This window comes from Poecilia mexicana, unplaced genomic scaffold (genome assembly GCF_051168715.1).
Source record: "Poecilia mexicana isolate PSO_F unplaced genomic scaffold, ASM5116871v1 scaffold_4, whole genome shotgun sequence".
Taxonomy (NCBI): Eukaryota; Metazoa; Chordata; class Actinopteri; order Cyprinodontiformes; family Poeciliidae; genus Poecilia; species Poecilia mexicana.
In genome coordinates, this window is record NW_028263373.1 from 1,501,975 (window position 1) to 1,642,149 (window position 140,175).

The 140,175-nt window shown below is 40.2% G+C and overlaps 11 protein-coding genes and 2 long non-coding RNA genes across 16 annotated transcripts in view; 6 read left to right on the forward strand and 7 right to left on the reverse strand.

Moving 5' to 3' along the window:
- Positions 1 to 8,389, forward strand: part of comp (cartilage oligomeric matrix protein) — a 16,862-nt gene extending 8,473 nt beyond the window's left edge. The window contains exons 6-19 of one of the 2 annotated variants that reach the window (XM_088004709.1): positions 1 to 56; positions 666 to 818; positions 897 to 1,013; positions 1,090 to 1,197; positions 1,274 to 1,433; positions 2,112 to 2,230; positions 3,272 to 3,324; positions 3,426 to 3,619; positions 4,290 to 4,468; positions 4,555 to 4,603; positions 5,211 to 5,407; positions 6,008 to 6,180; positions 7,033 to 7,172; positions 8,226 to 8,389. The exon at positions 1 to 56 is cut by the window's left edge and continues 22 nt beyond it. In XM_088004709.1, coding sequence (XP_087860835.1) covers positions 1 to 56; positions 666 to 818; positions 897 to 1,013; positions 1,090 to 1,197; positions 1,274 to 1,433; positions 2,112 to 2,230; positions 3,272 to 3,324; positions 3,426 to 3,619; positions 4,290 to 4,468; positions 4,555 to 4,603; positions 5,211 to 5,407; positions 6,008 to 6,180; positions 7,033 to 7,172; positions 8,226 to 8,284 — 1,757 coding nt within the window. In that variant the 3' untranslated portion in view covers positions 8,285 to 8,389. Of the gene's footprint in view, positions 57 to 665; positions 819 to 896; positions 1,014 to 1,087; positions 1,198 to 1,273; positions 1,434 to 2,111; positions 2,231 to 3,271; positions 3,325 to 3,425; positions 3,620 to 4,289; positions 4,469 to 4,554; positions 4,604 to 5,210; positions 5,408 to 6,007; positions 6,181 to 7,032; positions 7,173 to 8,225 lie in introns of both variants that reach the window. The other variant, XM_088004710.1, reaches the window with a different exon arrangement.
- Positions 8,390 to 10,493: 2,104 nt separating this feature from the next.
- On the reverse strand, positions 10,494 to 15,643 carry LOC106907137 (uncharacterized). Its single transcript, XM_014972700.2, has 3 exons — positions 14,830 to 15,643; positions 12,538 to 12,591; positions 10,494 to 10,726 (listed from the first exon to the last, which is right to left on the reverse strand). Exons 1-3 carry the CDS (start codon positions 15,221 to 15,223, stop codon positions 10,494 to 10,496), a joined length of 681 nt encoding a protein of 226 aa, XP_014828186.1. The 5' UTR covers positions 15,224 to 15,643.
- A 10,092-nt stretch (positions 15,644 to 25,735) lies between these two features.
- Positions 25,736 to 44,885, reverse strand: tut4 (terminal uridylyl transferase 4). 2 transcript variants are annotated; one of them, XM_015007593.2, is made up of 30 exons: positions 44,730 to 44,885; positions 42,489 to 42,904; positions 41,110 to 41,237; positions 40,528 to 40,644; positions 39,177 to 39,354; positions 38,999 to 39,087; positions 38,800 to 38,851; positions 38,328 to 38,397; positions 38,123 to 38,249; positions 36,970 to 37,089; positions 36,613 to 36,807; positions 35,520 to 35,694; positions 35,068 to 35,447; positions 34,239 to 34,389; positions 34,080 to 34,166; positions 33,397 to 33,500; positions 33,258 to 33,315; positions 33,077 to 33,180; positions 32,885 to 32,974; positions 32,378 to 32,491; positions 32,233 to 32,310; positions 30,842 to 31,019; positions 30,715 to 30,762; positions 29,888 to 29,970; positions 29,697 to 29,812; positions 28,583 to 28,737; positions 27,802 to 27,899; positions 26,947 to 27,454; positions 26,329 to 26,499; positions 25,736 to 26,251 (listed from the first exon to the last, which is right to left on the reverse strand). In XM_015007593.2, exons 2-30 carry the CDS (start codon positions 42,868 to 42,870, stop codon positions 26,163 to 26,165), a joined length of 4,245 nt encoding a protein of 1,414 aa, XP_014863079.2. In that variant the 5' UTR covers positions 42,871 to 42,904; positions 44,730 to 44,885; the 3' UTR covers positions 25,736 to 26,162. The 2 variants fall into 2 exon arrangements, with proteins under 2 accessions (XP_014863079.2, XP_087860837.1); XM_088004711.1 differs by lacking the exon at positions 44,730 to 44,885 and adding an exon at positions 44,424 to 44,690.
- A 2,073-nt stretch (positions 44,886 to 46,958) lies between these two features.
- gpx7 (glutathione peroxidase 7) lies at positions 46,959 to 50,726 on the forward strand. Its single transcript, XM_015007604.2, has 3 exons — positions 46,959 to 47,276; positions 48,839 to 49,100; positions 49,990 to 50,726. The coding sequence occupies exons 1-3, from the start codon at positions 47,121 to 47,123 to the stop codon at positions 50,151 to 50,153; spliced, it is 582 nt and encodes a 193-aa protein (XP_014863090.1). The 5' UTR covers positions 46,959 to 47,120; the 3' UTR covers positions 50,154 to 50,726.
- A 532-nt stretch (positions 50,727 to 51,258) lies between these two features.
- On the reverse strand, positions 51,259 to 54,810 carry LOC106930194 (antiviral innate immune response effector IFIT1-like). Its single transcript, XM_088005234.1, has 2 exons — positions 54,770 to 54,810; positions 51,259 to 52,702 (listed from the first exon to the last, which is right to left on the reverse strand). Exons 1-2 carry the CDS (start codon positions 54,808 to 54,810, stop codon positions 51,382 to 51,384), a joined length of 1,362 nt encoding a protein of 453 aa, XP_087861360.1. The 3' UTR covers positions 51,259 to 51,381.
- Positions 54,798 to 65,305, forward strand: reep6 (receptor accessory protein 6). The gene is made up of 6 exons (XM_015007601.2): positions 54,798 to 55,123; positions 58,139 to 58,232; positions 59,459 to 59,597; positions 60,538 to 60,706; positions 60,776 to 60,921; positions 65,030 to 65,305. Exons 1-6 carry the CDS (start codon positions 54,991 to 54,993, stop codon positions 65,039 to 65,041), a joined length of 693 nt encoding a protein of 230 aa, XP_014863087.1. The 5' UTR covers positions 54,798 to 54,990; the 3' UTR covers positions 65,042 to 65,305.
- Positions 65,306 to 65,581: 276 nt separating this feature from the next.
- Positions 65,582 to 67,926, reverse strand: cunh19orf25 (chromosome unknown C19orf25 homolog). The gene is made up of 3 exons (XM_015007581.2): positions 67,761 to 67,926; positions 67,137 to 67,315; positions 65,582 to 66,554 (listed from the first exon to the last, which is right to left on the reverse strand). Exons 2-3 carry the CDS (start codon positions 67,276 to 67,278, stop codon positions 66,373 to 66,375), a joined length of 324 nt encoding a protein of 107 aa, XP_014863067.1. The 5' UTR covers positions 67,279 to 67,315; positions 67,761 to 67,926; the 3' UTR covers positions 65,582 to 66,372.
- A 3,570-nt stretch (positions 67,927 to 71,496) lies between these two features.
- Positions 71,497 to 93,893, reverse strand: apc2 (APC regulator of WNT signaling pathway 2). The gene is made up of 13 exons (XM_015007583.2): positions 93,741 to 93,893; positions 92,342 to 92,432; positions 90,891 to 91,269; positions 89,858 to 89,957; positions 89,665 to 89,772; positions 88,815 to 88,889; positions 80,511 to 80,609; positions 79,506 to 79,917; positions 79,236 to 79,334; positions 78,971 to 79,110; positions 78,397 to 78,591; positions 78,053 to 78,267; positions 71,497 to 77,944 (listed from the first exon to the last, which is right to left on the reverse strand). The coding sequence occupies exons 1-13, from the start codon at positions 93,879 to 93,881 to the stop codon at positions 72,406 to 72,408; spliced, it is 7,593 nt and encodes a 2,530-aa protein (XP_014863069.2). The 5' UTR covers positions 93,882 to 93,893; the 3' UTR covers positions 71,497 to 72,405.
- Positions 82,758 to 87,078, forward strand: LOC106930186 (uncharacterized). 2 transcript variants are annotated; one of them, XM_015007587.2, is made up of 5 exons: positions 82,758 to 82,929; positions 84,741 to 85,491; positions 85,648 to 85,759; positions 85,883 to 85,920; positions 86,314 to 87,078. In XM_015007587.2, exons 2-5 carry the CDS (start codon positions 84,825 to 84,827, stop codon positions 86,871 to 86,873), a joined length of 1,377 nt encoding a protein of 458 aa, XP_014863073.2. In that variant the 5' UTR covers positions 82,758 to 82,929; positions 84,741 to 84,824; the 3' UTR covers positions 86,874 to 87,078. The 2 variants fall into 2 exon arrangements, with proteins under 2 accessions (XP_014863073.2, XP_014863070.2); XM_015007584.2 differs by having other exon boundaries at positions 82,759 to 82,929; positions 84,737 to 85,491.
- A 15,418-nt stretch (positions 93,894 to 109,311) lies between the features above and the next one.
- On the forward strand, positions 109,312 to 112,068 carry diras1a (DIRAS family, GTP-binding RAS-like 1a). The gene is made up of 3 exons (XM_088005236.1): positions 109,312 to 109,720; positions 109,897 to 110,067; positions 111,156 to 112,068. Exons 1-3 carry the CDS (start codon positions 109,583 to 109,585, stop codon positions 111,444 to 111,446), a joined length of 600 nt encoding a protein of 199 aa, XP_087861362.1. The 5' UTR covers positions 109,312 to 109,582; the 3' UTR covers positions 111,447 to 112,068.
- Positions 112,069 to 114,412: 2,344 nt separating this feature from the next.
- LOC106930187 (tripartite motif-containing protein 16-like) lies at positions 114,413 to 116,904 on the reverse strand. Its single transcript, XM_088004712.1, has 2 exons — positions 115,510 to 116,904; positions 114,413 to 115,424 (listed from the first exon to the last, which is right to left on the reverse strand). Exons 1-2 carry the CDS (start codon positions 116,889 to 116,891, stop codon positions 115,322 to 115,324), a joined length of 1,485 nt encoding a protein of 494 aa, XP_087860838.1. The 5' UTR covers positions 116,892 to 116,904; the 3' UTR covers positions 114,413 to 115,321.
- Positions 116,905 to 120,825: 3,921 nt separating this feature from the next.
- Positions 120,826 to 128,344, forward strand: LOC106930189 (uncharacterized). Its single transcript, XR_001420795.2, has 2 exons — positions 120,826 to 120,994; positions 127,413 to 128,344. It is a non-coding gene; the product is annotated as an uncharacterized LOC106930189 (long non-coding RNA).
- Positions 126,835 to 133,478, reverse strand: LOC106930190 (uncharacterized). Its single transcript, XR_015762618.1, has 4 exons — positions 133,066 to 133,478; positions 131,214 to 131,348; positions 131,001 to 131,100; positions 126,835 to 127,927 (listed from the first exon to the last, which is right to left on the reverse strand). It is a non-coding gene; the product is annotated as an uncharacterized LOC106930190 (long non-coding RNA).
- Positions 133,479 to 140,175: the final 6,697 nt, after the last annotated feature.

The window sequence follows — 140,175 nt, forward strand, 5'->3', positions numbered from 1 at the left end:
GTGAAGGTTCCAGCAACGGCGGCTGTGTGGAAAACTCTGTCTGTCTGAACACTCCTGTGAGTACAAATCACATTTCATATCAGTTTCCTGCAAATATGCAAAGTAGATCGTTAAAGGAAAGGATTTCAGGTTTACTTTAATTCAACTCAAAGGTTTTGCAGAACTTTACTGCATCTTTATAAATGTAAAGACTTTCTTATGTGAATCCAACCAAACAGAACCGTTATATAGTTATATGTACAGCTACATAGTTTTTATCATTACTGTATTTCTTATTTTTATTTATTATATTGTTTTAATGTTATTTTTGTTTTGGTAAATCAGGTGTATTTACAGTATGTTCATTAATTCTCATTGTTCCTTTCAAATAAAATCAATGCAGTTAAAAAATACTGAAATCTGAAATCTACCGGACTATGCAGTGTATAAACATCTTTGTTTATTTCTCTCTCAGCTCAATAGATTAATTAGAGGTTATGTATGTTTATTTAACAGTTACAGTATCCACAGCAGTACATGTCATTGACTTCACTAAAACCTGTCTCTCTATCAGGGATGTGCACATTTTTGCTAAAGTATTTGTTTTCTGGGGGTTTCCATACAGAAATAGTAAACCGTTCAGTAGGACTGGACTCTTTGGGTTTTAAGTTTCTGAATGTGCTTAGGGCTCGTTCAGATGCGGTCCCTGTAAGCCCGGCTACGTTGGGGACCAACGGCTTGGCTGTAGGCCTGAGAGAGCCTGTGGGAACGGCCAGCCCAATCCCTGCCACGCCAGCGCCGACTGCATCGTCCACCGAGAGGGTACAATCGAATGTCAGGTGATGCATCCCAGGTTGTACTTTGGATGGCTGATAAGTTTATGAAACAAGCTCCTAAATGATGTCTAAAATTCACAGTGTGGAGTGGGATGGGCGGGTAATGGATACCTGTGTGCAACGGACACCGACATCGATGGTTTCCCTGACGAGAAGCTGAACTGTCCTGACCTGACCTGCAACAAGTTTCCAAGACCAGTACTGTTCAGTAAATATGTCTCCCATATTCGGTCAGTTTAGTGCAAGGCACTCTAACAAGAGTTTGTGTCTGCAGGATAACTGCCTCACCGTGCCAAACTCCGGCCAGGAGGACGCCGACAACGATGGGATTGGAGACGCCTGTGATGATGACGCAGATGGGGATGGGATCCCAAACACACAGGTTCACACACAAGCAGAAAGACCTTCAGGTTTTCTACTGGTTTGGTAAGAAAGAGACTAAATTTTATCGTCTGCAGGATAATTGCAAGCTGGTGCCCAACGTTGATCAGAGAAACATCGATGAGGACGACTTTGGTGATGAGTGCGACAACTGCAGAGCGGTGAAAAACAACGACCAGAAGGACACGGATCTGGACAAACTTGGTGATGAATGCGATGAAGATATGGATGGAGATGGTAAGAATCCTGCCACCCCAAAAACAGAAACTATAATTCATTTGGGTGACATTTGGAAATAACAGCAATAAATTGGGATACTTAGCATAAAGAGAGAAAAAAATGGAGGTTCATGTCTGAGTCATTTTCATCATGTTACCTATTTATGAAAGTCTTACCATCAAACTAAATGCTTATTTAGCAAGTTGAGCTAACTAAATACTCATTTATCTCAGAGATAAATGTGCCATTTGGAACTAAATAGTCAGTTAGTCCAATAAATATTTGTGCAAATAAATATTTAACTAGCCAACAAAATATTTAGCTCCAAACTAAATATTTAGTTAGAAAGCTAAGTATTTAGTTAGCAGGTTAAATATTTAGTAAGCAAGTTAACCATAAATATTTATTGAGCTAGCTGACTATTTTGCTAGAAGACTATTTAGCTCTGAGCTAGCTAAATATTCAATATGAAGCTAAACATATTTAGTTCAAAATTGATGTTTATTAACGAATGAACATGGTGAAAATATGGCTTTGAAAAATTACTTCCCAATGTTCAGACAGGCTAATAACCCAATTTATTGATACTTCTGACTGTGTAACTTTACAAGCAGCACCAAAGAAATCATAAATATTTAATCAACAACTTAGAATTTAATTTTGTTTCATATTTAATGGTATTATTAAAATTGCCAGGAATCATAAATGTCATGGACAACTGCAAAAGGGTTCCCAATGTTGACCAGAAAGACAGAGATGGAGACAAAGTCGGAGACGCCTGCGACAGCTGTCCCTACGTCCCCAACCCGGACCAGGTGAAAAACGGCTTTTCCTCCGTTTTATTATGACCTGCGTATCAACTGCGCTCTAAAATTAAACACTGCCACTTCTGTCATGGTGGGGTAGTTATGGGTCCAACAGGGCCGCAGACAGGTAGATGGCTCACTACCTTTATTAATTATGCAACACACTGTGCTGCATACGCCAGATGTCCAGAAACATAAACCTGAAAACGCAGCGCTGTTCTAGACAGGCGCTGACATGAAACAAGGAAAGACCAACTAAGGATCTGGCAAGACAGGAAAGACTGAGATTTGGGAAGACTGAGTTGTCCCATTGAACTGACATCAGCACTATAATAAATAAGTAAAATAAAAGCTTTTTAGTGCCACAAAGCTCTTCTCACCAGCACCACTGTGGTAATTTTGGAATAATGTTTGCACACAGCTTCAGTCATTACAGCTGGAAACTAGAGAACAGACTGAAATCTGGGTTTAGTGACGAACTCTGACCTGAACATTCAGAGCCACATAAAGACAGTTACAAAGTCGGTCTTTTATCCCCTACATTTCCAGGATCAGAGGACTGAATCAAACTAAATCAAAACCACCACCCAGGTCTGTGTGTGGTGTCCCTACCCTCAATGCATCAGTGAAGAGGTGTGTCAACAGCAATACGTCCAAAATGTCCCACGGTTTCAGGGACTCGGGGGAAGTCCTGTCCACCTCTTACCCACTTCTCCCAAGTCGATGGACTTGTTTTGCCCTGAGTTCTCCAATGGACACCATCATACTAAGTTGTCTCCCAACAAGCCAAACAGCCTGGTGGAATCCCTTCCTATGGGTTTCCAGAACCTCCCAAAGGGCAAATGACACTCCTTCACCACAGCTTTTCCAAATCCCAAGGTTTTCCTTCTACAGTCACAGCAGTCATGGTCCTTCTTGCCTCCTGCACCTTATCAGTCGTTTCAGGAGTCTCCAGAGACAACCACAACTATTTGCCACCAATAGATCATCTGGTTGCTGCCACAACAGACCCAGTTCTGCCACATTAACAACTCATGCCATGTTTCTCAGATGGATGCAGACAATGACTTGATTGGAGATCCATGTGACACCAACAAGGACAGGTAAGGCTCGTGACCTCATCAATGACATCAACCATATTACCTGACAGAGTATTTCAGTGTGAGTTTTTTAACTCACTGGAGACGCCATCACTTGTCTCCAGTGATGGCGACGGACACCAAGACTCCCGGGACAACTGCCCAGCCGTCATCAACAGCTCTCAGCTGGACACAGACAAGGACGGAAAGGGGGACGAGTGTGATGACGACGATGATGATGATGGGATCCCTGACCTGCTGCCGCCTGGTCCCGACAACTGCCGTCTGGTGCCCAACCCTCAGCAGGAGGACTTGGATGGTGTGCAAGAAAACTCTGAAATCAATTAGCATGTCACCATCAAGCTAATAAAGAAGCTACAGACCCAGAGCTACTATTGGCCACTATTGGTGTTTGATGAAATGCATCGCTCCCAATTCATCCTGACCAAAAACAATCTATCAGAGACAGGAGGAGGGGCTTAGCGCTGTCCATCAATCTCATGCACTCACTGTGCTAATGGTGGAGAAACAGCTTACCATAACAGCTATGAGAACCAGCTTGAGCAGCTTAGCATAGAGTAAGGAAGGAAAGCACTGCCACATGGATGTGTGACTGACAGCGCTAAGCCCCTCCTCCTGCCTCTGATTGGTTGCTTTTAGCACTGGGAGAAGGCAGAGAAGCTAGATTTTTTTCCAGATTATTTGTCTCATGCTGTCACAACATAGTGACAGATCCAACAAATATGTAAAAATATTTTTTTTTTTCTAAAAGCTACATACTGCAGCTTCAAGGAAGTATGCATATAAGTCCATAAATCTGAGGCAGAGTGGGAGGATATTCCATCACATTGGTGTGGAAGACTGAAAGTTACTGCTGATAAAAAGAGTTTACATTCTTTTCTGAGCATAGCTTTTACATTTTTTATCCTAATATCAATGAAAGAGGGTGCACTTTCTTTTCTTAGGACCCTCTCTGTTCCTTGTTGCAGGTGATGGTGTGGGTGATGTGTGCGAGAAGGATTTTGATAACGACACCATCATCGATCCCATCGATGCCTGTCCTGAAAATGCAGAAGTCGCCCTTACTGACTTCAGGGAGTACCAGACGGTCGTTCTGGACCCGGAAGGAGACGCGCAGATAGACCCCAACTGGGTGGTGCTGAACCAGGTCAGGGAGCTTTTAAACTGCTTTCTTATTTACCAAATGATCTGTGGAGCTAACATTTATTTTAAAGTCCATTTTCCTGTGTGCAGGGAAGAGAAATCGTCCAGACTATGAACAGTGACCCGGGTTTGGCTGTTGGTAAGAACAAAAATTTTGGGAAAATCTTTTGTTTTCCTAATAAAAGTGGCTAGTAAATAAACCATAAACGTGATATATCTATAAGAATTTAATGATTAACTTCAGTGGTGGGCACACTTGCGCTAATCTGCTAATGCGCTAAAAGCAAACCTAACATTTCCATTACATTTGTTTAGGGGAAGCTAAGTTTATGCTTAGTTTGTTTAGCTTCCCCTAACTTTATATTTCTGTATAAAATCTAAAGTGATGTTTTACTTGGTAGTTTTGTAAATGTTAGCTGATGCTAAAGCACTAAAGTTTAGCGTTTTAGCATTAGCTTTCAGCTGAATAAAGTGTTGAACTTTTGCTTATCAAGTGTGTAATGGGAACACAGCTTGTTTTAGCATTAGCTTCCACTAAACACCATGTTGTTGTAGCACTTTAGCATTAGCAGCACCAACGTTTCTGACTAGTGCTTTAGGGTTAGCACAACTAGCTTTTCAGTTAGCTGCACCGCTGATTAACACTTCATTTGTATAAAAAGAGTGCAGGGTTGGGTTTGTATGGTTGTATTTTCTCTCATTCTGTCTGTCATATCCTTTTCTAAACATTCTCACTATGCCTCCAGGCTACACTGCGTTCAGCGGCGTGGACTTTGAAGGAACGTTTCATGTAAACACAGTAACGGACGACGACTACGCTGGGTTTATCTTCGGCTACCAGGACAGCTCCAGCTTCTACGTGGTGATGTGGAAGCAGGTGGAGCAGATCTACTGGCAGGCGAACCCGTTCAGAGCCGTGGCACAGCAAGGCATCCAGCTCAAGGTACGCACTTCCTGTGGCTTCCATCACATGAAGAACTTTTCTGATTACAACACTAAAGTCTCAGCTAGAGAAACGCATCCATGCGTTTATCTTTAGTCGCATTGATTACTGCAACAATGTCAGCAAATGCACTTTAAAAAACTTCTCAAATCACTGAACGGCTCAGAACAAGAACACATTAAAGATCTGCTGTAGTTGTATCATCCTTCCAGACCTCTCAGGTTTTCCGGTTCTGCATCCTCAGAACCAGAACAAAACATGGAGCAGCAGCTTCTACACTGCAAAAACACAAAATCTTACCAAGTATTTTTGGTCTAGTTTCTAGTGCAGATAGTTTAGTACACTTGAAATAAGACAAAACTAACATAGCGACAGATATAGGAGCTTGTTTTAAGTAAACAATTCCTTAATGTTGGTGAAAAAGTTTTAGCTCCACTGGCAGATTATTTAACACGTACCAAGGCTTTTTCCCATGTTACACTCATCTTTTCACTTCAAGGTTTTGTCTGAAAATGAGGCTCTAACAGAAGATAATAATTTTTGTTGCTCAAACAGATTAAATAAACAAACTGTTTGCTTCCTCTTCCTGTTTGTGATCAGGCGGTGAAGTCGAGCACAGGTCCGGGTGAGAACCTGAGGAACGCCCTGTGGCACACCGGAGACACCGGAGACCAGGTGAAGCTCCTGTGGAAAGACCCTCGCAACGTGGGCTGGAAGGACAAAACTTCGTACCGCTGGTTCCTCCAGCACCGACCTGCTGATGGCTACATCAGGTACCGGCTGGGCTCAACGCGGGAACGAGAATTTTTCACTGTTTTAGACGTTTCTCAAATAAAAACTGAAAAACGACTAACAAAAGTTAGTTAGCTAAACCTGAAGCATGAATCATAAACACTAGTTCCACTAATGCTAAAGCAGTACGGTATTTAGCATAAGCTAAATTCATCATCTGTTACAACATAGCATAGCGCCCTCAACAGGCTCCAATTCGATACTGAACACCTTTCCGTGCGTTTTGTGCTTGAGGAAGTGATTCTTTTGAACAGATCTTGATTCTTTTGAACAGATCTTGATTCTTTTGAACAGATCTTGATTCTTTTGAACAGATCTTGATTCTTTTGAATAGATCTTGATTCTTTTGAACAGATCTTTCACTCATGGACTCAGGTTTCAGTTGTTGAGTTTTGCTAACTCGTGAGGAACAATACATATGTGTAAATTTCTGCATTAAATTAACACCCCTGGTTATGAATGTAAGTGTTGTATTCTTCTATCTATTTGATTGTTTGTTGCTTAATGAAGTTTCTTAAAAATAAAAAAAGAAAACATGAGGAGAGGAAACAGAACGACTGCGGCATTTTCTCCATGTTATTCATACGCTTATAAATGTCATTGTTCCAAACTTAATATTTAATTCACAAACTAGTCAGTGTTATGTATCTTTATAGGAATGGATGTCAGAATTTATTTGTACCATCTTTCCTTGCTAGTTGCTGACGAGAAGTTTTAATTTCATGTAAATTAAAGAAAAACAAACAAACTTTTTTCATGTCATCTGCAGTGTGGCAGAATAACTCCACTGAGGTTATTTTACCTGCTTCTGCTGCCCTCTGCTGTTGCTGCAGAGTCCGTTTCTATGAGGGCCCTCAGATGGTGGCAGACACCGGCGTCATCATAGACGCCACGATGAGAGGAGGCCGGCTGGGCGTCTTCTGCTTCTCCCAGGAGAACATCATCTGGGCCAACCTGCGGTACCGCTGCAACGGTGAGCGGAAACTGGAGAGTTTTCCACCTTTTCCATCTGTTTTAGGCATTTTCCACAACAACAAAAATCTGACTCACTCAAAATTCGCTTCAAAATAAACACAACTTTTGCAGGTACCATTGTTAATATACAGTTCTAATGTAAAGTCAGACTTATGTGAACTTGTGTAACTGGCAGCCATCTTGGATGCTTTTGAATGTCAACCTTGGTTCTGATTGACTGGTTGGGTTTCTGAGCGGATAATTTTAGGTTTTAAGTTTTCATGTTAGTTTTTTTCCCTGTGTGTTTCTAGATAATTAATAAAGTAAATGACGAAAAAGAAGCGAAAGTTAAAAAGAAAATCCATCTTTGCAGGCAGTTGCTATGACAACAATAAACAATCCACAAGCTTAGGAAAAACTAGTTCTAGCCTCGTTCCTAACTTATAAATAATAAGCACATTACAACTGTTACTCGATCACAATTTTTGAGTACTCTACCGGCCTCTGTGTAATACTAATATATACAGTGATATTTACTGTAGTACTTACTGCCGAACTAGCTAAATCAGCTGAGCTACCGTAGCTTTTATCCGCTAGCTAAAACGGACATGTAGCCTGGTGTATATTGCTACATGTACTGACTCTGCCAGTCACCTGTAATTCACCTGAAATGTTCGTACGTCCTTTTAAAAAGCCGTTAAGACATCCGGCCGCGAAGCTCCTGCATGTTTACGCACTCTTCATGTTCAGTAGTGAATTAATCTGAGACCGGAAGCAGCTTGTCCACATCGTCTGACATATTTTCCTTCTTCGTCTCATATGGGTTGATCCCGACAGCAGCCATTTTGTTCATGTATCTTTCTCTCGCACATTGATCTACACAGTATCCATATAATTTATTTTTGTTGGGCTTGGAGCCATAGGGTTTAATATGCATTGCGCATGTCTATTAAGGTGGCGCGGATCACTTCCGGTTCAGACTATGTATCTGCAGTTAGATCAAGTTGACGCCTTAAAATAAGCAAAATTATCATCTGACCTTGACCTGACATTGTCTTTTGAATCTTCTCAGACACTCTTCCTGGGGATTTTGACACCTACAGAACCCAGCAGGTCCAGCTGGTGGCCTGAGGACTAAAACCAAACACTTCCAGGAAACATCAGTAATAAACAGACAGAACCGGCCTTATGAGATTTGTATTGTTGGATCTGAAAATAAATCTCTGTCCTAAATGATGCCGTTGCAAAGTCTTGTGAACAATAAATAAATCACGATTTAAGTAATTTATAGATGTGGAGAAAGTTGCTGCATCATGAAAACACAATTGTAGTTTAAAATAACAGTAAACATTCATATTAAGATGCATATTCTTTTTATCAGAATATTGTCTGGTGCTGCTGAATCAGTTGGTGGCACTGCTGCCCTGGCAGCAAGACAAATCTAAAACATAAAGTGTGTAAAATTGACAACAACAAAAATGTGTGGGGCTAGCCACCTATGTAAATATTGAGTTAACTATATAGTTGTCTACCTAACTATGTTGAAGCTTTAACATAGTTAGCATAGCCAGTAGCAGAGACATAGACTGATAGCTGTCCACCTGTTTTACCCACAACTCTCGATTTTCTTCTTTTGTCCTGTAAGTAGTTTGTATGACAAATAGCTATGCAAGGACCAACATACTGCAAGGTGATCTGAGGATGTGCAAATAAAAGTTTGACACAATGATAGAAGAGATTCTGGCTTTTATCATGGTAGCATTCATTTCTAAGTGGGAAGCTATAGAACTACAAATTTACTATAACTGTGAGAGAAGTGTAGACTGGCCTGGTTAAAGAATAGTAAACACGGTTTATCTTTCCAGCCATTGTCTTCAGGCTCCCCAGGGGAGGTGGTGTACACCCTGGACAGGTCACACAGATAGCCTTATTTTAAATTCAGTTCACATCAAACACGTGTGATCTGCAGGCTCTGCTCATTTGCATTTTCACTGCGTCCTCGGAGGACAGCAGCTGGTCAGAGTAAGAAGAAACCTCAAAGGTGGCAAAGTTATCAACGAATGGTTGGGTGTAGAAAACCTATACTGATGCACACATCATCAAAGTCCTCCTGCTATCTATCTTTATATCTAGCTAGATACCAAGTCATCTATGTTGCTAGCTGGCTAGGCAGCTATCAGGTTAACTATGTAGGTGTCTAGCTACCTATGTAGCTATCTAACTAGTTACATAGATAGCTAGTGGCATAACTATCTAGCTGTGTATCTAGTAATATTGAGAGCTAAACAAAAACTTCCTATCTACCGTTGTAACTGAGTTAATTGTGTAGCCGTATAGCCATTTATGCAGCTTCCTAGTTACATAGATAGCTTTCTATGTCACTAGCTGGATAGCAACATAGATTGATAGCTATCTATCACGACAGGTGGACAGCTAAATAGATAGCTCGCTAAAAAGAAAAGCTGTTCATAGCTAGCTAGTTAGCTAGCTTCACGGTAACAAACACATCTCATCTATAACTTTATTGATTCATAAATTTGAAAAAGGTTACAGTGACTGACAGTATCAAGTAAAAAACTGATATTTTTTCAGGGTTTTTTGTTCACTAGGTGTTAATAGGCATAACAGGAAACAGTGGAAACAGTATTTTTATAATATTTTACCTTACAGCTGCTGTATGTGCTTGAGAGGATGATCACAGCATGCAGAGGTTTTAGTGTCAGCAGCAGCATGCAGCCCTTAAAAGTGAGGTAAAACAGGTAAACGAACACTGAAAAAGCTACGCTGACATTCATTGTTTTCGCCAAAGCTCTTTTGTTTTTTTGCATTTGGGTGGAACAAAACACTCAGAGGTGACTTAGCACTTTTTTTACATCAAGCTAATAGCATGACGTTACAAAAAGGCTTTTCAAGGTGGATATTTTTCCCTCAGTATTAACAACGTTGTGCACAGAAAGACCAGTCTGATGCAAAGTTAACACTAATTTACTGAGCACTGAGGTGCATATTTCAGGTGATAAATGTGAATACAGAGTGTAATACATTAAAGCTTGGTACTGAAAAGGTCATGATGACAGGGATGAAGCATGGGGGCTGGCGGGACAGTCCATCTGTAACCCAAATGAATCTGGTGCTGCTTCTCTTCACTGATCCTGACATGAAGGAGTCCCATTAAAACAAACACCAGCATCCGGCGACGTGGCCCAACGTCACGCAGCGTCAACTTCTGTCCTGCAGGCCATGCCGCAAAGGATTAAAGCTTCCACCCACAACCAACTGGTGATTCCACCCCAAACAGGAAGAATGCTGCTTTGTTTCTCTCAGGACAACAACAGGAAGTTTAAGTCCCGGACTGAGAGTCGGGAAGATGGCGCTGGAGGGTTTCGTCCACGGTGAAGACGGTTTCCTCTGGCCGGCTGGCGTTCGGGCAGCTGGTGTGGTTCAGCGATACGTAGCCCATCTCCAGCAGCCGCGGTCGCTCGGCCAGGTCGCTCATCTCATGCAAGTTGCTGGTGATGCAGCTGATCTCCATCTTGTTGCGGTTGGCGGATCGAGGCGGGTCAAACACCCAATCTGAAGAGAGATGAAAAAATGGAAGTGCAATGGGTGAAACTTCCCAAAACAAAGGCTGCGATGTTTTCGGACCTCAATGAAGAAGACTTTAGAGTCAGCAAAACAAACAGTTAAATACTGGATTTTAAATGTGTTATTTTTTATTTATCTTGGACAAAGGTGGGCAAACTTCCACCGATGTGCTAATAGCAGGCCTAATTTTTATCTAGCAATTTAGCATTTCTGCTATTATCTTTGAAAACGCTAATTAATTTTTTTCTGGATAAATTATGAAGCGCTAAATTACTTAAAGCTTCTATAACCTCATCCACGCAAACTTTAGGATTGATAAAACAATTTTTATTTGACTTTTATTTGATTTTAAAAGTGTTATTTTTAATTAATCTTGGACAGTGGTGGATTTTCCACCGTTGGTGCGGTGCAGCAAATGAGCTACAGAGTTAGCAACAACTAAAAAACTGAAACCATGAATAAAGTATGTGAAAAAGATCCAAACTTTCTGAAGCACAAACCGTGCAGACAGGCGCAAAATATCGAATTAGACGCTGATGAGCATGATATATGACATTTTAACATATGTTGTGTCATTAACACATCAGTATGATTGAATTTAACACTTTAGCATTAGCATGTTAGCAGTGTTAGCATCAGAATTAGAACTAATGTTTAGGATTAGTACTTCAGTGTTAGCATAACTAACTGTTTAGCTAGTGTTGCCCACCACCGCTCTGGGATAATAAGAATAATAATGCAGTTGTTTATGAGTTAGCAGACATATTAAGCTAACTGTAGCGTCAAGGACCCAAACAGCAAATAAAAAAAAACGTTTTCAGCATAAAGTTATGTGGGTTCAGCCTCTGTGGTTCCATTAGAGGCAAAGCGGCATAAAATTGTTTCTGTGCGAGCGTCTGGTGTGATGGAGGTTTTCTGAAGAGAGACGCATCAATCACTGTCTGTCAGACGGGAAGCCGAGATTAACGCCGACAGCTACGGAGAGCGGGGTTCCTCCGACCCACACAGATCCGTCTGAAACGGTGAGGATCTGCACGGAAACAGAAAGTCACTCCGCAAGTTTTTAAAAAAGTTTATTATTATGATTGTCAGACTGATGATAAATAGGTTTTTTGCACCAAGCATTGGAGGTTTTCAATATGTATTATAAATACAGGGCCACTGTTAGCGATACCAATACTTTCTATGATTTGAGTTTGATATATCAAATTTCTGACATTTAGATGTTTTTGTTCAACGTTGTGTTAGAAAATAAAAACACTTAACTATGAGAATAAAGTTATAACAGTGCAAGAATAAAGTCGTAATATTATGAGAGTTAATTAGTAATTTATGACAATAAATTGAATGTATTTCTGTAGCACTGAAAGGGGAGAGGAATTCGAACTTTCACAGATTATATTATACTGACAATAAAGTATAATATAATTATGATGAAAACTTAAAACTGAATAGAGCAAAAGTTGGTTTTAATGTGATTTTATAGAGAAATAAATAAATGCAATCATTGTTCCTGTTCTACCAGTTGCATGCATGAAGAGGGAAGGCTTTTGTTTTGGCTTGACAGCCTGTGTGTGTTTTTAACCTTCCTCCGGTGTGAGGGAAAACACAGACGCTCCACATTTACACCTCCACCAAATGCCCAGGAGCCGAGCAGCTGCTCCTCCGAGTGTTTGTGTGAAATGTAGGTGAGGAAGGGACGAGGACAAGCTCTTAAAGCCGAGCAGGGGACGGCGGCGGCGTCTCTGTGGCAAAGCTAAGTGCTGCCAACCGTGACCCGCGTCAGCTCGCTGTTTTACCTGGCTCACTGGCTTCGCCGCCGTCGCCTTCAGCAACGATCGACCGGCCTCCACCTGCGGGCAGCAGAACGGACACGTTTCAGTCGGACAGCAGAAACACGCCGTCTGAACACAAGTGGACAGGTGAGGCGGTGGATTCACTGCACAACCTCAATAAAACCCAACATGACACAACAAAGCTACATTTTCAGCATTTTTGGATTAGAAATCATTTAAAAAGAAAAGTTTTATTAAAGACTCTTGACATAATTGTTGCTCCGTATAAACACCCAGTAGTAAAAGTGAGTCTATTTAAAGAATCTTTTCCTAAAGTGACCATGTTCTGATTATTCAGGCGTTTCAATAATTATAGACGAGGGTTGGTCAATAAATCAATAATCATATCTATTGAGACATGATCAATATCTATGGATAATACAGCTGATAGAATATTAGTATATATAGAATATTCACTGAATTCTGATCAACCTCTCAGACAGCTAAGCTACGTTGGTCGCTTTAACTAGCTCACTCACTCTTTGGTTACCTAGCAACAGACTCACTCTTTGGTTACCTAGCAACAGACTCACTCTTTGGTTACCTAGCAACAGACTCACTCTTTGGTTACCTAGCAAAAGACTGCTCAGTAACTGGCCAGCAGCAGTTTCAGGTTTTGCCTCAGAGCCTCAAAACTGCTTAAAAATAAAAACAGCGAGGCGTATAGTCTGGTAGCCGCATGTCGATCTGTTAGCATGATAGCCTGTCGCAGTAAGAAATCAATCAGTTAATCACATGATAGATTAAAACGGGCTCGGTAATTTTCATGACAGGAGCCATTATGAGCGTCTCAACTAGTTATCAAAAAACTGCAACATTATTAAATGTAACAATTTTTTATCACAACCAACGTTAATGTGTTGAGCAAACGCATCGACTTTATAAGAAAGAGTTCATTCCTGCCTCACACGTCTCTCCGCTGCCTCCAGCAGTGGTCATAATGTTCTGCCTGGTGCATTCTGTTCCCGTCTGTCCCGACCCGCTCACAAACCAAACACCACAGAGTCAAACATTCAACTTAAACCTCATCAGCCTGGCAATCCGGCCAAGGCAGGCCTATCAAACACCGCCGCCACTAAAAATAGACCATTTCATCGTTCTCTCATTCATTATACATTTCTAACAGGAAGTTCCTTAAAATACAATAACACTCCCTGTTATTGCTGCTGATGCTGTAGTTTGACAGTGGGGGTCACTCACAAGGTTATCTGCTGAACGTCAGAATCACTCAGGTTACTGAGAGAGGAGAGTTTCCTGCATGTTCGGTGAAACGTCATCCATTAGGCTGCCAGGGAGCCACCGAGCTGCTCCGCTCATTAAATTAGGATTAAAAGTGTTAAGAGGAGCTTTTTATTCCCTCTGACTCTGGAGAAAAGGAGGTTTAGCTCTGAGAGGCTTCAGCACAAGCAGCTGAAACTTCAGTGAGCTTCTCTGTTAATTAGAACATCATCAAACCTTCATTTAAAAAAACAGAAACACTGCAGGTCACATGCAGGGCGATTCATTTAAAGTGTTTATTTGAGATGGTGAATTAAATCTGATGAAAACCCAAAGATAATTAGCACAGTGAGTCGATTTTTATAAAGTTACTCAGTTAAAAATTAAATTAATTTAATTAGTCTAAAATAAAAAATGGAGGTTCATTTCTAAAAATCATCTTCCACCATCTTATTAATTTGTAAATGTCACAGTTTCAAACTAAATATTTAATTAAAAAGCTAAATATTTAACTCCAAGTTAAATGTTTGGCTTTATTTAGTTTGCTGACTAAATATGGACCTTGTAAACTACATATTTAGTTAACTAAATATTTAACTTACAAACCAAATATTTACTTAGCAAGCTGATTATTTTATGCTGTTTTAATATTTAATTGTATTCATTATTTTGCTTAAGCTAAATGTTAGCAATCTAAATATTTAGCATACTTGTACTTTTAAGTGAACCTGAATTTCCATCAATCAAATTTTACTTGTTTATCAACAAGGCGGTTCAAAGTTCATCATAAAAACACAAAAATCAACAACGGAAATTAGTTCAGAACATTATTGTTGTAATGTTCAGATTTTCAGATTTTAAAGGTTTAATAAACAATAATAAACTGACAGGAATGTTTGAAATCTTCCTCTGAATGTTGGGATTTTCCCTCCACGTTTATCTGCTGGGATGAATTCAACATGTCGCTTTAAGCGTCACGGGGACTCCATGTACCCAACGCGCTGTCACGCACCGTGGACCGAGTCAGAGGTCACCTACCAACAAAGTCATTCACTACATCCTTGACCAGATGTCCGACTATCGCGTACGCCACCGCCACCACCACCAGCGCGGCCATCACCAGGTAGAGCACCGCCTTGGGCAGCGGGATGGAGTCCCGGGCCGGGGTCCGGTAGTCCGTCAGCAGCAGGTCGTTCTCCGAGTACGAGTACTGGAAGATGTGCTCCATCCCGGAGGTCTGGTTGGAGTTTGGCGGCGGGTTGCTTATTGCCCCGTCCGGCTGCAGAGACGTCACCACCGCGGCGGTCACCGCCTCCGGTTTGTCCATGCTCACCAAGCCGGTGGTTTTATTCACCAGAGGCAAAATCTTAGACAGGAAGTAGCTCCAGTCCTTTATGGCACTGGTGTTGCATAAATACATGTGATCCTCCATGAGGGTCGCTGAGGAAATCCACAAAACCAAACTGCGCGAACGGGCGGAGGAGTCCGGCGTGTTTCTGTAACCCAACAGGTCTGAGCGGGAGACGGACACCAAGTCAGAAATGCGCCTGGAAAACGTTTTCCTACTTTCCCTGACTGCGCGTCATGCGGCGGGGAGCGCGCCGCTTTTACGCACAGACACTCACCGACAGTTTCATCTCCAACAGCGAAACCATCACAGATGAGAAAGCAGAAAAGAGGAGAGCAACCAGACTGCAGAAGAAAGAGAAAACAAGACGAAATGCTGCCGAGTCAGAAATGAGGCGTCTGATGGTCGATCCGATCCAGGAGGAGAAAAGCTCCGGGGAGAGTCCGGAAACAGAATGGAAGGTACAGAAGGAAGGAGGGTGAGTTTCTGCCATGAAATTTGAGATTAATGAGAAATATTTGAGAAAACAAAAGAAAACTGGAGACTTTCAAAATGGAAAAATTTGCGAGAAAAAACCCTCAAATTTTAGGATCAATTTCAGAATTTTTCTAGAAATAAACTAGAAATTTTTGAGTTTGAAAAGTTGAAAATTTGCTAGAAAGAAAATCAGAAATTTTGAGATTAACCTCAGAAATTTTCAAGAGTAAAACTTGAAAACTTATGGAAAGTCAAAAACCTTTAGAAAAACGAAACACATTTTGAATTGAATCCGAAGAATTTCTGATATGGAAAAATCACTAGAAAAAAAAATACTAATCTTGAATTTAATCTGGGAAACTTTCTAGCAAAATACAACAAAACAAAAAACAAACAAAAATAAACGAAATTTCTGAGTTTCAAAAGTTTAAAATTTGCCAGAAATTTTGAGATTAAATTCAGAATTTTTATTAGAAAAAAAAACAAGAAATTTCAAAAGTCGAAAAGTTGGAAGAAAAAAAACAACTTTTGCATTTGATTGAAAAATTGAAAATGAAAATTTGCTAAATTGAACAAAAGTTTTGAGGTCAGCATGATGTGTTTCAAACTTTAACTTTCATCTGGATGGTTATGACCAGCCTGACAATCTGTACGTTTTTGCCACATTTTTTCCTTCCACTCAACTTTTTGATTGTCTTTGACCCTCAGGTCGGACCTTAATCCTCAGAAGGTGAGCTGAGCTCAGAGAAGTCTTTCACTCTCAGCTCAGAAGCTCCTCAATATGCGACCTTTTGACCTTTTTCATGACATTTCCTGTGGAAAACATTTCACTGATTCATATCAATGCGGCCCGTAGGGGGCGCCGCCTGTAGTTACACAGACAGAAACTAACAGCAATAATTTGTTATTTAGTCTGTCAGGAAAAAACGTCTTAGCTAGCAAGCTAAATATGTAGCTACATGCTAAGTACTTAGTTTGAAGTTAAATATTTAGTAAGTAGAATAAATATTTAGTTTGAAGCTAAATAAAGGTAAATATTTGGCTAGATAAGTACATATTTTCTAGCTCAGAGTTAAATATTCAGTTTGGAGTTTAATATTTAGTTAGCAACATGTAGCTAATTATTTATGTAGCTCAGGGTTAAATATTTAATCTTTTATTTAATAGTTAATTTTCTATCTACATGTTTAGTTTGAAACTGTAATATTTGTAAATGAATAAACATTTTAAAAAGGTGTCTTTTTTCTGTTACGACAGATTAAATAACCCAAATTGTTGCTGTTAATTTCTTAGCTTTGATCCCATAACTGGATTATAATCTCTAAAACAGCTGGATTCAAACAGTGCAGGTTGAGTTCTGACCACCTCGGACGGCGATAGGAACAAACTGATGGAGTGGATCCAAGTGCATTGATCAGACTTAATGTAATGAAATGTTATTTTAATTAGATGTTATCTGGTGAATATTTCATCATGTTATAACAACAAACTGAGTGTTTGTGGAATTAGATCACAGGCAGACGTTTCATCTGAAATTTAAACCACTGCATGTTAAAACAGTAAATGTTTCGTTTCTGGACCCAGTCCCACCTGCTGAGCCGGTCTCATGGTTTCTGCCTGGTTGTTCTGCAGGTAAATGGGACGTTATCAATTTTCCTCCACAGAAATGAAATTGGCTCAGGAGGTTTTGGGATCCAGCAGATCCCAGAGATAATGAAGCAGAAACTTCCCCGTGTATCGATGTTCGCTCTGCTGATGCATGGAAACTAATCAGAGGGAAGCTAGCAGACTCAGTTTAGCCCTGAATGGACTCTACTGTTGTCAGATATTTGTGACAGATTGATTGTCTGTCAGGTAAAATGTACTGAATATTTGTCGCATTAAAGAGGGAAATTACTCATCTTGTTCTGTTTCGGGTTTCCTGACGTTTTGATAGTTGACGGTTATCAGTGATCCGTCTTATTTATTGCAGAGTTGAATAAATTTTCGACCACATCCTGATTCTCTGATCGTCTCAGTCTGAACAGCGACAGGTGACTCTAAATCTGGATTTAACCCGACGATCCTGTGATACCAGCAGCAGAAAAGTCCACAGCTTTAATCACATCAGACGGATCAGATGGAGATTAATTTATAAAATGGACTTCACTGTTACGTTCTGATCTTAAATCCACAATGGAAACAAGGGAAAGCAATGGATATATTTGGTGAGAGCCATTGGTGACGTTGGTGGGTTATTCTGAGCTTTGAGCCCAGAACATCAGTCATTAGATGGATGAAGAGTCCAATCTGAGTGATTAGCATTTTGGTGCAGCTAGCTAAGCTGTTAGCTGTGATAACCTGACAGCAATAACCATAAACAGTAGTTTCACTAATGCTAAAGCAATATACCAACATAGCATTAGCAGAAGCTAATCCTGAAGCGCTAACGTCAACCATGTTGACACCCACCAAAACTACTGAAAGGTCAGCTGTGCTGCTCAGTTTGAAATATGAATAAATAAATAATCTTCCTACATATCAAAGTAACTGTACTTATGCTAATTTGTTCCTGTTTGAACAAATGGATGGATGGATGGATGGATGGATGGATGGATGGATGGATGGATGGATGGATGGATGGATGGATGGATGGATGGATGGATGGATGGATGGATGGATGGATGGATGGATGAACCTGTCTGAAGTTAAATCAGATTAAACTTTTATTGTTTTAGGTCAGTTAGAATCACCAAAATGATTCGTATTTGACAGAAAACGTAGCGAGAACATTAAGTTTTTTCTTTTGTATCTTTTTATTGCACACAGGCATAAATCACACTGAACGTTTCACCTCTTAGATTTACTAGCATGTGTGGATTTGATCGTCACTTTTGACTCTTGTGCATTAAATAAAGCTGTGAATTAAACTGAAGTTCAGGTTCTGCCACCCAGTGCTGAGATTACAAACTGGTTCTGGTTTTGGTAATGAAAAGATGGGATGAGCTGTAAAAATGAACCAGCCTCTGCAGGAGCCTTTGGAAAATGTTTATCTGCCACAAATTAAAGTAGCTGCAGAAACCAGGATAATATCTGGGTTATTCTGAGGTCAGACTGCAGTTTGAATTTAGCTCATCCATGGATAAAGATGCTTTATTAGCCACAATCAGTTCTATTAATGATGCGATTCATCATGTAAGGATGAGGACTGTTGCTGCTGTCCAGGGAGGTTTTATTAACTACAATAATTGCAGGAGCTTCAACGTTTCCTCCTGTTTTCAGGATTATCATCTAACCTTCCTGTGTTGCCTGGTTGAATCCCAGCAGCGAGGTGGAGGAGGTGAGCCAGGCAGCGCGCCGAGCGCGACGTCAGGACACCAAGAAATGAGGCTCAGTCGTGTAGATTTACTGCCAACGATCACATCGCTGTGACGTTATTACAGCGGCGCTGATGAAAATAACGGGACGGGACTGACCTTGCAACCTGAAGTGAAACGAAACGTCTTCCTCCCCCCCCGCCAAGCCGCAGCCCTAAATGAAAATCACTCATCCTGCAGCCATTAGCATCTTAATGCTGGTTTGGCCAACGGTTTCTAAACTCTGTGAGGTCAGAAAGTTACGAAAGTGAAAGTCAAATCGTCCTGACCTGGAAGTGAGGAGCTTTTTCCTCAAACTACAATCTGAAATGATCAAAACTGTTTCTACTGTTTCTACGACGCCGTTTTAGAAAAGAAGGAGCAAATTTCTTCCAAAAGACTCAGAAATGTTCCAGAGAAAAACTTTCACATTTTCAGACTGACGCGTCAAACATTAGCTTGAAAAAAACAACTTAAATTTTAGGATTAATCTCAGAAATTTCCAATTTCTGAGTTTGAAAAGTTTCTAGCATCTCTGAATGTCAGAAAAAACTCTGACATTTTAAGTAAAAGTAAAACTTTTTTAACTTTCCAAATTCACAAATTTCAAACTTTATTCTAGAAAATTTAAGATTAATTTCAAAATCAGTTTCTGTACCAGATTTTTTTATTTTTGAAAATTTCTGAGAATAATCTCAACATTTTTCAGATTTTTTAAATTTTCGAATCTCAGTACTTTTCAAGTTTTTTTCTGAAGTTCATCTTAGCATTTTAGATTTTTTTTAAAAAATCTATTTTTTTTAACTTTTTAAACTCAGAATTTTTTTTTCAGGAGTTTTTCTATCAATTATTTTCATTTTCAACTCAAAAGTACCTCATTTTTCTAGAGAAGAAGGTAATTATCTAGAAATGGCATCAGATAATGATGTGTTTTCTGTTTTTGATTATTTTGGATTGTTGAAGCAAAACGTTTCTCACAGTCATTTGGGTCTGTTTGGAGTTGCTAATGCAGGTACTGAATGTTGGAGAGAAACAAAGCTGCAGCTTTGCCCCTCCTCTGGCTCCCGGCCACCGGCTCCAACCTGCAGAGCCGTTATGGAGAGTTATAACGTTACTGGAGATTTCCACTTGTCCGCCTCGCTGCCTCTCACCTCCACCGTCGCCATAAAAGTCACTTCCAAAGACATAAATCACAGAGAGCCGAGAACCTGCAGAAGTCAGGAAAACTTTATGAATGAACGCCTTTATTGCAGGATATTATCTGCTTTATACTTTGGGAAACATGAGCGCAGTGAGTGGATGGACAATAAATAACTGAGAAAAAGAGGTTATAACTCAAGACAACATGAGATTTGTGGCTTAACTGGATCTCTTTGGGCTTTTTATGGTTCAGTTACAAACAGCCTGTTGTGACATTTAATTACTTGTGAATAAATACAGTTGTTTAATGTTGGAGCAGCTGATTTATCTTTGTCAGGAGTGTCTGGGTTTGAAGGAACCCAGCCAACTTCCCTTAAACTTACTTTGTAAAAAACAAATTGAAGATATGTAAGTAAGTAACTGACTCCAGCAGTAATAAGGTTCAGGGTCTGCTGATGTAGACCACAGTGTCATTAATTCATTTCAAACTCACTGGTCCAGTTAATAAATACATGACATCGGATCGCTGGAGTGACGATCAGACTGACGCTCTAATAACTGACAAAAGGCAGGAATGTAGGAGGATAGATGAGGACGCGGCATCTGGCCCTTTCACGCCTCATTGACTTGACGGAATGCTAATAAACGCCATATGACAACAGCATACTAAGTGAGCAATTATTATTCAAAAATATTCCGGCGCTGCGTGAGGCAGAGACCCGCTCCAGGAAGGCGTCTTCAGCAGAAACACGTCCTGATTAACCTTTTCACCGGAGCGGGAGCAGACAGAGCCCGGTCCGGTCCGGTGTCCCGCCACCTGACAGCACATAAATAACAAGACACAAGAATAACAGAGCAGCGGAGAGACCGGAAGGAGATCAATGATGGGACTGGAGACACTTCCTGTTTACATGGTTGGATGGATGGAGGATGGATGGATGGATGGATGGATGGATGGATGGATGGATGGACGGACGGACGGACGGACGGATGGGACTGGAGACACTTCCTGTTTACATGGTTGGATGGATGGAGGATGGATGGATGGATGGATGGATGGACGGACGGACGGATGGGACTGGAGACACTTCCTGTTTACATGGTTGGATGGATGGAGGATGGATGGATGGATGGATGGATGGATGGATGGTTGGTTGGTTGGTTGGTTGGATGGTTGGTTGGATGGTTGGTTGGTTGGTCGGTTGGTTGGTTGGTTGGTTGGTTGGATGTTTGGATGGTTGGTTGGTTGGTTGGTTGGTTGGTTGGTTGGTTGGTTGGTTGATTGGTTGGTTGGTTGGTTGGATGGTTGGTTGGTTGGTTGGATGGTTGGTTGGATGGATGGTTGGTTGGTTGGATGGTTGGTTGGTTGGTTGGATGTTTGGATGGTTGGTTGGTTGGATGGTTGGTTGGATGGTTGGTTGGTTGGTTGGATGGTTGGTTGGTTGGATGGTTGGTTGGTTGGATGGTTGGTTGGATGGTTGGTTGGTTGGATGGATGGTTGGTTGGTTGGATGGTTGGTTGGTTGGTTGGTTGGTTGGATGGTTGGTTGGTTGGATGGTTGGTTGGTTGGATGGTTGGTTGGTTGGTTGGATGGTTGGTTGGATGCACTCTGTTTCATTTCTCCAGGTGAAAAGCCATGAATGTTGCTGTAAGTCAAAGTCTGGGATCAAACAAAGGAAAGCAGAAAAAAAATCCTGTTTCCTGCATTTAGGCCGCAATGTACTTCCATACAGAAAACGTAACATTTATATGTCTGTGTGTAAATATTGGCCCGTTTGACCAGGAGCTTCTGCGGAAGGAAGGAAGCAAGCGGGGGAGTCTCCCCCTCAAAGTCTGGCATTGAGTTTGACACCATGTACTAGAAAACCAGTAAAACACATAGAAAGTAATGGACAGAGTTTCTTATTTGCATTTTTCAGATGCTCAGAAGAAATGGTGTCCATCCCACAGGGCTTGTCTTTCAGTGTCATAATTGCAAGATCAGAATAAGACCAGAAGAAATCAAGACGTATTTGCACGCTATCGCCCCCTGCGGACGCAGATTTTGCTGTAACACCTGTTTGCGCGTCGCGCCTGACTTTCACGCCTGATCGGCGTCGGGACGTTTAGAGCGAGTCGCTGTTGGGACTGAAAGGCCCAGAGGAGCGCCTGGTCATTTCCACGCCCATTAGGAGCATTTAATAACTTAATTTTCTGCGAATCAAACGTGGAGAATCCGCTCTCCTGTGGCTCTTCACCTCCTGCTTCAGATCACAGAGCTGCAGACGTTACGGACTCAGGTTTCTCCTTCAGGTGTTCAACGCAATTAGGAAGTTTATCTCAACCCGCGGCCCTTATCGAAACTGTTTCCTTATCACTCCGGAAAATTTAATTAGGAGATTCCTTCTAATTAAAGCAACCAGATAACTCTCTTGGTTGTTTGAGTGGAGAACATAATGAGGTCTAAGCAGCTAAAGTATGTAAGAGTGCCGTCAAGATTATGCTAATTATTAACTATATATTAGCTTAACATTATATTAAAGCTCAGTAGTTCGGCTGTAGCAGCGCAGGAATTGTTTCATTTTTTGGTGATTTATCTGTCAAAGGATAATAATAAGTACAGGTTTCATAAATCTCCGGTGGTGCTTTAAAAAGCATTTCTTTGGTGTTTAGTAACCCAGATGAGGTAATGCGAATCTAAATACATACGATTTTCAACTGAATATTTACATGAACACTCCATATCTCCTAAAAAAACACGCAGAAATGGCCATTTAAGGGTGTTTTCAAACCTGACCGTCCAGTAAACTAGGTTTGATTAGCGATCAAAGCTGAGATATTTGTTACATTTCAGCTGCTGCGGTTCTCTTTACGCTGCACTGAGCCGAACAAACCAAACCTTCTGGAAAACCTGTTCCCCTCCTCGCCTGTGGGGGCGCTGCACCAAGAACTACTGAATTAAAACTTCTTGAAAATACAGAGCGCAACTTCCTTCTTCGCGAAATGTAAATAAAAATGGAGTAGCGTCAGATTTCAGCGAGGTTTTGTCTTTGGCTAAAAACCTTAAGCCTTTTCTCGTGCTAGCTCTAGATTAGCAGATTTGGTTGTATTTACCCAGAATGCCCTGCACTTACAATATCTGTGCTACAGACTCTGTTATCAAGTGTTTACTCATTATTAAACTGTCTTATTAATTGCTCTAAGCTTTTTGGTGAGATTAATCTGCTTTTGGAATTACCTGAATAACAAACTATGGGACTTTAATAAGTTTTGGAAATTTGATCAGAGACAAATGGATCTAAACTTTCGGCAGACTTTTAGATTTTACTAAATTAAGGTAAATTCATGGAGGTTTAAGGTTTTCTCCTGAACCAGTGATTTTAAACCCATGTTAATCCTGTTACAAATGGTATCAGATATTCTTCTTAAACTTCATTACACAAATATCACATTTTGTTTCATAGTTTTACTATGATTGATTGAGTCAACTGTGATGTAAAATAATACAGAAAATATTTAAAAAGTGACCAATTTCCCTTTGAGAATGTTAGGAGATGGACGGAAGTCTGATTTCATTTTCCATTCACTGCTTGGGCTCCCTCTGGTGGAGGACAGTGGTACTACCGGATATTCATTCAATACTAAAACTTAAAATACATTTTTAATCAGTTTAAACCTGATAATTGTCACCAAAATGCTTACTGAACATAAACGCATAAAAACAGAGAACTAAAGTATTTACTGAGGCCACATTTGAAATGTAGTAAACATTTTTTGTAAACACATTTAAGAGCAGAAGAAAACTTTTAAAAAAGGTGCAGCAATGTTTTGTCTTAAACTCGGAAACTAACAAAGTGTTTTGGTTAGTTTGCTAACTATTTAAATTTTATCTAAATATTGATCTTGCAAATTATATATATTTAATTTTAAGCTAGAAATTTAGCTTGCCCTCTACTAGCTAAATATTTAGTTTCCTAGATAAATATTTAATTTGTATCAAAATATTTCATTTGTAAATTAAATATTTGGCTTAGTTATTAAATACTGAGATTAGAGGTAAATACTTAATTTTCTAATTATTTAGTTTGAAGCTAAATATTCAATTTGAAAACTAAATATTACTAAAATTTAGTAAGCAAGCTAAATAACTAATTTTTTTTGCACAAAACTAATTATTAATTTGTAGCTAAATATTTAATTTCTAAACTATATTTAGTTTGCTAAAGTAGTTTGGAGCTAAACTTTTAGCTCTAATTAAATATTTAGTTTGAAACTGTGACATTTATAATTGACTGAAATTACAGGCTAAATAAACGACATTAATGTTAATCTTTTACTGTAACTTTACTAACGCCACCCTGTATCTATGCTGCATTGTTTCATTTGTGATACAGATTTATACCTTAGCTGTTAGCTGGACATGGTGGATGTTCTCCTTAACCTGTTTTTCCACAGAAAGTCGTCCTGAGGCACAAATCTGATCCTCTGCTGTCAGAGCTGACGTCTGACTGGCAGCTCATCTACCGGAGGTCACCAGGACGAAGCGTCCTCTCATCCTCCATCGGCTGATTTCAATCCACTCTGAGATCATTCACCCGGTCTTTCAATGTTTTCCTCTCAAAAGTTAAAGTTTCTCACCATTTAGAAATAGAAACTTTAATTTTTATGAACTAATATTCCCAGAGCTGAAGTTTCTCAGTATAACTAATTCCACAAGTGTTCTGTATTTTTTAATGTCATTATTATTACGGATCCATTTCAGGTGAAACCTGACATGTTTCAGGTTTCACTTTAGAAAATGGATTTTAATTCACATTGCATGTGAAATATAAAAAGGATCTTAAACTTTGGAAAAGGAGGCAATTTTTTGACATTGTTGAGCCAATTAACACTGGCTATTCTCAGCAGCAACATGATGAGTGCTTTGTTCTTCAAAAAGGCTTGAACTGGATTCGAGGGAGAAAAATAATTTTCAAGACCACATATTGTCCCTCAACCACAGTTTGGAAACTCCTGGTATCGATTTACCAACTATCCAAACTAGTGTTGAGCAACGCAAACCAACAATGCCTAAGTGCTACACTAGCATTCATTATTTATTAACGGAAGCTAGTGCTAACGGGTTAGCTAGCCTCAATTCAAATATCAACCCCTAAAAGACTACAACTACTACATGTTCTATAACCTTAGCTAATGTATTTATGTTTTCATCTTATTCTCTACTGTCATCGTTACATTTTGTTTCTGTACGTTTCTTGTTTACAAGCTTTTAAAGAAATAAAGAGGGAAAACGTGAAGACAGGAAACGGAAGTGATGCGCTAACAGTTAAAACCCACTTCAAAGTAAGAGCATGAATATAACCGTGTAATTGCTGGCAGATTTCTTAACATGCGATAACAAAAACTCACGATGTTGAACTTTACTCAAATTAAAGTTTACAAAACAGTCAGGAATATTAGCAGTTTAGAATTTATCCAGAAATATTAATTTAGGGGAAACTATGTGTGCTAAACGCTAGCAAAAGTTTTTTGCTAAAAGTTAGCATCCACTTAGCATTTTCCATATCCTGAACTAAACACCATTTCTAATTATTACTACACTGCATTTCTAAAACTCTTTCAGCTTTTCTTGTCCTCTTGTAAGTAATAAAGAGCAACACCAGAGTTGTTTGCTTTTTTCTTTATTTTTTTGCAGCTTTTTCTTTGTATTTTCCTTTTTTTCCCCTTTTTTCTTGCTTTTGGCACTACATACTGACACGTTAGGTTGTTTTAAAAACAAACATCTATTCAAAGCCTTCATCTTTCAGCAAGCAAAGTATGAATACAGCTAATAAAAATAAAGGTTTACAATTTGTCCTCCTTTACACATAAAATAAAAACACTTTTTTTTCAGACCCCCTCAAAAACGGGGGCATTAAAATATTTAACATTTGTATCACAAATCAATGTAATGAGACCCAAAAAGTAAAACATAAAAACTGTACAAAAATGATAAAATTCATTTTTTTCTTCTTCTTAAAATTGTCCATGAGATCAATTGATGCAAAGAGTACATGATTTTGCTCTATTACTGACCAAGAACTCTAATTAAATCATTTCTTCTGCTGGATGTAATTCATGTTGACTGGATGCCGAACATGAGGAACCAGTGGGAAGTTCGGATTGGGATGCACCACAGAACCTTTAAAACAGGAGAACAGAATCAGTAAAACAGCTCATTTCCCCTGCAGACCACTGAGCCAGATCCCGCAGTCCGACCTGGAGCCATGAAGGTTTTCCCGGGCTGGAAGTCGCCGTTGCCCTGCTGGATGAAGTTCTGCGGCATCCGGTAGGGCCAGGAGGGAGACAGGCTGAACTGGGGCGGTTTGCTGTGCTCCCACAGCCGAGAGCCCTGGCTCACACCTTCAAACTGGACCTGGTGGCCCGGTTCTGTGACAAAAAATATTAAAACAAATGTTGTTTTTTTATTTCTCAGACATTCCTGTAATCTTCTGAAGTGAACATCTGGATAATTCAGGAATGAAAGGAACGACTTTATGTTTCTTTGATGCTTGTTTTACTTACTACACTGCAAAAAATCAAAATCTTACCCAGTATTTTTGTCTAGTTTCTGGTGCAAATATCTTAGTACCGTTTAAATAAGACAAAACTAACTTGCATAAATATTTTAGCAAGATGTAGGAACTTGTTTTAAGTAAATAATTCCTTAATATTGATGAAAAAGTTCTAGTTCCACTGGCAAATTATTTCACTTATGGGAAAAGTGTTACAGAGGCTGTAAAACAAAGATTAAACTTTGCTGGTGTGAACGCACCGTTAGCATAACGGATGTTAGATTAGCATGAAGCTGCTGCTGAGTCATCAAACAGGAAGTACCTGACTTCACCACCGTGCCATTTCCCATCAGGGACCCCGGCTGCGCCATGTGGTTGTGCCACTGCCCGTCCCGACCCGCCGCCATGCCCATCTGCCGCCCCGCTGCCGGCTGGGCGAAGATGATGCTCGGGTCGTTCAGGTTCACGGAGCCGCCGCCGCCCGTTCCCGTGGGGCTGCCGTTCCCCGACACGGAGCGCAGGGCAAAGGTCAGGCCGGGCGGCGACGGGCCGCCGGCGGAGGACGAGGCGAGGACGGGGCCGTGGATGGGCCAGGAGGAGGAGGCGATGTGGGACTGGTGGGAGGGCAGCAGCCCCAGGGCGCCCAGCGCGGCGGGGTGGAACTGGCCCGGGTGGGAGGAGGGAAAGCTGAAGAGGGACAGCGGGACCTGGGGGGGGCCGACGCAGCCGGGTTTACTGTGGGACGTCTGGGGGGAGCCGGAGGACAGCGGGGAGCCGTGGGGGATGGCGGCGGGCTGCGGGGAGTAGGGCGGAGTCTGACGACTGTCCGACTGAAAGAACCGAAACAGAGGGCCGAGATACATAAATGATAAAACAACCATAAACACAATGTGACGGAGCGATGGGGCCGGTGGAGACAGGAAGGAAAACGGTGCCGATTTCTGACAATACAACTCAAGAAAAAATTTTGGAAAAAAACACAGGCATTTCTAAGTTTGAAAAGTCAAATATTTTGCTAAGAAAAGTTACAATTTTCTGAGTATCAACAGTCTAATTTTCTAAATTTAGGTTTTTAATTAAACGTCAGATTGCATTTTATTGCAAACCTTGAAAAACAAATTCAAGCTGAAGCATTTTTCAGGATGTGAAGCAAAGGGACCGAACAGTTTGAACTCACACATTCAGAAGGTTGTCTGGTTCTTCCTGGAGAGTCGGCCGCCGCCGGAGGGATCGGGATGGACTGGGAGTTCGCCACGCTGCGCACCATCAGAGGAGCTGCAGCGAAAAGCAGAAACCCTGCAGGTCCATTACAGCTGTCAGTGTTGGTTTCAGGCACAGCAGGATAAAATCACTGAAGAGTTCATCAAACCACAGAGGACAGAAAGAGGCCCACAGCATCACAGATACCACACCTTACCTAACAGTTAGGAACTTTTCCAGATGTTCTGCTTATGTCACAGATTGCTTTTCCACCTGATAATTTGGTAAACTCAGTTCGATTTTGGACCAAAGTTGTAACATTTGTTACGTTTCCAGCTGCTGTGGTTCTCTTGTGTCAAACCAACCAAACGCACTCAAAAACCTGTTCCCCTCCTGGCCTGTGGGGGCGCTGCACCAAGAACCACTGAAGGAAACGACACCAAAACCTCTGAAGACGCTGAGCGCAGCTTCCTTCTTCAGAAAATGTAAACTAAAATGGAGGCATCAGATTTTAGCTTTTGTCTTTAGCTAAAAACCATCAGTTATTTCTTCCACCAGTAAGTTTGGTTGTTTTTACCCAGGATGGAAGAATTTGGAAGCCATTTTTCATTAATATCTTTAAAGTGAGTTGGTTGACACCAAATTGGCCTGATTGACCTTTTGACCTTTGGCTTTCACAAACAGCTCCTAAACAAAGCAGCAGAAAGGAACTGCTGGACCTGGGGAGTGTTTTTACTGACGCACGGCCCTGTGCTTACTGGGGGCGGCGGCGTTCCTCTGCTTGAGGTGGCGGTTCTCGGGACAGTCCCGCCGTACGTGTCCCATGTCCCCGCACTGGAAGCAGCGTCTGTCCTTCGGCTCCCGCTCGTCCTCCTTGGAGTCCTCGTCCTTCTCGCTTTCCTTCTTCTTCACCCTGAAGGAAAAAACAAGAAAACAAATAAAAACCTGCAGCGTGTGAAGGTCCAAAGCTTTTCATCATGGGGGCAAATGACTGTTTTACTCCGAGAAAGACTTAATTCTCACTTTGCTTTTGGTTCGATTGAACTAATTTATTCTCGGAATAAGAACAGGGTTTGGGTCACTTTCTTTCAAAGTGTTTGCTTTAAAAGCAGTTTAATAAATTAGAAAAAGCTGATTTTGGTGCATTAAAGTCAAAAAGAGAAAGAAAAACAAGCAGAAAAAGAAAATGTCTGAGTTTGAAATGTCAGGAATTTGAGAAAAAAAAAATTTTAATTGTAAAATTTAACATTTTTGACTTTTGTAAATTTTCCTGAGTTTCAACTTTTCAATCTAACAAATTTCCAAGAAAATTTTCTGAGATTTTTTTGGCAGAAATTTCTTCTCTTTGTTTTATTTTCTACCCAGAATTGGTCCTAATAATCAATCGCACAAAATTAACTTGCAAGTAACTTTTCAGGTAGAAACAGAAGTTTGTTTTAATCTTGATGAAAAAATACCAAATCCATCTTCAGATTATTTCACTTATAATATTTTTCCTAAGATGTAAGTGAAATAATTTTCCAGTGGAACTGGTACTTTTTAAAATCAATATTAAAGGAACTATTGACTTAAAACAAGCTCCTGAAATGTTACTTGTAAATTAATTTTGTGTTACTTCCATCGTAATAAGATGTTTGCACTAGAAATTGACCAAGAATCCTTGGTAAAACTTTGTGCTTTTGCAGTGCATCTGCATCAAGCACCAACACTGAACGGATCAGATTTGCGTCATTCTTGAATTGCAGTCGGACCGCAGAAAAATCAGACCAAGGGCCACAAATGGCCCCCGGACCACACTTTGGACACCAGCTAAAGCATGAAGTTCTTCCTCCTTCTGCCTTTAGCATAAAGGACAAACTGTCAGAGGACGACCTGCGTCTCTTCGGGCAGTCCTTCATGTAATGTCCGATCTTCCCGCAGATCCGGCAGCAGCGGTCGTTGGGCGCCAGCTCGCCGTCGGTCAGCACCTTCGAGTCGAAGAAGTATTCCTGCAGAGGAAGGCGGCGCAGATTTAACCCCCGGCTCATCAGGAAGCCTGGGAGGGAAAGCGTGGAGGAACGTACCACTTCGGTGCCGGGGATGGGGATGAACGGCGTTCCAAACAGCTTCCGCCCGTTGATGAACGCCTTCATGATGAAGTTCGTCACTGAGGGGTGGAAAAAAATCCATCCAGCTTAAAATCTGAAGATGCTAAACTAACTTCTCACATTTCCTGTAATAAATCTGTGCAGAACTGATATTAATAAAAAAACATCTGATAAATCTGAATAGTTCAAATCGAACAGTTTGGAAATGGATGTGGGGTTCCTCAGGGCTCAGTCCCCGGCCCACTGCACAAATAAAATCTGTTTTTACAAACCAAACCAAACTAAAATGCAGAAACGTTGAATAAAACACTAACTTTCTTTTTGATAACTAGAATCAATTCTATGCTGAATCAAACTGAAATAACTTTTTTCATCATGAAGTTTTTCTTTAAAGCTTTTCTAGCATCGTCTTGTACATGGTGATAAACTTGGCTCTTGCCTCCATTGTAATAAAGATGATATAACAGAAAATATAAACAGATAATACATAAAAACTAGTCAGATTGGAAACATTAAAGCTGCAAAGTATAACTCTTATAAAAGTATGTTTTTAAATATTTGCCCCATATCGTGATACGAGAGATAATCTGTGAAAAGAAAAATAAGTTGCTCCTCTGAACTGGATTTATTTAACACATTTGCTTCATTCGGTGAGATAAATCTTTAGTTTTTACTCATCAAACTGTATCTGCTGGTTCAGTTCTAGTTTTATTTGAACTCTCAGACGATGTACTGAGACTTTATTAAATCTGCACTGATGAAGTGCAGATTTAATAAATGTGAGTTTTGTTTTTCAGACTTACTTTTACGCGACACTCCAGCACCGAGATTATGATTCAAGTCAAATGGATCTGGGAACAGAAAACATGGGAAGGTAAACAAACCGCTGGCGGAGTTTAGCAGCAGGTGAAAGCAAAGCCGCCCGATCACCTTCGATGGCGATGCATTTGCTGGTCCACTGTTTTTCAAACGTGGTGAGGCGTTTGTGCTGCCGGATGCTGATGACGTGCTCCTTGAAGTCAAACTCTTCGGTGTAGAAGCGCAGCAGGCCGAGCCACAGCTCCCCCACCGACTCGGTGTTGGGCTGCCGGTCGGCCAGCCACTGACGCTGCGCAACAAGAACAAGGCTGAGAAACCTGCCACCAGGTGAACGTTTCACACCAGCCGATATCGATAATTATTGATGAGTTTATTTGTTTTAAATATCTGAAATGCAGCCAAACTGGTGTCATGTCTTTCCCCAGTTTTCACTTTATGCTGTTTTTTATTTTTAAGCAGTTACAAGCGACGGTGAGGAAACTCGAAACTACTGCTGCGCAAGTTACTCAGCAGGCTGTTGCTAGGCAACCAGAGTTGGAGGGGAACTTCAAACTGCTTTTTACCCAGCAGGCCGTTGCTAGGCAACCAGAGTTCGGGTGGAACTTCAAACTGCTTTTTACCCAGCAGGCCGTTGCTAGGCAACCAGAGCTGGAGGGGAACTTCAAACTGCTTTTTACCCAGCAGGCTGTTGCTAGGCAACCAGAGCTGGAGGGGAACTTCAAACTGCTTTTTACCCAGCAGGCCGTTGCTAGGCAACCAGAGTTCGGGTGGAACTTCAAACTGCTTTTTACCCAGCAGGCCGTTGCTAGGCAACCAGAGCTGGAGGGGAACTTCAAACTACTTTTTACCCAGCAGGCCGTTGCTAGGCAACCAGAACTGGAGGGGAACTTCAAACTGCTTTTTACCCAGCAGGCTGTTGCTAGGCAACCAGAGTTCGGGTGGAACTTCAAACTGCTTTTTACCCAGCAGGCCGTTGCTAGGCAACCAGAGCTGGAGGGGAACTTCAAACTACTTTTTACCCAGCAGGCTGTTGCTAGGCAACCAGAACTGGAGGGGAACTTCAAACTGCTTTTTACCCAGCAGGCTGTTGCTAGGCAACCAGAGTTCGGGTGGAACTTCAAACTGCTTTTTACCCAGCAGGCCGTTGCTAGGCAACCAGAACTGGAGGGGAACTTCAAACTGCTTTTTACCCAGCAGGCTGTTGCTAGGCAACCGGAGTTGGAGGGGAACTTCAAACTACTTTTTACCCAGCAGGTTGTTGCTAAGCAACCAAAGAGTGAGTGAGTTAGCTGACTCCAACCCGGCTTTGCTCGCTGTGAGAGGTGGACCAGCTAAAGTCTTTCCTCTGCCTACATCCCCCAGAATGCTGTGCGGTTCTGGATCGAAGCTTACTGAATATTCTATCAGATGTCTGTAGATACTGATCAGGTGTCTGAATGACACATATTGTTGCTGATTTATTGTCCAGCCCTACATCAGACCAGATGTCAGAGAATCCTCACCAGTTTGTCCAGGTCGTCACAGAAGAAAGCGTTCCAGCCGTCCACCATCCGCTGGGGAACCGTCTGACCGTCGAAGATCTGGAGCAGGGAAGGTCAAAGGTTAGCTCACGTTTCAGACCAAAGGTCTCTGATCAGAGGGTTTTACCTCCTGCAGGACGGGGATGACTGGCGGCTGCCTCTGCTGCAGGAAGTAGAGCACCATCAGGATGTAGGCGTAAGACGAGAGGCTTCCTCTGGAGGCGTCGCCGATGTCGCAGCGCTGAGGAGACACAGACGGTCAGAGTCCAATAACTAAAGTTTAGCAGAAAAACCGGAGGAACGTCTGGAAAAGAGCAGCTGTCTGCAGGACGCACCGATCCACTTCTAAAGAAATCTACGATTCAGACGCCTGAGGTCCAGTATCAGCTGATCTGATGCACAATAAACACCTGAACTGATTTAAAATGTTTCTTATTCACTTTTTTTTTGATGCAACGTTACATTAAAAGTATAATTATTTACCAATAATGCAAAAATATTTACTAAATAATGAAACTATTAAAGCAAAGTTGCATTAAATGTGGCGTTATTTAGTTCATAAACTCTTCCCTTTCATCTTACTGTTATCGTTGTTTCTGACTTGATTTAAACGCTTAAACGTTTCTTAACAAACCTTTGCGAACACCTTGATGGTGTATCCCAGGAACTGAACCCGGGGATCCAGCGCTGCGTACGTCGCCAGCATCCTGGTGTTGTGCTGAGCCTAAACAAACAATTTGTCCAAATGAGTTCAGAACGGAGACGTTTGGAGAGGAAGGAAGGAAGTTCCTGCAAAGGATGCTGGGAAACGTCGTCCGCCACTGACCAGCGTGTTGTAGAGGCTGATGTCTCCCTCCAAACCGCTCTGTCTGTGTTCAAACTTCACGATAGGCACTTTGGCTGTGGTGATGGGCAGGATGTTCCTCAGACCTGAGCAGCAAGGGAAATATGGGGCAACATCAGTGGAAAACGTAATAAAAACCAACCAACCAATCAGCTGAACTCACCTGCATGCTTCTTCAGCACCTTGGCGAGGCCTTCGATGATTTCCTTACAGTTCAGCTTCTGTTCAGAAATGAAAGATAAAACCGGGTTACGGCACGCAGTCGGCTCGTTTCGTCAAACGTCTGCTCTGAACCCGCCCACCTCCGCCGTCTCGTGACCCTCCAGGGTCATGCAGATGTCGAGGTCGCTGTCACGGAAACCAAACCCGTTCTTGGAAGAGCCGAATAAGCAGAGCTGGGCTTTATCTGCAGCAGAAAGACGTCAGAAAGCATCAGACAAATAGTTTTATTTACGTCTAAAGACGACAAAAAACAAGTGGAAGAAAAAGTTCAAGTTTCAGGAAAAACTCAGAGTTTTAATAGTAAAAATGACATTTTTACTATGTCAAAATGTCATTTTGCCTCCTATTTCTAGGAGGCAACGGCTTCCTATAATAATAATCCTGTCAGTTTGGTACTGAAGGAGTCAATAAATTTAAATTTTTATTCTTAAATCATGTCAGTGAAATAATCTTTCAGTAGAACCAGAACTTTATCACCAACATTAAGGAATAAATAAAACAAACTTTCATATCTTAATGAAAAGTCATTTATGTTAGTTATTTAAAATGTGCTGAGATATTTACATTAGAAACTCGACCAAAATCACGTTGATTCTGTGTTTTTTCAGTGTAGGTGGTTGTCAATGATCTAAACGGAAGCATTTTATTTTTATTTCATTTGCTTACTTTATTAATTTAGCTAAATTTTGTTTCATTTTTTATTCGATCTTATTGTTAACTTTTTAAATCTCCACAGTAGCTGTGGGTTTGGCCGTTTCCTCACCGTTGTACTCCTTCCTGATGAACCGCTCCAGCCCAGCCAGGATCTGCTCCCGGTTCTGCTGCTCGATGTGCGACGGAGACAGTTTATCTGCAACGATTCAGCCAGCATCATGTTAGCTTCGCTGCTGTTAGCGTTAGCATCAGCGTTAGCCGTACGTACAGAAGCAGAATCTGCAGAGTCCGTCCAGAATGTTCCTGAAGCGCTCGTTCATGGGAGGCAGCGGCTTCAGCTCGATCTTCTTGAAGTCTTCGGGACATTCGTCCTTCAGGTGGCCGTCCCGCTTGCAGATGCTGCAGACGACGGTCGGAGGCTGCAGGCACAAAAACCGGACAAAATTCAGGTGCCGTGATAAAATCTGATTTTATTAAATGTATTTTTGGCTTTCTTATCAAAAAGAAATGACAAATTACAGAAATTATTTTTAAAAAGTGGCTTTTACTGAAATCATCCCTTCTGCTAGTTGTACAACGGAGTATCAAGATACGAGAAGTTTTGTTTAATTACGAGAACATAGTCATAATATTTAAAACTAACATTTTACCAGAAAAATCGTCAAAATTATTAGAAAAAGTTTGAATAAGTTAAAAAGTTTAGCTCAGTTTGCTAATTCTTCACAACAGTTGTTTACATGATTGTTTCAAAGTCCTGCTACTAATAACAACAATAATAATAATAATAATAATAATAATAATAATTTGATGCTTATGTGTTAAAAGATTTAAATATTAGCTGTAAAATTTACTGAAGTATAACTTCACAAGATGCTCAATATTTTTAGTTTTTTAACGACTTTATTCTGGTAATTTTATGACTTTATTGTTGTTTGGTAATAATTAACTTTGCTGGATGATAATTTGTCCCAGAAATTATTGCGATAATGTCGTCATGTTGACAGCAGAACGTTTTATAACTGGGACTGAAAATCATCTTAAAAATCTGATGTGGTGATTTTCAGACATCTTGTCCAGCTCTTTGATGTGTGGTTTACCTTCCCGCCAGTGAAAATCATCTTATCGAACACGTAGTGCAGGTCAGCAGGCCCCTCCTCCTCCTCCTCTTCCTCGCTGTCCAGCAGCCCTTTGGGCGACGACGACGGTTTGCTGCCATCGTTCAGAACCAAATCATCCAGGCTCTTCTCCAGGTCTGAGCCGTCCTCTTCGTCCCCGCTGTCGTCCTCTCTCTGACTTCCCTCAGGGTTCTCGTTGTCCTCCTGTCCCTCCGGTCTCCGTCCGTCTCCCGTCTTCTTGGCGCCTCTCCTCTGAGGACAGGCGAAGTATTTGTAGGCGCTGCGGAAACGCTCCTGGATGTACTCGAACACCATCTGGCTGTTCAGGCTCCGCGCAACGTTTCTCTTCAAGGCAAACGGATCTGGAACCAGAAAACAAGACGTGAGTTTCTGCGGTTCTTCCCAGCTGCTTCTGTGACTTGGGTCGTTCTCACCTTCGATGGCGAGCCGGCGGCGGGGCCAGTTCTTGGCGTCCCGGGAGAGCAGCTCCTTCAGGCGGATGCTGATGATCTTCTCCTCCAGAGGAAACTCAAGCGTGTAGAAACGGAGAAGCTCCAGCCACAGCTGGCCCAGCGACGCGCCTTTCCCTTCGGCCAGCATCAGGCGGCTCTGAGAGGAAGCAGCCAGAGTCAGACTGAGGGAGAGCTCACACCTCACAGTCAGAAGATCCGGTCCGACTGGAGACCAAAACATCTTTTACATTTTCCACTTCAAACCAACCAAACCCTGTGAGCGACCTGTTCCCCTCCTGGCCTGTGGGGGCGCTGCACCAAGAACCACTGAAGGAAACGGCACAAAAACTTCTGAAGACACTGAGAGCAACTTCCTGTTTCATGAAATTGGTTGGAGGATTTCTTTTCTGTAAAAGACTTCGGCTCATTTTTCTAACGCTAGGCTAGCATGTTTGTTTTGGTTGATTTTACCCAGAATGCCCTGCGGAAGGGCTGGGAAATAAATGAATTAAAACCCTTAATCTTACCACAACGGCATCAAATGGACTTTGGAGCATGTTACTAGTTAGGCCGGTTTTATCAGACTCCAGTCCGTTTGTCTAGAGAGTCCGGTTCGTTGCGGGAGGCGTGAATGCTAATCGACGTGAGAAGCTAACTCTGGTCTGCCTGCAAACCTCCGTCTGGGTTCGGCTGAAGTGAATACTGGTGCGGTTTGAATGCGTATGTGAACACCAAGCGGACTGGAGACAGCTCCAAAAGCAGGAAGTGGACTACAGTGCAGGGCATTCTGGGTAAATACAACCAAAACAAGAATGCTAGCTTAGCGATAGCAGGAGAAATGACCCGTGATCTTTTGGCAAATACAAATAATCGCTAAAATCTGACACTATTCCATCGTTGTTTACATTTTCTGAAGAAGGAAGTTGCTCTCAGTGTCTTCAGAGGTTTTTGTGTTGTTTCCTTCAGTGGTTCCTGGAGCAGCGCCGCCACAGGCCAGGAGGGGAACAGGTTGGTTTGAGTCAGAGAACCACAGCAGCTGAAGATGTAACAGATGTTATCAGCAGTGAAAACTCACCAGGCCCTCTGTGTGGCGAGTGTCATCAGACTTCTTCTGCTCCGGTTTCGATCCTCCTTCTGCTTTGGATTCGTTCCGGTTCTCCCCTCGTCCCTCCGTGGAGGTCGAAGGTCGGTGCTCCCACTTCACAAACATGTCCAGAACTATTCCAGTCAGATGATACTCGTCCACTCGCTTCACGTCGAAGCCGTCGATCTGGAACAGACGAATCAGAGGTTAGAGAGGCTTCTCAGAAAAATCCACATTTACTCTGCAGGTTTGCTGAATTAATCTGTTAGAGAAAATTATTCTTTAAAAATGATTCCTTTTTCTGTCTGTAAAGTTGCATAAAATCCAGTATTTTTGTGATTCTCCCACCCAGGATCCCAGGTAGACGGGGAGGACGGGATCGCTCCTCTGCTGCAGGAAGAAGATGACCATGAGGGCGAAGGAATACGACGGGATGCCGCCTTCAGCCTGGCAGTCGATGTGACACAGCTGGACAGAAACAAACAAAAAAACACATTTTCACTTAACTGTTCCGTCATCGGCTGGCTTTAAACTGATTCTACTGAATTAAAGCACAACAGAATGTGCTTTTATTCCTTAAGAGGATTTAGTGTTTTATTCTGTTAATTATAAATCACTAAACTAAACAGAGTTTTGGTTGAAATATTTTCACCAAAGGAAAAAATCAAATCTGCTCGTTTTCCTCCCTGAAGGAAAGAAAGTAGGAAGGAAGGAGGAAATTAACACAAAACAGAAACGAAGTAAATGTTTTCATCTTCAGCTTCTTTCTCACTCAGTGGAAACAACTCTGAGTGCTAGCTAAAGGCCAGCAGCTAAAGGCTAGCAGCTAAAGGCCAGCAGCTAAAGGCCAGCAGCTAAAGGCCAGCAGCTAAAGGCCAGCAGCTAAAGGCTAGCAGCTAAAGGCCAGCAGCTAAAGGCCAGCAGCTAAAGGCCAGCAGCTAAAGGCCAGCAGCTAAAGGCCAGCAGCTAAAGGCCAGCAGCTAAAGGCCAGCAGCTAAAGGCCAGCAGCTAAAGGCCAGCAGCTAAAGGCCAGCAGCTAAAGGCCAGCAGCTAAAGGCTAGCAGCTAAAGGCCAGCAGCTAAAGGCCAGCAGCTAAAGGCCAGCAGCTAAAGGCCAGCAGCTAAAGGCCAGCAGCTAAAGGCCAGCAGCTAAAGGCCAGCAGCTAAAGGCCAGCAGCTAAAGGCCAGCAGCTAAAGGCCAGCAGCTAAAGGCCAGCAGCTAAAGGCTAGCAGCTAAAGGCCAGCAGCTAAAGGCCAGCAGCTAAAGGCCAGCAGCTAAAGGCCAGCAGCTAAAGGCCAGCAGCTAAAGGCCAGCAGCTAAAGGCTAGCAGCTAAAGGCTAGCAGCTAAAGGCCAGCAGCTAAAGGCCAGCAGCTAAAGGCCAGCAGCTAAAGGCCAGCAGCTAAAGGCTAACAGCTGCACCAGCTGACCTCCACCTTACAGCAGGTGAAGATCTCTGGCCTCCTCTGCCTCAGAAACACCAGCAGGGGGCGCCATCCTTACCCTCGCCCAGTAGCGGAAGGCCAGGACCAGTGGAACCAGTCTGGGCTCCAGTTTAGCCAGAGCAGCCAGGTGATTGGTGGTGAGGCAGGCGACATCATTTCCTGCGCTCACTTTACAGATCAGGCCGCTGAACAAAAACAGAAAGCAGAGAAACTGAAGCTGTGGGTCTGGAGGCTCCTGGTCATAAAAATCCAGATTCTCTGACCTGCTGCGATCCCGACAGAACACGGCGGGAACTTTGGCGTGAAAATCCGACTCGACTTCTGAATATTCAGCTAACAGGAAACAAGAAAACGTCAGAATTATGTTCAAAACAAACAGGAATCATTAATAACTGTGACGACGGAGTATTTGGGACAAACTAAGAAACAAGAATAAAGTCATGATATTCAATAATAATAAAGTTCAAATTATTACCAGATTAAACTCAAAATATGAGGATAAAGTTACACGACAAAGTTGGAAAAATATAAAAATAAAGTCCAAATATCAGGAGAAATGAAGCAGTAGGAGCAGAAACGCTGAGCGTCTTGAGAAGTTACACTTTAGTTTGTTCTGATATTACGCCTTTATTCTTAAAATAAAAAAATACTCTGCCTCTGTTCCTTTTTGATATTTTATTTATCTAAATTTCAACCAAACAAACAATAAAATGAAGAAGAGGAAGAAAAACTTACGTCTGTTTTTGAGGATTTCCAGAACCTGAATCAGAACCTCAGGTTGTGTCATCTGAAGAGAGAAGGTAAATAATGAGATTTATGGTAGAAAGATAAATAAAAACATAAACAGAAGATAAATAAAAACATAAAGAGAAGATAAATAAAAACATAAACGGAAGATAAATAAATCCATGAACAGAATTAGCCTCAGACTGACGGTGGAGGGGTAGGTGACGTCGACGTTGATGTCGCTCGTCTTGAAGGCGAACCGTGTGAGACAGGAGCCGTAGAGCCGGAGGGAACAGGCTGCAGAGAAACATCAGATCTCAGTCTGAGCTGCAGCATCAGCTGATGACGTCACAACCAGCTGATGATGTCACCACCAGGAGCCCGACCTGACAGGTGCGTCTTTATGACCTCCTCCATCCGCGCCACGACGGACGCGCGCTCCTCGAAGTCCCGCTCTGAGATCCCCTGCTGCCTGGCCATCTCCATGACGGCGGCGTCCACCGCCCGCAGCTGGCCAGCAGAGGGCGCCGGCAGCGCCCGCAGCTCCGTCTCCTCCTGCTTTTCCTGCAGGGGGCGCCGCCACAACGCCAACCAACCAGACAGGAAGGCCAGGCGAAGTTAACAATCATCAACTGTTTTCACTTATTTAGCCTACAAGTTACTTTCTTAACTACAGAAATTACAATTCTTCAAATCAAATCAAACTTTATTTGTGTCGCACGTTTCAGCAACAAGGCAGTTCAGAGTTCTTCACATCATAAAGCACTAAAATCAACTACTGAGATATGACATTTTACACATCACAGTGTTAGTTTCATTTACTACGTTCAGATCCAAGCAGCTGGTTTTAGTCTGGATTTAAAGGAGCTCAGGGTTTCGGCTGTTTTGCAGTTTTCTGGTAGTTTGTTCCAGATTTGTGGAACCATGTTTAGTTCTGGTTCTTCACTGAAGCTAAAAGATGCAGCTAAAAAAACAAAACAATCTAATACCATTTTTAATGGCGCACAAAGTTTTAAAGTGCAGCAGCGATTTATCTACTAAACCTGGAGCAGGAAGCTGAAAAAAACGGACCAGGACTTTTCCCCAGGCGCTGATGGTGATGCAGCCGATCTTTACGGATTAAAGACCCACATGGGTTCTAGTGGTTCTGGATTTTTCATTATAGTTCAGCTTAATTTCTCTGTGACTTTGTGTTTAATTCAGTTAGTTCTAATTAGTTTTTAAAATGTGTCTGATTGTTTTTACTGGCCATTATTAGTTAAATATTATTTAGAGGTTCAGGGAGCAAATTAATCTGATGTTAGCTGCTCGTGTGCAGAAAAATACAATACATAAATGTCACGTCAGTTTGAAGATTAGATTAAATTAACAAGAAAACGAAGGATATCAATAATTTTAGTATGTTTTAGTTTTATAAACAGTTGTATGCAGCTTCATTCATTTTTATTTCAGTTAATAAAAATGTTTTCTCCATTTCTGTTTCCATTAGTTTTAATAAACTATAATGTTTAGTATGACACAACAAGTACCAAATGAAACAAAAAGTAAAATAAAACCAGTTTTCAGCGAACGTGTCACTTTGTTTCTGTGTTTCCAGAAACTAATTCTCCATTTTTGGACTTTTACTTCAGTTCCTGCATGTTTACATTGTTCCCCTCAAAAACCAAAAACAAATGAAAAACGGTTAAATGTTGTGAATCTATTAACATCTGGGATGAACAAAGCGGCGGAACGAACCGTCATGTTCTTCTTGTGGCGTTTCTCCTTGATGTGCTTGTAGGCGCCGTGGACGTTCTCGATGTGCACAGAGCAAACTTTGCATAAGTACTGGTAGTTTGGGTACTCAGGGCTCGGCTGGGGAGCAGGGAGGCTTCGTTAGCAACAAACCCGATCAGCGTCAAGGAAATCATCAATACGTTGTCTAAAAACAGTCTGATGAAGAGCTACTCATCTACAAACACATTTCTAGGCTAGTTAGCGTTAGCTTTATGAACACATTTTTGAGCAACAGAAGTTTGTTTCTCATAAAGAAAAATAGAAAGTACACCCTCTGTAAAGGTTCAACTGATCGGAATATAGTAAGAAGATCGATACCAGATCGATACGACTCAGGAGAAAAACAGGGAGGAAACGAAAGCAGCAGCGTTTTCCTAACTGTCTGAGCTCATGGCTGACGTCTCCATGACGACGGCTTCAAACCGACCAGAACCGTTTCTATAGTAACCGGATCAGGTTTTACTGACAAGCACTTAGTTTCTCAGTTTTGCGTTGCGGATTAAGGATGGATCAGTAATCTGTCAGACCATGTGAGCGCGTTACCTTGGCGACCCGGTGGATGTGATCTCTGTGGAGCCGCTCCTCCACCTGCCGCAGACCCAGCTGCTGCTCCGCCTCCTCCGCCGCCAGCCGCGCCTCGTCCCCCGCCTGCGCAGACGCAGCTTTCACCGCTGCAGAAACACACACACACACATCAGACATAAACCCTCAGTGTGACATCACACACACACACACACACACACATCAGACATGAACCCTCAGTGTGACGTCACACACACACACACACACACACACACACATCAGACATAAACCCTCAGTGTGACATCACACACACACACACACACACACATCAGACATAAACCCTCAGTGTGACATCACACACACACACACACACACACACATCAGACATAAACCCTCAGTGTGACATCACACACACACACACATCAGACATGAACCCTCAGTGTGACATCACACACACACACACACACACACACACATCAGACATGAACCCTCAGTGTGACGTCACACACATCACACATCAGACATGAACCCTCAGTGTGACATCACACACACACACATCAGACATGAACCCTCAGTGTGACATCACACACACACACATCAGACATAAACCCTCAGTGTGACGTCTCACACACACATCAGACATAAACCCTCAGTGTGACATCACACACACACACATCAGACATAAACCCTCAGTGTGACGTCTCACACACACATCAGACATAAACCCTCAGTGTGACATCACACACACACATCAGACATGAACCCTCAGTGTGACATCACACACACACACACACACACACATCAGACATAAACCCTCAGTGTGACATCACACACACACATCAGACATGAACCCTCAGTGTGACATCACACACACACACACACACACATCAGACATGAACCCTCAGTGTGACATCACACACACACACACACACATCAGACATGAACCCTCAGTGTGACGTCACACACACACACACACACACATCAGACATAAACCCTCAGTGTGACGTCACACACACACACACACACACATCAGACATGAACCCTCAGTGTGACATCACACACACACACACACACACACACACACATCAGACATGAACCCTCAGTGTGACATCACACACACACACACACACATCAGACATGAACCCTCAGTGTGACGTCACACACACACACACACACACATCAGACATAAACCCTCAGTGTGACGTCACACACACACACACACACACACATCAGACATAAACCCTCAGTGTGACGTCACACACACACACACACACACATCAGACATAAACCCTCAGTGTGACGTCACACACACACACACACACACACACACATCAGACCCAGATTCCTCTGGAGGGGAAAAGCTGCCAGCTAAACGTCGTGAAGTAAACCGATCGACCCACCGTGGGATTTCTCTCTCGCTGTGGCCCCCACGGAGCCTTTCGCCCGTTCAGGAGTGACGGGCGGAACCGGAGCGCCCTCTGCTGGCTGGGCCATTTTGGACTCGACCCCCTTCCCTTTGCCTCTCTCCCCAGAACCGGTCCGGCCGCTCAGCCTGGACGGACGACTTTTCTTCTTCTCCAGGGAGTTTTCTGGGAAAGCGCCGGCCGCCGTGCGGCTCGCCACGCCGCCGCCGCTCCGCTCGTCTTTGGCGGCGGTGAGGTTCTCCTTGCTGCGCAGCGCCGACTTGACGCCATCTTTGTTTGGCTTCTGAGCGGACAACGCCTTTGCTCCTCTGGACTGGGACGGTTTGACCGTTTTCACTGAACTGACGGACTCGTCCATCGCTCTGGCCCTGCTGCTCTCCACCAGGTCGGACCTGAACACCAGAACCACAAAGAGCATCAGTATCGGCTTCGGTATCGTCCTGATCGGTGCATCGATTACCATTACGATCCCAAACTAGGGCTGGGCCATAAATCTATTTTATTAAATAATCACATTTTTGGTTTTGAAAATATCATTTTTAGAAAGTCAGGATTTTTTCCACCAATAAACTCTTTGTGTTCAGAGTGACGGTGGCCATCTTGTTTTACTATTTATTTATAACGAGTTTCGCTGGACAATAAATTTATACAGAAGTTATTGCAAAGAATAATAATATTGTTGTTTTCATACAATTTTCAAGTAATATAATGATAATAATGCAAGAATAGTTTCTCAAAAATCAGTAAACTTTAAATTCTAATGAACATTTAACACTGAGAGAAATTTTAAATATGCTAATTAAACAAAACAACAATAATTAAAAAGGATCATGTTGGAGATAAGTATCAAAATATATTAATGTGAATTTTAAACAAACATTTGTGACATTTGTATGCAGAAACAACTGCACCAAAAAAAAACAAACCTGATGAGTCAATAAGCTTCATAATACAATTTTTTGCACCAAAGAATTAATAATAATAAACACTGAGGCTCTTTAAATGTGTAATTACTTGACATTTTAAATTGACATTTATGACTGTATATGACGTAGACCAGCAGATATTAGCAGGCTTATTGTGAGGGAACGCAACAGAACATTTTACCTCATGTCCCTTTGGGGGCTCCGTATTATATATGTATAAAAAATTAACCCATCCGAATTTAATCTGATCAAAATGTTTTTTTTCTTTACAGCTAAAGTGAATAATGTGTTTCTTTTCTTTTACAACCAATCCCATCAGGTTTTGCTATCAAAATCAAGCTACTGCCTAGCAAAAAAATATATAGAAATATATATTTTAAGTGCTTAAAGCTAAATTAATTGCTTAAAGACAATTAAAAAGAACTACAGAAAGAAACAAGTTACATTATGATGTGGAAAACATAAAACACTTTGACATCAAGCGTCAAACTGCTAAAACAAAAATGTATTTAATCTGTGAACAACTTCTTTTTGGGAAATTTGCAGAAACATTTTTGCAAAAACCAACCCTGATGTTTCCCACTTTAATTTTTTCTCTTTATTTCCTGTCAGGTTTTGCGTGCAGCAGACTGAACTGGTTTCACTCCAGTTAGATTGTAAACCTTTCAAAAGTAAAACTGGAACTGGCAGCGCAGAACTCAAAGAAAACAGCAAGTAAATCCGTAGCTATGCACTTCATTTAGATATTAGAAACAACCACACCAACAACAATAACAGTAGTAATTATTGTTAAATAAAAATAAACTTCCTGTCTTTAAGGGATGTTAGTAGTTTCATGTGAGGTTGAAACTGATATTTCAATGGAAACGAAAACGAAACTGGCAGCAATTAATGTCAGACTGAACCATTAATGTGAAGCTAAGGTTCATTTTTTGCACCACCTGGGTTTCATGTTGAGTGTTTAGGACAGAAACTAAGAACTTACAGACGGGGGGAAGGGAGGACTGCGATGGTGGAGCTCACATAACGTCTGGTCCGCAAGAGTAACAAGTTTAATTAAAAAGAAGGGTTAAAATTAGGAAAGGTTTCCTGCTCCTCTGGCTGGGTTTCAACTTTCAACTGACTTTGTGGAGACTCTTTACGTAGCCGAGTTAGCTGAAGGCTAGCCAATGCTAACTGCTATGCCCGGGTCGTAAATAACACTGGCACCCAAATGCCACAGAGCATCAGGTCACCTGAGAACAGGAAGCCTCTCAGCATTACGACACTAAAGAGCGGGAAAATAACTCACTCTGTGCGCTGAAGCTGATCCGGGATTATTGTTTAGTTGGCTCCATAGTTCTGTTTTACATTATGTTATTCCAATCCCACGGCCCTGATCCGAACAGCGACCACCTACGCCATGTTAATACATTACCCCGCTGCACTGTGGGAGTTAGCATTGTGCTGTTCGTGACCAACCCGGCTCGATGTGCCCACTCGGTTAAAGAGCCGAGTCCTTTTTTTCAATTCAGTTCAAAAATACTTTATTAGGGAGTGCTGCGGTGGCGCAGAGGCTAAGCACAGCCCACATAGGAAGGCCAAAGTCCTCGACGCGGATGCCCCAGGTTCGATTCCCGGCCTGGGGACACCTGCCGCATATCCTCCCCGCCTCCCATTACCCACCTTCCTGTCAATTAACCATCAAATAAAGGCCACTAGAGCTGATAAAACCTTAAAAATATACTTTATTAATCCCAAAGGAAATTAAATATTTTCGTTACTCATTTCACCCAACTATCTTCAAAGAGTTGTTGACTGTTGCTGTATGACAGTCTTATAACTAGCATGACATGCTAATAGCTGAACTTCAGGTCAATAGAAGAGAATTGAATAGATTTTTTAAGATTTAGTTTAGTTCATTTTGCAAAATTAAAATACAGATATTAAAAAGAAACAACAGTAAAACAACAGTATAGAAAAATATATAATCCAAGTATACAATCCGTATAAAAAATAAAAACACATCAACAAAGTAATTAAATACAATAGATATATTCCCCTTTAATCGGGGAAGTTCAGGTGTGACATTGAGGCATGTAGATTCACACAAACAATAACATAATGAAAACTAAGGGTAAAATTACAAAATAAACGATAGTTATCAAAAATAACAAAACATATAACAATATATACATTGATCCAAAGGAATGTGCAAATGAATGGCAAAAAATGTTTACTAATAAACAGACTATTTATTAAATATGAAAATAAAACTGTGCAAATACAAGCAAAACATTTTTATACATGAGGAAAAACTGTAAATACCTGTGCAAATACATGTCATCACCGCTAATCAACCTCATTTGCTTTTGCCACTCCTTTTTGGAAAGTCTGGCAGAGAGATGTTGGAGTACGGGATACAATCGCTGGATGAGATGGTTTGAACTTGCTCCTTCTCTTTCTGCTCTGCATCTATTAAGATATAAATTAGTTTAATTTCAGAAGTAGATATCAAGATGCTTGTTTCTCATTGGACTTTTATCAACAGAATTAAAAAACTTCCAGCAAACTTCTAGCAAAACCCTGTTAAATAAGGACATTTAACAAGTATTTTGGAGATGAATAGAATTAAACGTAGCTTAGCTAAATGAATCGAATCCCAAGAAAGCAGCGAAATTCCCATCAATAAAGGGCGTACCGGTGATGACGAAGAGGGGGCGTGTCTGGCGCTACGTTTAGGTACCGCTCGGAAAATAAATTACTGCAACAATTCCTACTTTCAATCATAAAACAAAATGATAAGAAGCACTTTTAAAGTATAATACTGGAGTGGTTTTGTTTATGTGAACAACTGCAATTTGTTTCTGTCACAAACTGTGACCCGGATTGGTTCAGAATTACAAAAAGAGTTGGACAAATTTAAGCATAAATAGAACTGTGTGTCACAATAAAGAGGAAACAATAAATGGGAACACATTCATCACGCCTCTATTTAAGTCGACTGAAAAACTGACCAGTTTATAAATTACTCAGCATAATTACTTTTAAAGAAGTGTCGGTTATGCTATTCTGCTGATAAGTGGGATACTTATAAATGGAAAAACAAAAATAATTGTTATGGGAAGCTTTTTTTCCTAAATACACGTTTATTTTGAAGGCATTAGTATGGAGCTAAATTAGGGCCATAAAATTTGTTCAAAGAAGAAAAAAAAAAACTTGTATCCGAAAAGTAGTTTTGAACCTTTTTTCTCCATTTAATCATCTTTCAGTTTTTAACTTTTATTTTCAATTTCAAACTTTTTTAGTTTCAAAATAATTGTTCAGTTTCAAATCTGCTTTTCAAGTTCAAACTTTCTTTTTGTTTCAGTTCTTCTCAATTTCAAATCTTTTTCAGTTTCAAAATAAGTTTTAAATTTTTTTAAATGATTTTTTTGGTTTCAAATCTTTTTAAAATTTCAAATTATTTTTCAGTTTTAAAATAATTTCTCAGCTTCAAACCTTTTTTTCCCCACTTTGATGTATGTATTTTTTATTTTTTATTTTTTTAAAACATAGCCCCAATTTAGCTCCATACCTTAACGGGCACCGGAAGTCTCGTCCTGACTGCTTGTACCTTGACAACGGCTGGCAACGTCCTGGCTTTCCCCTTAGTTTTGACGCTTCTCTCTCCTCTGTTGAGTTGGCAGTTTGTCTTTTTAAGATGCTTCCCGCTGCGCTCTCCGTTACATCAGCAACATTATTATTGTTATTAATAACATTAATCGACCTGACAGAGAGCAAACAGAAAGACTTTTACACTTTTAAGGTGGTAAACAGCAGAGGGAAGCTGGTTTCTTTGGAGAAGTACCGCGGTTCGGTGAGTTCGGTTCATTTAGCTGCATGCCTGAATGCTTGCATGTGAATTTTCCTCCTAATATCTGTAGATGTGGCTAACTGCGGCTCTGCTCGGGATGTTCGGCTGCAGCCTACGTGGCAGGAGGCCTGCAGCTGCAGCAGCTCCGTAGATTTCATTCTAACCAGGTACGGTCATCACTTTCTGTCTAACCTTCACTTAAAAACACAAAACTAACACATTCCTATGACCATTTAGAGATATTTAACTTTGCATGGCTAAGTTTTGCACTTTTTATTTATTAAACTTATAGATTTCCGTGAAAAAATGCTTTCAACGCCATCTGGAGTATATGATGAGTGAAACTTAAGGAATATAAGGCAAAAATATTTTGTTATAGGATATAAATTAAAAGTAGAAAAATGTTAAGACTTTTGAACTAAACATAAAAACAAGTAGTTATATAAGCTTCAATTGTTCAGTATTGGCGTGTAATAACGCTTGATAACTGGAGTCTGATTTGTTTTCCTGCGGTTCTCCTGATTTGTTTTTACTGCTGCTTAAACTAATTTGTTCATAATCCTGCCTGAAAACATAATTTTTTTCAGTCCGGGGTTGTGTGGTGTAGTTTTTAGCAGTCAGCATGTTCAAACGGGCTACGTGGGTCATCTTCACCACACTGTTGTCTAATACAAGGTGCAGTTTGTAAAGTTACACAGTCAAAAATTAAGAGTAATAATTTGGGATCTTTAGCCTAACATGAAAAAATTGGGTTAATTTTTCAGTCACATTTTAACCATAATATTAATTTATTTATAAACGTCACAGTTTCAAACTGAATATGTAATTAGTAAGCTAAATATTTAGCTTACAATGTGAATATGTAGTTCTGCATTAAGTATTTCTGTTTCAAGAAAAAAAAATGTTAATAAATATTTAGTCTAACTAGTAAACTATTCAAATTAAATATTTAGCTTCAAGCAAAAAAAAAAGTCATGCTAAATATTTAGCTTACCAAGTAAATATTTAATTTTGAATTAAATATTTAGCTTGCTAGGTAAATATTTAGTTTAATCAATCTAAAAAATAGCTAGCAAGCTAAACATTTAGTTAAATATGTAGCTGTCTATACTTTCCTAGCTAAATATCTAGCTAGAAAGCTACATAGCTTTCTAAGGATTCTTGCTAACAAAATTCTTAAGTCAATACCAAAAACTCAACAAATATGTCAAATTTTACTCAACTGACAGTTTACAAAACAGCCGAGTAAATTATCGCTTCAGAATTTATCTGGAAAAATTAATTCAGAGGAAGCTAAGCGTGCTAAACATTAGCAAAGTTAGCAAAAATGCTTCGGCACTAATAAAAAAATTAGCTCTGCTGATAGCAGAAATATGCCTACCTCTGCTAACAGTTTGTTTTCTTAGATCTGAAGACTTATGACCATTAAAAACTTTGTCCAGAAACCATTACGCTGCACATCTCAGTCAATTTTGAATCGACAACCTTGGCATCACTGAGTTTCCGTAGGCTTCCTTAAGTGTTTAGTGACATTTGTAACTGATTTGGTGATTCTGCGGACTCAGGTGTCCCTGGTGGTGAACGTCGCCAGTGAGTGCGGTTTCACCGACCAGCACTACCGAGACCTGCAGCAGCTGCAGCGGGACTTCGGCCCGTTTCACTTCAACGTCCTGGCTTTCCCCTGCAACCAGTTCGGCCAGCAGGAGCCCGGCAGCGACAAGGAGATCGACAGCTTCGTGCGAACCGTGTACGGAGTCTCCTTCCCGCTGTTCAGCAAAATCGCTGTGGTTGGAACAGGAGCCAACAATGTGTACAAATACCTGGCAGGTGAGTCCCAAGTATCGATTCCAGGACATCGATTTTTTTAATCAAAGCTTCGTTAAATTATGTTTTACCTCTTAGCGCCATCAGTTCCAGCCGGATGATTTGTATTTTTTGTTACGCAACGCTAATGTTGACGATGCTAACTGCTATTAGCAACTACGGAAGTTAGCAAGAGAAGTGACGCTGAGAAAGAGACAAACAGCTCAGTGTGTAAAAACAGAGCTGGTGTTTCACAACAGGAAGCATTAGAGATATGATAAGGCCTAATATAATAATAATAATAATAATAAATAGACAATCTGACTAATTATCTTCAGTTGAACGATACCAAAGTAATCCTGATATAATACTTTAGACAGCTGTCAGTCCTGTATTTTTTTTTAAGCTTTTAATATCTTCCTGCTCCATTTTCTCGTTTGAGAAAAAAAATCACATAAGGTTAGAAACGTCTAGGTCATAAAAGAAAAACTTTTTCATACTTCAAACTTAAGACTGAAAATAAAGTATAATATAAAAAGTATTGCTTCATTTTTAAAAATAAGTGTTGATTAATTTTGAAAAATGAAAGCGAAATCTTTGCACACAAAAGTAAATACTTCCCATCTTCAGACTGAGTGATATTTTCATTTTATTGTATTTTAAGGAATAAAAAAAAATTTTAATAGCATTTTCTCTTGTTTATTTATTATACTAGCTTTATTTACTAACAAATGGAACTTTTCTATTTGCTTAACTGTCAGAATAATAAATAAATGACTAAAATAATAGTTTATAACAGTCCTAGTCCGATGTGGAGCGACCAGCGTGTCGTTTCTTTGGAATCTAAATATTTTCTGTTTTTCCTTGTTGCAAAGAAAAGCAGGAAATGTTTTGAAAGTCTCTTTCTGTGCAGAGGTGTCTGGAAAAGAGCCTGACTGGAACTTCTGGAAGTTCCTCATCGACGTTGATGGCAGAGTGGTGGACGGCTGGGGGCCGAAGGTTCCCGTCTCGGAGATCCGGCCGAAGATCGCCGACATGGTGCGGCAGATAATCCTGAAGAAGAAGGAAGAGCTTTAACTCTCCGATTCCTCCACGAACTGAACACAAGTTTTACATTTCCAGTTTTATCCGCAGCAGCTCCGGCTACTTTCTGAGCGCACTGATCCAACACCACTCACTCTTTAAAAAAATCTGATGTTTTTAGGAACATTTCTAAACCAAAGAGCTTGTTTTTTTAATAAACTTTCACTGTGATTCTAAGTTTGTTTTATGCTCTGCATCATCACTGGTTGGTGGGACTCGATTGCAGAGTCTTTAATTAATCACAGTTTAACTGAAGACTACATCAACAAAACAACATTTTCAATTCAGAAACCCCTTTTTCTGCTAAATAAATGAATAAATAAATGAGCTCAATAACAGACATTTTCTGTTTTTAATCTGTTATTTAACCATCAAATTAGCGCAAAGTCCTTTTATATCCATCCAGCATCAGATTTACTGGTGTAGCTGACCAAAGGTGCTGGAGCTCACCCTGGGTTGCTAGGTAACGGGTGGAATTCTGCTGGGGTTGCTAGGTAACGGTGCCAGTCACTTGTGGCTCAACAAATGAGGTTTTTGGAACGGCTAATTAAAAAAAACATGAATTTATTTCCAAAAGCAGTCTGGGTGTTTTTTTAATACTAGTTTTTTAAGCAATTGAGACTCAAATGGAAGAACAAAAATGCACAAAATGCAAATCTTATGTAATGGACCCTTTTATTAACCCTTTTATTAAGGAGTAGAATGATGTAAAATTGACAGTTTTAAACTTTCCATCATGTTATGATGTTTTTCCATCATCAGAAACAAACCTGGAGTGTTGCTTTGATTCCTTCATGCATGTTTGAGAAATCCTTTAATCTCCGTGGCAACCACTCAGCTATGAAAAACGCCCAGCTGGACCTAGCCCCGCCTTCGAGGCACAGCTCCTCCCCCACTCATCTCCTTCAGACTAGCCAGCAGCAATTGGCAAACACCTGATGGAGCTGCTGAGCTCATTATAGGAGCTGCTTCTCAGAGCAACGCTGGTAAAACGTCGTGAAAATGTTAATAGAGGAGCCATGTTGGGATGACTTCCTGGAGGCAGAGCTTCAGAAAGAGCAGGAGCTTCTTAAAAAGACAGAGGCCAAATTTTAAGCTGTTACATTATAAAATAAAATTTATTTTAAGTCATTTTATACATGTAACACTTTTTGACAACTGACGGTAACATTGTTACTTGACTGTCCTATAAAATGCCAGAATCTTTCACTACTTTGGGTTTTCAGATGGACAAATGAACCAGGAAGTCTTCTATGTCTCTGCTCATCGGCTGCCGTTTCTCTTCGCTCATCCTCTCCAGCCGCCTGATGCTGTCGTCCCGGTAGAAGCTGTGGTGAGGAATCGCTGCTGCCCTCATGTAGAACCGGACAGACTTCTTCCTCTCCTTCTGGCTGTACTGCAGATATTTGGCATAGAAGCTGCAAACCATCTGCTCCTCTTCGGGATCCAAGTCTCTTCTCAGCAGCTCCTCAAACGCGTCTTCGGCTTCAGCTCGGTGGTTTGATTTCACATACATGTTTGCCAAAGATATCTGCATCTTAAGGGAGGACTGAGGGTAGAGAGCGATGGTTTGTTTGTGAAGACTGATTGCTCTGTCCATTAGGCTGCGATCCAGGTGGTTGTTGCTTTGGGAAAAGACTTTCCTTTTGTAGCAGATTGCGGCGCATTTCTTGATGTATCGAGCGTTGGGGTGTCTCTCCAGAGCCTCCTCTGCTAAATCAACAGCTTCGTCCATGGAGACGTGGATCCTGTAGAGCCGTAGCAACGGTTTCACGCCGCTGTAGCTGCTAACCGGCTTTGCTAGCACTCTCCTTGCCAGTTTTTGTGCTTCATCTTGAATCCTTGCTCCTTTCTGAGCTTGGGCTTCCAGGTAGAGAGCAACAAGGTACAAGTTCTCTGGGTCGTGCTGTTTGGCGATCTTCACCTTCTCCAGGATGTCAGAGTCCAGGCTTTGTTTCTTAAAGGCTTTGACCAACGCTAGCACCCGGCTGGTGTGCCACTCCACCATGTCTGGTTGCATCCTGATGGCTTTCTGGAAATAATCTACAGCCAGCAGCTTCTGACTGAACTTCATCAGAGTCCAGGCTTTCTCGGCGCAGATCTCCGGGTGCGGGTCGTCCACAGACGGAGACGGGTACTCCGTCATCAGAGCTCCAACCTTCGATAGATACTCTCCGCTACGCGCCCGCTCCCCTAGCCGGTGGTGCAGCCAGGCCATGTTCCCGTAGTTCACCACCAACCAGGGGCCTTCGTCTGAGACGGTGTTCCTCAGCTGGCGGAAAGCCTCGGCCGCCCTGCAGAGGAAACGCCGCGCGTCTTCCAGGAGGCCCAGCTGATGGTGGATGAAGCCCTGCAGGTTGTAGATGTGGCCCAGCCAGCAGTAGCCCAACTCTGGACCGATGTCCTCCAGCGCGTCCCGGAGACACAGCAGCTTGGACCTGCTGAGGTCCAGATCCCACGTGAAGTGGCACTCCAAGGACTCCAGGTGAGATTCCAGGTGAGATTCCAGGTGAGATTCCAGGTGTGACGGAGTTCGAGAGGCACTGGAAGATCAATGAAAGGTTTAAAACTACAGAAATGGGAAGAACAAAGTAAGAGAAAAGGAAGAAAAAGGAGGATGAGGAGCAGCAGAGGGATTAATGTACAACGGACTACAAGAAAAAAAACCAAGGAAATTTCTGCCAGAAATTTACTCAAAAAAGTGGAAAATACAAAATTTCAAAATAAAAAATTTGCTAGCTATAAAAATCTCAGAAACTTTGACATTACTGTCAGACAAAAAAAAAGAAAAATTCTGAGCTCAAATCTTTAAATTGAGACAAAAAAAATCTGAAATTTGAAGATTAATCTCAGAAATTTTCTGTGAAAAAACAGGAAATTTCTGAGTTTGAAATGTTGAAAATTTGCTAGAAAAAACCCCAAAATCTGAGATTAATCTAGAATTTTCAAGAAAAAAAGTAGAAATTCTCTGAGTTTCTAAAGTCAATATTTAATTTTTGAAACTCAGAAAATCTGAGATCAAAAAATGGTGGAAAAGGTGTCAGAAAATTCCTGAGATTAATCTTACAATCTCTGAACTTTTCGGCAGAAACATGCTCTTTTGGTTGAATAAAAAGGGCCCTGATATGTGGTAGTACAGATGAGTAAAGAGGCGAGGAGAAATCCTTAAGAGATGAGAAAAAACAAAAAGCTGAAAGTGTTTGAGGGGACAGACCTCATCCTGCAGCCGTTGTCCGGATTCTGTGGCTTTCTGGATCTTTCTGTTCTGCTCTTTTAGGCGCGGCACCATAAAAACCAGCAACGCTGAATTTCCTGTAAATAAAGTCTCACTGGACGAGACTTTTCTCTTTTCTCAGGAATCAGAAACTGCAACGCTGATCCACTGATCTGGTGATACAGGAAGCTGCTGTGTTTAATGAAGAATGAAATCTGAACAGTTTTTACCTGGAACGACGTATTGAGTCATTTTGACCTGAAAGGTCAAAGTTCAAGCAGAGCTGTAAATGCTCAGGTCAAAGTCTTCTCTGTGTGTCAGCTCTGAATGACATCACCACAGCTCACACTTTAATGTTTCATAGAAATATGAATCGGAGCAAAAATATGTTATTTTTAGTTCAACAAGAAATGATCCACCATAAAATCTAATTCAACAGAAATTATTTGATTTCCCTGAATAAACGGATCCACTGTGCTCAGATAATTCAAGGTCAAACGATCATATTCAGATCAGTACAGGAAATTATCTAGATAGCTATTTAGCTAGCAGATACCAGGTAGTTTTAGCTAAGTTATCACGACTAACCGTGATAACCTAGCTAAATGCTTACCAAATATTATAAATCTGCTACATGCTAATTAAGCATGTTTTTTATGCTAACGTAACTTTGACATGCTAACTCAGCACCATAACCTTAACATATGCAAAGTAGACATGGTGGCTTTATTCAGTCACAAAAAAGAATGCTAACTATGCTAGATGCTAATTAAGGAAGCTAACTTTACCACAGAGTGACTAGCCAAATTATGCTAGCTCTTCATGCTACATGCTGTCGAGGAGTTTAACTTGCTAACTCATGATATTAATGAAATATTAAGCATGATGAATTTGTTACAAGCAAAAGAAACATGCTGTCAAAACTAAATGCTAATGCAGCAAAATCACTGTGCTAGATGCTATATGATAACTAAGCTATATGCTAGATTACTTAGCATGTGGGAAAGTTATCAACCTTAATATTAAAGAAATAATAAAAATCTACTATAATCTAAAGAGCCAGTTTTACTGTCAGGTAAATGTCATATTTTGAAAAAAGACAACTTTTAGATAAATATCTACAATAGGAAATTATTATTATAGTTATGAAAAATCCACCGTATTTTTCCACTTTTAGAATTTAAAATAAAGAAATATAAATTTTAACAAAAAGAGGAATAATGTCTTTGCATGCATTGGACAGAAAACAGATCTAAAATTACATTAAATTAAATGCAAAACCCGAGTTAGTTATTATCTGGTCCTCTTTCATTTTTAATCATAGCTATTAATTTTTTTCTGTGGAAAGCCCAAAGAGCCACTTGCAGACTTAACCTATCCTGCTGCACAAACTAACCTGAACTGGTAGAAAACACCCAGCAGTTCTGTCACCAGCATGGATTTTTCTTCAGAATTGAAAAGTCTGATTAAAGAAACGGGTCTCTCTTTTGTGTTTGTTTGCCAACACCCATGCGCTCCCCCTCCCTGCAGCAGAGCTTTATCTCTTGATTAAATCAGATTGTTTCTGTCAGAGGATTATCTCTCTGCTTTCGGCCGGCTCCAGGTCACTGAGAAATAATGGGGTTGTGGAACGTCTTCACTTCCATCAAGGACCGAGCAGAAAGGTTTCTCAATGAGAAGAACGTGGTGACGGACGTTCTGGGGAAGCTGGAGGAGAAGACAGGAATCAAGAAGAAGGTCATCGCCCTCGGTAAACCAGAAACGGTTCAGTAATCTGCTCTGTTCAGCTGACGGTTCTGTATTACGGTTCGGTAGACGCAGCAGAACCGGAACCTGAACACGTCGAACCTGTAATGAGCACAGCAGGTTAGACGGTTTGAGATCCAGTGTTTCTGAACCGACTTCAGGAAGATACTCTACAACTCAGACTGCTATTTGGGCTACATGCTAAATAAACATGCTAGGTGGATGCTTATTTTGGTACTGATCCGATACCAAGTATTGCTTATACCAATACTGGTACCAGCACTTTTTATTTATTTTACTAACATTAAACTTCTGATCTCTAGCAGTTTTCTTGTTTTGTGGCAGGATGAAATTTGGAAAGTTTATAAATACTTTAATAACATATCAGCTTTATTTCTGTACATTTTTCCTAGATAAACAAACTGCAAAAAGAAATATATATCATTCAAGAGCAAATCGAAAGGTGGAGCTAAGAAACTGCAACACAAACATTTTTAGCTTCACCTCGTTCAAATGATCCTATTAAGCACCTTTTAATTCCCAATAATTAATCAGTTAAAAATAATAATTACACTGCACTGATGTTAAGTCAAGTAGAAAGATTCAGTTGTTCACATGTTGATGTTCAAAGTGTATCTAGCTGCTAATGATGAAGCACTAAAGGAATGATGTCATTTCATTTTAGGCAATAAAATGTTTCAGTGTCACGTTACAATAAGGCTCCCCTTATAGATAGCTAATGAATAGTTAATAAATGTTATTAAGTCATCTATAAACACTTTATAAAACATTACTGTTTATTATGCATTAAGTAACGGCGAGAAGGAGACTGTATGATAAAAAAATACAATTGCTTATTGTGATTTCAATGTATCTGAAATGTTTAGTATAATAACGCTAGATTAAAAATATAGATCTGGCTCATTATTTCACAAGAAACCAGTAGATTTAATCTCCTTCTCAGCTTTAATTAATGCAAAATAAATTATTAATGATTTAGAAAGTGTTTAGAGCTTAATAACATAGCTATGAAGTATTTATTAGCTATCTACAAGGGGAACCTTATTGTGAAGTTTTCTCAATGTTTATTTTAAAAAGAGCTGAATTGTTTATTTGCATATTTTTATGAATTTATGATATTGTGTAAAAACGGCTGAAGTGGTTAATTGAAAAATCGGTTTAATATACCTTTTTAAAAACAAAAATCTGATTAATCGATCACTGAAATAATCGTAATCATCCTAAGTGAAATTAAATGTGAAGCCGTTAGGGCAGTATTTCTGACACTGTGGTCCGCAGGCGCCCCCTGGTGGTCAGCAGGGTACTGCATGTAAAAGACCGTTTATTTGCAGTCAAAGCTCGGCGCTTCAGTTACATTACCAAAGGGTTGTGTTAAAAAAAAAAACATGTCAACAGCTATCATTATTTTTATATAATTAAACACGATTAAATACATTAGATAAATACAATTCACATTTTTCTGTTTATGTGCTTTTAAATTACAAATGGACCTAAAATGTTACTAATGCACAAAACACTTGGTAGTAAATATAATTTTTTCTATGTGTTTGACATCATTGGAAAGCTTAGAATCCAAAGTTTCAGAATCTGTAAATAACTCAAAACGCACTGAGTTCATGACAATAAGAGAGTTAAGAAGCCAATATTTCCACTTGGATTAAGATGTGTTATTGTGGGGTAATTTAAATTTAATTTAGTGTTTGTTAAATGAGTTAAAAGTTTGAGAAACAGTGGACTAAAGAAATATTGTTTCATTCTAGGGATTAAAATGTTTCTTATTTAAAAGTTGAATTATTTATTTGCATCTTTTAATTAATTCTTTTAATTAATTTCTAATGTTTAAAAAAAAAAAAACCGAAAATGTAAACGGCTTTATATTTTCATTACTAAAATAACCGCAGTCCTAATTGAATTAAAAAGCCTTTAAGGCCGTGGAGGGAGACACCAGTTAGCAGCGGGCGGTGACGCGGTGATGACGTCACCGGTGCCTGGCGGCCGCCGCTCCGTTCGCTGACGCTCCGGGCGCTGACGCTGCTCCGGCAGATTATCCCGGCAGCAGAGCAGGACGGCCTCCATGACTGAACAGCAGCGTCAGCTGATCAGAGGTAGGAGGATTAATGCGGCGCCTCCCGCCGGGTGGGACGGAGTTTCTCCAACTGTTTCAGCCTCAGACTCACTTTATATTTAACAAAAAGTCACCTAACATGACATCAACCCGGGATTAAAATACTAATCTCTCACTTAATGTCCTTTGTTTTGTAAATGTGCAGAGTTGGGTAGTACTTACATTTACTCAATTATCAAAATCAAACATGTTTTAACCAGAAATTCACCAGCAGTTTCTGTTAAAGTTTCATAACTTTTTTATTTAAAGAAACTGATGTGGAAAATGTTTATTTTGTCTGATTTTGTTATTTATATGAATTACTGTTATTTTGTTCTTTAAAATACCAAAATTTCCAGTTAATTTTATATTTTGGTTCATCTGAATTTTAAATATTAAAGTTACTCAGGACTTTTTACTAATTTTTTTTTTTACTTGGTACTCTTGAGTTCAAAGTTTACGTCCCGTTAGAAAAATTATCTTTCAAATAGGACACTTGTTTATTTTCGTATTATTGAGTTTGTCATACGACTTTTCGCTCATATTATTCTGATTTTTTTTTCTTATGGTATGACTTTTTGTTGTATCTGATTCTGTACATAAAATTATTCTTGCATTATTTAAACTTTTTTTTTCATATTATTACGACTTTATTCTCCTATTATAGTTTATTCTGTTAATATTACTTTATTGTAGTACTACTACAACTTTCCTTGTACTATGAGAAGTTTATTCTCATAATGAGTTTATTTTCATATTATTACCACTTTATTCTTATTTTGACTTACTGCAGTTCAGCTTGATTCCCTGAAAACTTCCTAATTGTTTTGTAATGTGTCTCCAGATGTCGCTGGCTGTGAATTGTTGTCATATGAACTGAATGTGTCTGTCCAGGCGCCGTCTCGCTGACTGGACTTTACCTGGTTTATGGATATGGAGCTTCGCTGCTCTGCAACCTGATCGGCTTCGTCTATCCAGCTTATTATTCGTGAGTTTTATTCCTCCTGTTTTCTGTTGATGCTCCAACAACATGTGGGAATGAAAGCATGTTTACTTTAAAGTTACATTCAGTGGAAGTGAGTCATATTAGCAGGTTTATGTTTTTAAAACTAAATTTATCTTAGAATATTATATTAAAGGACCTTATGGCAGAGAACTTGAGCCAGGCTAAGAAAAAAAGTTTTATAATGAGAATAAAGTTATAATGTTTAGCAATAAGACAAGCTCAATCATTTTTATTTGCACGATTTTTCGTTTTTCTCTTTTCTCTCTTTCTACCAAAAACTGGATGATAAAAGTTTTCAGTCTGGTGTTTTGGTCTCATCTAGCCCTTATTCTGAAGGACAGTTTTGTTTACAAACTTCATAATTAATTTATTTGTTGCTTCTGCTTATTTATTTTGGATATTTAAAATAATTTTTCAGTTCCAGTGTTAAAGCACAGTAGAAATAATATAAAAGTCGTTTTACAATAAAAATGTATGACAAAAAAGTTGAAATACTCCGAAAAAGTTATAATATGAGAAGCAGAATATGCAGAATAAAATAATATTACCAGAATAAAGCCGTACGATGAAAACTCATAATATGACAACAAAGTCATAGTAGAAGAATAAAGCTGTAATAAAGTCAAAATAAAAAACAAAGCTGAAATAATAAGACAATAAAGTCAAAATAATATGAGAATAAAGTTGTAATATAAAACGTAATATTAGTGATGAGAACAAAGACAAAATAATATAAAGTCAAAGTTGGTGAAACTATTCTCAGATCATTGTGACTTTATTGTTGTAATCTTATGTTATTCTCATATTATTACAACTGTTCTGGTAATATTGCTTTATTCATGTTTATTACAACTTTATTCTCATATTATTTAAACTGTATTGATGTAAAACTTTATTCTCGTATAGGAGGATACAACAGAAATAAACTTCAGTTATTCCTTTGAATGTACCATTATTAATGAGCCCGTGATTAAACGTTTCCTTTGCTCTGATCCCATTTATTCACTGCAGTTGGTTTTTCTAATAAACATCAACTGAACGTTTTTATCCGATAAAATCTGCGTTTTATCGGATAAAATCTGCGGGACTTGATAGAAAACGTCAAACATCATTTTTTGTCAATCAGAAACGGAAGTGGAAAGTTTTCTTCATTTTCTGCCTGTTTCCAGTCTTGTCTCAGTTGGGACTTAAGTTCTGCTTTTCTGCAGAATCAAAGCCATCGAAAGTCCCTGCAAAGAAGACGACACAAAATGGCTGACCTACTGGGTGGTGTATGGCGTCTTCAGCCTGGGCGAGTTCTTCTCCGACATTTTCCTTTACTGGTTCCCGTTTTACTACGCATTTAAGGTGAGGACACACCAGAGTTTTCAAAAAACAAAGTATGTCATGAAATTGACTTGACGCCAGCCCCCAAACCTCCGACAAACAGCTATAATGGCAGAGCTAGAGGAACTCAATGCTATACCAGAAGCATTTCTGAGTTATTTTTGCCTTATCAGCCAACACTGAGGCAGGGAATTTCTCAGTCATACACCAGGATACTGGCAGGAAACAATGGAGAAATCAGCGTTAAAATCCAAGTTTTCCTCAGCCAAAGGAATAATGAGGAGCAGAAAGTCTCATTGGATGTTAGAGTGAACACTGCATCAGGTTAAATAATACCAGCTTGTGAAAATCTGGCTCCAGGAAATGCTTAAAAATCAACATTAGTATTAAAAGTTTCTTGAATGTAAAACCGCAGTTACTGCAGCACAAGTCTTCATGCTGCCACAGAGCATGATTGGTCTTTGATTTGACAGTCAATAAGTGTCGTTTTGACAAAAAACAGGATGTTAACTGCCAGTTTCCTTCGTGCTGACTAACATGGTAGTTGCCATCGATCAGTTTCATTGGACAGGACACGAGGTCGTCTGCAGACCTTGATCCATTTATTCCGTTATTCCAGACTCCATTTGGGTTTTGGAAATGTAATAAATTGTATTCCACTCTCTAAGCGCTCTGGGTAATGGCTGCATGTTCCACATGGACCTTTCTTTCCTATTATTTTCCTTTAAATCTCTCTGACGACAGTGTTAGCAACAACGAACCCCAGCCACGTAGCCAGAGGTTCAGCTCCTCCAGATAAGGGGCGTGTACTTAAATAGCAACCACCGATTGGTCAGTTTCTGACAAACCCACTGGAATGATTGGCCGGTGGCGTCGTGTCAGTTGCATCTTTTTGGGAATAAACGTAAGATTTAACAGTGTGGGAAATGGTTCTGGATGTTTTCCTGGTGTTTGTTTCCAGTGTTTGTTCCTGTTGTGGTGCATGGCTCCGATGTCGTGGAATGGCTCCCAGATCATTTACAACAAAGTGGTTCGGCCCGTCTTCCTCCGCCATGAGGCCACGGTGGACAACATGGTGAGCGACCTGAGCGGGAAGGCCATGAGTGCCGCCGAGAACCTCACCAGAGAAGGTAACCCAGCACCAGTAGAAACCCAGTCGCTACTGTTTCAGGAAGCTAACACTTTTTCTTCTCCTTGAGTTTTATCCACTCTGGTGAAGAGCAAAACCCTGGTGACACCAATGCCGCCGGTCGCCCCGCCTGAACCGAAGAGTTTACCGAGTTCAACCGGAGAAACGTCAAACGCTAAAGTTGCTCCAAGTGAGCCAAGCGAAGAAGAACGAAGGGTAAGAAAATGTGTTTCCTCACTTCCTTCCTCAGATCTAAACAGCTGCTATGGAATGATGCTTCAGTGCAGGACAAGATGTTTAATATGGCGCATTGTAGGGATGCTGTAGATCAGTGGCCCCCAACCCCCGGTCCGTGGACCGGTACCGGTCCGTAGACCAATTGGTACCGGGCCGCGTAAGAAATAATTAAATATTTCCGTTTTATGTATTATTTGAGTCTGGAGGATCTTTTATTTAGAAAATCCTTTAACCGGATTCTCTCAGTTACTTGCGCGCCAACATTTAGCCCACAAGCAGCAAAATGAGTAAGAAACGGATCAGATGTCTTTGGAAAGTTTCTTTGCAAAGGGGAAAAGGCCCAGAGAAGAGACAGGAGGATGGATTTATCCCGGACCGGTAGGTGAGTCCCACATTACAAGCTGCTCTGTGTAACATGCGGTGACCGGCTGCTAATGAGGCAATGAATCTTCAAACTGCTTCGCCACGTAGAGACCAAGCAGGCTGTGGATATAAGCAACACTTCGGGTGTCATTGTCTCCATCACTCCCAGATGGGACTGTCTCGTTGCAGAGAAACAAGCTCAGGGCTCCGTTAGTCATTATCGTGAGTTAAAATTTTCACGAAAGTAAAATGCTCGTTTTTGTGGCGCATCTGTATCTTATTTTGAAGGGATATGTAAACGTTACCATAGCGACCAGAGTCAGAGCGTTTGGGCAGTGGTCGAGAGGAGATGAGTAGAGCTTGTGAGCCTTTAGTCTGGTTAGACGGCAAGATTTAAGAATGTCGGCCGATTCTCCAAACCTCTGTGATCACAGAGCTGATAAAAGAACAACAGGTTCGATCGGTTCGTGTCCAGCCACACAGCAGGAGCAACACGAACCGATTCCAGTCACAAACATCCCGATTCCAGAAGAAAATCCACAAAACCCTAGCGGGAATTTAGAATAACCAAACACGGATGACGATGTAGTTCAATAGTGACAGTTTGTGGAGTCATTTTAAGAGATAAAAGAAACAAAAAGAAAAGGCGGTGGATGAAAGACGACGGGAGCAGCCGCTCTATCTGCTGCACTATGATTTGGAGGTGAATATGTTTTTTCATAATTAACATTTTTAACTGAATAAACATATATAATAACGACCTTTACATATAATAATAAACATTTCCACATATCATCTAATCATATCATCCAGGACTCTCAGTTGCACGATATGTCAGCTGTTTGGGATTCCCCTCTGTTCTGACGTCACCGCGCTTTCTGATTGGCTACCTGTCACATTCAGCAGGTTGTATTCTTCCCAGTCAGGGAAAACCCCACAGGCTGCGATAAAAGGGCCAAGACAACCCAAACTGGGCATATTCAGGCTTCAGCGGGAACACCAACATGCAGAAGCCTTATTCTGACGATTCAACCCCCCGCCCCCCTCCCGGGCTGCAGCACAATTTTCCAAGCCTTATTAACACGGACCAAGTCCGGTCCGTGTTAATAAAAAGGTTGGGGACCACTGCTGTAGATAATTAAAAAACAACTCAGAAATTTTAGGATTAATCTGAGACATTTTCTAGAAAAGACCCGGACATTTCTGAGCTTGAAAAATTTTATATTTGCTAGAAAAACCTCTGAAGTTTTTAGGTTAATCTCAGAGATTTTCTAAAAAGAAATTATTGGAAATTTCTGAGTTCAAAAGTCAAAGATGCTCAACTTTTGACATTTAAAACTGAACAAGTTTTTCCTGAAAAAGTTGAGTTTCAAGAAAAATGTTCAACTTCTCAAACATAGAAATTTTAATTTTTTTTTTTTTTTTTTTTTTTTTTAATTTTAGAGATTAATCTCAAAATTTTAGAGCTTTTTTCTAGCGAATTTCAGAGATTTTTTCCCATTGGGCCTGGTGTGGTGTCGTACATGTTTGTGGTTTGGGTTGGTAGATACGACTTCTGCAGGTTTTGGTACTGACTGTAGAACAGTCCAACCAACCTGTCAGACCATTTATTGCGTGAATCTTCTAATCCCGACGTGTTTGTTGCTGTTCCAGCCTTTTCTTGGGTGACCAGATTGGTAAGTGAGCTGGTTGTTGGTACAGATCCTGTATTGTGATAAAAAAAGAACTGGTTTAATAACGAGTAGCTTTCTTTTCTGTTAATGTCAAACTACACACTTCCTTCCTCCTCCTGAAAACATTTATTTCTCCTCTGTAGATCGTAACTCCAAATCCACCCAACTGGTCCTGTTGCTGTTTTTTATGATGAAATTGTTTAATTGGGCTTAAAATCTTTAAAAAGAAGTGGCTCGCATAATTATCCTTGAGGAATACCTTAAAAAAAAAGAATGTGGTTTGATGAAAATACATAAAAATATAAGCAAAGAGAAACATGACATTGTGATTAATGAGGTCTTATAAACAGGTTTCTACCAAATAATGAATCATCTCCTAATCATCAGTCAGGTGGAAGTTACATTCAACTGCTTTTTCTTAGACCAGATGCGTTTTTAAATTTTTTTATAAAAAAACCCGGATCTTATCCAGTACATTGAAAACTTACAGGTTAGCCAGAGCCAAAGCTAAATGAAACTAGAACATTGTGGCTTAAACTGAGATGAACCTTTTAGAGCCAGAATCTGAACCTAAACATATTTGTGAGTGTGAAAGTTTCTGGTCCTTCCTAAGCAAATAGTTTTTTTTATCACATAAGTGATTCTTATTTTTAATTTGTGTTCATGTGTTTTGCTGTTTGGCTTCACTTCAGGAAGAACTTGGTGTAGACTGAGGGTAAGTTATCGCTCAACCCATTTCAGACACGCACTGCTTTAAATTACAAATAAAAAGTCTACAGAAAGTCTCAGATTAAAGGCTCAATTTGGAGTTTGTACAATTATGGATATTTTTCTTGAACTTTACGTTTTTGCTCATCAAACCTAATGATTGAATTTAAATGGATTTAAATGTAACAAACAGATTTGATTTAACATGAGTAAAAACGAAACCAATCTGGCTGATATGTGAAACTTTCTTATGCTCAAATAATCTGGTGATGCAATAAAATATTAAGATGTGACAATAATAAAATTAAAGTAAATCTGTAAGGGTGTGAATACTTTCTCAACAATGTCTAAACTCTCTTTAATTGATAATTGATCTGACTTTTGAAACAACAAAGAAAGACTTAAAATTTAATTAGTAGTTTGTTTTATTATAATTATAATTATTATAATAATAATAATTATTATTATCCTGGTTTGGTTTCAAATTTGAATCTAATCATCCCAGGGTTAAATTCACAATTAAGTTTTACATCGATTACAAATGGTTTAATAATTCATTAATCAAATGTTGCGCAACAAACATCATCTGTCATAAAAACACATTCAATGGCATAAACCGAAAACAAGGGCAGGCATCATAGGCATTTCATTGATTAGCATTTAAAAATACGTCAAACACACCCTAAAAATAAATAAACGGCAGTTTAGCCGAATTATTAAACTTAAAACATTAACTGAATATCAACTGAAATAAATACTAGTCCTATTTGAAGAAGTTACATAATTTTATAGACAAATGTATTAAAAATAACCACATTCCACTATGGATTTCCGTTCGGCGAACGTGGAAATTATACAATAGACAAAACGGGACCTAAAACCAAATCCTAGCGATAAAATTTACAATCCTCAACAAAGGATCCAAGCAACCTGAATGTCAAGCAACTCAGCTTCATATCAAGTTTTCATCAAGTTTTTGGATGTAAACCGACCGCAGACTGTTCTGTGCTATGCGCAGCTAGCGGTGACTTTAGGAACCACGTACTTTTTAAACAGCGCCCCCTGCAGGTTGGAGGAATGAACAGGTTACACAGATGCTTGGCGAACGTCCGCAGTTCCTTTCCTGGATTATTTGCCATTTTTGAAAAGCCCTGTTCTAAAGTATTTAAAAATTTTACTTTCATGTTAGTAAAATAGAAAAACCTCCTTTAGGTAACGGTAGTTTAGAAAGCAGCAACATGCTTATATTCCTGTTTTCCCTCAAGTAGTAAACATTTGATGTTAGTAGAAACATTTTTAAAAATCCACAAAATAACTAAAAATTTCTTGTTTGTGTTTCACAGTTGTTCAGATAGCAGCAGAGGAAGAGGAAGATGCTCCGCGAGGAAGAGGAGCAGAGATGTTTTTGTTCTGAATGATCCAAACAGAAAGTGCTCCTTATGTCACAGAGACTCGGTTGTAAGGCCATATTTTTGTAGAACGGTGTTGTATTCAATCTGAATTTATGATTTAGAGATCATTTATTGTCTTTAGAAAATCAGACAGACACTGGAAGCTGCTGTCTGATCTATGAGCTAAATGTCAAAACAAGTTCAGGAAAAATAAAAAATAAAATCCTATGACTGGAGGTTCCACTTTATCAACAGTTCAGATTAGAGAACTGAATCTCTAAAAATGAACCAGTTCACTTTGAACTTCTGTTTGTTATTTGCTTCTGGTCCGCAATGTGAACATTTTAAACAGAACACCGGTCCAAAAAGCCCCAGACCTCCATTTCTCTGCAACAGCGCCATCTACTGGTGGGTAGAAGAAGATCAACCCGGTCACATCTGCACTGGTGATTGATAGAAAACATAAATGGTAACTTCTGCCAACACGACACAGAAATACAGAAATATTTCTGGACACGTTTATTGTTCAGGTGCAGCAGGAAAAGATGGCGGACGGGGAAACATTGAACATTTATGAACACAGGAATAATTCAGTTTGATCAGATCAGTCTCTGCAAATGAATACATGTTGAAATGCGAACATTTTGTTCAACTGGAAACCTTAATAATCCACTTTCATAACCAAATGTCAGAGTTGAAAGCTTGTCTTGTTTCCTTTTTCTCAAATTAGAGGAAAAAAAAGTTCAGTTTCACTCTGAGTGAAATAAAATATTAATTTGTGATTAATGCTTTAAATAAATGAGGATGAACATCTACACATGAGAAAAGGTTAGGGTACTTGAATATTATTTATTTTCATCATCTGTTTTTTTATTTTTTTTGCTTTAATATTTATGTTTTTGTAAGGACACCCACAAAAACATCCCAAGAGGTTATCCTTGAAATAAATTAAATAAAAATGAAATAAATGGGCACTGCTTTATGTTTTACATTTATTTACAAAAACATAGAGAATAAAGTTCTGCACAAACATAAAAAACTAATATTGAAAAAACTAATATTTTGATTTTTTTCCTAATTTTTAGATTTACTTTCCACTCTTTCTTTCTGCACATTTTCTCATTTATTTTCGCGGTCAAACTGCTGACTTTAGATCGCAACACTTTTCCATTCAGGGACCATGAAGCGGTATTACAGGTGAGGTCAACGGTCAGCCATCACTGTCTGTCTGGGTTTATAGTAGCAAAGTTCAGTTAAAGAGAAGAAGAAGCGGCATCTCTTTGGGATGTGGTGAGTCAGCAGACTTGACCTTTGACCTCCTCCATCGTCCTGTCCAGCTGTTCCCCGGCCGTCTGCAGCGCCTCCCTCTGCTCCTGCAGCTGACCCAGCGCCTCCTCCAGCCGGCCGTTCAGATCCAAATAGCGGCGGCTCTGCTGGAACCGCAGCTCCGCCTCGCTGTCCGCCGGCCGGGACGAAGCTAAACACAGAAGGTCCAAACGTCTGGTCAGCGGGTCGGATCCAAACACACACAGGACTTTTGTTCTGTTAATAAAGTGCATGTTCTAAATATATGTGACATACTTATGAGCATGTCACAATTAAGTATAAATCATTATCACAAGATTTAAAGCAATAGTTAACAGTATAAAAGTTGTAATTATGAGCATTAAAATTGAGCTTTAAAGTCATAATTACAAGATACGCAGTTAGAAATTTTAACTTTCATATCTTAAAGTTATGACTTTTATTCTCAGAATTATTAGTTCAAAACTGTCTTCCCTTTAAATGGCGGATAAATCCAGTTTTATTTTTCTGTAGAGTGAAATATCTTTTATTTATCCTGTCTGATTGGGGAGTTAATGAAGTTGGATTTCTTCAGAAGCAAAAGCAAAACAATCGTGTTGTTGCAGAAATGTTTAAAAAATACTTCTGAATTTGATACATGTCCTCTAATGTCTCTTAAAAGGTCCTGTTTAATTAAAAAAATAAATGTTTTCAGAGGGGAATAATGGTACAGGTGATGGGAATATGAACCAGCTTGTCTCCGGTGTGGACTCACCCTGCTCAGTTTTCTCCAGGATGCTGAAAACCGGGTCATCAGGAGCAGCTTTGTTGATGTCCTCCTGCAGCTGATCCACAGTGGGGAGCTCGGGTCGGCTGGGCAGAACCACCCGTTTCTTAGTTTTAGAGCCAATATTCATTTCCACAAGCAATGCTACACTTTCTCCATCTGAAACACTAAAGGAATAAAGAAGTTAGAAAACAGAGCAGTGCCTCCAGCTCCATATATTGTATTTTTCTCTTGATGCCTGAAAACATTTATTCTGCAGAATAAAGGAGTCTGAACAATTTTGAAAGTGTTAAAGTAATTATTTACATCAAATAGATCCAATATTCTAGATCTTTATAAGTCAGAGTCTGCTAAACAAAAATCTATCCAGGGAAACATAATACCCCTGCAGCAATATATAACCTCTTTAAACCGGTAAAACACGAAATCTATACAAGCTAAAAAGATAAATATTCAGCCGAATGATTTACAACGAAGTAAAATGTATTGTGAAATACTTTGGGTGTCTTTAATTAACGTTACTTTAGGTGACAACAAATTATAGCTTAATTCTGCAAATAATTGATTGAGGTTCTGGTTTTCGTTGTAAATGTTATGTTTTTCAGAGCTTACCGAGGTTTATGTGTCTTGTGAAAACTTTTCGACTCGTTTTGGGTCTGGCTCACTCCGTCAGCGGCGTATTTTTCCCACTTTCATATACAGAAAAACGAGCCGAGTCCGGAGAAAAATACATCAACACAAGTTAGCAACCACGACACCGGAAGCCAAGGCTAAGCAGCCGTGCGTCATGGCGTCACACGCCACGTCAGCGTAACAATGACGACGGTCATCAAGAAGGTGAGGATGTCTGACATGTCAGAAACCCGATTAAAGCACAAGAGAAAAAAAAACAACTACATATTTTTCTATTGAAGAACACCGGTTTACTTAAAAGAATACAGATTTTATCTGTTTGTTTTTGAGCCCGTTGTCTTGATTCACACTCCTTACTGGCTTTTGGCGGGTAATGACCCATTTTGTTTTTGGCCAACCGCCATTAAAATATTCTTGAAGTTCTCTTCTGATTTTTTTCAAATAGATCACTTCCCACCAATAGCTTTGCTTCTTTAAGACATTTCTTTGCACTGATTAGGCATAACATAATGACCATTGACAGGTGTAGTAAAATATCTTGGCAGCTGTTAATAGGTGGGATATTAACATTAGACAATGTGATATCTGACCCAGTCAGATGCTCTGACTGGGTCAGAGCATCTTCAAAACTGTAGCATTTGTAGGGTGATCCTGGTCTTCTCTGGTCAGCATCTTTTGGTACAAGAAAGCCAGTAGTGTCATATTGATACTTTTAAAATAAAGACAATGCAGCAGTTTAAGGAATCACATCACTTTTTATTGGAATGAAGACATTTATAACAACACGCTTCTGTTATTTTTCATGTTTAACATGGCACTGTGATGCTTCTGAGACCCAGTTCAGGTGAAGACCGAGAAATTTAATGCAGCTCAGCCACAAACTGGTCTATGGCCAGGTGTGAACGAGACGGTCAGAAGAACCCAAACAGAGTTGATTCTCCAGCCTTTATTGTCTTCTCAATGCTGGCTGCTTAGCTGCAGCTGGTGAATTTAACTCTGAAGTCTACAGCTACGTGAATTTTGGTTGCTTGGAAATTACTTCAGATTTTGAGGATTTTTCTGTTGGCCTGAAATTAAGCAAGAGCAGAAGCCAGATTTGTGTTCCTAAAATTGCTATGGCAACCAATCTTACTATCGGGAAATTGTTTAAAATATACGCTAAAACAACTGAATATCTTGGGTTTCATGCCTCTACCATCTGCAGAAGATATTTAGTTTATAAACCTGCAAATGAAGGGCAGGCAACAGATTATTCTTATACAGAACTAGACTTGTGTGCACTGTTTTGCCTGTGATATTAGAATAATAATTGTAATGCAGACATTCTTACTTTTTTTTCTACAATTTTGCTTCTAGAAACGCTGACTTTTGACACTGATAAGATAGGATTTAAGAATAACAAAACCTGTAGGTCTTTAAAGGTCTGTTGGGGATAAAAGTAGGAGGTTACATGGCCTTTTTAATTAATGCTACAGAAATACAACATGGTGGTTTTGTTATAACAGCCCCTTAATGTAGATTAACTCCATCGACCTCTTCAAGCACACATGAAAGAGGAAAAGTACAACTACAGAGAATATTCATTGTCTTTATAATCTTCACCACCTATCGCTACTTTTACAGCAACACATTTAAGCAGATATTAACATGTACAGAGTTGCAGAAAAGAACTCCAGTGAAGACCACCAAAAGACCTGCAGCAGGTACAAAGTTAGACCATAACAAAGTCAGCAGCCATTATATGATGTACTTGTAGCTTAAGTGTCCTAAACTGTGGAAGATTTTGTAGGTTTCAGCCTCAGAATACAAATTGGCAGCTAATTGTGATGCAAGTTGATGTGAGTCTGACAACCGCTTTACACAACATCATCAGGACAGTAAAACGCAAATACTTTGTTACATTTTGGCTTTTTGTTGACATAGTGGTTTTGTTATAACAGCCCCTTAATGTAGATTAACTCCATCGACGTCTTCAAGCACACATGAAAGAGGAAAAGTATTAGTTGTAGTTCTAATACAGTGGAATGGTAACAGCGTTTTGGAAAGACAAAAATGCATAGGTCTGACAACGGAAACTTTTTTGAAACAACGCTAATCATGTCCGCATAAACACAAACCGAAAACATTTGGAAACGATTACGTCAGTCACATTATTTTGCGCTTTCACCCAGAATTTTACCCATGCACAACACAAAGAATGTAGGAGAGTGTATTTCACTGTTTCATTAGCCTTAGCAATCTGGTCATGGCAACGTCAAGGCTAGGGAGAGTGTCGGCCAGTGAATCCTTTGCTAGCTGTAACATTAATATGCTAATATTGATGGAAATGTTTTTAGTCTGTGGAATGTGTAATACTGTGGAATGTGAGCCCAAACAGGCAAGTCATTAGTGTTGGTATGCTAACCATAAGCCTATTTATGGCAATGCTTAGCCTTCAGAGTGTGTAGTAAGTGAGTCATTAGCCTAAATATGCTAGTTACTAGCATTGCGGTGCTAACTGAAAGCCTATTTATGGCAATGTCCATCCTAGGGAACGCATAGTCCAATGAGTCATTAGCCTAAATATGCTAGCTCAGAGGTCTCCAACCCTAGTCCTTTGGGAGATTTTGGATGAATCCCTGGTGCAACACAAGGGATTCAAATAATTGAATTACTTCTTCAACATGCCATCAAGTTTGGAAAAGGCCTGGTAGTGAGCCATTCATTTGATCCAGGTGTGTTTGAGCAGACTTCCATCTAAAACCTGCAGGACAATAGCTCTTGAGGACTCGGGTTGGAGAACCCTGAAGTAGAATACTTAAGCTTCTGCAGTGATGCACTGCAGAGTGAGATGGAGAACAGGCACAAGGGAAAGAGCTCAGCAGAGTATACACACAGTGGTTATTTGATATACAAACATGACTTCATTTGTGTTATCTGAATTTCTCGAAAGCAGTATTTCAAGAGGGGGTAGTCATTTGACTTCAGAGGACTAAAAAAGGCAAATTAAATGTCTGATATTGTCCAACCTAAGAGGTTTCTGCTTACTGTTCAGTCTTAACTTTGTACCTTCTCCTGTGCTTAAAGCCAAACCACCACTGATAACATATTCTTGACTCACTCAATAGCAAACAGTACCTGAATATCAGCAAAATCAAACATCCCAATGCATTAACAGATGCATGTGGCTGCGTTGTTCACCAATTCACAGTTTGCATTGTTACACGTTTTTGCGTCACAAAAACACAGATGGCATTGGACTGAAAAATCCTTCCTTTTGAATTACATCATGGCATTATTCAGTACCAACAATGTCTACATCTGTGTGTACACAGTGAATATATGAGCATGCTGTCAGCAGTTAACACTCACCAGAGGGTTTCTGTACACCTGATGTGTTATGTACAATACTAATTCAGAAAGAGGACTGAAGAATGCGACAGAAACCGATACTACTGTTGCAGCATTGAGAACATTTGTGGTAGGAAACTAATTTGAATTAAAATGGCCATCTTCCAAGTCCAGTCTAAGCAGAAATAAGGAGATGTGCATTGGCTACTCAACGTCATACTACTGAAATCAGAATTCAGATTTTGGAGTTTCAGGGTTTATTGTTGATCCCAGCAGCAATGTGACTTTGAAATGACTGGTAAATACAGCTATTGTGCAATACAAAGACATAAGGTCAATGTACGCCAATACTGCTAAACCAACTCTTTGTATTTATAAGGCCAGCACCTATTCTAAAATATTAGGGCAAAAGCTATTTTTTAACAGATTTTGTTATACCTCAAAAACAGAAGTTGTAATTGTTCGTAAATCAGCTTTGAACCTGTCACAATGCACTATGCCTCCTTTTATAAAGTTTATATTGTTTCTAAAAACCATGGCAATGTTAAGTCGCCTGTGTACAAGGTTGATTCCACAAATTAATAAGACAAGAATAGCATTGTAATATCCACCTGTATACAGCTTGCATACAAATAGAAGTAGTGATACATTTATTTGAAGAAATGTCTCATCACAAATGACTTCCATAAGTCTAATGGTCTTGAAGCATCTTTGTTGTCAAGTGGTAAAGCAAGGATCAAAAGCTTTGATTTATAGTGCGTATAAAGGACTTTACAAGTCATTGTGTGTTTGTTTGTGTATGTAGTGAGAATCTGTAGTCATCTCCAGTCCACCACAATTTGAACCTTCTTAGCCAAAAGTCCAACCGAGCAGTTTCTTGAAAATGTTGCATAATGTTGTTCAATTCAATTGTTTCCAAGAGACAGTTTGTGATTTATGTGGTGGGATACAGTTCATTGTCTTTTATGCTTTGACTACATTTCTACCAGGCAATGATTAATCTACAAATACAAAATAGTATAAAAAGATGCAATATCCTGGATAGATGTTCTCTGAAGGGCATCACGAAGTTTTTGGTGGTCAAATCGGGCCACTCTGTCTCCATGCATACATCCAACTCTTTAGCAATGACAAATGGAAGATCTGATCAGTTGTTCAGAGAGAAAACTTTGAAGGGAATGAATGGGATAGGAGAAAGGGTCAATATTCGAGGTATAGGACTAGCACACTTGTGTCCAATAGGGTGCTGAGTTTAAGTCTGCAGTCATTCATTGATTGGTATCCACCAAATACTCTACAGCTCAATTTTTCCCCCAGCCTTTTCAGTCATTGTTGCTGTCTGGCTTTGCGGGTCTTCCAGGCAGCAGGCCATGGGGCTGGGGGTGTAATTAAATGGAGTGACTCTGGCAGCCTTGCTCCGGGATCCCTGGTGGAAAGTGACAACTCCGCCAACATGGCTGTCTGATGTTCCGGTAGTACTGAGGCTCTTCAGTGAGCCATCTGAATCTGCATCCTGATGGCTACTCCCAGAGGCAGCAGTAAATTTTCTAAGGAGAGCCAGTCTGGCCTCTTCCTCAGAGATCACTGGAGCTGTTTCAGCTGTTGGAGAAGTACTTGAGTTAGTTTTGTCATTGGATAAATCTTCTGTCTGGACTGTTGCGTCTGTTGTCTTGCGAGATGCAAGTACTATTGTTGGCAGTTTTCCTGGTAGAGCGGGTAATTTTGGTTTTTCCCCATCAGGAGAAGGCACCAGTGGTAACGCATTGGCGGGCAGCGTGCTTTTCAATATCTGAGGTACATCTTCATCCCTGATTCTCCTCCAAGTAACTCCAGTATTACGCCGTGATGTGGATCTCTGCCCTTTCTTCTTTGTGTCATCCTCGCTTTTTGCTCTTCCACTTGAATCAGAGGACGATGAACGTAGCGAAGAACGGCTGGTAACACGACTCAGTATATTTATGCTTGGTGATGAAGCATGGCGCTTAAAGGTATCTTGTTCTTGTTGGTGCCTGACCCCAGCGATTCTGCCGGTTGCACTTCGCTGGGCTACCCTGCAAGGACTTTCCGAACTTGTTCTACGAGCTGGACGTCTTGCAGATAGATCTCTTTCGCTCGATGTTGCTCTTGACAAAGTTGTGGTCTGCTTCTGGAGGCCAGGGATGGGCTTTTGGACTTGCTGAACTTTTCCAGGATATTTTACCTGCACCCTTTTTGGGGCTTGCACTGCTAGCTTTAGCTCCTGGCAGCGTGATGAGCACAGGAAGACAGCTGAAGCTCCAGGAGCTGCCCTTCGCGGGGATCCATTTTGTGATCTTGGTGTATTGTGAGGAGAGCCATCACGTCTAAATGGTGTCCTTGATTCCTTAATAAAAGTCAGCTGCCTCAGGAATCCATTTCGATCAGATTCACCACTGCTTGAATGGACAGAAGTCATCCTAACCATGTCAAATCGATTGGCTGGTGACACTCTTTTCCCGTTAATCTGATGACTTTGTTTGGGTGAAGTTTGGTTAGTTACCAGTGGTGACAAAGGTCGGGGCTGCCGGGTTGAATTCTGCATAAAAGGTATCCGGACAGGTGACTTCTGAGTTTTTGGTGGGGGAGATTTCTCATTTTTATTAAGAACAGGAGAACGTCCTTTTCTTTCAGGGGGGCTACTGGCTGGTGAGCTGCTACTTGACGAGGTAGTCTTTTTCTGGATTGGTTTACTTGTCTGAGTTGGGGACACTGTTTTCTTTTGTGACTGCTTGGATGGTGTGGAGCTCTGTGATGATCCAGAGGATGAGCTTTTTGGTATCCTTGGAGGTGGAGTAGAGCTCCTTTTCGGAAGAGACAGTTCTACGTCCTGGGGCTGGCCAAGTCTGTGGAGACTCTTTGACCTGTGTTGGGCAAGGTGTGGATTCTTTGGAGCATCTGTCTTGCTTGGTATTTTTCTGGGAGGAGGTCTCTGTGATGGAGCCGTCGCTTGCTGTGGTGTATAGGTCACTGTCCTGCCTCTAAACACAACTGGTAAGTTGGGAACTGGCTTGCGTTGTGCAAAGTCTAAAGGCTTATTAGCCTTTTTATCTTTTGCAAATTTCTTTTCTTTAGGTGTAAAGCTAGATGTAGACATGAAAGACAGAATTGACTCTGTCTCTTCAGATGATGGCTCTTGAGATTTTGAGGCTTGCAGTCCAGTGACAACACAGTTAGCTCCTTCCTGTATTGCTCTCCACTCAACACTGTTGAGGTCTGAATCGTTATCCCATCCCGTATCATCGCTATCCATTTCTTCATCCATGTCCCATCTGTCAGAGTCCTTTTGTTTATGAGTAGTTTCAGTTTTTTTCTTCCTGGCAGCCATTTTTCGCCTCTGCTTGGGCATGGCAGATGTTATGCACTTCTGGAGGAGGTCATCCTCTGAGTCCATGCTCACTGAGCTCGGTGAGCTTTGTTCTTCATACTGACAGTGCAAAGTAACAGCCTTTGTCTGCTGCGCCATATTGAGGGTTTTATTGTGTCTGTTTTTGTACCACATTTGCTGTGCTTTTGCTTTATGTTCCTCAAATTCAGCATCACTGAGTGAACTGACGGAGGAGCTGAGTGAGTAACATGCCAGGGATTCATCCCGTAAAAGATTTTGTTTTAATCTCAGAAATCCTCTGGGCTTTCCTTGGGAGTTATCTATCCTGCCTATGTTTGTCATGCTTCGGGAGAGAGTGCTTCTAGCTGCCTCCTTCATCTGTTTTCTGCTGGTTCGTTTGATTACTTCTTCATTGTTGTCACCATAGAAATCGATACTATCCTCCGAAGAATGTGTCATTTGTCGAAACATTTTGTTTTCTTTCTGTGTTCTGGAGTTGACGTTACTTTCTTTGTTTTGTTTTATAATTGGCAGGTCAAACTTCCTGTAGGAGCCTTGACCTTGTTGCCTCATCTGTTGATTTGGAGATCGCTCGCGATTTTTTAGGCTAGCTACTCGGTCAGCTACCTCTTTGCTCTGCATCAGCAACTTCTGAGTGGGAATGACATGTTTGGTGGTTCGGCTCATTTGGATCTCCGGTGGGTAGGCTGCCCCATGTGGTTTGTGGAAGTGTGAAAATATCCGCAAGTCTTCAATCCTCTTTGCATCATTGTCCATCACTTCCTGTTTGCTCAACCCTTTAGCTGTGCAGTCTTTAGCCCCCCTGTTCTTTAGAGGATACTGAAGAGTTTCATCACTTAAAGATGTTGTACTAGAGAAGTTAACAGGTGTTCCCTCTGCAGAATCAGTGAAGGAAGAATCGTCCAACTTCAAGTCTTTTTGTGGGTATATATTTCTCCTTCTAGGACAGATTTGGGTTTTTCCATTTGGAAGCATGTTAAATTGTAGTTGCATTGGTTTTCGGATCTGGGAGTTGAGTACGTTGGAGGGAATGGCAGTCACCAGGGATGATCTTACTTTTCTAAACTTTGATGGCATCGCTGAGTTGATGCATTCCTTCAGAATTTCTATGTCTTCTTCTGAGTTTCCCTCGCTGTATCGTTCCCCGTTGTCAAATCCTTCCTCATCTTCGTCGAGGTATGGGAGATTCTCGTCATTTTGCTGGAGTAGTGGGGTTAATTTTAACTCCACATCTTTCTGGATGTAGTGCTCATGCAGAGGCAAAGCACTTAAGCTGGAAGCACAAGAGAAATTTTCTGTGGGTTTCTCAACTGTAAAATATATCATGGTTTCCAGGTCCGGAAGGTTAAACCTCTCCTTGGAATCTGTGATCTCTATGAACTTCCGCAGGCTGTTTTCCCACTGTCCTGGCATCCCTGTGGTCTGTGTCTCTGGTACATTCGACTCGACACAACAGGGGGTTTTACTGCGACTAGGAGGCATAGTTTGTCCTGGGCTGTCTGGAAGATCACTGGGGCTTATTGTTCCATCAATCATCTCACTGCATGGATCACTTTGGATTGAACTGGCAATAGAAGGAGACTCAAAACTGCCCAGTGAACTCACAGAGCTACAGCGGCTTAGGACTAGGGGTGTATCATGGATATAGTTCTCAGAGGAGCTTGATGGAGATCTGTCTTCATTTATAGCAGGTGAAGCGCCCCTAAGGAACACCTTTTCCTTTTTGGGAGTACGAGATATCTCAATGGGATCTTTCTCTTTGATGGGGAGGGTTTTTGAGTCTGTCATCAGCAGCTGACTGTCGCTCAGATCCTCTAAAGTTTCATCTTCTTGCTCTTTCTTCACTTCTTCGCCATCATCCACCTCAATTATCTCTAAAGACGAGTCACTCTCCAGCTCATTCTCACTCTGTCCGTCTAGCCCGCCGTCACCAGAAGAGAGTGAGGACAGTGAACTGCATCGTGAGAAGCAGATTGGAGTGTTTTCCACTGAGTATTTCTGGACCGTTTCCATCGTCCCCACTGTTGGACTTCTGGTGGAATTCATTGGAGCAAATTTTGTAATACTTCCACCAGTCAGTACATTGGGTACCCATGCTTGCCTCCTCATCGCTTGGGCGGCCTGAACATTGATGGCCGTCTTTGCGACTCCAAATTTTGCCACACTCTGGATGAGTGGGACCTGTTGATAACTAGGAGAAAGTTTGATCGATGTCATGCTTACATCAGAGGATATTTTAGTGGACACACTGACAGGTGTTTGTACTGGTTGTTCTTGGTTCTTGTCGATGTCTGTGTTGCCGAGCTCCACATTGTCCATAACTTTATTATCCACAGAATCTCTCTCTGGAATATCCTGCTGGTTAGTCTGATTCAGGACGCTCTGTCCTACATTGAGATGTTCCTGATGAGCCACTTTGAGGTCAAGTTGGTTGGGTCGTTGTTGTTGGATTGCTAGAGCCTTTGGAACAGGCCGCACCTGGTCTTTGCTACCGCAGTATCCATCACTGGTGCTGCCACTGTTCAGGCTGTCTGTTGACACACTTGTGTGGGCAGTTTTGAGACGTAGAAGGGCATGGGCTCTGCTGAGGCGTTCTCTGTAGGCTAAGCTGCTCACATCGGACAGCCGGCAGGGGGAGCATGAATTTGCTCGGGCTTCGTTAAGCTCATCTTGTCCATAAGGCCAGTCTGCCAGGTGGTCCTCAGAGCTGAGGCTAAAACTGTCCTCAGAGGAAGTGTGCATGGTGATGTCATCCACTAGTCTGTCAATTTTTGCCACTGTGTTGGTAATCTTCTTTGCTAATTTCTCTGCTGCAGCAGAGACCACGTCATCAGGAGGAGCATGTTTCTTCTCAACCATCTGAGGCAAGTCTATATCTCTCTCAGGTTCATTATCTCTCCTATGGGGCTGATTCTGAACAAAGTTGGAGTTGGTGAGATACACTGGCAGCAAAGAGAAGCTACCAGTGTCCAAACTGTTGGAGTTATTGGGGGCTTCATCATCATCAAAGCAACCAGAATCAGAGGCATAATCCTTCGCCAGACTTTCAATGTGCCTAAGAGGTTTGTTGAAGCTCAAATGCTTGGAACTCTGTTTCTCAAGAGTATCAAAGGTCTCAGCGAGGTGTTTGGCATTCAGCTCAGCCTCAAAAGCTTTCTGTTTCCTCATATAGAGGGAGGGCACGCAAGAGCCAGGGGATAGCACTGCAGTGTCTTTGTATTTCAAAGGTCGATTGGTGAGGAGGTTCCTCAAAGCTGCAGCGCTGCCCATGGCGATCATCTTGTGCTTAGAGTGGATGAGGTTGCGCAGCATGCTAACCGCCCCAAGATCCCACAGCAGCTCCTGGTCTTTGGGACTCCTGGCTGAAAGGTTCCAGAGAGTCCCGCAGGCATTGCTCACTATGGTCAAGCTGTGAGAGCGCAGGTGCGCCAGAAGAGTCTGGAGACAGTTGTGGTCCCGCAGGATTTGCCTACACAGGAAGAAAAATAGACTTACTTAAGCTTATATTTTTATGGATACTGAAGGGAACTATAGCATAAAATGTTTTTACTGTATCGGAACACAGAACTTCACCCACCTGTAGTCCTCTCGCGTGGCGATCAGACTCGACACATTTCGGAGAATTCCCCCTCCACTTTCGATGATGGCGAGCGAGTTGGTCTGACAGCGGTATGTCAGCGTGCTGACCAGGAAACCCAGAGATCCGTCGACGGAACAGATCGCCACTTTGTTATCAATGTTGTGGGCTGACAGGTTCCACAAAGCACTGAGGACACTCTTCAGAGTTGACTCCTGTAGAGAAGCATATTTTTCCCAACACAAGAGCAGGAAACTTCAGTAAATGTTAAACCCTTAGCTCCATTTTCTACAGACCAAGTATCCATTTCAATACCTGTATTTCACCAGTTTAGTTTTCTGTACCTTGGTTGCCTGCAGGGCACAGGTCATGAGTGCAGACACACAGCTGATGTCTCTCAGAACTCTCTTGGTGCTGATGTCGGCCCTCCAGGACAGGTTCCTCATGACGCTGGAGACCACCTGATGAAGCTCCTCGCTGTCTGAGGACAGCTGGGCCACCAGAGCCTGGAGGCAGCTCTTCCTCGAACACAGGGTGGCCTGCAGGAGGACAATGAGGGTGCAGACATGAGTAACAGACAAGCTAACACTTCTGATATGCTAAACACTACTGTACTGCTTGTACACATTCCTCATGGGCAAATTCTTTACTTTACTCAAATTAGCACTCCCAAATATAAATATTTCACCATGAGTTTACTTATTGGAATCAGGCTCAGTGGATAGAGACAGGGAATAAAGTCTTGAGAGGCAAATATTTCTCTGGACTCCATTTTTCCACATTTAAACTAAAGTCAAATTCTCTCCTGGTCTGTTTTCTTACAGACAAAATGGATGACCTGTGTCCTGTTGGTTAGAAACACTTCAGGCCCATTTAGTCTAGGATTTAGGGGATCCTGCCTCCACTGTTTGACCGAACCTTATTGACGACGTCACCAAAGGTGAGGTTGGTGAGGCCCATCCCAGCGTAGCGGCGCAGAGCCATGTTGATGGGGTCGTTCTGCATGCCATACATTTCCTGCTCGAGGTGGATGAGATCTGCCACCACCTGAAGACAACCTGTTGAAGAACAACTTGCTCTGAACTCAAAACTCACAACAATTTACACTGTCAAGCTAGCTTAGTGCTAGAATAAGTCCTCTATTCTCTCCCAGATGCTAAGAATTAGAAAGTAAGGCACAAACCTAATTCATTCATGGCGCGTCTGTACTCTTCTTCAAAGGACATCTTCATGATGGCACACATGGCCTGACAGATCTGAGGGTCCACAGGTTCAGGAATATCTGCACATCATAGAAAAAGTTAAAGGAGGTCAGCTTAAACCAAATCAAAGCTTTGTGGGATCAATAAGGGAGTGTGCTGTAATCAGAGTACTTTCTGTATCAAGTCCTATTAGTCTACCTGGAGCATCTGATGCCACTAACTTGTGGTTCTTGTGAGTATTTTAGGCTCACCAGACGTTTTGGTGCCTCCAGGTGAAGGCGTCACGGCATGACTCTCGAGCCAGTCCCAGCCGCTGTCACAGTAGGTCCGGATCTGCTCCAGCATGTGCAGGACCTTCATCTCCCGGTGGGCCTGACCTTCGTCCTGCTGTGAGAAGATGATGTTGTGTAGGGCGGCGCTCGCTCTGGATTTGGTGTCTCGGCTGCAGCCGGTTGAGGCGGTGCCGCCTGCCGCCTCCCCGGGAACTCCATCAGGAACTCCACCGGGAACTTCATGCAAGATCTGAACCAGCAATGGGACACAGCCGGACTTCCTCATGGCGATGCAGCTGTCCTGAGAGCTGGACAGAGCCAGGAGAGTCCGGGACATCTCGTCCTTGTCCCTGTTCGCCAGCATGGAGAGCAGCCAGAACACCATCTCCACCTGAGGAGGAAACGTAAACAAAGTTAAAGCTGGAGACACAGAGAAACGGGCAGGTGACTGTAATCAGGTGCTTTACGGAGTTTGTTGTTTTGGTCTGCATCAGAGTTCGATTACACATTCACACCTCCCCAAACGAACCGGACTTTCTAGACAAACAGAGTTTGATTTGATTAACTAAACAACTGTTGAGTTTGTTGCTGCTTCTTGACCAGGACTACCTTGAAAAAGAGGCTTTTAATCTCAAATAAATTTTATTCTGGTAAAATAAAGGTTAAGTAAAATAAAATTAGATTTGTGGTTGCCATGGAGATTAAAGGATTTATCAAACATGCATGAAAGAATAAAAGCAACACTCCATGTATGTTTCTGATGATGGAATAACATAACTTGATGGAAAGCTAAAAAGAAGTCGATTTTAAAGTTCTTTTCTATTAATCAACAAAGCCAACAAGACATTTTATTCTAAAGATATTTGTGTGCCTGGTTAAATGTTGAGGTAATATGAGTTGATAATAACCTTGTTGGTGTGTATATGTTCAGTATTTCTGACTCTTTAATGTTGGAAACCCTGAATGTGAGTGAGGAGTTGTTACCTTGCTGCCTCCGTCTGCAGCTTCAGCTCCTGCGGCTGCAGCCGATGAAGAGCCGCTGTTCTCCGGTTCTCCAGCAGGGGGCTTCTCCGCTCCAGATAGCTGCACATGAAAAGGGAAGAAGAAAGCATGAGACAATCTCTGACCCAGTTTCACTGCTTTCACAGCTCTACTTGTGAGAGGTTTAGAGGTTTTATTGAAACTGTCGCTGCTGTGGCTCCACAGACTGCAGGGCTTTATTAAAAAGAAAGGTAATGGTGCAGAAAACCAAACAAACTCGAAACAGGTAAATACACTAATTCCAGTTTGAATGTGTCTTTTTGTGAATCTGACAGCTCAAATCTGCAGATTAATGTGGCCTGGAAATACCCAGTTTCTACGTATTTGTGTCTGGGTTTGTAAGAGAACAGAAAACATGTTGTAAAATGTTTGTTTTACCACCTGCATACTAATCCTGCTGCAGATTTTTGAGATCTTTGTGTGAATCTGATTCACATCCAGACATTTAGGCCCATGTGCCAAAAACCGCATTCCTTCAGGACCAAAGAGCAGCTCCAGACGGGAATAAAACACAACTTCATTTGGATTCACAGCCTGACATCCTCAAGAGATTTATATCAAAGCCTTCACCCTCCCGTCTTCTCTGCATCCCGTCACCATGGCAACGCCTCCGGCTGTGAACCGTGTGTAAAGCAAGAGCTGCCGATGAACAAAGAGCAGAGCTGTTTGTGTATTCTCCTCCTGTTTAACAAAGGAAACCTCGATGTTTGGCGTTGAATCCGCCGTGGCTCCGATCCAAACGGGCCCCATTAGAATACGGGCTGCAGCAGCAGAAAGCAGCAAGGAGCCGACAAATTGGAGGCCGGCTAGCGGAGCTGCTGCCCCGACCGGCTCCATCTGCCTGTCCGCCTGTCTGTGACAGAAGATGGAGATAAACTGAAATTTTCTCCACGCTCAAGTTTACCGTTGCGTTTTGAAAGCGAAACCAGGCAGAACGCCGATCGCTGGTCCACAGCCTCTGTCTTAAAGGGGCAGTAACGTGTAAAATCTACTTTGTTTATCTTTCCATCATGTTTAATGTTATTCCTTCATCAAAAACAAGCCTGGAGTGTTGCTTTGACTCATTCATGAATGTTTGAGAAACCTAGCTCCGCCTTCGAATCGCAGCTCCTCCTCCACTCAGCTCCTTCAGACAAGCCAGCAGAAATTAGCAAACACCTGGTGGAACTGCTGAGCTCATTATAGGAGCTGCTGCTCAGTGAAACGCTGGTAGAAACGTTGTTAAAGGGTTAACAGAGGAGCCATGTTGTGATGGCTTCCTGGAGGCGGAGCTTCAGAAAGAGCAGGAGTTTTTAAAGAGACAGAGGCCTGATTTCAAGGAATTTAATTAGGAAGTTACATTTCTTTAAGTCATATTTGCTAGAGCATTTTGATAATTTAAGGTTACTTTATTTGCTATAAAATGGCACTAAGCGCCTGGAAAACTCAAAATATCGCCCCTTTACTACTAGACTTGTAAATAAATGACGAGATCTTTCAATTTTAAAATGTAATGGAGAAAGCAGATCTGTTGCTTAACTACTTTGACCAAGAAGAACATATTTCTAAGCAGTTCTGTTTGGGCCACCCCTTTCAAACCATCAGAAAATCAAATAAACAGATTTTTTAATTGCCCAATTTGACAGCAACCATCCTCCATATGCATATTATTTTTAGCAACGTATCATTACTTTTATTGGGTTGCTGCTTGCTGCTGTAAAGGCACGAACCTCTAGGATTTTTAATATCTATAAAAAAATTTAATGAAGAAATTTGGGAGCAGAAAGAGATTAAATTGGACGCAACACAGTTTGCATCATTTTAACTGTAAAACAGGAAACAAATAAAGTTTCTAATTAACAACTGTTTAAAAAAAACCCAGTCCTAATTAGTTCCAATGTCTTAGACATTAGAACAGATTCAGACCTTAATGATTTTCATCTAGAATGTGGAACTAAAACCATGCTGAAAATCAGGAAATGCTGCACATCTGCTTCTAAAAAAACATGTTTCACATGTAAGAAATAACTGACTGGAGTTATTGTTTTCTTTCTGAAATTGATCAGATTTCTCCATATGATTTGGGAGCCGAAGGGGCCGTCCTACTGAAACTGCCCGGGGCCCTTCAGAAGTTAAGCCCAGCCCTGATCCAAACATATGTTGGATTTTCCTTCTTTTCAAAGTAGAAACCAGAACTGCTGCTTCCTGTAGCCAATCACATCCTCCGGTGAGTGAAATATGGAGTCAAACAGGTCGGACGGCAGCGGGATGAGCTGAGTGACAGAAAGTTTCTGAGGGAGGCGCTGGTTCCTTTCTGAGGTCGGATCTGTTGTTGTTTGGGTTTTTAAATGAAGGATGAGGGGAAAATGCGACTGAAACAGCGGTGAGTATCTGATGATCTCCTAATGTAGATTAAATTTACCTCTGAACAAGCCTGAACAAGATCGGAGGTTTACGGAAAACCCTGAACACACCTTCTGCTGCCAGCTTCCCAGTTTCATTATGTCATGGGTTTTTTTAGTTTCATGGTGTTATGCTGGTAGAATGGGTTATTAAAGTTACGTCACGCTGTGCTTTGATCAGCAACATTTTAGACTTTATACAGTACAAAGTGATTTAAAAAATAGACATACTTGATCTGTTTGGTTATTTCTATAAAGTATTTACAGCAGTGGTGTCCAAACTAATTCAATTTGAAAGAACTCCAGGAGCAACAACAGTTTTAGCATTTTTTTCTCAGTTATAAGCAAAAATTATTTTATATTTATCTGCTAAATAGACAATAAACAATTTAGTCCAAGTTTGAAGAGTCTTAAGTGTGACATTTTTAAACAAGGGCTAATTAAAGATGGAGGGCAACATCAGCTCCATATTATTATATATATGATCCATGTATCCTTAGATTACAGTAATCCAATTGTTTTATTTCCTTTTAACTCTTCTTCCAGTTTCCTTTTAAAGTCTGTTTGGCTGTGAACACAACAGTTTGACCTCAGTCACATGAAATAAGTCTAGATTTTGCTATAATTGTTTTTTTTTTCTTGGGATTTGGTTTTTAGTATGATTTGTCAAAAACAATATACTAATATAAATAGATATTTATGAAAAAAAATGAGAAAAATCATTAAACGGAGAAGGAAAATTATTCAACAGTTACATTGGAAATAAAAGATAAAAAGAAGTAATATTGACAAATATTCCTTTATGTCACATTGTATAATTAAAGTTGGGAAAAGTTTCTATTTTCAACATGAACTGAAAATAGATATTGCATGTCAACCATTTTTCCTGAGAAATGTTTCTTTAAAGAAAAACGTACGAGTCGTGGGTGACCATTCAAAGCTAGTTGTTAGCCTATCTGTGCTAATGTTTAGCTGAGAAAGTAAGAAGGTGATTAGCCTATCCAAAGCTAACGCAGCGTTGTTTTAAACATGCCAGGCCTTTAGGGGGCAGTGCAGCACAAAGCTAAAGCTTCTGACAGCCAATCAGAACGCTTAAAATCAACCATGTCTTCCTGTTAGGAATTAAATGTTCATTTGAGTGGAAAGATGTATAAGTTGAACTAATTTTAAATAGAATATAAAGTTAATAAAACACCAGACGATGTTGATTGGGAATCAAGTCAAAGCAAGTAGGTGGAAGGATTGGCGCATTATCTGTTGCAGACTATAATCCACGGGACTTTAAATCTCTATTTTTACATACACAAAGAGAAATATAGAGTTCTCTCAAAACTTTGGCTGGAGTTTTTATAAATAATCAAAACTTAAAAGTACATTTTCAGCAGGAAGGAGCTTGTTTTAAGTCAATAATTCCTTAATATTAATGAAAAAGTTCTAGTTCGACTGGCAGATTATTTCACTCATAACATGGAAAAATGTCTTAAATAATCTGCCAATGGGAAAAGTATTCTTTTTTTAAAATCAGTATAAATAAATTATTGACTTACAACAAGCTCCTATTTCCTGCTGAAAATGTGCTTGTAAGTCAGTTTTGTCTCATTTCAAGTGTACGAAGATATTTGCACTAGAAACTAGACCAAAAATACTTGGTAAGATTTTCTGTTTTTGCAGTGTGTATCAGGATGCTGTAACTTAATTACTGGAATACTTAATGCTAATATTCCAGTAAAATAGCATCTTTCAACTTGTAATCACTATTAATCACTGATTCCACATATTTCCTGTTAGATAGGGCTCCATGCTGACTGCAGATTTCAAGGCACATCAGAACATGTTGGAAATCAGAACATTAAACCACTGAAGCAGATTGAGGAAAATGAGTGTTCCTAAAGAACCGCCGGCGGTGAAGCGGCCTGAAGCCCGGGAGGATGACGACATCGAGCCAGAGGAGCCGAAAGGTAAAGACGAGCAGGGAAAGGATTTCCCGAAAACGACTCAAACAGCAAAACCAGCGTTCAACCCTCTGACTCTCATCAAAGACGACTTCAACCAGTTTAAAGAGGAAATGAAGAAAATGTTCAAGGACAAAGACTCGGATCCCAAACCGAGCCAATCAGCGGAGAAGAATAGCAGCCCTCTGACTGTCCTGAAAGAGGAACTCTCCAACGTTTTCCGGTTTGGTCCTTCAAGAGGTCGAGAGGACAAGAACGTGGAAAAGAAGGAAGACTCCAGGAACAACCCCAGGACAAAAGCCTCAAGAGCAGAGAGACCAGAAGAAACGCTGACGAGTCTGTTCAGGAGGGAGAAACCTCTCCTGAAGACGGCTCAAACAAATCACACGAAGGAGGTTAAACAGAGCAAAGAAGACTTCGAAATAAATCCAACAAAACAAAACAAAGAAACTGAAAACACACAGGAATCTAACGACCCGATAAACTGCCTGGATAAATCCAGTCAGATGACTGGTTGTGGTTCAGAGAAGAGAACCGAGAAGACAAAGACTCCAAAACCACAAAGTGAGAAGCTGTTTGCATCAACAGCAGGTACGGCTCTGAATCTATCAGCCAAACATAAAATCATCAACTCTGCTGTATTATCTCTGTAAAAACAACAGACGCTCCTACATGTGACCAACCTGCTGGGTTTCTGAAACCTGTCTGCACTTCTGTTAAATGTGTGTAACGCCGTGTTTTTTGCAGCTCCTGAAACAAGTAAAACTAGAATCTGGGAGAACGAAGAAAAAGAAGAAGAGCCTTTAGAAAAGGTTCTGTCCTCTGAAGTCAGTTTAATCCCTCTAAGAACCAACCTGAGGTCAGTTCAAGCAATTCACACGTTTAGCTTAATGCAGAATGGAAATGAAAACCTATGCAGTAAACATTCATGAGACCCCATTTGACAGGTGTAATCTGAAGGTTTTACTTCCTTATTTTACAGTCACCAGCCAACAGAAGACTTCTGGTCTCTGAAAAACTGTAAGTTAACATGGATTTTATGTGCTTAGCATTAGCATTAGCCTCCACCAAATACCATGTTGATACAGGGCTTTAGCGTTAGCGTATCTAGGTTTTTAGTGAGCCTTCCCAGTTTGATCTGCCAGCAGAGTTGAGTTGGGAATCAAGTCAGATAAATGTGAACACTTTACATGAGAAAAATTACTAAATATTTGGGTTTTCACTTGGACTTTCACAAAGTGAATCATGACTTTACTTAACGACTCTACACTTTCATTTTCACGAAAAAATACTTGGTATCTCACACCAAACATCAAATGTGTTACAAAGAAGAAAGCCTGGTGTAGCATCCAGCTCCATGTTGTCTACCTGCCATCGAGCTCATGAAATGTTTTGTTATTGTTTTACCAACAGCTGCAATTTATCTGACCTTTGACCCCAACACGGCCAACTCAGAGCTTCGCTTAGCTGACGGCAACCGAAAGGCAAGTCGAGACTGGTTGACAGGTGGGCGTGCGGAGCATCCGGAGCGATTCGAGCAATGCCCCCAGGTTCTGTGCAGAGAGGGGCTGCTGGACTCGGCTTACTGGGAGGTATCATGGAGCGGTGGCGCCGACATCGGCGTCACTTACAACAACATCTCCAGAAACGGAGACACGGCGAGCTGCCTGCTGGGTCACAACGAGCGGTCCTGGAGTCTGGAGTGCTCCAGCGGGTTCTACACGCCGAGCCACAACAACAAGAGATTCCAGTCCTGCTCGCCTGAACCCTTCAGCAACAGGGTCGGCGTTTACCTCAACTGCCCAGAGGGGACGCTCTCGTTTTTCTGCGTTTCCAAGGACGCGATGGTTCACCTGCACACCTTCACCTCCACCTTCACGGAGCCGCTGTACCCCGGGTTCTGGGTGTGGGCCAGCGACGGCTCAGTGACTCTGTGTCAGGTGGAGCTGAACTGGGAACGTCTTCTGAAGTGAGACTAACGGTGCGACTGAAGAACTGCTGACGATTTCCAAACTGTCAGTCTTCTGCTGCGGCTGAGTGAATGATGCGGGCGTTAACCGACCGTCAAGCATCTTCTCATGAAGGACACTATATGTATGAACCAAGGAAGTGTTACTTTACAAAGATTTCATGACAAAGACTAAATGAATTCTATAAAAATTAAATATTTAAGTACAATTAATGAATTCTGTCGTGTTTACATGGTACCCTCCTCATGCAAACCTTTACAAAGCCAGAACCTATTACTCAAACTTCACATTTCCATGTTTTTGTTCTTCCAACTGGGTTTCTACTGCTTCTAAAAACAGCACAAGCACTTAGAAAGACCACCAGATGCATTACGGTGATAAGTTAATGTTTTCTGGCATCTGTAAAACGACCTGTTTCAAAAACCTTCCCAATGGAACCTCATAAATCAGCAGCCACTGCCCTGTTACCTAGCAAGCCCAGCAGAGTTCCGCCCGTCACCTAGCAACCCCAGCAGAGTTCCGCCCGTCACATAGCAACCCAAGAGGAGCTCCAGCACGTCTGATCAGCTGATTAGGAGCAGCTTATTTGACAAGAAGCCCCAAAACAGCTAAAATCTCATAATCCAATAATGATTTTGTGCAGAAAATGTAATGAACATGTTTGGTATCCCCTATAGATCTATCCTAATCTGTTCAAATGTGACATTTATTTAATTTAATTTATTTTTATTGAAGGAAGACCCACCCCTACGTTTCTGTTTTGTATCCCTTTCTGTGCTATTTCATGCATGTAGGGCTGTTGTAAACGAATATTTTAGTAATCGAGTAATCTATCGATTATTCTTACGATTAATCGAGTAATCGGATAAAAAAAAAGTAAAATGAAATATTGGTAAATCTGGCATAATACCGGTGTTACTATCAGATATCAATATCAGTCCAATTTTTCATATTTGAGCATCCCTAACAGTTGCTTTTTTGTAGTTTAGAAAACTAACCTGTAACAATAATAGCTCACTTTCTAAGTTAACCAGAAGAAAAGTTATAGAAAAATCTGAAATTATATTGAATTTAATAACAAAGAGGCAGGCTCACAAATATGCTTATAAAAAATGTCTACAATCCAGCTTTTAGTTTATGTATTCATCTTCAGTGAGTTTAATAGATTAATTAAACTCACCTTGCCACCTAACCTGTCACGCTTTGGGTTTGAAAATACGGGAAATGCCGCCTGGAGTGGGAGGAGAGGGCGAATGAACGAACGTAAGATGGGGTGGAGGGGAGGAAATAGACCAGCGGACTGACGAACCGTTAGACCGGGGGACGAACACGGGGGGAAGCAATACGGGATATTTACGACACCTTCACTGGTCACACTCAGAAACTCATCTACCAGCCATGTACGATGCGCTCCGCCACCCGTTTCTTCAGGCCGGGATATGAAATTTATTGTGCGGTTCGTCGGTAAAGCTACATTTACACGGTAAGCATCAGCTACTCAGCCGCCCGCCCTGTTCAGGCTATCCGCTCACCTCAGCGCTCTTCCCGCCGTTCGCTTTCAACCAGCAGCCACGGAGGAGAAATGCTGCCGTACTCCAGGCATTCCCCCAGTCATTTTAAGGATGCTTATTGGTTCCCCAAAAACGATAAAAAGTCGGGCATTATCATCAATCAATAAAATCCCCACGGGCCAATCTTGAAGATTGGACTTTATGCCGCTGAGACTTAGCTTTTGTCAACAACTCAGAGGCGGAAGTGAGAGCTCCGCGCAACGCAAATGAAGTCCCGGCCAGAACACGGTGCGCTAACTAATAAAACATAAATTAACGAAGCTTCGAGGCAGGTAAATTTTCCTCGAGGAATTTTAGTAATCGAGGTCGTTTCAGCCCTACATGCATGTGTTGGTGTGTGTTGGTGTGTGTTGGTGTGTGCAGCCCGTCTCACCGGCAGCTGGCTCTCCTGACCCCCTCTGGCCTCATGCAGCTCTTTTTCCAGCTGCTCCAGACGAGCTGCTCGCATCTGCAACACATAAATCGCATTGAAACCGCTGAAAAATGCTGTTTATACCAGCAACTTTCACTGTGTCATCTGCAGGGGCGTATCTAGATTATTATTCTCAAGGGGGCCTGGCAGGGGAGAAACTGGGGGGCACAACAAAATGACAATTTAATCCAAATGCACTGAAAGTCTTAGATTACAATGAACAGTAGGACAAAACTTGAATAGTAAAACTATTTATTTTATTTTACATTTTATTTATTTATCATGTTAAAACTATGCAGTAGATTTGTTTAGGTTTAGGACAAAAGCTCATTTTTCTAGTCACGTTAGCCTGCTTAGCTTAGCATAGCCTTACCTTGCCTAACTATTATGCTGACTCTATTCAACTTATCAACTTAAAGTGAAAATTATTGAACCATATAGAGTACTAATAGAAAACAACAGTTTAATTCTCCCTGTTCTCCTTTATAGGGAGTTTTTTGTGCAGCAGTCTAAAGCTGCTTTTTCTTCTTCTTATTAAACATCATAAACATCAACCTACCAATGGATGGAAATTAGTCACTTTGATCTCAAGCATTTGCATGTAAATGTCAATTAAAATATAATGTCTCATTTTTAAAAAATAAACATGAAGTAATGAACAAAGAACCAAACTATTGATGGTGCTTGTAAGAAAACAAAAGGAGTGTTTCTGTCGTCGACAGACACCCACAGACAGCAGTAATAAAATTCTTATTTCCATTTTATTACGCCTTTCTGTTATTCTGATTAGTGCGGCTGCCAGCAGCCTCACCTGAGTCCTGTGCACCATCTCGTTGCTTGCTAAGTAGCGCTCCGCCATCAGAGACCGATGCACTTTGTCCTCCAGATTCTGTCGGATTAGATCTAACTGAAGGGAAATCTGCAGCAGCACACAGAGGTCAGAGGTTAACTAAAGACGGTGAGGTAAAGGAAGCAGCGACCTCCACGTTATGTTTGGTTCTCACCTCATCGATGCGTGGCAGCTGTGCCAGCCTGTGACACGTATGTGAGAGCACCTCCAGGCGTTCCCGCTCCTCTCGGTCAATTTCTCCCAGCAAAAAGTTCCTACAGGGACCAAAATCCCACCGTTGGCCTCTTTTTCATGTAATAATTCAATAAAACCTCTACACAGGAACTGAGACGATGCTTACAGTCTGTCATTATTAGCTATTAAAAATGTTATGCTTGCTCCTAATTGAGTTAACTAGTTAAAATGTACTGTATTTTTAAGTTACGTAGATTATGTACATGTGAATTTTTCAGTTAATCCCAGTTTGTCTCTTCAGTTTCATCTAGTAAAAGCTGAATTATGCAGACTTGCTACTTAGTGTATGAGCTGTTTTCCAACCATCAGCTTTTTAATTTTATAGTCAAACGCTCAGATTTTTTTATACTCCATATTATTTGATCTACCGAAGTGCTTTTACCCACTAGCTGCTATGCTAACAGCGTAGCTGCTATGCTAACAGCGTAGCCAGACTGCATAAAACCATGTTATGTCTAAACTCCTCAGATGCTACAAAATTATGTAATTTACAACAAATTTATGCATTTCATCACTCAGAGGTAATAACTTTATATTTATTACCTCCCATCTTTAATTTCCATTTTTTAATTTTCCAGATTTCATTTGTTGCTAACATGTTGTGATGCTAAGTAGAAGCTTGAAGGACAGTTTTTACAGAGACTTCATAATTCATTTTATTTGTCGTTTTTATTGTTTTGTTTATTTATTTTTGGTTATTTAAAATGTCTTCCTGTTTCAGTGTTAAATGTTCTTATTTAACATTATTATTATACCGTTATATTACTTGAAAATGGTCTCAAAACAGGATTATTATTGTTTATCTGAATAACTTCTGAGACATTTTGTCGTTCAGAAACATTTATTATTACATGTTTCTGAGTTATTTCTATTTATTTCTAGAAATAACTATTTCTATTTAAGATTTTAGTGAAAAATAAAGAAGTGTGATATTTATTTGTGGATTTCCTGACCTCTCTTTGTACAGCTCCTCGAAGTGATGGTCGCTCAGCCGCCCGTCTCCTTCGCAGATCACCGCCGTCTGGGGCGGCGCTCCATCCAGGAAGTGATTAGGCAGCATGATGGCGGTCTCCCCGCCGGACACCATGCTTTGGCGAGGTGCCGCTCGGAGCGGGCTCCTGGCTCGGTTCACGGCAGCCATAGAGGAGGAGGAGGAGCAGCAGGAGGACGAAGGCAGAGCCAAGTGATCCTCTAGATCCAGGCTGCCACTCAAAGCCGGCCCGGCGCCGACGCTGCCCCTCATCCCCGCGCCGCCCAGGCCAGAAGCCAGAAGCCTCAGGTTGTGAGGTTGGTGTTTGAGTTCGTAGTAGTTGGTGAGATCCATGTAGAGCTCTGAAGAACGAGGAGAAGACTGAGGACTTTAAACTCCATTTGGAGAAATTACTTTTAGCATTAGCTAAAGGCAGAGGCTGGTGGATTTCCCAAAACCTTTACTCAATAAGAGCAGCACTACTTCAACATATCGTAACTGATCAAATTATCAATCATTTAATATTTAAAAAATTACATCATCAGATGGACCAAAACATAAAGTTACCTGGAAACTTTGGTATTTTAAAGACAAAACTGACAATAATTCATATAAGTTACAAAAAGTAATGAAATCAGGAAAATACAATGTTTCCAAATAAGTTTCTTTCAATAAAAAACTTATGAAACTTTAAACTGCGGGTGTGTCTCTCTCTGGTGAATTTTTGGTTAAACATGTTTGTTTTTCAGTCAGTGGGAAGAAAATCCAGAAATTTGACTCAAGTAAGAGAAGAAATACTTCATAATAAAATTACTCAAAGTACAGAGTAGTAAAAATACTCCTAAAAGTAATTTTTTTCAAATAAGTTACTCAAGTAAATGTAATTGAGTAAATGTAACTAAAACCCAACTGCATAACTGATAGGACTTACAGACACAAGCTAACAGGAACATTAAATCAAGATTTCTAAATCAATATCTCGTCTTTTTGGTGAGGATGATGAAAACAAACAAAACCAATAGTTTGATCTCTCTAGATAATACTTTATACTCTTTTAATAAAACAAACTTAATCTCGGTTTTTGGTACATTTTGGTTGTTTGAATTTCAGTATTTTCCTCAAATATTGCTTCTGTTTAGTTACAACAGCTGCTTTTTATTCCCTTTAATTATTATAAACTTGACTCAGTTGCTGCATTAGTTTCATTTATCTGATTATTTCTTTCCACTTATGTCAGACAGAAAACAGCGTTCTGCTTTTAATCTCTGCTCAGCCTAACTGGATTCAGGTTCAGATGATTTAATTGGACCGAGTCATAACGAGGCAGCCAATCAGATTAGCTGGACGAGTCAATCCCTTCTTGTGGAAATGAAGAGCGGTCCTGGGGGAGTTCTCACTGTTTGTGGTGAGTTTCATGAGGATAAATGCCGTTACCTTTGAGTTGGTGCAGCACGTCGGTTCTCCCGGATGAAGCCAGGTTTCCTGCTTCCTGCTCCAGTTTGCTCTGCAGCTGCTTCAGCATCTCCTGCATCCAAACAGAGAAAACCCAGAGTTAAAATATTTACTAATCTGGCTAAAAACACAAAGTCCTGGCATCAAGCATCCATAAAAACAGATTTTTATACATCAGATGGAATCAGTCCGCCTTCTTCCTGCTGCACATCCTGACTGATAAACTGAAGCTGCTGGATAATCCAGCTGCACACGTGGCGGCGCACATGCAGTCTGGTGACTGGAGCTGCAGGATTAACGGCTGCTTTTATAGATTAATTTATCATTTCTTTAATTCAGTGTTTTTATTTAATTTGTAAAGAATATATGTGCAGGAAACAGGGTAATGAGAGAGGGGAAGACATGGCAAATGTCGCCAGGCCGGGAATCGAACCTGTGACCACCAGCACGAGGACCAAGGCCTCAATATGTGGGGCTTTGCCCCTGCGCCACCACAGCACCCCAACTTTCCTCATTTTAACCTTTTAAATTATTACCATAAAATTCCTACTTCGTTCCACTAACATTACAACTTTTTTCTCATGTTGTTACTTTTTATGACTTTTATGTTATTTTATTACAATCTTATTCTCTTATTATTTTGACTTAGTGCCATACAACTTTATTTGCATAATATTATTACTTTATTCTTTAAATATTATGATTTTATTTGTCGTATTATTACAACTTTCTTCTTGTATTATTCTGTCTTACTGTCATATGATGTTATTCTGACTTTATTCTTGTAATATTACGGCTTTATTCTCACATTATAATGATTTTTGTTGATGACTTTATTCTTATAAAATTCTGACTTCATTCTCATATTATTATGATGTTTTTCTCGTATTATTCAAAATTTTTTCATTTTTTTCTCTTAGCTTGGCCCTAAAGGTTGTCAGTTTGGACCCAGCAGAAATGAAGCGATCAGAAGACCCATGACCTCTGACCCCTGGCCCTAGACACACTGCAGCTCCCTTGGTGCACAAAGGAGAAAAGCAGGAGGTCCTTCCTCCCAGCAGCTGTCAGACTTTAGAACAAAATCAATAAATGTTTGAGTCCCTGCTGGAGATTTTACAAACATTTATTCTGTTTTTACTCATTTTTAAATAAAAGCTTTTCTCTCATCTGTTTTTCTGCACTACACTGGTGCACTGTAACTTTTATGTTTTCTGTGTGAATCGACGTATCAAGGATGTTTCTATTCTATTCAGTTGTTTGTTTTTCAGTATTGGATCTGATAATCAGTCAGAATCAAGGGAAACCTGCCTGTCACTGGTTTAGATGATTTGACTGAATGATTCTCAGTGAGTCTCTGCGGTGCAGCAGCTGCTCGACTCACCTTCATGCCAAACGTCTCCGTCTCCAGTTTGCACAGGTGGTGCGAGTTGTCCTCCAGCTCCCTCCGCAGGTGGGAATTCTCCTTGCGGAGGACCTCCACCTGCAGGGCCAGATGGTCGTAGGAAACCACAGCGTTGGCCATGTTCACCCACTGCAGCGCCCCCTGCAGGACAACAGGGTTTACACATGCAGAACAAAAGCTTTAGGCAAACAGCTGATCACTGGCTGTTTGCAAAGTTACACAGTAAACAACTAACAGTTTATTATTTAAAGTCATATTTTCATCATGTTATTCATACATTTCTAAAGCCAATAGTTCTTAACTAAATGTTTACTTCACAAGCTAAATATCTGGGTTACAAACTAAACATTTAATTTGTAACTTAAATATTTAGTTCAACTAAACAAATAAATGTATTTGTTCTTTTTCTCTGTCTGTGTGGATCATGAGTCTAAAGTTAGATCATGAACATTAGTTGAAATAAAGCAATCAAAATAATTCCAGAGTACATAATTATTTTCCAAACTAAATATTTAGTTCAGACCTAAACATTTAGCTTGCTAACTAACTAGTTTATTAGCTAAATAAATAGCTTGCTAGCAAGCTAACCAACTTGGCAGTTAGTTAGCTAAAATGTTAGTTAGCAAGCTAATTAACTAGCAAGCAATTTAGGTAGTTAGCAAGCTAAATATTTAGTTCTGAGCTAAATGATTCAGAACATGTAGCCCAGTTTGAAAGTAATTTGGAAAGTTAGTAAGGTAACCAACTAGTTAGCTCAATATTTAGCTAATATGCAAATGAGTTAGTTTGGAAAGTAAATGTTTACTTTGGAACTAAGTGTCTAGTATTTAGTTCAGAGTTAAATATTTAGTTTGCAAACTAAATATTTGTTTCACTGAGGATAATGAGTCTCTCTGTCCTGCAGGAAACAGGAAAAGTTTTGTCTCATTTAATGTCAGTTTGCTCAACGACCCGTTTTCAGCTGTAATTTTGTTGCATCTCCATTAAAAACAAAGAAAACGTCTGAAAATTCCCCTTATGAGTGAGAGACGTTACTGTGTGGCCGCCTACCACTGCAGAGCTCAGCTGGTGTGGGTGTGTGTGTCTTTTATGTCCTCCATCAAAGAACTCAGATATATTGATGTTCACCATTGCCATGGTAACAGGGCGGCATCCCTTGCCTCATTAATATGGCGATACATCAAGTCTTTGCCAGCGCCTTTCTCTCTCTCTCTCTCTTTCTCACACACACACACACACACGCACACACACACACACACACACACACACACACACACACACACACACACAGAGTTGCAGTCGCTGCAAAGTGTTAATGATTAAAGGACACTTTGATCTAATCAAAGGTTTGAATCTTATTTGATTCACAGCATAAAATGTGTTGATTCTGAGCTAAAATGGAAACAAAAATTTCTGAGTGGCAGCTATGAAAGAAAAAAATCTAATCGGCAAAAAGCTGAGGATAACCAGCTTTTCCTACAGGACTAACACTGATCCTGAGTCAGCACTTACACTTAAATGGAGAGAAAACCCAGAAAAATGTACAATAAATTTAATCTGAAAACAAAGGCATGAAAGGAGAGATGCTGCAATCTGCTGACAGGACAAAAAAGATGAACTGATGCTGCAGTTGTGAAAACAGTGAAGACTGCAGCACACCCACTCAGAAACACCAGGAATCTGAACATATTCATGCCCAGTACACCCCCGTAACCTCCCAGTATCACCCCAGTAACCTCCCAGTATCACCCCAGTAACCTCCCAGTATCACCCCAGTAACCTCCCAGTAAGGATGCAGGTCTAAGAGAAAAGCAAGCAGCAGCAGACAGAATGAAGTCAAACGACGGCCTTAAACCCACTGATGTGGCGCCATTTTCCTACTACTCCTCTTGATCTTCTTCTTTGGATGCAGTTGCCATGGTAACTAAGCATTCTCATGGGAGGACACAGAGGAGAGATGGAGGATGGGAGGATGAGGAGGCCACACTCTTTGTTTACAGACGCATGAAGACTTTAAATAAAGAATGAAAAACCTCAAGTAAATAAAAATGAAATTAATATTAAAAGTTATTATTTATACAATGGAAAATAGGAGTAAAATAAAAGATATAAACCTAGAAATGATTAATTTTTTGCTATTTAAAATATGTTTAATATCCTGCAATAATGCAAGATATTGTTAGATAATTCAGATAAATACAGTATAAAAAACATGTATGTAAAATTATCTTTCCTGATGTTGATACAATATATATTGTTGTGTATTTTGATATATAAATTTAATAGTATAAAGTGTAAACTCCTCACTTCCTTTGAACTAGTAGCAAAAATGACTCTGTTGTATTTATGAATGTATGTACATGTATTGTTTTTTTATTGATTTGCTTTATTGATTGGTTTAAGTAGAGAAAGAAAGCAGTGTGATCTCTGAGTCTGGGCTAGCTGCTAGCAGACTGCGCCACACTGCAGCTTGCACCACTCTGGCCTCCAGGCAGTCATGTGACTCCTCTGACCTTCTGAGTCACAAACCGTATTTAACGGCGCCGTTCCACTGCAAGTTTTTAACGTTATGCATCATGGCTTTACAGCAGCAATGCAGCCAGGTAATAAATCTCATTTAAAATATAACCTGACAGTAGCTGCAGCTTCAGCTCGACTTTTTACAGATGATCCATCTCTACATTTAGTATCTTACTTAGCTCTACAGAATGTAATCTATCCTCCAAACAATTTTTAAGCATGTGGGTCTGTCAGTTTTGACCATATTTCTGAGATGTCAAGCTCAGAAAGATGAGCTTTCTTGCTTATTAGTGCAGCATCTCACAGCCTCATATCTGGACAATATTAGTTATGATATCTGTAGCAGCTAACCCAAGCTTCCTCCTGTGTTTCCTTAACCTGGTCATTGCCTTCCTGTGCAAATCCGCTCAAATAAAATTTTTATTAGTTCGAAACTAAATATTTAATTTACAAACTAGTTAGTTCCCAACTAAATTTAGTTTGAGTAAATATGTAGTTTTGAAGTATTTATTATCTAAACAAAATATTTAGGTAAATATTTAGCTTGCTAACTAAATATTTAGCATCTTTAGGTCCAGCGCTAAATATTTAGCAAATATGCAAATTAGCTATTTTTGAAAAGAAACGTCTACTAAATATTTAGTTAGCAAGCCAAATATTTGATTTATTTGGTAACTAAATATCTAGGTTTCTAACTAAATATTTAATTTGCAAGCTAAATACGTAGTTAACAAAATATTTATTGCTAATTAAATATTTTGTTTGGAACTGTAATATTTATAAATATATGAATAAACTGGTGAAAATATGACTTAGAAAAATGAACAGCCTTTTTTTCTATGGCAGGTTAAAGACAAAATATTGCTATTAATTTCTTACTGTGTAACTTTACAAACGGCTCTTATTGGGCTTCTAGTCGATTACCCTGATAGTGAACAGACGTTATGTTTATATTTATTGTGCTATTTAGCTGTAAAGGATGAAATATGTCCTCCAAATAAATTTTAACTAATGTGTGGACGTGAGTTTTTACCAGACTTCCGAGACGTGAAGCTGGATGTCATTGCTTGTTAGCATAGCGTGTTTCTCTCATAGCCTCATATCCATAAACATGCTCATATACGCCGTATTCCCGGGAGGGTTACTGTGGAAACGATTATGGGTTTACTTCCGGTCCCCACCGGAAGTAGCTTTATTTCACTGGCTAATGTATAGCTTTTTTTTTTTTTTTTTAATCTATATTCATAGACATTACATTATACGTTTCGGCTTGTCTTTCTATTAGCCTGGCCATTACAATCTTCTAGAACAAAATCAGTCCGAAATTTCTCTTGACTATTTGTATTTTTTCCGGCAGAATTTCTACTGGGCCAATCAGCGAACAGAATGAGAAGTCGTGAACGATGACGTTGATTTTCTGCGCTGCTTTTAGAGTTGTAGTCAGCCTGTAGTTTTAGCAGGTAGTGAACGAAGCCGTCCAGTTCGTTTTGGCAACGCTTCCAGATAATGAATTAACATAAGCAGCCGCCTCGTTCGGCTCGGCTCTTCTCTTTTCGCAGAGAAACATGTTTGATTACAGCGCAGGCAACTTCCGGTGTTGCACCATATTCTGTGACCACCGTAAACTGTGGCGCTGTCGCATTTTAACACAATGCTAAGCCAACAACGGAAGCTTTGAAGACGTGAGGGAGAGGAAGAAATCCAAAATAAAAATAAAGAAAAAGTCGAACAAAGAATAAAAAGTAACATCTGTCCTCAAATATTATGACTATTACAGAAATATAGACAATCACACAATATGATAGTGCCTATCATGAATTGTGACCACATTGTAAGTCATAGTAAAATACTTATTTAAACTGCCAACTATCTCCTTCCTCAAAATAATAAATAGTAGCATCATAATGTTGTAGGTCAGACAGTAAAATGCGGCTGAATCATGAAGGGAACGGATGGAAATGGAAATTATATGGAAAGGATTGACTGCTGTGGCGGAGAGCGGTCATGCAGAAACATCACTTTAAAAACTGTTCCTTGTTATCTAACCATTCAACACGACCGATAAGACCTTCAAGCTCCCAAACGGCCCGAGGGACGACGATTAAAGGTCAGAGGTGACACACTTTATATGACAGCTATGTAACATTTTTACAGTCCAGAGAGAAATGCTCATTTTCTGAAGCACAATGTGTGAAGGAATATTTGGAGTTCTCTCAGCTCCCTCCAGATTATTATTTTTTGTCTTTTAACCATATTGTAGTTCACATTATGTTATAGAGTCATAAACATTATAAAAATCAGCCCCAGTCAAACTGGTAAACTGGTACCTGTAACTTCAGGCACCAGTTTGACCTGTGACAGCGCTAAACCATCGACTTGAACTGATTATGTGGAGAAAAGTGAGACTTGCATAGCTGATCTGGTAATACTGCTATGTCAGCAAATGTCAGAGTATCAACACGGATCAGAACCAGAACAGAAATTACAACATCTACCTGAACGCTGCCAGAGTTTTGGTGTTTTGAACTGAAGGTTTTGTCACAAACAGTTTTTACTTCAGTTTACTTCAAGGCAAAGTGCTTCCAAATCCCTCCATTGGGTGCCGGATTGATGGGTCTCCAAGCTACTGCACTTCTTCTCACTGGGTAATTCAACATAAGTTTCCACTTTATGAACTCAATCAAATGAAGATGAAGATCATTTTAAAAGAAAATCGCTCTTGGACGTGAATGAAACCGTTTTATTCCCATAAATTAAAGCCACTGTTAGAATATATCTTTACTAAAAATTAAAACCAGCTCAATAATTTCCATTTGCATGATTTATTGTTTATAAGTCTGGTTCTTTGGTCTCAACTAGATCCTTTTTTGGAGGATAATTTAGTTTAAGAGACTTCATAGTTCATTTTATTTGTTGTTTTGATTATTTATGTTGGATATTTGAAATGTCTTCCAGTTTTATATCTTCATTATATTTTAAAGTTTATTGATTGTTAAGAATGAGTTCTTGCATTATTATTACCATTATATTTCTTGAAAATGGTCTCCAAACAATAGTTTTGTCATTTATCACAATAACTTCTGGGACATTTTATCATCCAGGGACGTTTGTGAGGGCGACACGCCGAGTTGGATCTTCATCGACGTTTTAGAGATTTCCAGACTAAATCTGACCAGAATCCACTAAAAGTCTGACTTAGGAATCATTTAAACATAAAAAGACCTTAAAGTTGGTGAAAAGAGATAAAAATAAACTTTTAGAATCAACATGTTTGCCTGTATTTTGATTTCATTTTGTCCTGTTAGGTTTCGGTGAATCACTTTGTGTCTCTGTTAGCCTGAAGCTTCTGCAGGATATCGATCTCTAACATCAACAGAAAATAGAAATGAATCGTAGCAATAAGACCCTGAGCAGAAATGTTTATAACTGATGCTCAGTCTGATGTTTCAGGATGTTATTTTGTCTCTTTGTAGCTTTGGGCCCTCCAGACGCATCGAGTCCGACCAGCTCTGCTCCCTGCAGACACGCCCGGCCCGTTTCTCCCTACATGCAGTCGATCAGCTCTGCTCTGACTTAACATTTATTTATTTCCTGATATTTGTGGAGAAAACAGAAGCAGCTGTCTATTGCCACGCCCTCCACCTCCATCTGCGGCTCGTTTCCATCAAACCTTCTGCAGATCTAGTCAGATTCGGGTGTTTTTTTGATTCAGATTAAAACCAAGGGATTCCTGAACAAAACATTTACATTTCTTCCTATTGAATTCCAGCTTTTATCAAAGAGTAAATGAGAATAAAGTAAAGTAGTAGACCGTCAGTAAAATAATTAAAATCCACATCTTTTGGTGAAAAATACAGTGATGATTATTTGAGTAATCGATTTTTTTTCCACGATTAATCGGATAAAAAAGATTCTGCATTCTGCTGAATTTCCATTAAATAATCCTTCTAACATTAACATGAAAATCTCATAACTTTTTCCCCCGTTTGATTGGCTGATTTGTTGATTATTTCTTGGGTTAATTGATTAATAGAAAAGATGTTTATTTTTACAGAATTTGAACTGGGTGAAGCTAAAATTTAGGAGTTCTGGGAAGAACATATTTACAGGAAAAACAATGTTTTATTTGTTTTAAATGAAAAATGTTTTTATTTTTGTACAGTTTTGTCTTAATCACTGCTCTAACTGTGTTGTTATTTCAGCAAATTGCGTTTTTAATTCTCTAGTCAATCCATTGCTAAATTAGTAAACGATTATTTCAGTCATTGATTAATCACAATTATTTTTGATTAATTTTCAATTAGTTGAAAAATATTCTGTTTACTGATTTATTTTTTGCCTTTTTTTTCAAGAACGTGGGAGAAGGTTTTTTTTTTTAAAGATTTGCATAACTTCAGTGCATTTAATGCTTGGGCCTCTTTCTGCCGCTGTGACTTTTTTATTGTTGCAAATGGAGCAACGTGATGCTCAGTAGCGCCCCCTAAAGCCGGAGAAGCGCATGATGGTCCATCAAACGGGACTCTTTATTTCTGCTTTTATGGCTCAAAGACCCGCCCAGAAAATAAGGTCATTATATTTAAAAATCTAAATTCAGATTATATTTATGAAAAGATTTAAAATGAACTGATATTGATTAAATTTGGAATCATCTGCATTGATTTATGATGTTAAAATGGACGCCGTGTTGCTAAACTCATCATAAAAATGCAAAATATTAGCAAGTTTTGAGGAAATTTTACATTTATTTTATAGAAATGATCACAAATCTATACGAAAGGAGTTCAAGCAGTGAACAGATTTGTTATTAGCACAACAAATAAACAGCAGCTTTAAACTAAAGGCACGTAAAACCACATTAATCATTAAATCTCCACACAAAGATTTAATCTGCAGCAGTGAAACGACAATCAGCAGCAGAATTACTGAGGATTAACCAGCAGAACGGACCAGTGAACCCAGTCCGACCAGTACCGCCTGGCACAGACCGCAGAGGCTGAAAATGACCAGCCAGCCGGAACACTCGGCCTGATTCCGCAATCAGCTCAATGTGACCTGAAGGTGGATAAAACCTGAAACCGACCAGAATCCGACCGGAACCCGATGAGAATCGGCAAAGTTTGCTCTTATATTTCGGATATTTGACCTCATTTTAGCTGCTGCTGCGGGTTTTTTCTGACATCTATGATTCATGAGCTCCTCCATCATCCATCCCTCCATCATCCATCCCTCCATCATCCCGCATGAAGGAGAAAACCAGGTCGAACCCGCATCTCTCTGAAAAACCCGCAATTTACTAAATAATAATGAGATCCGGAATCCATTTTCCTCCCGTTTATTTAAGGAAAACAATTTCACATTAAATGTACGAATCAAATGTTTTAACAAATTCAGTTCATGTCTGATTCGCATCAGGGAGGAGAACCGAACCGAGCCCAACTGGATTGTTCCGAACCAAGGGGAAAAAAAGCGGAATTCAAAGGGGAAGGAGAGAGAAATGAAAGGAAACGAGGAGCGGTCTGTCCTTACCTCATGACTCCGAAAAGAGCTGAAGATCAATGACGAAGAGGAGGAGAGCGAAGAAGAGGGGGATGAAGAAAGGATGGGTGGGGGGCTTATTTAATCTGCTATTCACTAAAATAATCTGATAAAATTATATCTAAATATAAAAAAAGCATAAAAATATAGTCGGATTTAAAGTAATCGGATAATTTTTGCCTTAAAACGTTTAAAGCAACCTGCTGTTTAAAAAAATAATAATTGCAATATCACTTCCCCACCACCAGGGGGAGATGAAGTGTTGCAGTCCCAAGTACTGGCATTCAATAATGCCACCTGGTGGCGAAAATAGTGTAACACACTCTTCTGTTTGTCTCACATTGAAACCCCGTTTTTTAAATACCTGTTGTGGTTAATAATTGTTTTTGTTACATTTTTGTTTCTGATTTTTTAATTTCCTGTAACTTTAATTGAATTTTTTTTATTCATGTGTTGTGATGTTGTTTTATTGCTACTATTAATACTGTTTTTATATTTGAGACTGTCATTGCGATAATTTCTTTTAGTTTCAATATAACTATAATTTTCCTTTTGATTGGTTTAAAATAAAAAGGTTAATGTTACACTTAAGTCTCTGTTAAAAATATATTTTCAGTTGGTTTTTGAGTATAATATGTAATACAGAAGTTTTTGTAGATCATGGATCAATAGCAGAAGTTACACTGTTTTTGTTTTCAGTTTCTCACATGATAGTTTAAGGAATTATGTTTTATGTCTTTTATGACATTACATCGTTTAAATTGACATATCTAATAGGTCTTGTGCTTCATGCAGACTTTAAACTGGACACTTTTTCTGACTGCAGTCTAACAATAAGGTTTATTGACTGTTCTTTAGCTCTTGTAGTTCTGCATTATCACCACTAGAGGGCGACAAAGGATTCAAATTATTCATAAAATTCCCTGTAGGTTTATTGACACGTTTTTCACGATTAATCATGAGTGTTCATTTTTCTGCAAATTATTCTATTTAGTTGAATAATCTTTGAAAAGTATATCTATTATCAATCAAAATTTGATTAAACTTATAACATCAGATAGTAGGACTGTTAATGCAAAAATCAAACCAAAATTTCTTTGCACCTTTACAGTAAACTTGCCAATTTCTTCAAATTGTTATTTTAAAGATTTTTTTGGGATTAATTGATAGTCTGTTTGTGCGAATTTACAATTTGAGAGTCCTCCATCCATCTATCCATTTTCTATACATGTGCCTTTGTGGGGTTGCTGGTGCCTAGAGGCAGGGTCACCCTGGACAGGCCGCCAGTCTGTCGCAGTGAGAGTCCTTAATAATAATAATAATAATAATAATAATAATAATAATAATAATATTATTATTATTATTATTATTATTATTATTATTATTATTATTATTATTATTATTATTATCATAATCATAATCATAATACTTATTATTATGATTATGATTATGATTATTATTATTTTATTTTTTTATTGTTATTATTGTTGCAAAGCTGTGCAATAAATAGATGTGCAGAACTTCACTTAATTTAACCAAAATATATCAGTTCATGTGAAACATCAGCTGTCAGTAAATCAGTTGTTTATTTAGAAAACAAACCTTTTTCAAGTTTTGTTTTTTAATGAAATCTCTCTGATTCATGTGTTTCATAATTGTGTTCTCCTATTTTTTCTCCTGCTGACGTGTCTAGGTGACGCTGACTGAGGTGAAGGTGTGAAGGAAAAATATATTTTTATCAAGAAAGAGGAGGATGGTGAAAGTGAGACTTCCGGTTGGAGTCAGCGCACAGCCTTCAAAATAAAAGTCCAAAACACGCGACTCTTAAAAACATATTTTTTCCAGTTTATTTGAACTTTTAATCAAATTATTCTGTAACGTCATATCAATCAAATAAATCTTGTTTAAATTCTTTTCAACTATCTTATTTTAGGAATTTTATTCTTCTTTGTATTTATTATGATGTAATTATTTTTTGTTGCTTTTTAATTTGTTGAACAAAACCCCGGGTTCTTTTTAATTATATTGTGATTTTGAAGATTTTTTTTGTTTCTGGCACACATCACTAATTGTTACATTATTGTAGTAATAACAATTACATTATTAAAATAACATAATAAAAACAATATAAAAAATAATAAGAATAAAAAATACAATTATAATAATATTATACTAGTACAACTGTTCTGTAATAATAATAATAATAATATGGATTTTTTGCATATTTATTTGATTTTTATTGATATTGATATATTATTTTTATTCTGTGTTGTCTTAAATCATTTCTCATTAAAATTTTTGTGTCTATTATTTTATTTTATCTTATTCTATTTTATACGTAATTTTAAAAAACAAAGAAGAAGAAAAGAAAGGTTTTTATTTTGGAAGTAAACCCAAAGAATCCCAGCCGAACTTGTTTCTTGTGTTTTCCAGGGGAAGGAGGTGATGGAGCGGAGAGTAGGAGGAGGAAGAGGAGGGTTGGAGTGAAGCGACCAGCAGCGGGTCTGGCGGTGATGATGGTGATGATGATGGTGGTGGGGATGTGAGTCAGAAGGCGGAGGATCCGGGATGCTTACAGACGCTCCGAACCAACTGAACCCTGCAGACACAGACAGAGCCTAGAGGAGGAGAACCCCGCAGGATCCGGCGGTGACACGCACGGTGAGTCCGCAACCATCACACCCACACCGGCGGCCGCACCGCACAGACACGCACCCGAAATCCAGCAACCATCCCCGGCCAGAGGGACCGCCAGCGCCCGGTGGACGGTGCTCCGCGGCCGGATCGGTCCTGAATCCCGGCTCGGTGCCGAACTGGTTCCGTGCGTGCGTGCGGGTGCGGGTGCGTGTTTATGTAATGGGAGTGGGTGCACGTGTCCAGCTGTGCGCGTGCACGGGCCCTCCTTACTATGGCGCGCAGTCACACGGATTAACATGATGTAAGGAGATAATGAGGCCGGTGAGCTGCAGCTGATTGAAACCGAGAACAAAGCAGCTGCTCTGCGGGCGCATGCGTGTGTGTGTGTGTGTGTGTGGGGGGGGGGGGGGGTGTGTGTGAAGGCAACTGCAGTGGAACACCTTCAGTTTTATTCAAAATTGCCACTCATTGAAAATGAAAATTTACCTTTTTTGTCAATCATTCCGTGTTAATTCAGTGATTCTTGAGAATAGGGACAAAATGGGTTTTAATTTTCCCATATTTTTTTTTTTATTATTTCTCAACCTTATGTATGCAAATATGACAAATAATGTTTAGAAAATATGAAGATGCTAAGGTACAGGCTCCCAGTTGCGAATTTTTAAAAATAAAATTACATTTTTAATCGACCTGACCCAAAACTTTGTCATCACCATCTGACAAAAATAAATCTAAAATGATTTTTAAAATACCCCATTAGTGATATTTTTACTCAATTTACAGAAAAATGCTTCTCAAGAAATAAAATAAATATTATTTAAAACAAAAAACAAGAAAAAGTCCATCTGATGGAGTTGACAGTGCATGACGGAGTTGACACAGAACTGAAGGTGGTGACAAACTAGTGAGTAAAATGAAAAACTTGGTACATGTGAAGTAATGCAATTCATGTAAAATACATTAAAATGAATTAGTTGGACAATTAAGTGAGATTTGACAACAATTTCACTGAAAGAGTCAGAAAAACTCTGACGGAGTTGACGAAATGCCAAACTACCTCAATTTATATGATGTTACTCTGAAGGAGGCCATATTGTAGCTCGTCAGGTCCATGAAATCTTTACATTATACCAAAATTAAGCTTTTATTTCGCAAAATTTTATCAAAGTTTTGTAAATTGTCAGTTATGGAGTTGACACATCATGGTTGTGACAAACAACTTAGGAATAAAACAGAAGAAAAAACTAAAGAATAACTTAAGCTAACCGGAGCTAACTAGCCCTCCTAGCAAAGGAAGAGAAAAGACGACGTCATGGGGTCCTCAGAAGTTCTGTTACCTAATAACCCAACCTGAGCTCCAGCATGTTAGCTCACCTGGTATACGCTGTACAATGGCTGCTGGAAAAGACAAAGTAATTTGTTGTTTACCTACCATCCAGAAACCACTTGCTGCATTCTGGTTGGTTATGCAGGATGCTCCACTTCTGCTTTTCAAAGATGCATGGTTGTAAAATTGCACATCTGTTTGCAGCCATTTTTACATGTGGGTGTAAATGTTGAGCTGGGAATGTGGTCAGCAGCAGATTATTTGGTTTTAAAGTGACAAGACGCCCCAAAACAGCTAAGATCTCATTATCTAAGAACGATTTTGAGCCAAAAAGGAAACAAAAATGATTTGTATAGACCATAAACATGCCCTACCCTGTTCAAGGAAGCATAATAGAAAAAAACAACCATTATCCCACTGCAGCTGCCAGAAAACATCCAGCCTGCCTCATTCCAGGACTACAAACACATAATAATGTTTGATTTTTGCTGCAGCTTCCCGTCTGAGAGAGTGTGAACTATCTGCTGTTTGTGTCCTGTCTCATTTTAGAGAGCCGGGAAATTACATAACTTGTGCTAATTATTTTGTTCTATTAATAAGCTGTGAATGTGTTTCCTGTTAGGCTGCTGTCTGGACCTGGGTAATAACTGCAAAGCCTTCACTTCAGTGAGAAATTTAAGACATAAAAGTCTCAGATTTTCATTAAACCAGCTTTATCAAAGTTAACGGGTGTTAACTTTGATAAAGTTAACACCTGTAAACAAAAAGACTCAATTGTTGTTAACCTTAAAAAACCCAAATTAAACCAACATTTCTGTATGATTTCACATCCCTTCTCCAAAAAAATTCAAACTGGCTGAATTTCCTGAGCAGCAGTCGTTCTGAGACACAATGAGTGCAACACTGAAGGGTTAAAGAAAATAAAACACATTCTGGAAGGGCCTAGTCAAAGTATGGACTCAAATCACATAGAGACGCTGTGGCAAGACTTAAAATTGTCTATTCAGTTGTTGTGTTTTCTCAGATTTTCTTTGATATCAAACAGAGTCATGTAGTAACTAGTTACATTTACTCAGTTACTTCATTAAGTTTTTGGGAAAGATTACTTTTAGGAGTATTTTTACTATGCTGTACTGTTTATTTTTACTTGATGCTCAAAGTGTGGCCTGGGGGCCATTTGTGGCCCTTGCAATGATTTTGATCGGCCCCCAACCACAAACCAAAAACGTTAAAAATTTCGCCAAAAAAATTGGAAACTGTCTGTCTTTTAAAAAGGCAAAGTTTTGTTATGTTAAGGGCCTTTAGGGATTTATATAATCCTTTTATTTTGTTTATTATCAAACAAGTAAAACTGAAAAACAAGTAAAATTAATTTTTGGATTTTTAATTTAATACATTTTGTTTCAGAACTTTTTGATTGAAAGAAACTGATTTGGAAATATTTTCTTTTGCCTGATTTTATTATTTATATAAATTATTTTCATTTTAATTTTTAAAATGCCAACATTTCACAGTTAATTTTATATTTTTGTCCCTCTGATGATGTAATTTTAAAATATTAAATGATCATAATTTGATCAGTTACTCAGTACTTTTTTCTTTTTTTACCAAATACTTTTTTACTCTTACTTGAGTGATTTTACTTTTACTTGAGTAAAAATATGTTGAAGTAGTGCTACTTCTCGTTTACAGTTTTTAGGTACTCTGCTCACCTCTGATATTAAAGTAGTTTTTTTTTTTTTTTTGTTTTTACAAAATATTAACGATTTGCAAAGTTTTTAAATTACTTTTTATTATTATTATTAAACTGCCGAATAAACCATTGGATTTAATTTTACTTGTAGTTTAGTGACATTTGATGTTTGATAACTGTTGTTTGAGTTAAAAATAAATGTATTATTAAAATCATATCATCGGGTCGTATGTGAATATTAATCCTGGGAGGTCCGGCCGGGTGGAGCTGGATCTGAGTCCGCTGCTGGTTCTCCTCCGCCGGTGTTTTCCCCGCCATCTGCCTCCGCACAGGAAGTGACATCAGGCGGTGTGGGGGCAGGCGGGTAACCACGGCAACGGCCCTGCTGGTGATGAAATGTTTGCGCTGCTCTCTCGGTGCATAAATCTCTCTGCAGTCCATCTCTGCCTTTGGTGCCTCCTCGGAGGGCAGTAACCATGGCGACAGAGTAACACCCCCATTCTCTCTCTCTCTCTCTCTCTCTCTCTCTCTCTCTCACTCTCACACACACTGTAATGCTGCTGTAAACACTCGGGATGCTATCAGGAGGCAGGTGTGTGTGTGTGTGTGTGTGTGTGTGTGTGTGTGTGTGTGTGTGTGTGTGTGTGTGTGTGTGTAGTAGATAAGGAGGTCGGTGACGTCAGAGCAGGAGAACCTGGACTGACCCAAAGCAGCGAACCCGGCTCCAACTGGACAGGGTTCTGAATGGATTCCTGTCATCCAGACTTTCCTGTTTCCTTTTTCACGGCAGAGAGCGCATCCTTTTTCAGTCTTGCATCAGATTCTCGGCAGGATTTAGATTTAGGCTTTGACTAGGCCACTCTAGTCAAAGCCTGTCTAGTCCACTTTAATCAAACTACAGTCCGTTTGCCTATAAAGTCCGGTCCGTTTGGGGAGGAGTAAATGCTAATCAAACTCTGAAAAAAGTGAACTCTGGTCCTCCAAACCTCGGTCTGGGTTTGGCTGAGGTGAACTCTGGTTTGGTTTGAATGCACGTGTGAACGCCAAGCGGACCAGCGGAGACCGCTCCAAAAACAGGAAGTGGACTACAGCGCAGGGCATTCTGGGTAAATACAACCAAAACAAACATGCTAGCCTAGTGCTAGCAGGAGAAATGGCTTGTGGTCTTTTAACAAAAACGAGAGAAAAATCCAACAATCACTAAAATCCGACATCATTTTTGTTTACATTTTGTGGAGAAGGAGGTTTTTCTCCATTTCTTCTTCAGAGGTTTTCATGTCGTTTCTTTCAGTGGTTCTTAGTTTTTGTTTGTGAAAATAATGAGAACCATCAAAGGTTTTCCTCTTACTTCAATTAGATACTTTGTGTTGGTTTTTGCACATAAAATGAAAATCTTTTGTTGTCATGTGAAAAATGTTTGAGAAGGGTAAATACTTTTCTAAGTTCATGAAGAAATTTAAATAATTTCTTCATTAAGCTTCCTTGAACAGGTTAGGATCGGTTTATGGCCTATACAAAGCCTTTTCATTAAATTTTTTGCACAAAATCATTCTTACATAATGAGAGTTCAGTTGTTTCAGGGACTCTATCACTTAAAATCCAAATAGCCTGCTTTTGGCCACGCCCCCAACTCAATGTTTACACTCGCATGTGAAAATGGCTGCAAACAGATGTACAATATAAAACCATATGTCTTTGAAAAGCAGGAGTGGAGCCTCCTGCCAAACCAACAAGAATGGACGGGAAGTCAACAACATAACACTTTGTCTCTTCCAGCAGCCATTGTACAGTGCATACAGTGGTAAAACCAGCTGAGTAAATGTGCTTCGGTTGCTAGGTAACTGTGCAGCGTTCATAGATTGAAGTTTTGGAAATGGCTCACTTTTCAGACACCAATAAAAACACACATCTCGGTTTTTTTAAGCACTAGGACTGTTTTAGAAGCAGATGAGACCCAAATGGAAGTACAAAAATGTACAAAATGTGAATTTTGCATAATATGTTCCCTTTAAAGCAGCGTTTACATGATGAAGAGTGTCCGCTTGTGTTCTGGGCTAATCAGCATACAGGTGATTGTTCTGGTGAGTCAGCAGGACTTCAGCTCCCAGGATGCCTGAGCAGAGCAACGACTACCGGGTGGTGGTGTTCGGAGCAGGCGGGGTGGGGAAGAGTTCGCTCGTCCTTCGGTTTGTTAAAGGCACCTTCAGGGACACCTACATCCCCACAGTGGAGGACACCTACAGACAGGTGAGACACAAACAAGTCATTCCTGATTGTTCAGGAAAAACCTCTCCTAGGAGGCAAAACATCATGTCTTCATGTTTTGCCTCAAATATTTGGCTATAAGGAATGAAGATATGCAGAAACTGAACCGCTGATCCAGATTGTGGCCTGAATGAAGTGGATGTCTGTCGTCTCTGCAGGTGATCAGCTGCGACAAGAGTGTCTGCACGCTGCAGATCACTGACACGACAGGAAGTCACCAATTCCCTGCCATGCAGCGACTCTCCATCTCCAAAGGTCATGCCTTCATCCTGGTCTACTCCATCACCAGCCGCCAGTCCCTGGAGGAGCTCAAGCCCATCTACCAACAGGTCCGTCTGCGCCCCTTCTCAGAAGCCTGCTGTCGCAAAAAAGCGTCAAACCCAAAACTAAAATAACTTCTAGAATTGTGGTTACATGTTGCTTATTTCGATATATCAGTTGTAGAAAATGTTAGTCTGCCTAAATATATGTTTTAAACTCAGGATTAAGATTAATTTGTGAAAATTCACACAAACTTTCACACGTTCACTTCCGTGAGTCAGGTGTAGTTCACACTTTGACCACTAGGTTGATATCAAAGCAGTTTTAATAGTATCCTGAGTTTGAGAAGATTGTTAATCGACCAACATTTTACTAGTCCATAAGGGGTGAAGGCCCCCACAGCCCCCAAGAGTTGTTAACAGAATATTAGATTCTACAGGGTTGAATAAAAAACTTATGTTTCCAATCAACAGTTAAGACCATAAAACTCCTAATGGATCATTTTTTATGTTGTGATACTTTTAAAATCCAAACACAAATGCCAGAAAAATTTTACCGCCACAGAAATGTATTTTAAATTGAAATTTAACCAAAAAGTGCTTTAATAATGAGTCTACATTTTTTACGACTAGTTTTATAGCTTCAGTTTTTCACTTCAAATGTGTATTTATTTTTCAATTAAATTGTGTACATATTAAAAGTGGTTCATGTACTTAATAGGCCTGTCGCAATAAGAAATAAATCCATTAGTAGCATTAATTAATACGAGCTCAATAATTATAATTTTTCCCTTTTCTCTCTTTTTACCAAAAACTGAACGACAAAAATCTTTATTCTGATGTTTTGGTCTCAACCAGCCTTTTATTTTTGCAGGCCAGGAATTTTTATTATTTATTGTTTCTGTTGTTTTGTTTATTTATTTTGAATATTTTAAATGTCCTCCAGTTCCAGTGTTAAATATTCATTAGAATTTAAAGTTTATTGAGCTTTGAGGATGCATTATTATGCCATTACTACCATTATGTTACTTGAAAATGGTCTCAAAACAACAATATTATCGTTTATCACAATAATTTCTGGTACATTTGATCGTGACAGGCCTACAAACATCAATGTTTAGACCTACTGTACTTATAAGTAACTGATTAATCTGCAGATTCTGGCCATCAAAGGGAGCGTGGAGTCCATTCCCATCATGCTCGTGGGCAACAAGAGCGACGAGACGGCCCAGCGCGAGGTGGAGACCAAGGTGGGCGAGACTCAGGCCACTTCCTGGAAGTGCGCCTTCATGGAGACGTCGGCGAAGACAAACAGCAACGTGAAGGAGCTGTTCCAGGAGCTGCTGGCGCTGGAGAAGAAGCGGGACATGAGCCTGAGCATCGACGGGAAGCGCTCAGGGAAACAGAAACGAGCTGACAAGCTGAAGGGGAAGTGCAGCGTCATGTAGGGCGAGGGAGGCGCTGGCAGTCCGCCTCTCTGCTCCAGACGAACAAAACGCCTGGAACATTCACACCGGGCCTGGACCGGACTGGGTCTCTGATCTGTACATATGAGCTCCACTGTTAACAACAACAGGAAATCTGGACCTTCAGGACTCACAACGCCGACATTTCTATTGTTTCTAAACGTTCCTGGACCTGGAAATACTTTAGGATTAAACAATCTGGTGTTTTCCTTTCCTTCTGACTGTAACGGCAGAGTCAGCATGCACCTCAACATGAAGGTCGGCGCTGCTCATTACTGACCATTTATACGCTTTTACCTCTTCTCTGGCTGCTGATATCTGGGAAGAAGTCTGGGAATTCTGATGCAACACATTAATAACCGTTTCTGGGACCAGAGGCTGAAGGTTGGAAGGCCAAAGGTCACCTGTTGGCAGAAAGACCCTGTAGTATCTATAACGTGTTTTTGTTGGTGTGGAACTGGGAAAAGTGTCATTGCCGTCATCAGAGATTTACACATTTCTGTTTGATTATTTCTTTTGTTTTTGAGATTGGACCTGCTGGTTCTGATGTTCTCTCAGAACTTTAACACCTGAATAAAACAGGTGTATCGCCTGAGCAACAAGGTTTCAAGTTCTGCAAATCCTTGCTAAGGAACTGATAATTTGATCTGGCTTTGCTGAAGCAGAGATGGACCTAAAAGTTCAGGAATAGTTCAAGGTTTGGAGTTTCAGTCCTCAAGTGGTGGGCACAGCTATAACCGCTAATGCGCCAACAGCAGAGCTAATTCTTTTGTTTAGTGTTTGAAAACATCTAGCACACTTAGCTTCCCCTAAATTAATTTTTCCAGAAGAATTAATTTACTTGGCTGTTTTGTAAACGTTCATTTGAATAAAGTTCAACATCTGTGTTGAAGTTTTGGTTATCCACTCGTAAGGTTTCTAATATTCATGCTCTTATTTTGACTTCTTATTCAGCAGCTTCATTTCCTCTTCTCATGTTCTTTGCATGTTTTCTGATTTTTCACGTCACTCTCTTCAGACCTCGGCCTGTTTTCTGTCACATCAGCATACGTTGTCAGATCGTCATGGCACAAACTGACGGCTGTATCTGTCATTACAGCATTACAACATGCTTTTATTTAATCAGCAACATAACATCATAACGTAGCAGTTAGATGTCATACACTTTGTTATTAACAGCTGTATGACATCCCGACTTAGCGGTCAGCTAGTCAGACCATCATCAAGGAACAGGAAGACCCTTCCTTAAATACACTTTGAAATCACGATAATGCATCTAGTTATCATTGAGAACAATTTATTGACTTATTTTTGTCGTATCTTGTCGCGTATGCTTAACTGACAGTCGCGGACCTCTTAATGCGCATGCGTACTCACTGCACGTACGCCATTCTCACAGTGTATGCTGATCTGACAGAACAGCCTGTCCACCATGATGGATGTGAAAACAACCTGTGCGCTCTTGTAAATGCCGTAAAAAAACCTCACACGTTTCCTAATATCGCTTTTATTTAGTTGATATCGCAGTAAAAACGGTCACAGGTTGCTGTGCGGTCGGCTCCACAAACAGACAAGGGTGAAAACCAAACTTGTCATTTTATTAATAACTTTTAACGAGGAATGGTGCGGTGACGTTGGACAGCAGCTGTCAATCACAATGACTGGCAGCCCTCGGTGTAATGGCGGGTTTGCAGCGAACACTTTTTACAAGGTAAGATTAAGTTCATATAATTTATAAGTCAGTATGATTAGAAAAATGTCAAATTTTCCATTATGGCGAAGGTACTCGTCGAGCCATCAGTAACCATGGAAGCCAGGCCGCACCGTCATGTAGCCTAGCATGTTTGGAAAAAAACTGGTTAGCATCTCGTCTTTTATACGTTTTTAAGGTGCTCCGGCTTAAGGGGAAACGCTGTTTATGACGGTGATATAAATCATGTAGTGTGAATTCAGGCAAACCTGGTAATTTGATCAACATGTCAGGGGGGAGGAGCTATAGGTCGGTTTCTAAGCTAGCTGTTTCAGGCATCTGTAAAAACCGCTGTCAGTGAGCCCCAGCCAGGTCTGTTACTTTCAAAGATAAATTAGCTCGACTCGAACAAGAAGAAGCCATGAATAAACTGACAAAAACAACTTGGGAAAACAACTTAAGTCGCTCAGTTCAAAACTCCCGAACCTCATTTAATACGTCCATTATGGCGCTTCGAACGATTTAGTGACGTAGTTGCAACGGGAAAAGGTGAACCAATCAGGTAACATCAGCTTCAGAGTTAGCCATACTTAGCAACCATAAAACTGAAACCAGGAGTGAAAGGCCTGGTCCAAAACTCACTTCCTGAAGCTCAAGATGTGCAAAAACAAATGTGATCCTGTGAAGGGAAAATACTACGTGTCATATGTATGGTTGTTTCAAATATGGTTAAAATTAGTGTGTTAGCATTAGCTTCCACTAATTGCTATGTTGATTTAGCATTAGAGGAGCTAATACTAATGATTGGTGCTATAAGATTAGTGCAACTAACTTTTAGCACTGCCCACCACTTATCAATTTTTTTATATACATTTTTATTTAATTAAACTATTAAATGTAACAAACATTTACCATTAAAAAATGTGGTTTCATTCCTTCACAAAGTTAATTTATGTATCAAAGTATATGTCTCCAACCTTTATCTGATTTGTGCTAAACTCTAAGCAAAGTACATTAAAAGACTGCTGCTCAGTTTGTTGATGTTTACACACTGAACAAAGTTTTAGTTTTTTATGAATTTAATGAACTAAAGTTTTTTCAGTATTTGACCTACAGTAATTGTGGATTTTTCTTTGGAACCAAAACTCCAAGTTATTCATAGATAATTTTCACAATGATTTTTTTTCAAACATGTTTGAAACAAAATATCACGATATGTGGAGGTGAGGTGGTGAAGTATATGAGATGGAGCCAGATATGAAGAGTAAATTATGGTTTAATGAAGAATAATAAACAAATCCAGGCAGCACAGGTGAACAGAGGCAAACAAACACACACTGGTAGCAACTGACAATAAAGACGACTTCAGACAGAATAGACGAGGACCTGAAGAGACACAGGTGGGATTAAATACACGAGGAGTAATCAAGGAAACAGGACACAGCCGGGATCAATCAAGGGGTAGACAGGACAACACAGAGACTCAACTGACAGAAACCTAAATAAACACACAGAAAACTCAAGTCCTCACAGAAATCTTGGCTGGCATTTGAAAAGCAGCCAATCTAAGGGCACCATTAACTTTTATTGGCGCTGATTGGACTACACCTTTGACTGTAGACCAGGGGTGTCCAAAGTGAGGCTCGGGGGCCGGGAGAAAGAACGGGAGAAGAGACTGAAAGATGGATGAATAAATTCTAGCAAAGCTGAATTCATTGGTTCTGGACCGACACAATCTCTAACAGACTTGAACCAAGACAACAATACAATATCATAAGAATAACAGCTTAAAATCAGCAAAACATGAAGCAAGCCTGCAACAGATAGGAGGTTAACAATAGCATTAATTTAAACTCCTAATTGATCAAAGTCAATCATCGGTCAGGTCAAAGCAATGTCCCAAAATACAAAAATTAATGGAAAGGAAAAAAATTCTAATAGCAGTGAATTTCTTTATAGTTCCTGGACCACAGATAACTACATTTAAAGCAGAAAAATAAAGAACAGAACAGCAGAGGCATCAAAACAATGAACGCTGATCAACAATCAGAGAGGAGAGAGAAAATCTATTTGGGTTTACAGAACTCTGCAGAACATGCAGTGTTTTGAAGCCAAACCCCAGCATGCAGCGGCTGAGTGAATCTGGTCTGGACTCTGTGCAGGAGAGTCATGGTCTTAGAGACGCTGTAGAAGGACAGAAGACCTGCTCCGTGATCCAGGAACACTCCCACTCTGGAGGAAACTGGACCTGAGACGGAGGTCCAGATGTTGTTGTGACCAAATTCCATACTGCTTTGGGAACAGTATAGAGCCCAAGATTTGTCATTACCTCCAAATAAACATTCATCCCCATTTCCTGCTCTGCTCATACTCTTGTATACAACAGCTACATAAACTTGCTGCCCGCTCCACTCCACCTCCCAGTAACATCGTCCAGTCAGACTCTCTCTGCTGACAACCTGAGGATGATTAGTGAATCTGCCTGGATGACTAGAATAAGACTGAGGCTGACCCATCGCCGTCACCTTTCTGTTCCCCTCTGATAGCACCAGCCGTGTGTTCGCTGTGTTTGGATCCAGAGTGATTTCACATGAATATTTTAATAATCCAGCTCTGCTCTTTGGTTCTGGTTCTGAGAATAGATTATCCACCTCAGTGACCATCAGTGAGGTGTTTGTCCATGAGTCTCTCAGGACGTCCTGTAGTTTGTCTCTGAGCTCTGACACAGCTGCTGTCACGTCCTCAAAGTGTCTCAGAGGACGGATGTTGATGCTGGATGAGCCTTTAGGCTCCCTGGGTGGCAGTGAGGGGTAGTTGAGGAGAAACTGGTTGTGATCCTCTGTGTGTGAGAGCTGCTCCAGCTCAGCGTCTTTCCTCTTCAGCTCAGTGATCTCCTGCTCCAGCTTCTCCTGAACATCTTTGACTCGACTCACTTCATCTTCCTGCTGGGATCTGATGTGGTGCTTCACCTCAGAGCTTCTTTTCTGGAGGAGACGGATCAGCTTGGTGAAGATCTTCTCACTGTCCTCCACTGTTTTATCAGCAGAGTGATTGATGGCCTCCACCTCCTGCTGAAGCAGCTTCACATCTTTCTCTCTGTCCTGGATTCCCTGATGGATGTTTCCTCGTCTCTCCTCCAGCTCTCTCTGCCTCTCAGCTCTTTCTGCTGCAGCTGACACTGTGTCATGACCTTTATGTTCATCCAGTAAACAAAAAGCACAGATACACTTCTGATCAGTGCGGCAGAACATCTTCATCACCTCATCATGCTTAGAGCAGATTTTCTCCTGCAGGTTCTTGGACGGCTCCACCAGCTTGTGTTTCTTAAATGTAGCTGAATCGTAATGAGGCTGAAGGTGTTTCTCGCAGTAAGAGGTCAGACAGACTAAACAGGACTTGATGGCTTTCAGTTTCCTCCCAGTGCAGAAATCACAGGCCACATCTTCGGGTCCAGCATAACAGTGATCAGCAGGAGCAGCTTGGAGTCTAGTCTTCTTCAGCTGCTCCACTAAAGCTGCTAGGATGGTGTTCTTCTGCAGGAGAGGCCTTGGTGTGAAGGTTTTCCTGCACTGAGGGCAGCTGTGGATTCTTTTGTAATTCTCTCCATCCCAGAAGCTTTTAATGCAGCTCATGCAGTAGCTGTGTCCACAGGAAGTAGTCACCGGATCCTTCAGTAGATCCAGACAGATCGGGCAGGAGAAAGTGTCTCGGTCTAGCTGAACTGCCTGCTGCTCCATTTCTGTTTTCAGTCACAGTGACTGTTAGTTTCGTTTCCTGAGAACAGAAAACAGGCTGAGCTCTGATCTACCAATCAGGTGTCAGTACAGAGGAGCTGCAGCCAATCAGCTACCACTTTCAGCAGCTGTTGGTTCCACCCAGTTTCGGGAAGCATTTGAGACCAGGTGGAACAGAGCTCTTTATAAAGGTCACTTTCAAATGACTTTTTGAAAGTCATAAAGTTTCAAGTTGGACTGTCTTCACAACAGTTCCCTGTTCACAATAACTGACCGAGTCACCAAATCTCAGATCTCTAGTATCTAATCGCTCCACAGTTTCAGTAAATGTAACTAAATAAATAATGACTGCTGAAAGAGCTGGATGTGTTTGGTTGCTCAGTGAAATCTATTGCCTGTTTCGTAACTCCCCCGTAATGGCAGGAAGGTACATAGAGATCAATGATTGCTCATAGCTGCTATATGATGTTTCATCAGCAGAGTGATTGATGGCCTTCATCTCCTGTTGAAGCAGCTTAGGACTGTTGTAAAAGAATAGTTTAGTAATCAAGTACTCTATACCAGTGGTCCCCAAACCCCGGGCCATGGACCGGTACCGGTCCGTGGACCAATTGGTACCGGGCCGCGCAAGAAATAATTAAATATTTCCATTTTATGTATTATTTGAGTCTGGAAGAAGTTTTATTTTGAAAATCCTCTAACCGGATTCTCTCAGTTACTTGCACACCAACACTGAGCCCACAAGCAGCAAAATGATTAAGAAACGGATCAGATGTCTTTGGAAAGTTTCTTTGCAAAGGGGAAAAGGCCCAGAGAAGAGACAGGAGGATGGATTTATTCCGGACTGGTAGGTGAGTCCCACATTACAAGCCGCTCTGTGTAACATGCGGTGACCGGCTGCTAATGAGGCAATGAATCTTCAAACTGCTTCGCCACGTAGAGACCAAGCAGGCTGTGGATATAAGCAACACTTCGGGTGTCATTGTCTCCATCACTCCCAGATGGGACCGTCTCGTTGCAGAGAAACAAGCTCAGGGCTCCCGTTAGTCATTATCGTGAGTTAAAATTTTCACGAAAGTAACATGTTAGTTTTTGTGGCGCATCTGTATCTTATTTTGAAGAGATATGTAAACGTTACCATAGCGACCAGAGTCAGAGCATTTGGGCAGTGGTCGAGAGGAGATGAGTAGAGCTTGTGAGTCTTAAGTCTGGTTTAGACGGCAAGATTTAAGAATGTCGGCCGATTCTCCAAACCTCTGTGATCACAGAGCTGATAAAAGTCCAACAGGTTCGATCGGTTCGTGTCCAGCCACACAGCAGGAGCAACACGAACCGATTCCAGTCACAAACATCCCGATTCCAGAGGATAATCCATTAAAACCCCCAACATAGCATACAGGAAATTAGAATAACCAAACACGGATGACGATGTAGAAGCAATAGTGACAGTTTGTGGAGTCATTTTAAGAGATAAAAGATGTAATAAAAAGAAAAGGCGGTGGATAAAAGACGACGGGAGCAGCCGCTCTATCTGCTGCACTATGATTTGGAGGCGACTGTGTTTTTTCATAGTTAACATTTTTAACTGAATAAACATATATAATAATGACCTTTACATATAATAATAAACATTTCCACATATCATCTAATCATATCATCCACCGGACTCTCAGTTGCGTGACATGTCAGCTGTTTGGGATTCCCCTCTGTTCTGACGTCACCGCGCTTTCTGATTGGCTACCTGTCACATTCAGCAGGTTGTATTCTTCCCAGTCAGGGAAAACCCCACAGGCTGCGATAAAAGGGCCAAGACAACCCAAACTGGGCATATTCAGGCTTCAGCGGGAACACCAACATGCAGAAGCCTTATCTGACGGTTCACCCCCCTGGGCAGCAACAACATTTCCAAGTCTTGACCGGTCCGCGGTAATGAAAAGGTTGGGGACAACTGCTCTATAGAATATTTTAACGATTATCCGAGGAATCGGATCTGTCTCTCTCTCTCTGCCTTTCTCTCTGTCCCTATCTCCCTCGCTCTCTCTCTAAAACCGTGACGACCCAATTCTGACGCCACAAAAGCTGTCGTAGTACAACCATTGCACCGCAAAATTCAACAGTCCTTATTTCTGCCCCAAGCCCTCACAAAACGCCGCACAATTCAACAACATGCTGCTAGCACTTCACAACAACTCATCGGCGGAAGTAAGAGCGCTGCCCACCACAAATAATCATCCAGCTGGAATACGGTGCGTTACACAATAAAATATAATTCAACGAAGCTTTGAGTCAGATAAATTTTCCTCGACGAATTTTAAGGTACATGACCATTATTAAATCCAAACATTTACACCAGAACCTTCTCTAGTCCGCTGTTAAACCCAGACTCAGACCAACACATCAGTTTGTTGCCATCTTCTGGATAATTTTGGCATTACAACTCAGTCAGCTGTTTTCCAGGCTTTCTGAACTTTTATGCAAATTTCACAACATTTTCATTGAGAGTGAGGGCAATTAGACATAAAATATGAAGCTTTAGTTTGAATTCTAATCCTGTTCATACAGACCCTTTCAGTAAATTAGAATATTATTGAAAAGTCTATTTATTTTAGGAACTTTATCTTCACTTTACAGTTACACACAAGCGGATGTTTGAAAGCCTTTATTTCTGTTGAATTTATTTTTATAAATGTTGGATTTGCAGTAAAACTTAGAAAATTAAATATTTATTGTTTGTTTTTTCCCTTTTTGTTGGTTTATTTTTCAGTAGGAACCTAAAGTGTAACGGATATGATAAGTAGAATAAACATTTTTCTGTCTGAAATAATGAGAATAAACCTGCAAAAAACAAGATTTTTCATCTGATTCTGATTAATTTAGTTGATCGGGTGGAAGTTTGATCTGTTCGTCTGTTTGCTGCCCCCTAGAGGACAGATAGTGCGGCTCTCCAGTTTGGTGATGATATTTTTTCAAACTGCATCCAAATAATCAGCTGCAGGTCGTTTGCAAGTAAATAAGATTTTAATCTATGCACAATTTTAATAAATTTAAATGTGATTTATTTTCTGCATAGACTTCCGAGACTTTCTGACCTCTTGAAAACCAAACAGAGCAACAGTAATAATTATTTTACATATATGGGAAAATATATAGTTCAATATATTTTAATATATTATGAAATAATACCCAAATTGTACAGCTGTTTTACAATATTTCTGTCAAAATACTCATTATTACATATAAAACTTGTAACTTTCAGCCCTGATTGAGTTCATTTAAAAACTACATTGACACATCAAATCCATGGTTTAATTATTGTTTACTCATCGGTTATTAAGGTAAAACAAAATTACCAGTTTGACTTAATGTTTGCTAAATATGTGATGGCCAAATGGATTTCCTGTGAGGTTTTTCAAGATTCTTTAATAATGCTGTTCCAGAACTAGTCTAACTTTTTAATGACATTTTTATTGTTTTTTTTAGAGCTAAATTAAGGCTATAGCATTTGTTCAAAATAAATAAATTTAAACTGGGAAAAAAAATCTGAACCTGAAAAAAAGCCTTAAATCTTAAAAGTAGCTTTGAATATTTTTTTTCTTCAGTTTTGTAACATTTTTTTCAGTTTCAAATCTAATTTTTCAGTTTCATCAGTTTTTTTCTTTTGAACAAACTTTATGGCCCCAATTTAGCTCCATATTTTTGGAAGGAAATTGTTGTTGAGAGGAAACCGGTTTCTTAGTGCTGGAGTTTGTAGAAACAGATTCTGTTGACAAGCTGGAAGATGTGCAGATAAATGTGTCCCTGTTCGGGTGAATTTGTCCAAATAACCAGTATGGTCACCAAACTGTCCACTGGGGGGCGCTGACGGATCCAACCTTCAGATAACGGTGATTCAACCGCTGCAGGTAAAAACGGTAAAAACAGGGTCTGAAAGCATGAGTGGGCGTTGGATGTGATTCATGTTTGTCCTTGTTTGTGTTCAGATGGCTGTCCTGAACGCTGAACTCTAACAGATCTTGGACAACAAAGAGAGACGGTGTCCAACCAAGATCAACAGATTGAGTCACACAGAGGACACGCAGGTGACGTCAGAGCAACCCCGGCTGCAGGTACGCTTCTCCCAGAGACAACAAACCTTAAAAACAGCCCTCCATAACCCAGTTAAAACTGGAGACGTTTTTGACTCTTTTTTTAGGCTAGATGGTGTTTTTAATATTGCTAATCACCATAAATTAATAAAATCTGATAAATTTCCTCTAGTAAAAACAACAGAGAATTCCTGAAATAAGCAGGTATTTCTTCTCACTCTAATTATGTTCTGCAGGAAAAATATTCAGTTATTGAATAGGAAATGTTCACATATGAATCCCTCTGGTCAGAGGTGGGCCTGCTAGCCAAAAAGCTAGTTATGCTAACCATAGAGCAATAAACATTAGCTCTGCTAACATGTTACACCAACATAGTATTTGGTAGAAGCTAATGCTAAAGTGCTAACTTCAATGACTTATGTTGTGCTATCCTCTACAATTTAATAGCAGTTATTGCTTATTTAGCTGCTCTTTAGCTCTTCAGGAAGGGATTTAGAGCAGACCTTTCACTCAGTTTTAGTTTTATACCTGTTGTCGAGTATTGCTGACTAAACACAGATGTTGAACTTTATTCAATTGAAAATGTACAAAAGAGTAAATTAGCGATTTGGAATTTATCTGTAAAATTTAATTTTAGGGAAGCTAAGTGAGCTAAATGCTTTTAAAGTTAGCTGAGAAAAAACAATGTTCGAGGTCAGTGTTAAACCAGTGAAATTACGTTTAGCATCCTCTCACAGGCAGCAGTTAAAAGATAAAATATATACATGTGCAATAAAACCTATACTTGCAAAAGAAACAGCAGATCTTCCAGATATATTAAGTAAAGTGAATGACCTTAAGGTCACAGCACTACTACCATATTTGACTGTTATAATTTTCGTTTTCAGAAGTACAGTGTTAGTTTTACGAAGCTCCACACTTTTCACATCAGACCACAGAATATTTTACCAAACATCTTCATTAATAAGATGTTTTTGGTTGAATTTATTGATTTATTGGTTATTTGAGATTGTTTAGCTTCATGTAAGATATAAGATAAATTTTCACATCATTAGCTGTGTTTTTCCTTTGCACATATAATTGCACAATTTGAGATTTTGAAAATAAATTTACTTATTGGAAACACAGCAATTTTGAAAAAAAAAAAAAAACTTTTTAGTTTTCACTGACCGTATTGAAAATGGTTTATTTCGCAAAACTGCAATTAAACACTTTTTCGCATCACACAAGTCACATGATAATGTGACTTGTGTGTTACTACAGGAACACACAGTAGTAACAGGATGTTACTACTGATGGAAACGACAAAGAAAAAGACGACAGGAAGTAGTTGGAGGATCATGTTGCTTCATGTTTTTTAATGATTTACTGTGTGAACAAACTTACTCACATTTAGTTTCTTATTTAATGGAAAAACTGCAATTGCAAAATTGTGTTTTTTTGACATTAGCAAAATACTGACAAAGTTTTGCGAACCTTTGTGATAGAAACGCAGCCATTGAGGGATGTTTGACCCCAGAATCTCAGTAAAGGATCTGAGAACTCATCCCGACATCAAACCCTCTTTAGATCCTTTGCGGCTGAATCAGTTAAAGTATTTATTTAAAGCTGACATGCTGGGTGTAAAACCCTCTGCAGGACTTTCCGCTGTTTGGACAGTGAGTCATCCGGATATCGACCTTTTCTGTTCTGCCTTTGGCTAACTTGTTGTTTCTCAGGTTTGCATCAGGATAAAGATTAGCTTTCATGGAGAGCATGATGTCCGAGCCGCAGGTCGATAACTCAGCCAACTCTTCATCTCCCACATTTAAACCAACACAGCTGGTTTCATTACACAAACACACTCTGTCCTGCTGCCTCACATCTGTTACTGGAAGTCTCCATCCTTCTCATTCCCCCATCACCTGATGGACCAAGAAGCTCCTCTCTGATTGGCCCTCAGCTCAGGCTCCCCAGCAGCCAATCAGCTTCCTCCGTGGAAGTGGTGCGCAGCATCTCCTGAGGGTCTGACTGCCAGGAAGTCAGGGATGTACGAGCATCTCCTCCTCCTTATCACCGTTTCCGGGAAGTGTGTGTGTCTGTGTGTGTGTGTGTGTGTGCGTTTGTTTGTAATACCTTGTGGGGACGATTTTCCTGACATATACTACGTTGTGGGGACCAATTGCTCCTCGTGGGGACCGGGCTACAGTCCCCACAAGGGGAAACCCTGTTTTTGGGTCAGGGGTCAGAGTTAGGGCTAAGGTATGAATTGAGTTTTGGTTGGTTAGGGTTAGGAAAAGGGTAAAGGTCAGGTTTAGGCTGTAGAAATGAATGGAAGTCAATGGAAAGTCCCCACAAAGATAGCAAAACAAACGTGTGTGTGTGTGTGTGTGTGTGTTTTCCATGCAGCATCACGATTCATCACATCATTTTTTGGGGTGTTTTTTTCTGTCAGCTGCTGAGTCATCTTTTCATGATTTTAATGTGGCTGCATCCAGTGATGAAGTTCACTGTTTCCCCGAAAAGCAGACAAAGAGACTGACTCATCAGAGGCTGCAGCAGCTGATGGAAACATGATGAAAACATGAAGGAAACTTGATGGAAACATGATGAAAACATGAAGGAAACTTGATGGAAACATGATGAAAACATGATGAAAACATGATGGAAACATGATGAAAACATGAAGGAAACTTGATGGAAACATGATGAAAACATGATGAAAACATGAAGGAAACTTGATGGAAACATGATGAAAACATGATGGAAACATGATGAAAACATGAAGGAAACTTGATGGAAACATGATGGAAACATGATGGAAACATGATGAAAACATGAAGGAAACTTGATGGAAACATGATGAAAACATGAAGGAAACTTGATGGAAACATGATGAAAACATGATGAAAACATGATGGAAACATGATGAAAACATGAAGGAAACTTGATGGAAACATGATGGAAACATGATGAAAACATGAAGGAAACTTGATGGAAACATGATGGAAACATGATGAAAACATGATGAAAACATGAAGGAAACTTGATGGAAACATGATGAAAACATGATGGAAACATGATGAAAACATGAAGGAAACTTGATGGAAACATGATGAAAACATGAAGGAAACTTGATGGAAACATGATGGAAACATGATGAAAACATGATGAAAACATGAAGGAAACTTGATGGAAACATGATGAAAACATGATGGAAACATGATGAAAACATGAAGGAAACTTGATGGAAACATGATGGAAACATGATGGAAACATGATGAAAACATGATGGAAACATGATGAAAACATGAAGGAAACTTGATGGAAACATGATGGAAACATGATGGAAACATGATGAAAACATGAAGGAAACTTGATGGAAACATGATGAAAACATGAAGGAAACTTGATGGAAACATGATGAAAACATGATGAAAACATGATGGAAACATGATGAAAACATGAAGGAAACTTGATGGAAACATGATGGAAACATGATGAAAACATGATGAAAACATGAAGGAAACTTGATGAAAACATGAAGGAAACTTATTGGATTAGATATTTAGTGCACAGATAAAAGAGTAGGTAGTAATTGAGAGCAACAAAAGTTTGATTTATTTTTTTCTTTACTAAAAAAACTTAAAAGCATGAATCAAAATGTTTGTTTTATGTTTAGGACTAATATAGCACAATATTTTAATACAAATAAATAGGTCAGATCAACATTTTACCAAAATTTTCAAGTTAAGAGTAACTGAGGCCAGAAAAATATTTATTTTCATATTTCTTTAATTAAAATGTTTTGCCTTTATATGCCCAAATAACACAATGCCATGTTTTAATAACATTGGCCAAGAATGTCCAGTTAAAGCAATTGGCAAACAACAAAATCTGATCAAAAACTGTCAATTTGGAAGTTATCGAGGAGAAAGACGATTTTTTAAAATTAAAAATTATAAAAAAATAAAAACTAAAAAAATCTAAACCTTTCATTTTTATCTTCTCAACTAACATGGTATTTTATCAAACTCTAAAAAGACCGAACAAAACAGTCATGATGCTGTTTATAAAAAGCTACTCTAAAGGCACATTATGTAGCAATCTGACAAAATTTTACTTTGAGAAAATTTCCAACATAAAAAAAAATGATTGTTTATTCTGTTTTTTATTTTAATTCAAGCAACATACCAGTTTCTGTGAGCTGGGAAGATTAGTTCCTATAGTTGACCACCAGATGGCGCCACAGATCAACCTGCAGTTCTGTTTCTGTGCAGCAGGGGGCGCAGTGAGACCACATATGTGCAGCAGCCTGAGTTGCAGGTTGTTTTGAAGGGATTGCGTGAGTCACAGACAGACAACCTGAGTCACGTGTCTGCTTCACTGCCCTCCTCACTGTCTGTAAATCTCGGACTTTCTCTTGTCTAGATTTACTCACAGCTCTGATTTAGACGCTGATGCTTCCAAAACGTCTTGTTTTCTCCACGGGGATCATTTGACTCACAGTGTATTTTTAGCTCTTTTGCATTCACTATGAGGAAAGCATTTATAGAAAATACGGACAGATAGGAATGTTATTCTGGAACAGTTTGTGTTTTTGCTTCTGAAGCGTTGAGCTGGTATTTGAGCCAACAACATGATGCACATTAAAACTGAACCTCAGGTCAGCTGTGTTCTCAGCAGACCTTTTTTTCTCCTGCAAGCCTCCAGTCAGGGATTGTTTTGTGTATGAGAGCAGGATATTTGCTGAGTCATGATGTTGTCTTCTTCTCCTCCTTCTTCTTACCGGAATCACTTGCTGACTTTTGCCCCATTTTCTGCTCTTAGACAGGCGTTTTGATTTGTCATCTCTGATGTTTTTCCTATAATTTCTGCCTCTCAGCACCTTCTGCCGCTGCTGTCCTGCAGTCGGTCTGCTCTTTCAATGAATCCTGATTTTACCATCTGGGGTTTTGCTCTGTTAGCAGCAGACATGGCAGTAAACTCATCTTATTTTGTCCACCTTGCACAGTGACTCATCACATTTATACTTTAAAGAACAAAAATACTTCCTTCCCAGCTGGAGTAGTATGTGCTCTGTAACCTCGATGTTTGCCTGTTAATCTGTGTTGACAGTTCGTGCATCAGTGATTGCGTGCAAACATTCCTGACAGTCCAGGCCTTGTCAGTACCTGAGTCGGTGTTTTAATGAACAGTAGCTGTCACTGCTGCAGAATTGGCCCCTCTGCACTGCAGGTACAGTGTTTAATCTGAAGGCAGCAACATGGCTCTGTACTTTCTGTTTACTTAAAATGACAATAACACGCATGGCGGTCATATTTAACCTGTGTCTGACACCCAAATCCACAGGTTTTTCTGCCTAAATAGTTTATTTAGGGTTCAGTCTTTATGTTTCTGTGCAAATTTTCACATTTTCAGCTAACATTAGCATTTTAGCTCATTTTCATGTAAAGCCTCATGGAGTAAGTCCGTGTTAGTGAACATGCTATGATAGTCCACCTGCTGTTGACATCATTTTAGCTAACTTTAGCATTTGTTTCTAATTTTGTCTCAGACAGAGCTGTTTACGCACGTTGCTTTAAATCAACAAACTATCGTTTTCATCATCAGTGTGAATGAATGGAAATGACTGATTTCATGTAAATTTAGGTTGTACTAAAAGTTAGCTGAAACAAAAAGGGCTAATTAATCAGAAATCTCACGACCCGCTTCAGTTCCTCCGCGACCCTCTGACCTGCCGCAGCCCCCATGTTGAAGACCTCTAAGCTAAATAATGCAAATTACCAAGTTTCTTCTTCTAAAGCTGAACTTTTTATTAATTGTTAAATATATTAATTGCTGACACTGAACTGAATCAACAGGCTAATAAATAATTTAGATTTGTTGGCTTTAGCAACCAGCAGCTTTATTTCCTACATTTCATGTCTGAACAGATTTGCTTGTTTTTCGGTAGAACTGAGCAGAACATCCCACTTTAAAGGCTGCAAAACATTTGACATTATTTCAGGGTTTGTCGCCTGTGAGACGCAGCATGCAGGTTCTGACCTTGTGTGGATTTGACAAAACCCCTGAAACTAATTGAAGCATTTTTTTTTATTAAGTTTTTCTGAGAACTTCAGACACAAACTGAGCTGAACAATCTTCGGAGCAAACAGAGCAGAAGTTCTTCTCCAAACCAAACAATGTTGATGAGGAGCAACAATTTGTACAACCAAGATAAAAACAGGATCAGGATTACAGTTTTTATCAATCAAATCGCTTTAAGAATGATTTGTAGTTTCACTCTCACAGTAAACAAGATATGAAAGAGCAGAAGAGGCTCAGAAACGTTCCTGTCAGAACAACGAGTCGATGCGTTTCTGTGCTGCAGCAGATATGAAAACTCCAGATCCATCCCTGAAAATGTTCTCCAGTTTGTGTTTGTGGTCCCCATGTTCCCATGTTTTCGCTCCTGCAGGTTGGACCTGTTGCAGCCTGCCGCCTCCTCATGATGCAGCGTTTTGTTTAGAGGACGGCGATGTGTTTCCTGCACCGTCCGAACGAGGTCACGTTGCTGCTGATCAGAGCTGGAGCGCCGCCCGGCGTCACCGCCACACATTCCTGCGGGAGGCGTCAGCGCTGGAGGTGAGTCGGAAGTGAAAAAACTGGGCCAGATTATTTCCCTGAAGCGGCTTTCTATCGTTCCCGGAAAAAGCGAGAGCTGCAGTTCGGTCTGGGATCGCTCTGCTGGTGCGCTAGCGGGAAAAGGAGCTGGAGAAGTTCGAGTTTCTGATGGACTCTGTCACACTTCAGCGGAGCGTTTCCAAGAACCGAGCAGCAGAAAGAAACGCTGCTGCCGCAGGCAGAGACTCTCTGTTCTCTGAGTTCAGTAAACAAGAAGTCACACAAGCTGAACGACCTCAGAGGAAGGTCAAGGTCAAAGAACGAAGTGATGAAACAATGAAAAGCCTCAGGAGAACAGCTGGCATCACGCTGACAGGGAGACAGAGACACATTAGAAATCTACATTAAAAGTCTTTAAAGCTGCTCTTTGCAAAATGTTTCATAAATAATCTGTTGTTTTGTTTTACATATTTATTCAAACTGTCACAATATCAAACAGTAAAATGTCGAGCTCCTCTAGTAGCGATGCACCGATCCACTACCGATATCTGAGCCGATATGATACAGAAAAACAGCTGAACTATAACATTTCTTTATGTTTAAATAAATGTTAAACGTGAATGAAAACTCTGCAGTAGCTCAGCTCACTGAAACACCGGCAGCAAACAGTTTGGTCAAACATGTAGAAACAGCTTCAATTTGTTCAGTGCAGTTAGGAAATAAAAATAAAGAACAAACTGAAACTGACTGAAACAATGTAAAAATAAACTGCAGCTGTGAATTTTACATGGCTCCTCTGTCTGTTATCGGGTCGACGCTGTACTTCATAAAAAGGCACCATAGTAACTTCTTCCTCACATAAATTCAGAGTGAAGCGGTTCAGAAGCATAAATAAGTCCTGCAGAGAGTCAGAGTATTTCCTCCTGCTGTCGTTCAGCTTCCTGCAGATTCGTCTCTGTTCATGGAGAAACCAGAAACCGAACTGGGATTTCATGCAGACGACAGAAACTTCAGAGGGGAAACCCCGCCTGACTTCCTGCCGCCCCGTTCTTCTGCTGCCGCTGTGGGAAAATGACTCGGTGAAACTGACTGGGCGTCTTGCCGTGATGGTGGAGCTGAAACTGATAGTGGAGCCGATAAACGTTGTATAAAACGGAGTTTGCCTTGTTTCAGCTGGCAGAGGATCTGCTCTTTGTTACGACTCTTATTTTAACCTTCAGAGCTCATTCTGGCCGATCTGACTCATCAGAAACGTTTCTGCTCCCTTCAAGGTTTAAACATCAGTTCACTGGCCTTCACTTCTAGCTCAATATTAAAACTGACTTTTTAGAAAAGCTGTGATGCTTTTCTTAAACTTTAAAGATATAAAATTGTTTTCAACAAATAATTCAGCAAATATTTCACATGAATACATAAAGTAATCTCAGTTTCTTCCTCAGATAATCCTCCTCCACGTGAAGCGATGTGACTCCCACACACTCCTCCTCAGCATCTGAGCTACACACACACACACACACACACACACACACACACACACACACACACACGCACACACACAGAGCATGACCCCTGCATTGTGACAACGCTCTGAGTCATCAGCTTTAGGTAACAGATGGACGTGGAGCGGAGAGCTGGATCTTACAACGATGCAAAACAGGAAAACTTTAAGATGATTTCAATTCTAAATCAATCATGAAAATACAACACAGAAACAAAAGATTTACAGTAAAATGATTAAACTATTCAGAAATAATGATAAAAACCTGGTTATTAGTGTTGCTTTGATTCTTTCAGGCATGTTTGAGAAATCCTCTAATCTCCATGGAAACCATTCTGTTTGCAGAAACGTTTCTTCAACCGAGCCTCACAGACCCATTCAGCTCCTCTAGACTAGCGGCAGCAGCAGTTAGCAAACACCTGGTGGACGGATGATGCAGTTATTCCGCTCGTTGTTACATCAAATTAGAAAAGCAATTAAAATCACTCGTGAATAAGTTTGTTCATGTGAAAAAACCTGCAGCTCCGGCATCCTCCTACCACTTCCCGTCGTCTGCTTCGTCGTTTCTGCCAGTAGTAACAATCGGTTGTTGATCACATGACTTGATTCCATTGCAGTTTTGCGAAATACACTAATTTTACTGCAGCTGAAAAATCAACCTCATTTTAGCACAAAAATGTTTTTATTTGAATAATTTCTTTTGTTTGAAATTGTCGTGTTTCCATTAAGCAAATTTATTTTCATAACTCCAATTTGTGCGATTGTGTTGTCAATCAAAACGCTGGTAAAGTCGTTGATGACTTCCTGAAGGCCGAGTCTCTGAAAGAACAGGAGCTTCTAAAAGAGACAGAGGCCCAATTTCAAGTCATATTTCTTTTAAGTCATTTATATATATATATATATCTCATAACAACTGACGGTAACATAGTTACTTGATTGTGCTATAAAATGGCACTATATGCCTGGAAATAATGATACCGCCCCTTTAATATTTATTTCCACCTGATGGGATGTTTCCACCAAACTCAAACCCTGAGCAGCTTTTGGTTGTTATTGTGCACAACTTACTGCAGGACACCTAGCAAACCCTGACTCATGTTTTGGGCAGCCAGCAGGGCCGGACGCCGGCCTGTTCCTGCCGAAGTTTCCCTTCGTCTCTCAGGTGAAGTGGAAATGGAAAGGAGTCGGCTGCTGATTGGAAACACCTGGCTGTTACTATTTACACCTGGCTGCTGGTCTTACCGGGTTTGTCCTCGTTTTCACCTCAGCAGACATGACAGGTTTTTAGTTTGTTTGCATCAAACCATAAAACACTTCTACATTCACTTTTCTGTATTAGCTGTTTATTTTGCCTCAACTTAAGTATATTTAGTAAAAACAACAACTTGAATTTCTGTGACTCCTCCTTTTGTGAGGCAGGTTTTAGTAAATCTCGGTGTTTTAAGTACCTGAATAAAACCAAACATTACAGAACTGATCCAATCTGTTCTGAACTGGAACTTCTTGGTAATTCAAAGTCCTGATTGCGACGTTTGTTTCCTTTCAGAGTAAAACTGAGGTTCCACCTTGATGACATCAGAGGAAAGATTCCTGTACTTTCATTGTCCTGGATTTCAGGGAAGCTTTGCTAATTCGACCTGAGATTTATGTGCTTCTATCAGCAGTAAATACTTGTTCACACTCATCATCACATCTGGGTCAGAAAACAATACGTGGAAAGCATGAAGCTTAAATAAATCACAGCCTGTTTTTCTGCATACTGTCAAAACAAGGACAGCCTTTTGAGCTGCAACTTTCTGACAAACTAGCTTACTGCACCGAACTGTGGCGTTATCAGATGAACTGAGCTGTGCATGTTGGCTTTGCAACTGTTTGGACACTTAAGTTCATAAAAACGTTTAGTCTTGGACTCGGATGTTGTGCAGAACGTTTGTTAAGTCCGACCTGTGCAGCGTCGCCTCATTAGCTGAGCGGTGCCGTTGCTCATGTTGGGCTGAGACGGTTTGTTTTATGGACGATCCGATTGGCTGCAGAAACGCTTCAGCTGCAGAGTTTAATCAGCATGTTAATGTGGGGGCGAGATGAGAGCCACTCATCAGCGCAGCACAGACACTAAGAACAAACAGGTTATTCATTAATGTGAGAAAAGCATCTCACCTGCCCAACTGGGTGTGTTAGTGAGAGCAGCTCCTGGATCTCTGTGTTCCTGCTGAATAACAGGCTTTTTTATTCTGATGTCCTGAAGTGGTTTCACAGTGACTCACCGGCGGTGGCTCACATTTCTGCAGCCGCCTGGAAAAGGTGTTCAGGCTTTACAAGTCGAGCTGGACTGAACCGGGACACATTATTTAGGACGGTTTCGGTTCTGCAGACATTCTGGCTCAACAAAGACAGCGTGAAGCAAACAGGAATGTTAAATATGCGGCGTCTGCAGAAAAGGAACGGCTGCTGCTCTCAGATGACCTTTTTCCTGCGCAGTAGGAACAAGTACGGCTCAGGAAGACATGCCTTTACAGAACAGAGAGTCCAAAATAAAAGATCTGTTTGCAACGGCTGGAATGTGCAGAGCAACATGCAGGAATGAAGCCACCACCTTTTACTCACACTTCCTAACCTGTTCACACATTTCTTCTTATTCCTGTTCTCACTGATACACATGATTTCACTGATGTTGTTTGTTAGATAGCTGATTATTACGACCGCGCCCTGCAGCCACTGAAGATGGAAAAAAAGAAGGAAATTTTCACCAAAAAGATCAGAAATTTTCCAAAATTTTCAATTAAAAATGTGGAAATTTCAATTTTTTTTAAAATCACACAATATTGAGGTTAATTTTAGAAATGTTCTAGAAAAAAATAAACATCTATGAACTCCAAAAATGAAATAAAAAAAAAATGCTATAAAAATGTCATAAAAATTCTAATTAATCTCATAAATATTCAAGAAAAAAATCAGAAATTTCTGAGCTTGGAAAGTAAAAAGACAAAGTAAAAAACTGCTGAGATTCTCAAAATTTATTATTTTTTTCCCTTACAAATGTATGTACAGTGTCCCAGTAAGCCGTTTATCCCTGGATAAATTCAGAAGCTAAAAATACGCTTAGTGTTGTGCAGCCAACAGTCTGCAGGAAAACGCGGCTCACTCTGTGTGTAGAGGAGGGCGTGTAAGTATCGTCATGAGTTTTATTTGTGGAGCCGGGTCTTATCAGGTCATTCAGCTGTGACCTTCAGGACCTGGAACGACCTCTGCTGGAAGAGGAACCGTCTCCATGTAAGGAAGCGGAGCAGCTTGGCGGGTTTGATCTGCATTGTTTGGATTCTGTAGTAGGACGTTTATCGCCTCCGTCTGATGCCATCATGTCTGTTTACTCCACTTAGACCCTGCTCTCTGATTGGCTGCTTGGTGGCCAAGTATGAAGCAGACAAACCAATCCATGTTGCCAGGTTGGGCAGGTTTCTGTCCAGTTGTGCTTCTTTTGAACACATTGGGCTGGAAAAACAGCTTTGGGTGGGTTGCTGCTTGACCTGCTTTTCATAACATTTGGCAGGTTAGAAAATTTTTGTGGGAAATTTTGATAAAAAATAATTGTCATTGTGTGGCAGAAAAGCAAGAACGTGTAAATTTTAAAGGGGCCCTGTTTTGCAAAATTCACTCTTTGTACATTTTTGTATTTACAGAAAGTAAATACAAATACCCAGCACTGTTTGCACCTAGCAAACAGTGCTGGTGCTAAAAACCCAGCACTGTTTTTAGAAGTGCTGGGTCTTCTAAAAACAGACCCAGCACTTAAAAAACACCCAGATGTTTTTTTTGTTTTTCAATAAGTTCATGCTTTTTGGTGTTTGGAAAACGAGCCGTTTCAAAAACCTCATAATTGTTAAGTTAAAACCATTTGTAACTTCCCCGTTACCTAGCAACCCAAGCTGAACTCTAGCACATTTGTTCAGCTGGTTTTACTGCTGTATGGCGCTGTACAATGGCTGCTGGAAAGGTTTTGTTGTTTACTTACCGTCCAGAAACCACTTGCTGCGTTCTTGCTGGTTCTGCAGGCGACTTAATTTTTGACGCTTTTTTTCTGTTTTTGTGCTTTTCGATTTAGCTGTAAATCCTGGTTGTTTTGAGCTGAAACGTGAAACCGTGTGACCCACAGGAAGCTCATCTGGGTCGAACCGGCGCTGCGTCTCTGCAGACTCTGAGCTGATGTGCTGCAGCGTGATGCTGCACAACAACAATGGAAAATATTTCTGGTATTTGGATGTTTCCACACTCTGCAGGTAGTTTTTCTCGCTGACCCAACTGCCCTCTGCTGTTTTCACAAAACTCATATTCATGCAGGGCGACTTTGACTGGAAAAAGACAGAATCTGCCCAACTGATGGTTCCCTGTGATACAGCAGGTCTGGAGCAGCCTGAACTCTCCAACCTTTCTCTGGGTCAGGGTTTGTTTGGCTCTTCAGCAGCCAGTAAATACAGCAAATTAACGCAAATTAACAGCAAATCTAAAGCTGCAAAATGGTAAGGATTTTGTTTCCCAGGTTACCTTTCTGTTATAATGACATCAGCGTTTGGAGCAAGCAGCTGATTTAATCCCTCTGAAAAATAAAGCAGCTACTGTAAAATCTTGTTCATCAGTTTGATTTTATCTGAGGTTCTTCCCGTACCTGAAGGAAACAAAAAGACCTTTATGCAACCAATAAAACGAAACAAACAGGGAGGGAAACAGAAATCAACATAAAAATGTGTTTATTACGACAGAGTATTAGTGCTTCTGTAAATAAAACTAAAAGCAAGAAGCATAACTTTCCACCAAGAAACACAATTCAGTTATAAAAATAAAAGGATTTCCACTTTTACCAGGAAAAATCTGGACTTTTTTATGTAATTTTATAACTTTCAATGTCAGAAAATTTCCAGGTATTTTCTTGTAAATTTAATCTGGAAAATTAAAATTTTTGGGGTGTAAAATATTTTTCTGCTTTGGTTGATTTAGTTTTCGGCTTTTTAAGGTTTAATGCTTAAAAGGGCAAATGATACAATAAACGTATCAGAGCCAAACGAAGAAAACATAAAATAATATTACTAGAATAAGGTCATAATACTACAACTCTATTCTCGTGGTTTAATTTTGTTATTTTCTTACTCAGGATGGAAATGTATTTGGTGAATAAATTCTTAATGGTGAACTTTTCCATCCTCTGGTGGCTCAGATGTTAATTTGCTCCAAACCAGTTAAATAAAAACACGGCTGATCCGCATCTTCCTTTTTATTCTTCTTTTTGACAACATTTGCACGACCATTTCCTGATTCCTATCTGAAAATGGTCAAACTAAGAATGAGAGCAGCATGACTGCCGAGACGTCGGTCACTTTAAAAAATATCGAAGTCGCTTCCAGTTTCAGACCAAACATGAAAAGTGACTTGAAAAGGAATCAGACTTGTCCTGTTCAGACCGGCTGCGTTTCCACTGACAACATGGCGCAATTTGGAATTAGAAAAATAAACTCACTTCATGGAAACGCAAAGAAAACTCAGCAGAGCTGAGATGTTTCACTTTTGTGGCTGAATCAAAATGAAACTTAAATAGAAACCCTTTATTCACATTCCAAAAGTCATGATCAACAACAGGAAGTTACTACTGGCAGAAATGACGAAGAAAACGACAGGAAGTGGAAAGAAGATATTTTTAATGACTTATCGCATGAATAAACTTATTCATGTGTGATTTCAGTTGTTTTTCTTTTTGTAATGGAAACAACACAGTTGCAAAATTGTGTTTTTCTGACTAGCTGAATGTCTACAAAGTTTTAATTGTAACAGAAACACAGCTGGTGTCAGAAAAGCATCAGAAACTGGTGAAACTAGGGCAAGATCAGAAGTCCAGTTTTCTGAGAATTAAAAATCTTCACCACGCAGCTTTATGCAAACCTAAAATGGCTTCAACTTAAAGTCCGGATTTCGTTGTTTCTTCCCAACCAAATCATTTCCATCTCCATTTAAATGTTCACATTTACCAAATCCTGTCCTCTGCTGCTCAGCAGTGGATTTGACGTCTAAAGCATAATTAACATCAACATCCCCCAAAATGTAGATAAACATCATAAGCTAGAGTCGCTTTCGGGGAAAAGTGTTTACAGATTTCAGTGTGAGTCCGAGATAAATGACTCCTGGAGGGAAAAGAGAGGGAGGAATCTGCTGTTGATGTTTTTCTCACGAATTTCACAGGAAAAAAACCTCGGCGGGAAAATAAAATTCCCATCAAAGTCCGTGGACTGAATTCATTTCCAAACCATCCAGACAGCTTCTCCTCCTCTTCCTCCTCTTCCTCCCAGCTCCCCACACAAACACTCCTCCCTCGCTGCGTGTTGGTTTGTTTCATGGCGTTAGATTTATTCCCTCTAACGTCAGCAGCAGGAGGAGGAGGTCATCACTGTTTGCACAAAAGAGGGAGGAGAGGACGTAACCGAGGGAGGCTGCTGTGAGCCGGGCTGTGGGAAACGGCAGGATAATGAGGAAATAATAAAGAGAAACTGATCAGACATGGAGGCCAGGAAGGCTCCTGGAAAGCTCTCATAAACAAATCACTGGAAGAGAAAAACACACAGAGAAAGTACCTGAAGGAAACGGCAAACAGAGAATGATTCAAACAGAAAAAATAAACGGCCGGAGCATTCGATCAGCTTCTCTTCCAAACGTTTCACTTTGATTCATTAACACGGATTTCTGTTCATCACATGCAAGCTTCAAACTGCTTTGCATGAATTTATTAAAACGGTTGTGACAAAAGCTTTTATTTTGAAGTGGCTGACGCAGCAATTCCATTTCCTGTCCTTCCATCTTTTTTTGTCAAGAAACTTTATAGAACAAGTGAGGTTCAATACAGACAAGCAAACATTCACTTATTCTGAATTTAGTACTTTAGCGCATTAGCATTAGCTTCTGCTAAATACTATGATGGTGTAGCGCTTTAGCATAAGCAAAGCTATTGCTGATTAGTGCTTTCGGGTTAGTGCAGCTAACTTTTAGTTAGCAGTTACAGGCGGTTATCGTCCCGTAAATTGTAAACAAAGTGCCTCATATTGACTTTTTGGTGAAACCATTCTGTCTCACAGGACATTTTTATTTTACTTTTTATAGATAAAACAGGCAGAATTAGTGTTACAGTTAAATTCTGTTAAAGTGTCTTGTAGGAAATGTGTTTTATGAACTGAGGCTAAATAGATGCACTGAATATAAAAACTAACAATAGTTTGAAGTCAGTTTGAGATATTGTGTTTATATTAACAGGTGATTGGTTGTTATAGTGGCTGCAAACAAATTAATAATGCAAACTACAAAACACACAAAAAACCAGCAGAAAAATGCAGGAACAAACAGCAGTCCTCCAGACCACCAGGGGGAGTCTAGAGCAGTTAATATTACCTTCATTAATATACTGCCATCTTATAATATACATATGGCCTTAAATCATGACATAACATGTGTACTGAGACTTTGGTCCCATACGGTGATCGGCTCCCCCTGGTGGCCTGGAGGACTTCCATTATGAGTTTCCAGTGTTTTGCGTTTTGTTCCTGTGGTTAAAATATTTCTTTAGTATTTGTTTTGTTGGTTTTCAGTATTTTATTGTTGCATTTGTTTTTTTTGCATTTGTGTGTTTTGAGTTTGCATCATGAAAAGATTTTAATTGATTAATGATTTAATGGCATATTTAATAAATCATTTGTTGAATATATGTAACTATTTAATGATCTATTTATCAACTGCGTCACTTTTAACCTTTAATATTCCTCCTGTTTGCTGCACATTTGCGCCCGTCAGCCTTCATGTGATATTTATCAGTTTGCAGCTTTTTATGTCTGATTTGTTTTTTATTTCTCTCTCATGTTCATATAATTCCTCAGTAACGTCCCACTGAGCCTCCTCCCCCCAGCCGCCCTCAGAGGTGTGAAGTGGGTTTATTGTCTGACCCGGTGGGTCGGTTGCTGGTTGCTGGTTGTTTTCACACCTTTAATGTGTGAAGGCGTTCATTCAGCCACTGTTCCCACTGCCTGCAGCTTACTGGTTGCACTGGGAGCCACGGCTGCTGCTGCCTCTCCTGTTGGAGCTTTTACTCACTGATTTGCTCCTGATGGGAAATGATTTGCTTCAGCTGGTGAGGAGGGCGGTGGGAGAGCTGATGAAGCTGAAGTGAGTCATCGTCATGGAGATGGAAATGCTGATCCTTCGACCCGCCCTGCGCTGCTGCTTGTATTTATTTATTTAGTTGTAGACGACCAGAACTGAACCTCTGACCATAAACCGACCTTAAAACCCGATCTGAGCTCAGATCCAGACGCATGTTTACGTCTTCTGAATGTTTTCAGGACGCAGACTGGCTCTCCTCTCCATTTAGAAAAATCCAACCTTTTGGTTGGATTTAAGGCAAATCTTAAAGGCATTTAGATTTGCCTTTAAGTTTTATTATTTTACGTCGACCTGAGTAAATACAGAAGTTCATTTCAAAACGGGGAAGAAACATTTTGACAAGTCAAGGAAAAACTCCTCCACTTTTATTTATTTACATTTGGTACTTTTAAAACTCCTTGATGTTTTCTGAGGTTTGTTTTGCTTCCACAGTGAAGAGAAAAATAAAAACCAAGAAAAATGATCTCCAAACTCCTTGGTTTGGATCGGCCGACCCGCCTCCACCTGCAGGGTCAGAACCTGATGAAACCTGTGTGTGTGTGTGTGTGTGTGTGTGCGTGTGTGTGTGTGTGTGTGTGTGCGTGCGTTTGTTTGTAATACCTTGTGGGGACGATTTTCCTGACATATACTACGTTGTGGGGACCAATCGCTCCTCGTGGGGACCGGAGCCTGGTCCCCACGAGGGGAAACCCTGTTTTTGGGTCAGGGGTCAGAGTTAGGGCTAAGGTATGAATTGAGTTTTGGTTGGTTAGGGTTAGGAAAAGGGTAAAGGTCAGGTTTAGGCTGTAGAAATGAATGGAAGTCAATGGAAAGTCCCCACAAAGATAGCAAAACAAACGTGTGTGTGTGTGCGTGTGCCAGACGCGTGAAGCTGCAGGAGGACAGTGTGAGAACTTCGTACCTGACCTGGCCTCCCTCAGCGGGGGGTCAGAAGTCACGCCGCCTTGTTTTCCTCCATCTAACCACACACAGCGGCCCGGCCCGGCCCGGCCCATCAGCGCCGTCTCAGGCTCTTCTCACACGCCGAGAACAAACCTTCCTCAGGCCTCAAACCGCTCGACTCAACGAGAGGGAAGAAATCTGGAAAACAAAACCGGGCCAAGAATTTCTGGTTTCCAGCACAAAAACATCAGAGAACATTAAACGATAAGTTATAAGTAACGTCTGGGCATCATGAAGGAGCTTGTTTTAAGGGAATGATTACTCAATATTGATTGATTGATTGATTGATATTTTTGCTTTTGGGAAAAATGTCTTGTTATAAGTGAACTTATCTACCAATGAATCAATATTAAAGAATTATTGATTTAAAACGCTCCTATATCTTGCTGAAGTTTTTTTTTTTTTCTAAAGTTCACTGAGAAATTTGAACTAGAAAATAAAGTGATGAGTTTCTGTAGTGTGTTAAATTACTGTGGCTCATTATTTCAGCAGTGATTAAATGATTTAATTGACTCGTTGATGAAAATGACTCAGATTATCGCTTTGCTGCAGTTCGTCTCAGATTTTAAATGAATCGGTTCGTTTCCGCCGCTGCAGCAGGAGTTTGGATGAACTTGTTGCTCTGCTGGATTCCAGCTGGTCAGGTGTGAAAGTCTGACGCCCCCTGTGGCCGGGGTCGGCGGGGCGACCTGACCTCTGACCTCTCCATGGCGACGCCTGGGAAAAAACATCCAATAATAACAATCCCGTCTGCACACAAATAATCCAGAAAATCAGCTGAATCAATTCTTGGTCAGAAAGTGTTGAAACCTACTGAACTACAAATGTGTTAAAAATGATTTAAATTAAAAATTTACTTTTTAATGTGATTTTTTTTCAGCAGAAAATAAATACATGCAGGTTTTAGATGCTCGGTTGATTCAGACGTGTTGCATCTACTTTCTGCAGCACCGCAGATTTAAAAAGGCAAAAAATATATATTATGTAAAACATGATCAATTAAAAGGTACTGTAAATAAATTCATTCAGAAAATCCAGAGATAACTGAAAAATCCTTGAAATAAATGAAATAAATTAGGACAAAGCTGAAAAAACGTAACATAAATAGAGAAATATAAAAACAAAATCCAGAAAAAGTAAAAAGCCTTTAAATAAATCAACAATACAATATAATCTACATTATTAATAAATTGAAATTAATTTGTCATGTCAAATTTAATAAAACTACCTCAGGATTAGATAAATGATTGTATGAAAGTTTTTCCAAACATTTTATTCTAATAAATAAACAGATTTTATTTTGTTTCTGGATCGTCTCTCTGCTCCCGCTCCTTTAAAACCCAGCAGAGGTTCTGCCTGGTTCTGTCTGCCACCACAACCAGCCGCGGTCGGACCTTTAAAGGTCGACTTTTTTAGAGACACAGAGGACAATTCCTCACTTTCCCGGAACCTTCAGTCTGTTTGTTTGACCTTTTTGTAATTTGTAGTCGGAGCAGAAGTTCAGTTTTGAAGTCGGATGAATGTGGTCGGTGCTGCGTTCACTGCCGCCTCCCGGCTCGGAGCCGCTGCATCCTGGGTTCTGTAATTACTGATGTGCAGCCGTTAAAATGCGCTCAGATTCCCGCTCCTGGTCTCTGCTGCGGATCGGAGCGTCCGGCTCCTTCTGGGAACGCCGAGCCAGCAGCATTTCTCTGAAGTCGGGACAGAAAAGTTAAACCTCTGATAACTGATTAGTTTCTTATCTCACTGAAAAAGCAACGCATTGGCTGGTGCAGTTCTTCCACCAGCTCAGTTTTTATTTACCTTAAAATTAAACAAATTAGAATCATGAACATTTGCTTTTAAAAAAAACATGCTTTTTAAAGCATCAAAGTTTTAAAAAAAAGTTTTAAACAGTGTAAAAATGTTTTTACAACAACAGGATGTTACTACTGGCAGAAACGACAAAGAAGAAGAGGACAGGAAGTAACAGGATGATGATGCAGCATGTCTT

What these genes read in the sequence shown, in the direction of transcription:
- gpx7 (XM_015007604.2), top strand. Translation starts at nt 47,121, where the DNA reads ATGCTTCCCGCTGCGCTCTCCGTTACATCAGCAACATTATTATTGTTA. An exon ending in TGGAGAAGTACCGCGGTTCG is followed by an intron (nt 47,277 to 48,838) that starts GTGAGTTCGGTT and finishes CTGCGGACTCAG; the next exon opens with GTGTCCCTGGTGGTGAACGT. An exon ending in TGTGTACAAATACCTGGCAG is followed by an intron (nt 49,101 to 49,989) that starts GTGAGTCCCAAG and finishes CTTTCTGTGCAG; the next exon opens with AGGTGTCTGGAAAAGAGCCT.
- apc2 (XM_015007583.2), bottom strand. Translation starts at nt 93,881, where the DNA reads ATGGCCAACGCTGTGGTTTCCTACGACCATCTGGCCCTGCAGGTGGAG. An exon ending in AGCTGCCACGCATCGATGAG is followed by an intron (nt 89,773 to 89,857) that starts GTGAGAACCAAA and finishes GTGCTGCTGCAG; the next exon opens with ATTTCCCTTCAGTTAGATCT. An exon ending in GTGCCCTGCAGGCAACCAAG is followed by an intron (nt 78,268 to 78,396) that starts GTACAGAAAACT and finishes GCTTCTCTACAG; the next exon opens with GAGTCAACTCTGAAGAGTGT.
- LOC106930187 (XM_088004712.1), bottom strand. Translation starts at nt 116,891, where the DNA reads ATGGAGCAGCAGGCAGTTCAGCTAGACCGAGACACTTTCTCCTGCCCG. An exon ending in AAGAGTATGAGCAGAGCAGG is followed by an intron (nt 115,425 to 115,509) that starts AAATGGGGATGA and finishes TTTGGTCACAAC; the next exon opens with AACATCTGGACCTCCGTCTC.
- diras1a (XM_088005236.1), top strand. Translation starts at nt 109,583, where the DNA reads ATGCCTGAGCAGAGCAACGACTACCGGGTGGTGGTGTTCGGAGCAGGC. An exon ending in TGGAGGACACCTACAGACAG is followed by an intron (nt 109,721 to 109,896) that starts GTGAGACACAAA and finishes TCGTCTCTGCAG; the next exon opens with GTGATCAGCTGCGACAAGAG. An exon ending in TCAAGCCCATCTACCAACAG is followed by an intron (nt 110,068 to 111,155) that starts GTCCGTCTGCGC and finishes ATTAATCTGCAG; the next exon opens with ATTCTGGCCATCAAAGGGAG.
- reep6 (XM_015007601.2), top strand. Translation starts at nt 54,991, where the DNA reads ATGGGGTTGTGGAACGTCTTCACTTCCATCAAGGACCGAGCAGAAAGG. An exon ending in GTCTATCCAGCTTATTATTC is followed by an intron (nt 58,233 to 59,458) that starts GTGAGTTTTATT and finishes GCTTTTCTGCAG; the next exon opens with AATCAAAGCCATCGAAAGTC. An exon ending in CGAGAACCTCACCAGAGAAG is followed by an intron (nt 60,707 to 60,775) that starts GTAACCCAGCAC and finishes CTTCTCCTTGAG; the next exon opens with TTTTATCCACTCTGGTGAAG.
- LOC106907137 (XM_014972700.2), bottom strand. Translation starts at nt 15,223, where the DNA reads ATGGAGGATCACATGTATTTATGCAACACCAGTGCCATAAAGGACTGG. An exon ending in TGTAGTGAATGACTTTGTTG is followed by an intron (nt 12,592 to 14,829) that starts GTAGGTGACCTC and finishes TGCTGCCCGCAG; the next exon opens with GTGGAGGCCGGTCGATCGTT. An exon ending in CGGCGAAGCCAGTGAGCCAG is followed by an intron (nt 10,727 to 12,537) that starts GTAAAACAGCGA and finishes ATCTCTCTTCAG; the next exon opens with ATTGGGTGTTTGACCCGCCT.
- LOC106930194 (XM_088005234.1), bottom strand. Translation starts at nt 54,810, where the DNA reads ATGCTGGTGACAGAACTGCTGGGTGTTTTCTACCAGTTCAG. An exon ending in GGTGTTTTCTACCAGTTCAG is followed by an intron (nt 52,703 to 54,769) that starts GTTAGTTTGTGC and finishes TTGATCTTCCAG; the next exon opens with TGCCTCTCGAACTCCGTCAC.
- LOC106930186 (XM_015007587.2), top strand. Translation starts at nt 84,825, where the DNA reads ATGAGTGTTCCTAAAGAACCGCCGGCGGTGAAGCGGCCTGAAGCCCGG. An exon ending in CCTCTAAGAACCAACCTGAG is followed by an intron (nt 85,760 to 85,882) that starts GTCAGTTCAAGC and finishes CTTATTTTACAG; the next exon opens with TCACCAGCCAACAGAAGACT. An exon ending in CTTCTGGTCTCTGAAAAACT is followed by an intron (nt 85,921 to 86,313) that starts GTAAGTTAACAT and finishes TTTTACCAACAG; the next exon opens with CTGCAATTTATCTGACCTTT.
- cunh19orf25 (XM_015007581.2), bottom strand. Translation starts at nt 67,278, where the DNA reads ATGAATATTGGCTCTAAAACTAAGAAACGGGTGGTTCTGCCCAGCCGA. An exon ending in CCTGGAGAAAACTGAGCAGG is followed by an intron (nt 66,555 to 67,136) that starts GTGAGTCCACAC and finishes TTCTGTGTTTAG; the next exon opens with CTTCGTCCCGGCCGGCGGAC.
- tut4 (XM_015007593.2), bottom strand. Translation starts at nt 42,870, where the DNA reads ATGGACGAGTCCGTCAGTTCAGTGAAAACGGTCAAACCGTCCCAGTCC. An exon ending in GACTGCCCGAAGAGACGCAG is followed by an intron (nt 28,738 to 29,696) that starts GTCGTCCTCTGA and finishes TTTTTCCTTCAG; the next exon opens with GGTGAAGAAGAAGGAAAGCG. An exon ending in TGGCACGGTGGTGAAGTCAG is followed by an intron (nt 26,500 to 26,946) that starts GTACTTCCTGTT and finishes TTTTTGTCACAG; the next exon opens with AACCGGGCCACCAGGTCCAG.